Consider the following 144,179-nt stretch of genomic DNA (forward strand, 5'->3'; position numbering starts at 1 on the left):
CACCAGTATCTTCCTTTGTGCTCAGTATGATTCCTACCAGCAGAGGACTTCCTCCTGATTCCCATTGACTCCAGTCTTGTTCGCATTCCATCATGCCACTCTCGGTGAAATGCTACCTTAATGTCAAAGACAGTCACTCTCACCTCCCTCTGGTCTTCAAATCTCTTATCTATGTTTGATCTATGGTTGTAATGAGGTTCGGAGCTGAGTGACCCTGGTGGAACCCAAACTGGGAATCCTTGAGCAGGTTACTGCTAAGCAAGTGTCACTTGGCAACACGGTCCCCTCCCATCAATTTTGAATCATAGAATCCCTACAGTGCAGAAGGAGGCCATTTGGCCCATCGAGTCTGCACCAACCACAATCCCACTCAGGCCCTATTCCCGTAACCCCACACATTTATCCTGCTAATCCCCTGACACTAGGGTCAATTTTGCATGGCCAATCCACCTAACCTGGACATGTTTGGACTGTGGGAGGAAACCGGAGTACCCGGAGGAAACCACTCAGACAAGGGGAGAATGTGCAAACTCCATACAGTCAGTGACCCATGGCCGGAATTGAACCCGGAGTCTCTGGCTCCGTGAGGAAGCAGTGCTAACCACTGTGCCGCCATGCTGCCCCAGCAATTTGATTTACTGATGTTTGAGAGTAGACTAATGGGCTAGCAGTTGGTTGAGTTGGATTTGTTCTGCTTTTTGTGTACAGGATGTGCCTGGGCAATTTTCCAACTTGCTGGGTAGGTGCCAGTGTTGTAACTGTACTGGAAGACATGATATGGAGTTGCCGGCGTTGGACTGGATTAGGCACAGGAAATAGTCTCACAAAACCAAATTAAAGTGAGTGCAGACTCACCTGATGAAGAAGCAGCGTTCCGAAAGCTCGTGCTACCAAATAAACCTATTGGACTTTAACCTGGTGTTGTGAGACTGCTTACTGTGCCTAACCCAGTCCAACACTGGCAACTCCATACCATGTCTTCCAGTATAAGCTTGGTCAGGGGAGCAGCAAGTCTTGGAGTAGAAGTCTTCTGCACAGTTGCTGGGACGTTATCAGGGCCTTTGCAGTATCCAGTGCCTTGAACAGTTTCTTGGAGTGATTTGAATTGGCTGGAGATTGGCAGGTGAGATTCTGGGGACTACTGGAGGAGGCTGAGATGGATCATCAACTTGGCATCTCTGGCTGAAGATTGCTGCGAATATTTCAGCCTTGTCTTTTGTGCTGATGTGCTGGGCTCCTCCATCACTGAGGATGGGGATAAGTGTGGACCCTCCTCCTCCAGTGAACTGCCCAGCACTATTGGCAAGACTTCAGAGCTTGGATCTGATCCATAGTGTGTGGGATGGCTTAGCTCTGTCTATCGCTTGCTGCTTATGCTGTTGAGTAGCTAGTGGTTCTGTCTTCTACTGGCTTCACTAGTTGACGTAGGTGTTCCGGATGCTGCTCCTGGCATGATCATCTGCACTTTCACTGACTCACAGAATTGTTACAGCTCAGAAAGAGGCCATTTGGCCTATCATGTCTGCACCAGTTCTCCAAATGAGCCTCCGTGTCATTCTCCTGCCTTTTTCCCCCACACGTTGTCTCCATTCAGATAATCATCTAATATCCTCTTGATGTCTCAGTTGAAGCTACCTCCACTACACTTCCAGGCAGCATATTCCAGATCCCAACACTCGCTGTGTGAAAAGTTTTCTCATTTGCTTCTTCCACAAATCGCTTTCAATCTGTGCCCTTTCGATCCTTTCACAAACAGAGACCAGTTCCTCCCTATCTACTCTGTCCAGTCCCTTCCCGATTTTGAACACCTCTATCAAATCCCCACTCAGCCTTCCTCTCTCCAAGGAGAACAGTCCCAACCTCGCCAATCGATCCTCCTCACTGGAGCTTCTCATCCTGAGAATGGAAATAACAGCCGACAGGACACTCGGGACAGAGATGTTCTGCAAAGCAGTCACCAGTCTGCCTCTCATTTTCCCATTGTCGGGGAGGCCATTTTGTGGGCAGCAATTCTGAGGGCAGGTCTGACCGACAGCACCGCAATCTCCATCGGAGTTAGAGCAAGGAAGCAGGTCCCCAATCCCTTCCAGTCACGACCAAACCCAATGTGCAGGCACCTACCTGACCAAGTCAATTGAGTTTTCCATGCAGGTTGTGGTCCCAAACTACTGAATGATGTTGGAGTCTCCAATTCTCATTGGGAATCTTTCCTGCTCCTGTCATTGGCTTATGTTGGAAGGATTTACAAGGAGATACGCAACCTGTTTGGTCACATTATAGAATCATAAAATCTCTACAGTAGAAGGAGGCCATTCAGCCCATTGAGATTGCACCAATATCAATCTCACCCAGGCCCTATGCATACAACCCCACGCATTTATCCTGCTAATCCCTCAACACTAAGGAGCAATTTTAGCATGGCCAATCTAGCTAGCCAGCACGTCTTTCAGACTGTGGGAGGAAACCAGAGCATCTGGAGGAAACCCACGCAGACACGGGGAGAACATGCAGACTCCACACAGACAGTGACCCAAGTTGGGAATCGAACCCGGGTCCCTGGCGCTGTGAGGCAGCAGTGCTAACCACTGTGCCAGCTTACAAATGCACTTTCCTCGTCCATCAAGTCCTGGAGTGGGACTTGAACCCAGCTCAGGGGCAGCGACTCTACACCACAAGACCTCCTTTGAGCTGCGAATACAGCAGACTCCAATTTAAAGTAGGCCAGATAAATAATTGTTTCACCAGGGTAAGGGCAAAATATTACGAATGAGACAAAAAGTGCTGGAAAGTCTCAGCGGGTCTGGCAGCATCAGTGGAGAGAGAATGGAGCCAAGCTAGATGACCCATCATTGTTTTGCCTGGTAAGGAATGTTTGGGGTCTTGGGTGGTGAGAAGATCTATCATATAAGATCAATTGCTGCATGTGACCAACTGCGTGTCACCATGCTTGGATAAGTGATCTTCATTGGTCTTCTAGAACAGTCCATTAGCTGTCCTCCCACACAGCGGACATGGTGCCTTGAGCAAAAGTTGACAGCCTCCACCTGATGCCCAGAGCAGGCCCACTCACAAAAGAAATAGGCCACAGGCTGAGAAATTTGACTTCCTTCAAATCTCGAGCCAGTATTGTATGTAGGCCTGCTATTCCCTTCTTTGACATGGACAGAGTGGGTGATCAGATGCTCTTTTTGAGGGTAGAAATACTAGGGGATATAGGTTTAAGGTGCACGGGGAAAAGTTTAGAGGAGATGTACGAGGCAGCTCTTTTACGTAGAGGTAAATGTCTGGGATGCGCTGCCTGCGGAGGTGGCGGGAGCAGGTATGTTGAATCATAGAATCCTACAGTGCAAAAGGAGGCCATTCAGCCCATTGAGTCTGAATCAACCATGATTGCACCCTGGCCCTCTCTCCATAACCCCATTCATTTACTCTACCTAGCTCCTCTGACGCTAAGGGGTAATTTTGTGTGGCCAATCCAGCTAACCCACACCTCTTTGGATTATGGGAGGAAACCGGAGCACCCAGAGAAAACCCATGCAGATATGGGGAGAATGTGCAAATTCCACACAGACACTGATACAAGCCTGGAATTGAATCTAGGCTCCTGGCGCTATGAGGCAGCAGTGCTAACTGCTATGCCACCATGCCGTATAATAGTGGCATTTAAGGGGCAATGAGATGGCTACATGAATAGGATGGGAAGGAAGGATACGGATTCCATAAATACAGAGGGTTCTAGTTTAGGCAGGCATCATGATTGGCACAGGCTTGGCGGACTAAACGGTCTGTTCCTGTGCCTTATTGTTCTTTGTTCTTTACAGCAGTCATTATATTACGGAACTGAAACTGCAGAGGCCTTTGAAAACAACCTACGGAATATGTGAGTTCAAATCCCATCACAGCAGCTTGTGACTTTAAATTGAGTACAAGAGTTGGCAAATCATGTTTTAGCTATATAAAACCTTGGTTAGGCCATATTTTGAGTATTGCGTGCAGTTCTGGTCACCATACTCCCAGAAGGATGTGGAAGATTTGGAGAGAGCGCAAAGAAGGTTCACCAGGATGTTGCCTGGTCCAAGGGTGTTGACTACGAGGAAAGGTTGAATAAGCTAGATTGCTTTCAGTGGAACGACGGAGGGGAGACCTAATAGAGGTCTACAAAATTATGAGAGGCGTAGGCAGGGCGAATAGTCAGAGGCTTTTTCCCAAATTTGAAGTGTCAATTCCAATTACAGGCCCAAGATGAGAGGGGAAATGTTTAGAGGAGATGTGTGATGGGAGTTTTTTCACACAGAGAGTGATGGGTGCCTGGAACACGCTATCAGGGGAGGAGATGGAAGCAGGCTCAATAGCAACATTTAAGAGGAATCTGGATGGGTAGATGAATAGGGAGGGAATAGAGGGATATACGGTCCGAGTAAGAGCAGAAGAGCTTAGTTAGAGCATCATGATCAGGCTTGGAGGGTTGAAGGGCCTGTTCTTGTGCTGTACTTTTTATTCAAAGAACAAAGAACAACACAGCACAACAAACCCACACCGCCACTTTAACACTCAGTGAGTGCCTCATTCCAATCCTCCTTCTACCTTTGTCTACGCCTCTTGGGCTCCACAATAAAGGGGTGCAAATTTAGAGAATTATATGTGCGCCAGATTGAGGGAGGTCTAATTTAGCGACAATTTGTTAACACCAATCAGCCTAAAAGCATGTTTTTGGGGTGTGGGAGGAAACCGGAGCACCCGGAGAAAACCCACGCAAGCATGGGGAGAATGCGCAAACTCCCACAGACGCCGGCCCAAATCCATGTATCTGCACAGCAATCAGTGATAGTCACAGAGCTGTCAGTTGGTCCAGTTTAAGCGTACATTGACGATGAGAAGCACTAGGCAACTCTCAAAGCAACATCCAAGAGCAGCCATCGCACAACCCACCGCGTGTATGCACCTTGTTGGTCAACAAGGCGGACCGAATCGCCTGTCCTTCTTTGTTTTTTGGATTCAGCTTTGATCTTTAAAGAAAACATTCCTGTATAAACTCTCTGGATGCTGGAAAGTTAAAAGAGAAACAAAAAATTGATTGACGTCTATAAGATCCTGAGTGGTCTTGACGAGGTGAATGTGGGAAGGATGTCTCCTCTTGAGGGTGAGTCCAGAATGAAAAGGCACAATTTTGAAATTCGAGGTGGCCCTTTTTGGACAAAGATGAGGGGAATTTTCTTTTCTCAAAAGGGCTATATGACTTTGGAACTCTCTGCCTCAGAATGTGGTGGAGGCAGGGTCACTGAATACTTTTAAGGTGGAGGTCGATAGATTGCTGTCAGCAAGTGTGCCTAAGCTTATTGGGGCGTATGGGATTGTGGGATTTGGAACACAAACAAATCAGCCATGATTTAATGAATGGCAGAATATGTGTGAGGGGCCAAAGGAGGAACATAAGAACATAAGAAATAGGAGCAGGAGTAGGCCATCTAGCCCTTCGAGCCTGCCCCGCCATTCAATAAGATCATGGCTGATCGGAAGTGGATCAGTTCCACTTTCCCGCTTTCTCCCAATAACCCTTAATTCCCTTGTCTATCAAAAACCTATCTACCCGTGTCTTAAATATATTCAGCGAGGTAGCCTCCCCCACGTCAACGGTCAGAGAATTCCAGAGATTCACCACCCTTTGAGTGAAGAAGTTCCTCCTCAACTCTGATCTAAACTGCCCCTCCCTTATCTTGAGGCTGTGCCCTCTAGTCCTGCTGTCCTTTCTAAGTGGGAAGAAAGGAAACAAAGGAGATTGTCATCGACTTCAGAAAACATAAAGGAGAACATGCCCCTGTCCATATTAACCAGGACGATGTAGAAAGGGTCGAGAGCTTCAAATTTTTAGGTGTCCAGATCGCCAACAACCTGTCCTGGTCCCCCCATGCCAACACTCTAGTTAAGAAAACCCACCAACGCCTCTACTTTCTCAGAAGACTAAGGAAATTTGGCATGTCAGCTATGACTCTCACCAATCTTTACAGATGCACCATAGAAAGTATTCTTTCTGGTTGTATCACAGCTTGGTATGTCTCCTGCTTGGCCCAAGACTGCAAGGAACTACAAAAGGTCATGAATGTAGCCCAACCCATCACACAAACCAGCCTCCCATCCATTGACTCTGTCTACACTTCCCGCTGCCTCGGCAAAGCAGCCAGCATAATTAAGGACCCCACACCGCCAGGACATTCTCTCTTCCACCTTCTTCCATCAGAAAAAAGATACAAAAATCTGAGGAACGGATCAACTGACTCAAGAACAGCTTCTTCCCTGCTGCTGTCAGACCTTTGAATGGACCTACCTTGCATTAAGTTGATCTTTCTCTACACCCTGGCTATAACTGTAACACTACATTCTGCACTCTCTTGTTTCCTTCGCTATGAACTGTATGCTTTGTCTGTATGGCACGCAAGAAACAGTAGTTTTCACTGTATGTTAATACATGTGACAATAATAAATCAAATCAAATGGCCCACTTCTGCTCCTATTCTGTGTGTGAAATGCTGGAAATACTCAACACGCCTGGCAACATCAAGCAGAGAGTTAACATTTCAGTTCTGCTGTTTTTCTTAAATTTATTCCTGAGACACGGGGGTCGCTGGCTGGCCAGCATTTATTGCCCATCCCTAATTGCCCGAGGGCAGTTGAGAATCATCCACATTGCTGTGAGTCTGGAGTCACATGTAGGCCAGAGCAGGTAAGGAAGACGGATTTCCTTCTCGAAAGCACATTCGTGAACCAGATGGGTTTTTTTCGACAGTCGACAATGATTTCATGGTCATCAGCAGATTCTTATTTCCGACTTTTGTTTGTATTGAATTCAAATTTCACCATCTGCTGTAGTGGGATTCGAACCTGCGTCCCTGGAACATTAGTTGAGTTTCTGGTTTAATAATCTAGCGATAATACCACTCGGTTATAGCGTGCCCCTCAATTATCAACCTTTTTCCTTGGTTTATTTGTGAATAGCCTCAATATCCATAAGGATCACAAAAATATATATTTTCTTTACCAATTAAATTGCCAGTGTCCAGAATGTAGGGCCCACACTAGCTTGACTTTGAACTGACCCTGGGGTGAAGCAATTTTTTTTTGTTTATCACCCTGTTGTTTACATAACTGCTTTCCTGGTCTTTTACTGAGAAATATGTTGTTGGTGCATCAGCAAGAGGCACAGGAAGGAACAAAGTCATGAACTGAAAAGGATATCTGATGAAACCGCTGCACCATCAATGTTCAGATTTAACAAGTCTTCAGTTATTTTTACAAAAAGAGTGTCCGAAATATCGGGAGATCTTCGATGCAATGGTCAAGATAAACGATGCAAAAGAGAGACAAAGCATCTTTCGGTATAGCACACAGGTCATTATCAATTACTGCTATAGTTACATATTTCTTTGAAAATAGAACTGGCTGGTAAACAGGATGGTGAAGCAAGTTTATTTATTAATGTCACAGTTAGGCTTACATTAACACTGCAATACGTTTCTGTGAAATTTCCCGAGATGCCACACTCTGGTGCCTGTTCGGGAGAATTTAGCATGACCAATGCACTTTTATTCATTCATGGGACATGGGTGGCACTGGCTAGCCAGCATTTATTGCCCATCCCTAGTTGCCCTCAGAGGGCAGTTGAGGGTCAACCACATTGCTCTGTAGCTCTGGAGTCACATTTAGGCCAGACCGGGTAAGGACGGCAGATTTCCTTCCCCTAAGGGCATTAGTGAACCAGACAGTTTTTCCCGACAACCGATAATGGTTTCATGGTTATCAGTAGATTCTTAATTCCAGATATTTTTTATCGAATTTGAATTCTACCATCTGCCGGCTGCCCAGGGCGTCTTTCAGATTGTGGGAGGGAAACCGGATCACCCAGAGAAAACCCACACAGGCATGGGGAGAACGTGCAGACTCCACACAGACAGCAACCCAAGCTGGGAAGCGAACCTGGACCCCTGGCGCTGTGAGGCAGCAGTGCTAACCACTGTGCCACCGTGCGTTTGGCACACTTGCCTTTGTCAGTCAGAGCATTGAGTACAGGAGTTTGTACAAGACATTAGAGAGGCTACATTTGGAGTATTGTGTACAATTCTGGTCACCCTGCTGTAGGAAGGATGGAAAGGGTGCACAAAAAGATTTCCAAGGATATTATCGGAACTGGAAAGTTTGAATTATAAAGAGAGGCTGAGATTATCTTTCCCTGGAGCATAGGAGGATGAGGGGTGACCTTATAGAGGTTTATAAAATCATGAGATAAGGTGAATAACCAAGGTCTTTTCCACAGGGTAGGGGAGTCCTGTACTAGAGGGCATAGGTTAAAGATGAGATGGGAAAGATTTAAAAGGACCTGAGGGACAACTTTTTTCACACAGAGGATGGTGCATATATGGAACGAGCTGCCAGTGGAGGTGGTACAGGCAGGTACAATTACAACATCGAAAAGACATTTGGGCATTTAGATAGAGAAGGTTTAGAGGATAGGGGCCAAAGGCAGGCAAATGAGATTAGTTCAGTTTAGGAAACCTGGAAGGAATGGATGAGTTGGGCCTAATGGCCTGTTCCTGTGCTGTATTGCTCTATGACTGTTTGTAATATATAAATGATTTGGAGGAAAATGTAACTGGTTTGATTAGTAAGTTTGCGGACGACACAAAGGTTGCTGGCCTTGCAGATAGCAATGAGGACCATCAGAGGATACAGCAGGATAGAGATCAGTTGGAGACTTGGGCGGAGAGATGGCAGATGGAGTTTAATCCGGACAAATGTGAGGTAATGCATTTTGGAAGGTCTAATCCACATAGGAAATATACAATAAATGGCAGAATCCTTAAGAGTATTGCTAGGCAAAGGGATCTACGTGTACAGGTACACAGGTCACTGAAAGTGGTAATGCAGGTGGAGAAGGTAGTCAAGAAGGTATACATGCTTGCCTTCATTGGCCGGGGCATTGGGTTTAAAAATTGGCAAGTCATGTTGAAGCTTTATAGAACCTTAGATAGGCCGCACTTGGAATATAGTGTTCAATTCCGGTCTCTACGCTACCAGAAAGGTGTGAAGGCTTTAGAGAGGGTACTCTGCATGCAAAATATTTTTAAACAAAATTAACCACATTATTATTAAAGTTCTTGTTTAGCTGGGTTAATTTATTGTCTTGATTTGTTGCCTGGTATAGAGGGCATTAGCTACGAGGAGAGGTTGGAGAAACTTGGTTTGTTCTCACTGGAACGATGGAGGTTGAGGGGCAACCTGATAGAAGTCTACAAGATTATGAGAGGCATGGACGGAGTGGATAGTCAGAAGCTTTTTCCCAGGGTGGAAGAGTCAATTACTAGGGAGCATAGGTTTAAGGTGCAAGCGGCAAGGTTTAAAGGAGATGTACGAGGCAGATTTTTTACACAGAGGACAGTGGGGTTCTCGTTGCCGGGGAAGATGGTGGAAGCAGATACGATAGTGACTCTTAAGGGGCATCTTGACAAATATATGAATAGGATGGGAAAAGAGGGATATGGTCCCCGGAAGGGTAGGGGGTTTCTGTTAAGTCAGGCAGCATGATCGGTGCAGGCTTGGAGGGCCGAAGGGCCTGTTCCTGTGCTGTAATTTTCTTTGTTCTTTGATGCTTTGGATTGGATTTTAGGGCCTAGCTCATCCCAAAACTGTAAAATCCCATCTGGGGTCAATGGATTTTCCCATGTTCTGTCCCCCACCCACTCCGATTCCCATGGCAGGTGGGCCGTAATATTCCAATGTATGTTACCTGCATGAAGGCCTGAATTTTGGAGGACGCTTGACTCCAATCATCTGGAGAGTTGGTGGGGAACGCTATCCCCCGACTATGACAGACCTGTTGCTATTTTATGCTAAATAACATTAATTGACAGCAGGTGAGAGTCTGACTGGCTGGTATCTGCCTTGTAGAGCTTCCAGCCAATCAGATTGGCCAACAGTTCATCCAGGCGCAGCGCTGCAGTGGCTGGAGGAGGCACTACAGCAATGCACCTGGGATTTAGTGCAATGGGGCTGAAGGGAAGTTGAGAAGGTGGGGCTCTCATGAATAACCTCAGCCGTTACGGGAATTGAACACACGCTATTGGCGTCACTCTGCATCACAAACCAGCTGTCCAGCCAATTGAACTAACCAACTCCCCAAGAACTGACTCTCCCAAGGTGGATGCTGGCACAGACATAATGGGCTGAAGGGCCTCTTTTTGTGCTGTAAAGCTCAATAACTCTGGCATACTGTGATTCCTGATATATTTAGCCTGCAGAATCATAGAATTATAAGGAAGGAGAAGGAGGTCATTTAGCCCATCAAGTCTCTGAAAAAGCATCCCACACCAATCCCCATCAATCCTCCTAACATACACATCTTGGGACTCCAAGGGGCAATTTAACATGGCCAATCCAGCTAAACTACACATCTTTGGAGTGTGGGAGGAGACGCGAGCACCCGGAAGAAACCACGGGTGAATGTGCAAACTCCACATAGACTGTCACCCAAGGCCAGAGTCAAATCTGGGTGCCTGGTGCTGTGAGGCAGCAGTTCTAACCTCTGTGCCACCGTGAAGATGGAACCTTTCAAACATAACGGGAGAAAAGTCTTTTCCAGGGTGGCTAAGGAATGATAAATCCCTTTAGTTGTTGTCACCTTAGCTTTTGTATTATTTGATGATTTCCGCATTACGTCTGTCTTGGAGAACAGATCTTACCTGCCAACAGAGGAAGAGATGTCCTGAAGGTGTGACGAGAGATGGGACTTTCCACGTTTGTGCAGTTCAGCTGGAATTCCGCCCTTGCCACCTGCCTTTCTGCTTGCCAAGCAACTACTTGATACTCAAGCAAGAAACGAGGGAAATTCAACATGTTTGCTACGACTCTCACCAACTTTTACAGATGCATCATAAAAAGCATTCTTTCGGGTTGTATCACCATTTAGTATGGCTCCTGCTCTGCCCAAGACCATAAGAAACTACAAAGGGTCATCAACGTAGCCCAATCCATCAGGCAAACCAGCCTCCCATCCATTGACTCTGTCTACACTTCCCGCTGCCTCAGAAAAGCAACCAGCCATCTTTAAGGACCCCACGCACCCCGGACATTCCCCCTTCCACCTTCTTCCATCGGGAAGAAGACATGAAAGTCCGGTGGAGGCTGCTTCTGATGCCTGTGGCGATACAGCACCCGCTGCCCTTTGCCCCTTACCCACTCCAATTCAGCTGTGATCCATGCTAAGTGGCAGCCAGCATAAATTCAATTGGACGTGAGTGGGAAAGGCATTCATCTCCGCTTCAGGTTTCCTCAACGAGTGTCTCCATCAAGGGTGAAATTCTACCTGATGGTCATTCTAAGAACAGGATGAGGAGAGGATTCACCAGGTGAGGATCATGATCACACAACAAGATAAGTCACAAGATATGTACATCAGTATTTGATTTGATTTATTATTGTCACATTATTAACATACAGTGAAAATTATTGTTTCTTGCATGCTATACAGACAAAGGATACTGTTCGTAGAGGAGGAAACAAGAGAGCGCAGAATGTAATGTTACAGTCATAGCTAGGATGTAAAGAAAGATCAACTTCCAACTCAAAAGTCTGACAGCAGCAGGGAAGAAGCTGTTTTTGAGTCAGTTGGTACATAACCTCAGAATTTTGAATCTTTCTCCAGATGGAAGAAGGTGTAAGAGAGTCTGCCCAGAGTGCTTGGGATCCTTGATTATGCTGGCTGTTTTTCTGAGGCATCGGATATTGTAGACAGAGTCAATGGATGGGAGGCTGGTTTGAGGAATGGACTGGGCTTCATTCAGGACCCTTTGTAGTTTCTTGCAGTCTTGGGCAGAGCAGGAGCCATAACAAGCTGTGATACAACCAGAAAGAATGCTTTCTATGGTGCATCTGTATAAGTTAGTGAAAGTTATAGCAGACATGCCAAATTTTCTTAGTTTCTGAGAAAGTAGAGGCGTTGGTAGGTTTCATAATGGCTTCAGCAGAATGTTGGTGATCTGGACACCTAGAAATCGTGACCATTTTCACTTGGTTCCTGTTACTGTAGACAGGGGCATGTCCACCACTACGCTTCCTGTAGTCGATGACTATCTCCTTCGTTTTGTTGACATTGAGGGAGAGATTTTTCTTGTTGCAGCAGTCCACCAGAATCTCCATCTCTTTTCTATACTCTGTCCATTCAGCAAACTTGAAAACTGAGTTGGAGGGGAATTTGGCCACACAGTCATAGGTGTATAAGGAGTATAGTAAGGGGCTGAGGTCGCATCCTTGTGGGGCATCGGTGTTGAGGATGGCAGTGGAGGAAGTTTTGTTGCCTATCCTTACTTGAGTATCCTTACTTGGATATCCTTACCTGGACTGACTTGATTTTGGAGGCTAGAAAATGGTACACCAGCCAGTGAAACCGTGCAATGTGAATGGGAATTTCAGCAGCAGACGAGAGGCAGCAGTGATGCACTTGGACGATATTACGCAGATGGCAATGAACAGCTGGCGCTCTCGCACATTTATCTATAAATGGATGGTATAGAAGATTGACAAGGGGAATGTTTATTGAAATGAGAGCCAAGAATTGCGATTGGGACAGAATAGATCAAATGATTAATATTGTAAATATTTTCCACACAGAATTATTGGCTTTGGCCACTGGCTACTCCAATTCCTGTGACATTCAAGGACATGTTATCACATCTGTTTTCACTGCCAAACTTACCACACATTTTCCATCCTTTGCACGTGACCTTCACTTGCAAGGTTAATAAAGTTTTGTATAAAAGGGTTTAATCCACTGTGTCTGTAGAGTAAAGCTGAACACTGCTGGGAGGGGGATTTGCTGGGAGTGATTGGGGAGGGTTTAAACTAATATGGTTAAGGGATGGGAACCTTTGCAAGGATTCAGATCAGGGGGATTTAAGAGGAAAAGACAGTAAGGAGTATAAGGAAAATGATAGGCAGAGAAATCAAGAGCCAGAGTCAGATAAGGACCGAGTAGAAATTAGTAGGGAAGGGAAAGGAAACATTAAAAGTGACCACCTTAAGGTTTTGTACCTGAATGGAGTATTCAAAACAAAATTGATGAATTAGTTGCACAGGTAGATGTAAAGGGGTGTAAATAATTAGCATTTTGTTTCTTAATACTACAGCACAAATGATGGACATGTGGCTCCAAGATGAGCGAGAATGGGGATTAAACATTGAGGGCTATTCAGTGTTTGGGAAGGACAAATGGAAAGGAAAAGGTGGTGGAGTATTGATTTGATAATCAAACCAATTAGGTTAATATTGATACGCTATTAGAACATAGAACATAGAACACTACAGCACAAACAGGCCCCTCGGCCCACGAGTTGCGCCGATCACATTAACACCTACCAATCTATAGACCTATCTATAACCCCCAATCCCATAAAACCCCATATACTCATCCAGAAGTCTTTTAAAAGACCCCAGCGAGTTCGCCTCCACCACCACTGACGGCAGCCGATTCCATTCACTCACCACCCTCTGAGTGAAAAACTTACCCCTAACATCACTTCTGTACTTTCCTCCCCGCACCTTAAACCTGTGTCCTCTCGTAGCGACAATTTCAACCCGGGGAAATAGCCTCTGAGAATCCACCCTATCTATTCCTCTCAACATTTTATAAACTTCTATCAGGTCGCCTCTCAACCTTCGTCTCTCCAGGGAAAAGAGACCCAGCTCCCTCAACCTAACTTCATAAGGCATGCCTCCCAGTCCAGGCAACATCCTTGTAAATCTCCTCTGTACCCTTTCAATAGCTTCTACGTCTTTCCTATAGTGAGGCGACCAGAACTGTGCACAGTACTCCAAATGAGGCCTGACAAGGGTTTTATAAAGTTGAGGAAAGATATTAGCATAGGTGATGTGGAGTCTGTTTGGGTCGAGTTAAGAACTACAAGGGACAAAAACTATTGGTGGGGGTGGTATCCAGACTACCAAAATGTTGGGAAAACATCGGACAGGAAATCAGACGTGTTAAAGGAACATCTGTGATCATGAATGGCTTTAATCTGCATATAGATTGGGAGAGTCAAATTAGCCACAGTACAACAGAGGGGGAGTTTCTGGAGTACACACAGGATGGTTTGCTGGAGCAACACATTGAGGAGCTGACAAGGGAGGAAGCCATCTTGGATTGGGTGTTGTGCAATGAGAAAGGATTAGTTTGCAATCTAATTGTGAGAGAACCCTTGGGGATGAGAGAGCATAATATGGTCGAATTCTTTGTTAAGATGGATAATGATGTAATTGATTCCGAGTCCTGAATCTCAATAAAAGTAACTATGATGGTATGAGGCATGAATTGGCCATGATAGACTGGGAAATATTACTGGAAGGAAAGACAGTGGCAGGCATTTAAAGAACGAAGAGGCGAACCCCAGAAGTTGCTTATTCCTGTTTGGCGCAAGATTGCTACGGGAATTGTGGCCAAACCACAGCTTACAAGGGAAATTAGAGATAGTATCAGATTCAAGGAAGAGATGTAAAAATTGGCAAGATAAAGCGATCGGCCTGAAGATTGGGAGCAATTCAAAATTCAGCAAAGGAGGGCCCGGGGTTGATTAAGAAGGGAAAAATGGAGTATGAAAGTAAGCTGGCAAAGAACACAAAAACTGACTGTAAAAGTTTCTGTAGATATGTAAAGAGAAAAAGATTAACAAAAATGAATGTAGGCCCCTTACAGCCAGAAATGGGATAATTCATAATGGGGAATAATGAAATGGCTGAGGAATTAAATTTGTACTTTCCTTCAGTCTTCACAAAAGAAAACATGAATAATGTGCCAGAAGTGCTGAGAGAAACATATTTTAGTGAAGGAAATCAGCACCAGGTTTTGGGGAAATTGATGGGATTGAAGGTGGCTGAATCTCCAGGTCCTGATAATCTTCATCCCAGAGTACTTAAGGAAGTGGTCCTGGAAATATTAGATCCATTATTGGCTATTTTCCAAAATTCTTTGGACTCTGGACTGGTTCCCACGGATTGGAGGGTAGCTAATGTCAGCCTGCTATTCAAAAAGGGAGGTAGAGAGAAAACAGGGAACTATGAACAGTGAGCCTAATGTCGGAAGTTGCTAAAGTCCACTATCAAGGATTTCATAATCTGGCATTTGGAAGGCAGTGTTATTATCAGACAAAGTCAGCATGGATTTACAAAAGGGAAATCATACTTAATGGAACTATTTGAATTTTTTGAGGATGTAACTGGTAGACTTGACCAAGAGAACCAGTGGATGTGATTTATTTAGACTTTCAGAAGTTTTTCGACAAAGTCTCACAGAACAGACTACTATGTAAAGTCAAAGCACATGGGATTGCAGGTAATGTCATGAGCAGGGTAGGAAGCTGGTTAGCAGATAGGAACCAAAGAGTTGGCCTAAATGGATTGTTTTCTGATTGGCACTCAGTGACTAGTGGGGTTCTGCAGGGATCTGTGCTAGAACCCCAACTGTTCACATTATATATTAATGATTTGAAAAAGGGAATTGCGTGCATTATCTCCAAATTTGCAGATGATACAAAATTGGGTGGAGGGTGAGCTGTGAGGAGGATGCAGAGACGTTTCAGTGCGATTTGGGCAGGTTGAGTGTGTGGGCATGCTTGGTAGATGCAATACAATGTTGATAAATGTGAGGTTATCCACTTTGATAGCAATAAAAAGAAGACACATTATTACTGGAATGTGTGTAGGTTGAGGGAAGAGGATAGTCAACGTTACCTTGGAGTCCTCATGCATCAGTCGCTGAAAGTAAGCAGGCAGTAAAGAAGTCAAATGGTATATTTGCCTTCATAGCGAGAGGATTTGACTAGAGGAATATAGATGCTTTACAGCAATTGTATAGGGTGTTGGCGAGGCCATAACTATAAAATTGTGTGCAGTTTTGGTGTCCTTATCTGAGGAAGGATGTCCTTGCTGCAGAGGGAATACAGCGAAGGTTTACCAGGCTGATTCCTGGGATGGCAGGTCTGTCATATGATGAGAGGCTAAGTCAGTTAGGATTATATTCACTGGAATTTAAAAGAGTGAGAGGGGATCTCATAGAAACTTATAAAGTTCGAACAGGGTTAGACAGGGTAGATTCAGAAAGAACGTTCCTGATGGTGGGGGAATCCAGAACTAGAGGCCATAGTTTGAAGATGAGGGGTAAACCTTTTAGAACTGAGGTGAGGAGAAATTTCTTCACCCAGAGAGTGGTGAATGTGTGGAATTCACTACCACAGAAAGTAGTTGAGGCAAAACGTTGTGTGATTGCAAGAAGAAAATAGATATAGCTCTTGGGGCTAAAGGGATCAAGGGATATGGGGGGAAGGAAGCATCAGGATGTTGAATTTGATGATCAGCTGTGATCAAGATCAATGGCGGAGCAGGCTCAATGGGCCTCCTGCTTCTACTTTCTATGTTTCTAAGTTACTGTACAGGAGAAAATCACATCAAGGGTTTGTCCAGAATAAAAGTGCACAAAACTAAGTTTTAAAATAATCATCAGTGGACTGTTTTCCGGACTTGGGATCATTTATCCCACTTAGGGATAAATGGTAATGCTACAAAATTTCAATGGAGGGATGTTGTAAGTGGACATAGTTAGAAGATCCTCCTCCTCTTTGTCTTTCGAGTGACAAACAATGTTGGGGTTTGGGAACAGCGATAGGATTCATTCTGGATTTCTTTTCGAAAGGGTAACCACCTTGCACTATGAAGCTCTACCTTCCTATGGCTTCTGCTTTATTCACTCCTCATGGTAAAGTACTCCACGTCCCACAGACATTCTGCATGCAGAGACTTCTGACATCAATGGTCAGGTGCTCTTTCCTAGGGTAGGAAAAATCAAGTACTAGGGGATATAAGTTTAAGGTGCATGGGGAAATGTTTAGAGGAGATGTGCGAGGCAAGTTTTTTACACAGAAAGTGGTGAATGTTTGGAACGCGCTGCCCGGGGAGGTGGTGGGAGCGGGTATGACTGCTGCATTTAAGGGGCAACTAGAGGAATACATGAATAGGATGGGAATGGAAGGATACGGACTCCGTTAGTGCATATGGATATAGTTTAGGCAGGCATCATGATCAGCGCAGACTTGGAAAGCCAAAGGGTCTGTTCCTGTGCCATACTGTTCTTTGTTCTTTGTATCAATGCTCAGGTAATTTTCAATTCACACTTCCCACCTAATTCCCCAACCAAAGAAAATCATCTTTTCCTCATCATCCTACCGATTATGCTGTTATATGTCAACAGTTTACAACAGTTCTTATTAATTCAGACCTTTCCTGTTGTGTCAGCCCAGGTTCAGATGGTAGCGCCCTTGCTTTTAATCAGAGGGTGGTGAGTTCAAATCTGACTCCAGGAATTGAACACAAAAATAAAGGCTGGCACTTAAAAGCAAGAGAAGGGTGTTGGTGCATTGTCAGAGGAGTCAATGTTGAAAGTAAGCACCCTGTCTACCTTCTCAAGTGGCTATAAACAATTATATAGCACTACTACAAGGAAAAGCAAGGAGGTTTGGTGTTCTGGCCAATGCTCATGTCCTTAACCAACCTCAGAAAAGCACACACCTTGTCATTATCACATTGTAGTGTGTGGGAGCAAATTGGCTGCTGTGTTCCCTAAAGGGACCACTCAAAGGGTTGAGGTGGATGATCTGTGGTTGTGAAGTGTGCCGTCTAAATTCAGGTGTTTCTTTTCTCCTTAACTCTCCATCTTATCTTAGCTACATTGTCTTTGACTTATCCCCTCGCCATGCCCATTCTTTGCACCCATGAGGAGGGACACGGTGTCACAGTTGTTGGCATTATTGCCTCACAGGGACCCGAGTTCAATTCCGGCCTCAGGTCACTGTGCGGAGTCTGCACATTCCCCCCGTGTCTAGGTGGGTTTTCTCTAAGTGCTCCAGCTTCCTCCCACAGTCCAAAGATTAGGGGGATTAGCCATGCTAAATTGCCCCTTAGTGTCCAAACGTATAAGTTAGATAGGTTGGCCAGGCTAAGTTGCCCCTTAATGTCCAAAGATGTATAGATTAGGTGGATTGACCCTGCTAAATTGCCCCAGTGTCCAAAGATATGTAGGTTAGATGGATTGGCCATGCTAAATTGCCCCTTCGTGTCCCAAGATGTGTAGGTTAGAGGACTGGTCATGATAAAGTATCCCTTAGTGTCCGAAGATATGTAGGTTAGGGGGGGATTAGTCATTCTAAATTGTCCCAAAGAGCGGACTTTTCTCATCCTGCCTACCAAGGGAGGCAGTGGCCTAGTGGTATTATTATTACATTATTAATCCAGAAACTCAACCAATGTTCTGGGGACCCAGATTTTAATCCCACCACTGCAGATGGTGGAATTTGAATTCAATAAAAAAAATCTGGAATTAAGAATCTACTGATGACCATGAAACCATTGTCGATTGTCAGAAAAACTCATCTGGTTCACTAACATCCTTTAGGGAAGGAAATCTGCCATCCTTACCTGGTCTGGCCTATATGTGACTCCAGAGGCACAACAATGTGGTTGACTCTTAACTCTGAATGAGAGCAATTAGGGATGAGCAATAAATGCTGACCAGCCAGCGATGCCTATGTCCCACGAATGAATAAAAAAAACACGGGAATCATAATGGGCGGGACACGGGCCATGCAAAGGTCCATTGACCTCCGATGGGATTTTCCAACCTTGGGGAGAGTGCGGCCATAAAATCCATAGTATTCACAGATGTGTGAATTAGGTGGGATGGCCGTGCTATATCTGTGTGGTCATGGAGGTGGGATGGGTGGTGGTCTGGATAGGGTGCTCTTTTGGGAGAGACAGTGTGGACCTGATGGGCTGAATGGCCTCTTTCTGCCCTGCCTGGATGCTGTTCCATGAGAGTCATGAACCAATGGGGACCAAGGAAAGGGGGTGGGAGGAGCCAATCAGCTCACTGAGGAGGCCGGATCTGCTTTGGTCGATGAATGGGCGAGGCCATCCTTTGTGACGTAGGAAGGGGCGGGGTCACGGATTGGGACGGGGGGGGCGCGCCCGGGAGCGGGCTCGCTGATTGGCTCAGAAAGTTCTGCCGGAGTTCCAACAAAGTTTTGGCTGCGGCTGAAAGTTTTGCGGGAAAAGCGCTGGCGGAGCGGCTTTAACCTGGCAGCTGTGTGTGTCTATCTGTACACCCCAGCTGTGTGTCTATCTATACAGCCCAGGTCTGACTGTGTGTCCCTGCTCTCTCTCTCTGTATATCCATACACCCCGGCTCTGTGTGTGTGTGTGTGTGTCTATCTATACAGCCCAGCTTTCTCTCTCTGTGACCCTCCAAGCTCTGTGTCCATATCTCTCTCCCTGGCCCTCCCAGCTCTCTGTCTATCCATACACCCCGGCTCTGTGTGTCTATCTAATACAGCCCAGCACTCTCTCTCTCTCTCTCTCCCCCTGTCCCATTCTGTCTGACCCTCCCAGCTCTGTGTCCATATCTCTCTCCCTGTCCCTGCCAGCCCTCCCTCTCTCTGTCCCCCCCTCCCAGCTCTCTCTATCTCTGTGCCCCAGCCCGCCTCCAGGGATGGTGGACAACGTGTACCGAACCCGCTCCCTCGGGGTGGGGGCTGTGGGCTTGCCGGACCAGTACGCGGATGGCAAAGCGGCTAAGGTCTGGCAGCTCTACATCGGTGACACCCGCAGCCGGACGGATGAATACCGGAACGCCGTGATCCAGCTCCTGCGCCAGCACAATTGCCAGCGGATCCTGGATGTGGCGTGTGGCACCGGGTAGGGGCAACTGCATCAAAGCCACCTTTGCTTTCCTTCCGCAGGATTGAGATGTAGACAGCCTTCTCTTTAAAAGGACAATCCTGAGAGTTGTAAACAGTGTCAGGTTACAGGTGCAATCAGAGGGAAATTGGTACACGTAATACCCCTGCCATTCAATGCAACAGGAATACAAGCAGAAAATTGCTGGATAAAACTCAGCAGGTCTGGCATCTCTAAAGAGAGAAACAAGACTACTAACTCCAACAGCTAGCCTGGGGAGCTTTCACACCTTTGTACCTCGCTCAGGCTGATGTGAGGCTAACTTATCTTTGATGGGCTGTGGTTACAGCAGACATTGATTTCCATATGGAATCAGCTACCTAAGAAAGGCCAATTGTTTACCAATCTGTTTGTGTGGTGGCTGCCCCAGTCTCTCTGTGTGAAGGATATAAACCCCCACAGCCCATATAGAAGTGGAGCGGGTGTGGTGGGTCTGTTTGTTGATCACTGATGATTGAAAATTATTTTAAAGGGGCACTTTCATAGAATATCGTCTGGCCATTGGGCCCGTTGTGTCTGCACTGGTTCACCAAACCAATCGTAGAATACCTACAGGAGGCCATTCAGCCCATCAAGCCCGCACTGACAGCAATGCTGCCCAGTTCCCAGTAACCTCATGTATTTACTCTGCTCCTTGATAGTAAAGGGCAATTCAGCAAGGCCAATCTGCCTATCTTTGGAGTGTGGGAGGAAACCAGAGCACCCAGAAGAAACCTACGCAGACATGGGTAGAATGTGCAAACTCTACGTGACCCAAGCTGGGAATTGAACCTGTGTCCTTGGTGCGAACCACCATGCTGCCAAATATCATGGTCTAATGCCATTGCCCAGCCTTTCCCTCATACCTCTGCACATTATTTCTATGTAAGAAGTCTGACAACACCCGGTTTAAGTCCAACCAATTTATTTGGACTTAAACCTGGTGTTGTCAGACTTCTTACAGTGTTTACCTCAGTCCAATGCTGGCATTTCCACATCATTATTTCTATTCCAATGCTCTCTCTAAAACTTCAGTTGAACCTGCCTTAACCACGCTGCCAGACCCAAACCACTCGCTGTGCGAAAATGTATTTTCTTTCAACATTTTTGCTTCTTTTGCAAAGCACTTTAAATCTGTGCCCTCTCGCTCTTGGTTCTTTAATGAAGGGGAGCACTTTCTCTCCTATCTGTCCAGCCTCCTCATTATTTTGAACATCTCTATCCTCTTAGCTTCCTTCTCTCCAAGGAGAACAGTCCCAACCTCTCTAATCTATCTTCATATCTGAAGTTTCTCATCCCTGGAATCATTTTTGTAAATTTCTTCTGCACTCTGCCCAATGCATTCATATCCTTCCTACAGTGTGGCACCCTGAACTGCACAAATATGGGCAGCACGGTAGCACAGTGGTTAGCACTGCTGCTTCACAGCTCCAGGGACCTGGGTTCGATTCCCAGCTTGGGTCACTGTTTGTGTGGAGTTTGCACATTCTCTTCGTGTCTGCGTGGGTTTCCTCCGGGTGCTCTGGTTCCTTCCCACAGTCCAAAGACGTGTGGGTTAGGTTGATTGGCCATGCTAAAGTTGTCCCTTAGTGTCCTGACATGCATAGGTTAAAGGGATTAATGGGTAAGATATGTAGGGGGATGGGGGTAGGGCCTGGGTGGGATTGTGGTCGGTGCAGACTTGATGGGCCGAATGGCCTCTTTCTGTACTTACGTTTCTATGATTCTATGAAATATTTCACCTGAGGTCTAATTCGTGTTGTTGGAGGGAATGAATGAACTGAGTCTTCCGAGATCGTATGGAACTTCAACATAATTTTTTTTTGTTTACTTTATTCCAATCCAATCAAATCAAATCAAATCCAATTCAGAGCCCCAACAAGTTGGGACATTCCCGATCCAAGCTGACGAGATAGGGCTCTCACCTCCTGTCTTGGGCTCAATCTACATGACCCAAGCTGATTGGAGTAGGTGTAGCTCCTCCTCCAAGGCTTGATCTAATTTGCTTCTTAGCCCAAAGGCCCAGATGCCACTTTAAAAAATTGCTTCAGATGAAGCAGAAATGTAACCTAATGACTTCAACCAAGTGCAGCATGTCAATACTACACTTGATCTTAGCCAAAAGGCCGAGAATGGCTTTTTTTTTTAACATGCATAAGGGAAAGCAGAGCTTGTAGCTGTACCTGCAGCTTGCTTCTGAGCTACTCTGCTAATTACAGCTTCTTGGACATTCTTATACTATTTCATGTTACAAAGCACCACGTTTTGATTAGGTCATCATATTGTTACTTTAAATTTGTTGATGTTCTGTTTGGATGATGTTACACAGATGCATTGCCTTTTGTGCTTTATCTTTAATCATTTTTTTGAACATATCCTGTCTGTCTTTTTTGATTTGATTTATTTTTGTCATGTATTAACATACAGTGAAACATATTGTTTCTTGCGCACTATACAGACAAAGCATACTGTTTGTAGAGAAGGAAATGAGAGCGTGCAGAATGTAATGTTACAGCCATAGCTAGGGTGGAAAGGAAGATAAACTTAATGCGAGGTAGGTCCATTCAAAAGTCTGATGGCAGCAGGGAAAAGCTATTCTTGAGTAGATTGGTACGTGACTTCTGAAGGAAATGGCAGAGGTGATAGTGGATGCCTTAGTGATTATTTTCCAAACCTCGCTGGATTCCGGGGAAGTGCCGGAAGATTGGAAAACGGCTAATGTTATGCCGCTGTTTAAAAAGGGTAGCAGGCAAAAGGCAGGGAATTATAGGCCGGTTAGTTTAACGTCTATTGTAGGAAAAATGCTTGAATCCGTCATCAAAGAAGAAATAGCGAGGCATCTTAAGAAGAATTGTTTGATAGAGCAGACACAGCATGGATTTGTTAAGGGGAAGTCGTGTCTGATGAATTTATTGGAATTCTATGAGGATGTGTCTAGTGTGGTGGACGGAGGGGAACCGGTGGATGTGGTGTTTCTCGATTTTCAGAAGGCGTTTGATAAGGTGCCGCACAAAAGGTTGTTACAGAAGGTTAGGGGGCATGGAGTTGGGGGTAAGGTGTTAGCGTGGATAGAGGATTGGTTGTCTAATAGGAGGCAGAGAGTAGGTGTCAATGGGTGCTATTCGGATTGGCGGTTGGTGACTAGTGGAGTGCCTCAGGGATCGGTGCTGGGGCCTCAGCTATTTACCATTTATATAGATGATCTGGAGGAGGGAGTTGAGTGTAGGGTGTCGAAATTTGCTGATGACACAAAGATAAGTGGAAAAGCAAATTGTGCGGAGGGTGTGGAAAGTCTGCAGAGGGACCTAGATAGGTTGAGCGAGTGGGCGAGGACCTGGCAGATGGAATACAATGTTGGCAAGTGTGAGGTTATCCACTTTGGTAGGAATAATAGTAGGAGGGACTACTACTTAAAGGGCGAAAAGCTGCAGCATGCTACGGTGCAGAGGGACCTCGGGGTCCTTGTGCATGAGTCGCAAAAACCCAGCCTACAGGTGCAGCAGGTGATCAGGAAGGCAAATGGGATGCTGGCCTTTATAGCGAGGGGGATTGAATATAAAAGTAGGGAGGTCTTGCTGCAACTGTACAGGGCACTGGTGAGGCCGCAGCTGGAGTACTGTGTGCAGTTTTGGTTGCCGCACTTGCGCAAGGATATTTTGGCCTTGGAGGGAGTGCAGAGGAGGTTCACTAAGCCGATACCGGAGTTGAGGGGGTTGAGCTATGAAGAGAGGCTGAACAGACTGGGCTTGTACTCTTTAGAGTTTAGAAGGATGAGGAGGGATCTTATAGAGATGTATAAGATGATGAAGGGGATGGATAGGGTAGAGGTGGAGAGGTTCTTCCCACTCAGAAAGGACAGCAGGACTAGAGGGCACAGCCTCAAGATAAGTGGGGGGGGGGCAGTTTAGAACGAAGTTGAGGAGGAACTTCTTCACTCCAAGGGTGGTGAATTTCTGGAATTCTCTGCCCGTTGAAGTGGTGGAGGCTGCCTCGCTAAATATATTTAAGACGCGGGTAGATAGGCTTTTGGTAGGCAAGGAGATTAAGGGTTATGGGGAGAAAGCGGGAAAGTGGAACTGAGCCACTTCAGATCAGCCATGATCTTATTGAATGGTGGGGCAGGCTCGAGGGGCTAGATGGCCTACTCCTGCTCCTACTTCTTATGTTCTTATGTGACTTCAGATTTTTGTATCTTTTCCCCCGATGGAAGAAGGTGGAAGAGACATGTCAGGGGTGCATGGGGTCCTTAATTATGCTGGCTGCTTTGCCAAGGCAGTGGCAAGTGTAGTGGAGTCAATATATGGGAAGCTGGTAAAGTACTGTAATTAGCAAGCCGATTTCGATGATGTGTTTATTGTCCCTATTTCCGTGTTACTTGATTAGTTCCTCTAGACATTACGGAATCTCGATAAGTGGTATCAATTCTCTTACTGTTGAAATAACCTTGGAAAGTTCTCACCTGAGGTGTGACTATTTAGTGTCATATGGGGTATAATTATTTGTAATTTGTTGTGTGGGTCTGGAGACTACAGTCAGGCCTTTCCATTTCTTTCCTCTCCTGCTGCAGCCCATGCTTCCTGAGTTGCCCTATTATGGGTAAGGTGTATGCCCACACAGGTACAGAGAGGTGTGTAACACATTCCTCTTCTTAAAATCAGCATACCAATTCCTGGTGAGTTTCCAGCAGATCCTTGTGGAATGGATGCCATGTTTGGTTTTGAAGCGATGACCTTTGCTCGATAGAGCTGGGACAATGTCACCATTAAAGGTTTGACGGCACTGTAGCACAGTGGTTAGCACTGCTGCCTCACAGTGCTAGGGACCCGGGTTCAATTCCCAGCTTGGGTCACTGTCTGCGTGGAGTCTGCACGTTCTCCCTGTGTTGGCATGGGTTTCCTCCGGGGTGCTCCGGTTTCCTCCCACAGTCCGAAAGATGTGCTGGTTAGTTGCATTGACCCAAACAGGCGCCAGACTGTAGCGACTGGAGGAATTTCACAGTAACTTCATTGCAGTGTTAATGTCAACTAAAACTTGTGATTAATAAATTAACTTTAATTTTGACCCGTGGCATGAATTCTCAGAATTCAGCCTATATTTTGTTTGGGCTCCTGGGTACTTAAGAGTTGAGGGTGGGGAGTTATTCTAATTAGGTCTTTTAAAGAGCTGCTACAGGCATGATGGGCCAAAGGGCCTCTTCCTGCGCTGTACTGTCTACCATCTTCTTCACAGTTGTGATTGCTGAATGACAAGGTGGCAATTCTGTTCTTTGTGATGGCTGCTAATATAAGCAAAATACTGCAGATGCTGGAATCTGAATCAAAAATAGAAAATTGCTGGAAAATCTCAACAGGTTTGACAGCATCTGTGAAAAGGGAATAGAGCCAACGTTTCGAGTCTGGATGACCCTTCGTCAGAGCGGAAGACGTGAAAATCTAACAAGATTTTATACGGCGAGCTAGTGGGGGGACTGTAATCGATAGGGCTGGCATAGACAAAGAGACAAAGGAAAAGTAAATGGTGATTTTCCCCAGCAATTTATCGATCAGTGTCACAAGCAGGCTTACATTAACATGGCAATGAAGTTATTGTGGAAATCGCCGAGTTGCCACACTCCAGTGCCTGTTCGGGTACACTGAGGGAGAATTTACCGCAGTCAATGCACCTAACCAGCACGTCTTTCAAACTGTGGGAATACAAGTCAGTGAGCATCACATCGGTGGTGGGTAAGTTGTTGGAAGGTATTTTGAGAGACAGACTCTATAGGCATTTAGAGACGCAAAGATTGATTAGGGACAGTCGGCATGGCTTTGTGAGTAGAAAATCATGTCTCACAAATTTGATTGTGTTTTTTATTTGAAGGTATAGTTAAGAAGGTAGATGAGGGCAGTGAAGTTGATATTGTCTACTTTAGCAAGGCCTTTGACAAGGTGCTGCGTGGTAGGTTGTTGTATAAAATTAAGTCTCATGGGTTCCAAGGTGAGGTAACTAAATGGATATAAAATTGGCTTGATGACAGAAGCCAGAGGGTGGTTGTAGAGGGTTGTTTTTCAAACTGGAGGCCTGTGACCAGCAGCGTGCCTCAGGGATCAGTGCTGTCATTTATATTAATGATTTGGATAAGAATATAGGAGGCATGGTTAGTAAGTTTGCAGATGATGCCAAGATTGGTGGCAGAGTGGACAGTGAAGAAAGTTATCTTGGATTGCAATGGAATCTTGATCAACTGGGTGAATGGGCTGACAAATGACAGATGGAATTTAATTTAGATAAATGCGAGGTGATGCATTTTGGTAGATTGAACCAGGGCAGGATTTACTCAGTTAATGGTAGGGCTTTGGGAAGAGTTACAGACAAAGAGATCGAGAGGTACAGGTTCATAGCTCTTTGAAAGTGGAGTCACAGGTGGACAGAGTGGTGAAGAAGGCATTTGGCATGCTTGGTTTCATTGGTCAGAACATTGAATACAGGAGTTGGGACATCTTGTTGAAATTGTACAAGACATTGGTAAGGCCACACTAGGAATACTGAATACAGTCCTGGTCATCTTATTGAGGAAAGGATATTATTAAACTAGAAAGAGTGCAGAAAAGATTTACTAGGATGCTACCAGGACTTGATGGATTGAGTTGTGAGGTGAAGCTGCATAGACTGTGACTTTTTTCTCTGAAGTGTAAAAGGCTGAGGTATGATCTTACAGAGGTCTATAAAATAATGAGGGGCACAGATCAGCTAGATAGTCAATATCTTTTCCCAAAGGTAGGGGAGTCTAAAACTAGAGGGCATAGGTTTAAGGTGAGGAGGGAGAGATGCAAAAGGGTCTGGAGGGGCAACTCTTTCACACAGAGGGTGGTGAGTGTCTGGAACAAGCTGCCAGAGGTAGTAGTAGAGGCAGGTACAATTTTGACTTTTAAAAAACGTTGGGACAATTACAGGGTAAGATGGGTATAGAGGGAAATGGGTCTAGCTTTGGGGTTTAAAAAAAGGGCAGCATGGACTAGTTGTACCGAAGGGCCTGTTTCCAAGCTGTAAACTTCTATGACTATGTTAAATCTTCATGACGAGGAAGGTCCCTCATCCACTCTTGGTGAAAGTCAGTAGTGAGATTGAACATGTTACAACAAGGGGTCATTGCTCCAATAACCATAGCGATGAACTAGTATTCTGGCATGGCCATAGTACCAAAGGCTAATAGTTTAATTAGAATCTGTGTGGAATTGATTCAACTGCAGAAGATCCACCCGATGGAATCGCTGTATGAAAATCTCGCTAAATTTGCCAACAGGCCCTCTCCACTAAATTGGATGCCAATAGCAGCTTTTGGCAGCTGCCTCTGGACAAAGAATCCAGACTGGTGACTACTCAACCCATTTAGTCATATATTGTTTGGCAGGAATGCTTGCCTCTGTCCTGCACAGTGATACAGTGGCAAGCACTGCTGCCTCTCAATGCCAGGGACCCGGTGTCGATTCCCGACTTGGGTCACTGTCTGCGTGGAGTTTGCACATTCTCCCCGTGTCTGCGTGGGTTTCCTCCGGATGCTCCGGTTTCTTCCTACAGTCTAAAGATGTGCAGGTTAAGTTGATTGGCCATTCTAAATTGACCCTAGTGTCAGGGGATTAGCAAGGTAAATATATCCATCCCGGTCAAAATTGAATTTACAATTTCACTGCCCTAATTCCTGAGTGATGGAGTTGACCCCTTGAGATGTCTGCGTCCTGCCACTTGAGTATCCCTGAGTTTATGTGATCTGTAAGTGGCAAACACGCCTTCTGCCGGGAAGCTGTGCAATGCGCTTTTTGCCTCTCTACCTCTTCCTTTCAAAGCTGCTCGCCAAGAAGGACTACCTACCGTTAGCCAAAATTTCAGCCATCTGCCCTGATTCCATCCGAGTGGCTTTTGGGCATCCAATCTTCCTTGACAGTGTCTCTGTGAAGCGCCTGGGGATGTTTTATTACGTAAAAAGCATTGTATCAATAGAGATTTTTGTCGTCGTTCTTGTTGTGTTTTCTCTTTTCAAATGCTGGCAGACAGCTGTGTAAACACACTTAATGTTTTAATTGCGGACTTCTGACACATGCTTTTTTTCTCCCCCCCCCCCTTGTGCTTTCTCTGTGAACTCACCTCTTGAAGTCACATGGCAGTTTGCTATCTTAATTCTCCGTGGCACTTGGCATCCAGACAATCACCTTCAGGAAGTCTGTGGGCCTTTCTGCAGTGGAACAAGCTGTAACCCTCCTCTTCCTCTCTGCCTCTCTCTCTCCACTCCACCGCTCTGTAACAAGTGCATTTCATCCATTCCAGTGTGTGCACAACTATAATGTGACTTCGAGCCTCTGTGTACACAGGCATGAGTTCAGTGCGCTCACAAAAGGAAAGGAGGATCTCACGTGACTTTATTTTGGGATTCTGTCAACTTTGGAGCTCTGGGTTTGTGAGTCGAGTCAAGTCAACGGGGAGTCACTAGAGCTCATCCACGTTTTCTGTGCAGTCGCCAACAATGCAGGAACAGCCATCTGTTTAAAAAAAAGGGAACTAGATGGGTATCGGGTTAGGAAGCGGATTGATGGCTAGAAGTCCGATCAAAAGGCAAAAATGGAAAGGATAGCATTGTGGAATGCAATCCCCCAAATCCTCTAATCTAAATGGAATTTCTTTCATTCAGTCTTCAGAATCCGGTGATTATGGGGGATAGCCACCCTTTTGTTTGCCAAAAGCAAGTCGAGGCCTTTTCTCTTTTGATGGAACGAGGCAGAGAATCATAAAAAAAAATGCAATCTCCAAAAGGACAGTTTAAAAATCCGAGAACCTGATCCAGAAGAATTTGATTGATTGTTGTCACATGTTTTGGGATACAGTGAAAAGTATCATTTCTTGCGCACTGTACAGACAAAGTGGATCGTTCATAGAGAGGGAAAGGAGAGAGTGCAGAATGTAGTGTTACAGTCATAAGAACATAAGAACATAAGAACATAAGAAATAGGAGCAGGAGTAGGCCATCTAGCCCTTCGAGCCTGCCCCGCCATTCAATAAGATCATGGCTGATCTGTCGTGGCTCAGTTCCACTTTCCCGCCCTCTCCCCATAACCCTTAATCCCTTCTCTTATCAAAAACCCATCAACCCGCTTCTTAAAAATATTTAGCGAGGCAGCCTCCACCACTTCAACGGGCAGAGAATTCCAGAGATTCACCACCCTTTGAGTGAAGAAGTTCCTCCTCAACTCCGTTCTAAACCGCCTCCCCTTTATCTTGAGGCTGTGCCCCCTAGTCCTACTGTCTTTTTTGAGCGGGAAGAGTCTCTCCACCTCTATCCTATCCATCCCATTCATCATCTTATACGTCTCAATGAGATCTCCCCTCATTCTTCTAAACTCTAACGAGTACAAGCCTAGTTTATTCAGCCTCTCCTCATAGCTCAATCCCCTCAACTCCGGTATCAGCCTAGTAAACCTCCTCTGCACTCCCTCCAGGGCCAAAATATCCTTGCGCAGGTGTAGAGAAAGATCAACTTAATGCAAGGTAGGTCCATTCAAAAATCTGAAGGCAACAGGGAAGAAGCTGTTCTTGAGTCAGTTGGTACGTGACCTCAGACTTTTGTATCTTTTTTCCTGACGGAAAGAGATGGAAGAGGGAATGTCCGGGGTGCCTGGGGTCCTTGATAATGCTGAATATTTTCTCCAAAGCAGTGGGAAGTGTAGATGGAATCGATGGATGGGAGGTTGGTTTGAGTGATAGCTTGGGCTACATTCACAACCCTGCACAACAAGAGTGCAGAGAAGGTTTACAAGGAAGTTGCCTGGTATGGAGGGTCTTAGCTATGAGGAGAGGTTGGGTAGGCTGGGGTTGTTCTCCCTGGAAAGACAGAGAATGAGGGAGACCTAATAGAGGTGTACAAAATTATGAAGGGTGTAGATAGGGTGAACAGTGGGAAGGTCGGAGGTGACGATCACGAGGGGTCACGGGCTCAAGGAGAGAGGGGCAAGGTATAACTCCAATATCAGAGGGACGTTTTTTACACAGAGGGTGGTGGGGGCCTGGAATGCACTGCCAGGTAGGGTGGTGGAGGCAGACATGCTGGCATCGTTTTAAGACTTACCTGGATAGTCACGTGAGCAGACTGGGGATGGAGGGAAACAGAAGAATGGTCTAGTTGGACCAATAAGCGACATAGGCTTGGAGGGCCGAAGGGCCTGTTTCCTGTGCTGTACTGTTCTTTGTTTTTTTTTTGCTCTTTGTAGTTTCTTACAGTCTTGGGCAGAGCAGGAGCCATACCAAGCTGTGATACAACCAGAAAGGATGCTTTAATAAGAACATTACATAAGAACATAAGAAATAGGAGCAGGAGTAGGCCATCTAGCCCTTTGAGCCTGCCCCGCCATTCAATAAGATCATGGCTGATCTGAAGTGGCTCAGTTCCACTTTCCCGCTTTCTCCCCATAACCCTTAATCCCCTCGCTTATCAAAAACCTATCTACCCGTGACTTAAATATATTTAGCGAGGCAGCCTCCCCCACGTCAATGGGCAGAGAATTCCAGAGATTCACCATCGTTTGAGTGAAGAAGTTCCTCCTCAACTCCGTTCTAAACCGCACCCCCCCCGCCCTTATCTTGAGGCTGTGCCCTCTAGTCCTGCTGTCCTTTCTGAGTGGGAAGAATCTCTCTACCTCTACCCTATCCATCCCCTTCATTATCTTATACGTCTCCATAAGATCCCCCCTCATCCTTCTAAACTCTGAGTACAGACCCAATCTATTTAATCTCTCTTCATAGTCCAACCCCCTCATCTCCGGTATCAGCCTAGTGAACCTCCTCTGCACTCCCTCCAAGGCCAAAATATCCTTGCACAAGTGCGGCGACCAAAACTGCACACAGTACTCCAGCTGCGGCCTCACCAATGCCCTGTACAGTTGCAGCAAGACCTCCCTGCTTTTATATTCTATCTCCCTCGCTATAAAGGCCAGCATCCCATTTGCCTTCTTGATCACCTGCTGCACCTGCAGACTGGGTTTTTGCGACTCATGCACAAGGACCCCCAGGTCCCTCTGCACCGTAGCATGCTGCAGCTTTTCGCCCTTTAAATAGTAATCCCTCCTCCTATTATTCCTGCCAAAGTGGATAACCTCACACTTGCTAACATTGTACTCCATTGTACTTTCTGTGGTGCATCTGTAAAAGTTGGTGAGGGTCAATTAATTTGTGGATTGGAATTTTATCAACTCAACTCTGTCGAATCAGTGTAGGTCGGAATGGGTTTGATTTATTAGCTGGTTTTACTGAGGCCTTTGCCCAGAGACAGCATTGTCACCCCGTGTCCAGATTGTTAGACCAATTTGGGAGGATTGGAGTAATTATTTTTCATCCTTTCACAAGATGTGGGCATCACTGGTTAGCCAGCCTTTGATTGCCCATCCACAGAAAAGCCAAATCATGTGGATGCTGGAACCTGAAACAAAAATACTGGAAAATTTCAGCAGGTTTGACAGAATCTGTGGAGGGAGAATAGAGCCAATGTTTCGTTAAGATCGCATCCAGTGTTTGGCAGAAGACCTTCATCCAGGGCAGTGACTATGATCATGATGCAAAATAGTGGTGAAAGCAAATATAGCCCAAACTTTAAAAAGATCACTTGTTAAATGACAGGGAAAGAATTGGTGCGTTTGCAGATGGTGTCAGTAATTGGGTTTTGGAACCAGCCAGCCAGGAATGGCCTCCTTGTTTGCTGGGCAATAAATGTTGATTTAACCAGTGACACATTCCATAAACCATGTATAAACCAAAACTGTGCAAAATAATACCTTTGCCTGTACATTTTATAGCAACATTACTCCATGGACAGATAGACAGCAAAGCATTTTAAAGTTTATTTATTAGTCACAAGTAAGGCTTATATTAACACTGCAATGAAGTTGCTGTGAAATTCCCCTTGTCTCCAAAGTCTGCTGCCTGTTCAAGTCCATGCCCCTAACCTGCATGTCTTTCAAACCGGAGCACCCAGAGGAAACCCATGCAGACATGGGGAGAGCTTGCAAACTCCACACAGACATTGACCCCCAACTGGGAATCGAACCTGGATCCCTGGCGCTGTGAGGCAGCTGTGCTAACCACTGAGCTACTGTGCTGCTCCAATTTTGTCTGTTGGGTCATCTAGGTATCATAGAATCAAAGGATCCCTACAATGCAGGAGGAGGTCATTTGGCCCATCGAGCCTGCACCGACAACAATCCCACCCATGCCATATCCCCATAACTCCATGTAACCCCTTGATAATTCATGTATTAACCGTGATAATCCTCATGTCACTGTGTCAATTCAGCATGGCCAATCCATCTAAGATGCACATCTTTGGACTGTGGGAGGAAACTGGAGCATCCAGAGGAAATCCACGCAGAGGGGAGAATGTGTGAATTCCACACAAATGCCTGGGTAACCCTATGCAGGACCTTTTTTTTGGAGGGGTTGGGACAATATATAAAGGCCGAGTTTTCGTATCTACATTCCCTGCCAAGGATTGCACTGACAATTCAGGAAGGGTAGTTACAGCAAATCCTATTGGGTCTCTTGATGTTCTTTCCGGAACTCCTGCTATGTATTCCTGGTGGTGGAAGTGCTGAAAGCATAGATCCTCTGAAGCAACCTGTTTGCACTTGCTGACCATGATGTTCTAGTTTAGGATTGATCCAGTAATGAAGGAATCACGTTGAAATTTGCTCTCTCGAAAACCTGTAGTTTAATGTATGCGTGTGTGTCGTGGATAGATTACTAGTCTAATAATCTGGAGACTTGGGTTAAGAAATCTGGAAAGCACATGTTCACAAGGCAGTTTAAGAACTTGAACATTTGAGAATTTGAAAATGGCATTTCTTTAGGAATCAAGTTCCACCAAGAAGGCTGTAAGGCTATGAAATAAGGGAAGCTGCAGTTTTGGCTGGTAGTTATGGACTAGCTCATAAATGCATCGGGGCAGCAAATCTGCAGAAATGACGGAGAGATAAATGAGGTGATAACTCCTGTTTTGTTCATTATCAGGAAGGGATAGCAGAAATGGAAAAACAGGAGGTTCTCACAGCAGTGAATCAAACACTGTGGGATAGAAATGTGATTCAAAGAGACCAGCATGTTATGTTGGTCATAAAACACAGCAAGTGAAAGTGGATTGCTGGAAATTGAAAGCTAAATCAGCAGCTTTTGAAGTTAAAGTTTATTTATTAGTGTCACAAGTAGGCTTACATTAACACCGCAATGAAGTTACTGTGCAAATCTCCTAGTCGCTGCACTCCGGCGCATGTTTGGGTACATTGATGGTGAATTTAGCGTGGCCAATGCAGCTAACCAGCACGTCTTTCATAATGTGGGAGAAAACAGGAGCACCCAGAGGAAACCCATGCAAACATGAGGAGAAAGTGCAAATTCCACATGCACACAGGCAATAACCTAATGTGGGAATCGAACCCGGGTCTCTGGTGCTGAGAGGCTGAAGTGCTAACCGCTGTGCCACAGGGCTACTCTGAGGAATTTCTGTGGGCATGTTTAGTGTTTCTGCAGAAAATACTATACCAGAGAGTGATGTTTGTGACAAACCATTGTATTTGCAGTGGGTGTAAATCAGAACATTAAAGATGATGGGAGTTTTATATTTGAGTGTGAAATAACTCAATTTCTGTTTGAGAAGGGGACAAAAAAAATTATTGTTCTTAAGAGATTCCCCGGGTGCTCCGGTTTCCTCCCACTGTCCAGAGATGTGCAGGTTAGGTGGATTGGCCATGCTAAATTACCCCTTAGTGTCAGGGGGATTAGCAGGGTAAATGTCTGGTGTTACGGGGGTAGGGCCTGGGCAGGGTTGATAGTGCAGGCTCGATGGGCTGAAAGGCCTCCTCTGCGCTATGGGAATTTGATGATTCTATGAGATATGGAGTCAGCTCAAAGTTAGATGTTAGCAAAGACCCTTTTCTTTTCTCCAGAGGAGTTGCTAAATGGACGTATATTGATAGAGGGTATTGATGGAAACTGTTTGTCTATTCCTCGTGGAGAGTGAATTTAAACTGTGCCTTAGTCAATGGGTCGATTGTGAAAATTGAGTGTTAATTATGTTAATTTTATACTGGGAAATAACCAAGCGGGAGATAGCATTCCCATCTCCAGGAATGGTGGGCAGGTCCATTGACACTGATAATCTACCAGGGAAATCAGGGACTCATTTTAAAGCAGTTATACCATGTACTGTTTTGACTGATGCTTTTTAAAATTCATTCATGGGATATGGGCACGTCTGCTGGCCAGCCTCACAGCACCAGAGACCTGGGGCTCATCACGCAAACCAGCGTCCCAACCATTGACTCTGTCTACACTTCCCACTGCCTTGGCAAAGCAGCCAGCATAATTAAGGACCCCATGTATCCCGGACATTCTCTCTTCCACCTTCTTCCGTTGGGAAAAAGATACAAAATTCTGAGGTCATGTACCAGCCAACTCGAGAACAGCTTCTTCCCTGCTGCTGTCAGACTTTTGAATGGACCTACCTCGCATTAAGTTGATCTTTCTCTACACCCTAGCTATGACTGTAATGCTACATTCTGCATTCTCTCCTTTCCTTCTCTGAATGGTATGCTTTGTATAACATGCAAGAAACAATACTTTTCACTGTACGCTAATACATGTGACAATAATATATCAAATCAGATCAAACCTTTGTTCAATTCCCAGCTGGAGTCACTGTCTGTGCAGTCTGCACATTCTCTTTGTGTCTGCGTGTATTTCCTCCGGGTGCTCTGGTTTCCTCCCACAGTCCAAAAGACATGCTGGATAGGTGCATTGGCCATGCTAAATTCTCCCTCTGTGCACCCGAACTGGTGCCATAGTGTGGCGAGTAGGGGACTTTCACAGTGACTTCATTGAAATGTTGATGTAAGTCTACTTGTGACACTAACAAATAAACTTTTAAACTAGTTACCTAAGGGCAGTTGGGAATCAACCACATTGCTGTGGCTCTGGAGTCACATGTAGGCCAGATTGGGTAAGGATGGCAGATTTCCTTCCCTAAAGGACATGAGTATATTAGACATGCGGTCTGCAATGAATCAATAACTCAGGATTCTGAAAGTAAAGACGTTTTGAGATCTCTGGCAAATAAAAAAGTTATAAACAGCTGCAAATGAATTTGATCTGTCTCGGTTGAAGGCCCTAAAGCACAATTCACAACAGAACACAGCAGCAGAATTCTGGGCCCAATAAAGAGAAGCATTGCTTTAAATCAAAATGAGTTTGCTCACGACCATTGATATTATGGAATAATGAGGATGCATTAAAGCTTTGGAGCATAAAATAGAGCTTCAGCATGAAGAAGCCATGCCTCTTGCTCTACAGAACTGAACAAAACTCATGTCAAGTGGGAGGCTGAAAAATAGAATGAATATTTGAAAAACGTAAAAAAAAGAACGATGTTGCAATAAAAATTACTCAGTGACCTCAATGAAATTCTTAAACCAATGATCCTGCATTTAAACAGGGAAAGGACAACTTGGGTGGTTGGCTAGCTGGAACATCTTTTTAAATATAGATTTGAGCATTCAAAACCTTGCAGCAGCGAAAGTAAGTGGAGATCAAATGTTAGAACTGAGAGCTATAGAGGCCCTTTGACCCACTTGTCTAGCCGCCCACTTCTTAACCATTTAAGCTGGTCCCAATTGCTCACATTTGGCCCATATCCCTTTACACCCATCTTACCTATGTAACTGTCTAAATGTTTTTTAAACAACAAAATTGTACCCACTCTATTACTGCCTCTGGCAGCTCATTCCAGACACTCACCACCCTCTGAGTGAAAAAATTGCCCCTCTGGACTCTTTTGTATCTCTCCCCTCTCACCTTAAACCAAGCCCTCTAGTTTTAGACTCCCCTACCTTTGAGAAAAGATGTTGACTATCTGATCTATGCCACTCATTATTTTATAGACCTGTATAAGATCACCCCTAAGCCTCCTCCACCCCAGGGAAAAAAATGTCCCAGTCTATCCAGCCTCTCCTTTACAACTAAAACCATCAAATCCCAGGAGCATCCTTGTAAATCTTTTCTGCACTCTTTCTACATAAGAACATAAGAAATAGGAGCAGGAGTAGGCCATCTAGCCCTTCGAGCCTGCCCCGCCATTTAGTAAGATCATGGCTGATCTGAAGTGGATCAGTTCCACTTTCCCACTTTCACCCCATAACCCTTCTAGTTTAATAACATCCTTTCTATAATAGGGGTGACCAGAATTGCACACAATATTCCAAGTGTGGACTTACCAATGTCTTGTACAACTTTAACAAGACGCCCCAACTCCGGTATTCAATGTTCTGCCCAATGAAACCAAACTCGGACCCAGTGGTTCACTGATTCTAAAGTGAAAAAAAGGACATCTCAAAACTATATTTGAAGAGGAGCTGTCATGGAGGATTTTTGTCTCAATATACTGTGTACGCCTCATGGATTTAAAACATCAAGGATTGTCTGCAAATAACGGGCTTGACAAAATTCCCTAGATTCAACCTATTTTGCCATCTTTCAACCAAGGGGTGGGGGTGCGGTTGGGAGAATGGCCTAATGCTATTATCTCTAGTCTATTAATCCAGAAACTAATATTCTGCCAACCTGGGTCTGAATCTCGCCGGGGCAGATGATGGAATTTGACTTCAATAAATAATTGGCTGCCGTCAGTGGTGGTGGAGGCTAATTCCATAGGGTCTTTTAAGAGACTTCTGGATGAGTACATGGGACTTAATAGGATTGAGGGTTATAGGTAAGCCTGGTAGGTAGGGATATGATTGGTGCAAATTGTGGGCCGAAGGGCCTGTTTGTGCTGTAGTTTTTCTATGTTCCACGTCCTAATATCTGGAATTAAGAATTTAGTGGTGACCATGAAACCATCGTCAATTGTCGGAAAACCCCATCTGGTTCACTGATGTTATGTAGGGAAGGAAGTCTGCCGTCCTTATCTGGTCTGGCCTACATGAGACTCCAGAGCCACAGCAATGTGGTTGACTCTCAACTGCTCTCCAAGGATAACTAGAGACGGGCAATAAATGCTGGCCAGCTAGTGATGCCCACTCCCTATAAATGAATTTTAAAAAATTATGGAAACACTGTAAACTTTAATTGGCATGAGGAAGGAGATTTACAACAGCGCATCTTGAAGGTAAAGCTCAAAATCGATTTTCAGTAATGTGAGACAAATAAATTTAAGAATCGACGTAAAGATGTTAAATCTAATTTGGGTGGCATGGTAGCACAAGTGGTTAGCACTGCTGCTTCACAGCTCCAGGGACCTGGGTTTGATTCCCGGCTCAGGTCACTGTCTGTGTGGAGTTTGCACATTCTCCCTGTGTCTGCGTGGGTTTCCTCCGGGTTCTTCGGTTTCCTCCCACAGCCCAAAGATGTGCGGGTTAGGTTGATTGGTCATGCTAAAATTGCCCTTAGTGTCCTGAGATGCGTAGGATTAGTGGGTAAATGTGTAGAGATATGGGGGTAGGGCCTGGGTGAGATTGTAGTTGATACAGATTCGATGGGCTGAATGGCCTCTTTGTGTGCTCTAGGGTTTCTATGTTCCTATGTCTATTTCATGAAAATCTACAAAAGGAGACTGTTCGGCCCATTGAGTCTGCACCGACCACAATCAAACCCAGGCCTTATCCCCACAACCCCACATATTTACCCTGCTAATTCCTCTAACCTATGCATCCTGGGACACTAAGGGCTAATTTAGCCTGGCCAATTCACCTAACCTGCACAAATTTGGACTGTGGGAGGAAACCAGAGGATCTGGAGGAAACCCACGCAGACACGGGGAGAACGTGCAAACTCCACACAGATAATGACCCGAGACAGATGGAGTTACTAAAATTAAAAGAGGACCAATACTCCCCTTCGCTGGGAAGATGCAAAGTATTTATACTTGGAGACAGTGGCAGCTGCCCCTATTGCTAACAGTGGGTAGACAGTGAGTACCCAAAGTTCCAGAAATCCCAGAATGTCAAGTTATAAGCAGTCATGCTTTAAACTGTCCTTTTAATTTCCAAGATATAAAAGAGTTGACCTCCCTAAGATAGCTAACTGACATCTCTAAAATAGCAGAAAAATGCACAACTTTGAAAGAAAAACAGAAACTTCTGGAAAAACTCAGCAGCTCTTGAGGGTCATACAGACTCTGAATGTTAACTCTGTTTCTCTCTCTATAGAAACTTCCATACCTGCTGAGTTTTTCCAGCATTTTCTGTTTTTGTTTAATCAGCAAACTCTATCTGGATACAAGGTGCAGGCAATTCACATTTGAAGATTCCTACAATACTCCCATTAACTCTCAGACTCTGTCAGTTTGTTAGGGTCTTGGACAGTTATAGCAGGCAAGAGGTTGTGGTTTATTATACTGGAATGCAGGTGGAAGTTCGCACTCGGGGTGGAAAGATCAGCTTGTGAGGAGTTAAATGAAGCTGGAAGATTCGCCTAGCTTGAGCAGAGGGGAGAAGTCTCCGAGTCTTAGGTAGAAGTTACAAGGTTGAGAAAGAGAAAGAACAGAAGTAAACCTCTCAGGAGCTGAGAATCATTTGGACTGATTTCAGGAAAGTTGAATTTCTACTTAAAGTATATTTGTGAAGTGTGTTTTTTTTGTAGTTGTGTTGTTGAGTTGATTTGATTTGGTGTCACATGTATACAGTGAAAAGTATTGTTTCTTGTGAGCTATACAAAGCATGCCGTATGTAGGGAAGGAAAGGAGAGAGTGCAGCATGTAATGTCATAGAACAAGAGTAAAAGATAGAATTAGAGGGGAAAATGCTCTGCTCTGGTCTAAAGTATCAGCTGCCTGTATTTAATCAATTAGTGTTTTGAGTCTTTTTGATACAGCAAATATCTTAAAACATGAAATCTTGTTCAGCTGAAAATTTGAATTTCTTTTTTAAGATATTGATCTCCAGGGGGATCATACGTGGCGAAAAACTGCAGCAGGCGACGGTGCAGAGGGACCTCGGGGTCCTTGTGCATGAGTTGCAAAAACCCAGCTTGCAGGTGCAGCAGGTGGTCAGGAAGGCGGATGGGATGCTGGCCTTCATAGCGAGGGGGATTGAATATAAAAGTAGGGAGGTCTTGCTGCAGCTGTATAGGGCATTGGTGAGGCCGCAGCTGGAGTACTGTGTGCAGTTTTGGGCGCAGTACTTACACAAAGATATTTTGGCCTTGGAGGGAGTGCAGAGGAGGTTTACTAGGCTGATGCCGGAGTTGAGGGGGTTGAGCTATGAGGAGAGGCTGAATAAACTAGGCTTGTACTCGTTGGAGTTTAGAAGAATGAGGGGAGATCTCATTGAGACGTATAAGATGATGAATGGGATGGATAGGATAGAGGTGGAGAGACGCTTCCCGCTCAGAAAGGATAATAGGACTAGGGGGCACAGCCTCAAGATAAAGGGGGGGCGGTTTAGAACAGAGTTGAGGAGGAACTTCTTCACTCAAAGGGTGGTGAATCTCTGGAATTCTCTGCCCGTTGAAGTGGTGGAGGCTGCCTCGCTAAATATTTTTAAGACGCGGGTTGATGGGTTTTTGATAAGAGTGGGGATTAAGGGTTATGGGGAGAGGGCGGGAATGTGGAACTGAGCCACGACAGATCAGCCATGATCTTATTGAATGGTGGGGCAGGCTCGAAGGGCTGGATGGCCTACTCCTGCTCCTATTTCTTATGTTCTTATAACACGGCATAGATATGATGGGCCAAATGGCCTGTTATGCTGTATCATTCTATGTTTGATGTTATTTTACTCAGTGTATTATGTTAAGAATCTTTTCCTGCTGTGATGGCACCACTTTTTCCTAGTGAATGACATTCTCTTTGTTAGAAGAGGGACACCTGTTGGGAGTGCATCCTTGGGTGTAGATCAGTGTAAATACTTGCTGAAAACCTCTGTCTTGCAAATTCTCTCATTGTTTCATAGCCTCTGGTGTACAGGTGCCAGCGGGCTAGCTTGTGGTCCGAGCCAATGCCCATCAGCAGCAGCAACATTGAAAGTGCCATTAGCTCAAGCCCTGCGCAATCGTTTACGGCTGAAGTGGGGACGATGTCATAGCCAGATGCTGGACAAAGTGAACCGTGAGAGGTGGTCGGGACTGAATGTGACCCGGTGCTGCTGGAGGTGGAGCTGAAACAGCGTGTAACGGCAGTTATTACATTACAACCTCTCTTTGTTGCCTTCACATCCTGGAGGAGAGACATAGAGGGTGATGCAATCGAGCAAGTAACCCTTTGTATGCTGCCACCTCCACAATATCCTGGCAGAAAGGCATTTAGTTCCAATTCCCCTGGAGCATCAAAGTATGAAGCTACAGAGTTAATGCTTCAACTCTTTATTTATCAATTTAATTGTTGGCTTTTCTGGTAAGCAGCCAGCATGTTCAAGGACCCACGCATTCTCTCTTCCACCTTCTTCCATCAGAAAAATGATACAAAAGTCTGAGGTCACGTACCAACCAACTCAAGAACAGCTTCTTCCCTGCTGCCTTCAGACTTTGAACAGACCTACCACGCATTAAGTTGATCTTTCTCTTCACCCTAGCTGTGACTGTAACACTCCATTCTGCACTCTCTCCTTTCCTCCTCCCCTATGCACTCTAGGAATAGTATGCTTTGCCTGTACAGCACACAATACAGGATGGCACAGCGGTTAGCGCTGCTGCCTCACAGCGCCAGAGACCTGGGTTCGATCCTCGGCTTGGGTGACTCTCGGCGAGGTTTTTGAACGTTCTCCCCGTGTCTGTGTGCGTTTCCTCCGGGTGCTCCGGTTTCCTCCCACAGCCCAAAAATGTGCGGGTTAAGTTGATTGGCCGTACCAAATTGCCCCTTAGTGTCAGGGGGGATTAGCGAGGGTTATGGGGATAGGGCTTGGATGGGATTGCTGTCAATGCAGGCTCAATGGGCCAAATGGCCTCCTCGTACATTCTATGATTCTATGTGACAATGATAAATCAAATATTTTTGCCCTGAAGACAAATGAACACTAGTTCGAGATCCACTGCCTGATTGAGCCTGTTATCTAGGCAGAAGTCCCAGTACAGTGGAAGACTGTTGCGTTGTGCAAGATGTTACGCAACACGACATTTGTTTGCCATAAATTCAGGCAGCACAGTGGTAGGCACTGCTGCCTCACAGCGCTAGGGCCCAGTTTCAATTCTGGCCTTGGGTCTGTGCAGAGTTTGCACGTACTCCCTGTGTCTTCACGGATTTCCTCCGGGTGCTCCGGAATCCTCCCACAGTGCGAAAGACGTGCTGGTTAGGTGCATTGGCCGTGTTAAATTCTCCCTCGGTGTGCTCGTACAGGGGAATTTCACAGTAACTTTGTTGCAGTGCTAATGCTAAATTGCCCCTTTAAGTGTTCCAAGCCGTGTAGGTTTGGGGAATTAGTGGGGTAGATATGTGGGGTTACGGGGAGAGGGCATGAGTAAGATGTTCTGTTGGAGAGTCAGCGCAGACTCGATGGGCCGAATAGCCTCCTTCTGCATTATGATTTTTAAAATGACAAATCGCCAGATGCATTTGGATGTTCGGCACTCTTGAGTTACTCCATCCTACAGTCCCCACGTTGCGAGCGTCTGCAATCTAGTCTCTCTAGATATCCGTTTCAAGTATTGATGTTTCGTTTTTGTTTTATTGGTTTGTTAGCGACAAACCGGCTTACATTAACACCGCAACAAAGTTACTATGAAAATCCCCTGCACTCAGCACCTGTTCGGGTACATGAGTTGGAGAATTCAGCATGGCGGATGGACCTAACCACTATGTCATTTGGACTGTGGGAGGAAACCGGAGCACCCACAGAAAACCCACGCAGACACGGGGAGAGTGTGCAGACTCCACATAGGCAGTGACCTAAGCCACTAACCAAACCCCAGTCCCTGGCACTGTGAGGCAGCAGTGCCGCTCCAGGTCCGACCACAGGTTGATCAGGCCTGGTGTGAAGATGAATCTCATGTTGTGACGCCTTCTCTCATTAGTTTTCTGATTTTGCCCTCTTAACTCAGGCGCCTAACACGAGGGCGTCTGATTTACTGGGGCACTGCAAGCTCGCTCAATGTTGAACTTCTGGAGATTTGCCATTTTAAGTCACTACCTTGGTCCGACCCTAACATTTCCGAGCTCTGCCTGCTGCTGTGCTCGATGAAGCTCTACATAGGCTCGAGGAACCTTCTCCTCTCACTGGACGCTTTACAGAGTCCTGGGGCGGGATTGTTCTGTTCCACCCGCCACAGCAATCATAGCAGGCGGGGGTGCATGATGTAAATGTCCCTTGACCTCGGGTGGGAATTTCCACCCTTTGGGCAAGTTTGGCTGCCAATGGACTCAAAATTGAGTTCACTGATTTCAGACTATGAACTCAGTCCCCCCTCGTGTTTTCCTGCCGTGAGTTAGTTTGAATTCTATTTTTCATGTCTTCTGCTTCCAGACAAAACTATCCTCTATTTACGCTTAGGACCAACGCTTTTTTTCTTTACTGCAACCAGTACCACTCTCTTTGTCTTTTTGTTTCTTGTCACCTCTGTCATTTAATCTCTCCCACCCTTTAGCCTATCTCAGGGCTTCATTTTCCTTCCCCCCAACTTGAATGGGATTTTTTTTTTAGTTTAGTTAGGGCATTATGATCACAGTGGGCCGAAGGGTCTGTGTTTCTTTATTCCTTGTTTTTTTTCACTTTTCTATCCTCCGTCAGCTCTGAAGAAATTATATCCAAGTGGGAAAGTTAACTCTGTTTTTCTCCCCAGTCTTAGCGATAAGGAGAGATTGGGTAGACTGGGGTTGGAGAATGAGGGGAGACCTAATAGAGGTGTACAAAACTATGAAGGGGTATAGATAGGGTGAACAGTGGGAAGCTTTTTCCCAGGTCGGAGGTGACGATCACGAGGGGTCACGGGCTCAAGGTGAGGGGGGCGAGGTATAACTCCGATATCAGAGGGATGTTTTTTACACAGGGTGCTGGGGGCCTGGAATGCGCTGCCAAGTAGGATGGTGGCATCGTTTAAGAATTACCTGGATAGCCACATGAACAGCCTGGGAATGGAGGGATACGAACAAATGGTCTAGTTGGACCAATGAGCGGCACAGGCTTGGAGGGCCGAAGGGCCTGTTTCCTGTTCCGTACTGTTCTTTGTTAGATGCTGATAGACCTGCCGAGTATCTCTATATCAATTTCTGTTTTTGTGTTTTACTTTTTTAAAAAAACCTGTATCTTATAAATCTGTGGCATCTCTCACGATCTGAGAGGATAGCCCTTTACGGCCACTTGTCACTGTTATAATGTGGGCTTGCTGTTTTTGAGTGAGTTTCCTCCAGGATCTCCAATTTCCTTCCACAGTCCGGAGTATTGCTGAATTCTCCCTCCGTGTACCCACACAGGCGCTGGGGTGTGGCAACAGGGGGATTTTCACAGTAACTTCATTGCAGTGTTAACGTAAGCCTACTTGTGACACTAAATCAATGTATAACTTAATAAACTTGAACTTAAAACTTAGCCTCACCTGACTTCAACCTCCTGTCTTTTCTCCACCACTTGTGGAATACTCAATGCAGCCTTACCTTCGTGCAGGACTGACCAAGGGCGGAATGGACAAATTGGGCCCTGCTGTAAACCACTATGATTCGAGGTTCAGTCCTATCTAGCACTGTTCTGCCTAATTGCATCAATTGTGCAATATGCTGGAAGTAACCCCATGGTAACCTAGTCCACGTGATAGCATTTCTTAATGGAGCAGGCATCAATCAACAATTATAGGTTTAGAGCTCTCTCCCTTGATCTGTCTGCATTTGGCTTAATAGCCTTAGACTCGGTGGCACAGGGGATTCACACGCGCAGGAGAATGAAACTATGTGCTGACAGTGCAGTTTGCAAGTTGAGAGGCAGGTTTGACTGGGGAGCGGAGACTGAGTCTGTGTGTGTGTGTGTGTGTGTGAAGATTCCTAGGCCTGTTGTAGGATCCATTTGTTCCTCAGAATGGTATGGGGCCAGAATGATTTCAAAAATGATTTAGTCCATATAACTTGAAATTAAAAATTACAGAAAACAGAGAGAGCGCCCAGGCAGCTGGTCCCGATTACGGATGTGAACTCAAAACCTTACAGGATCTCGAATATTAGATAGCTGTTACCACAACATAACTTACTGATCATCTTTAGTGATGAAATTACTAGTACAGACTGTGTCTCAAACTTTTAGGAACAATTTACAGCTGTGTGACTGTGAAAGCTTGTCTATGATAGAAAGCATTTCTGTTAACTTGTACTCGTTAGAGTTTAGAAGAATGAGGGGAGATCTCATTGAGACGTATAAGATGATGAATGGGATGGATAGGATAGAGGTGGAGAGACTCTTCCCGCTCAAAAAAGACAGTAGGACTAGGGGGCACAGCCTCAAGATAAAGGGGAGGCGGTTTAGAACGGAGTTGAGGAGGAACTTCTTCACTCAAAGGGTGGTGAATCTCTGGAATTCTCTGCCCGTTGAAGTGGTGGAGGCTGCCTCGCTAAATATTTTTAAGAAGCGGGTTGATGGGTTTTTGATAAGAGAAGGGATTAAGGGTTATGGGGAGAGGGCGGGAAAGTGGAACTGAGCCACGACAGATCAGCCATGATCTTATTGAATGGCGGGGCAGGCTCAAAGGGCTAGATGGCCTACTCCTGCTCCTATTTCTTATGTTCTTAACGTTGCACTTTCAAGTGCAGTCAATTTTTAAGCTCAACCTAGAATTCCAAGCTGAATGTGGCCAAGTTAGCTTTAAAGCGTAGCACGATTAGTCACATAGACATAGAAATAACCTTAAAATGAAGCCTTTTAACTAAAGCAAACCATACAGAGGATCCCATAGCTGTGAACCAAACACAGTATATGAAGTTCTAGTGCCTTCTGGTCACTTGGTGGCAAGGTTGAATGAAATGGATTTGATTTGATTTATTATTGTCACTTGTATACATAAAAAAGTATTGTTTCTTGCACGCTACACAGTCAAAGCATACCATTCATAGAGAAGGAAAGGAGAGGGTGCAGAATGTAGTGTTACAGTCATAGCTAGGGTGTAGAGAAAGATCAGCTCAATGCTCAAAAGTCTGACGGCAGCAGGGAAGAAGCTGTTCTTGAGTTGGTTGACACACTGAGGGAAAACTTGTCTCTCGCCGCTCTTTCCTTCTTGACGAGTGGTATTTCGAAGGCTTTTGGACGCTGGTCGAATTTATTATTGAGGTTCCAAATTTTTTAGAAAGTATTTATTTCTGTACGGTGGGTGCTACACATCCTGGGTTGGTGCATCCATCAGGTGGTAAATTGAGGCCTGGCTCTTCACAGGTCTCAGCTCTCCCTTTCCCAAGTAGACTTTTCTTTTTAATTCATTGGTGGGACACAGGTGTCACTGGCTGGCATTTATTGCCCATCTCTCGTTGCCCGAGGGCAGTTGAGAGTCGGCCACACTGCTGTGGTTCTGGAGTCGCATGTAGGCCAGACCAGCAGATTTCCTTCCCTAAAGAACATTAGTGAACCAGGTGGGTTTTTCCGACAATGGTTTCACCAGTAGATTTTTAATTCCACATCGTTTATATTGAACTCAAGTTCCACTGTCTGCCATGGTAGGATTCGAACTCTGGTCCCCAGGGATGAGTTTCTGGATTAATAGTCCAGCAATAATACCATTAGGCCATCGTCTTCCCTTTTATATATAGAAGGACCTGTACCTTCCACCGCTATTGCTTGTGCATTCACACAGTGTACGTGTCCTTGTGTTTCACGGCCATCGCCCTGGCACTCTGTGGGTGGAATAGCGAGGAAATTGGCGTGATTCCCGCTGTCAAACCGCGAATTTCAGGCACTTGGAAGAATTTTCCCCACCTCCCCCGTGTGAAAATCTCTGCGCCTGAGGCACAAATTGTCTTCTCTGCCCACCATGGGCATCACGTAACGAAGGGGGTCTGAATTTAAACGGCTCCACAGCTCTCATTCAAGCCAGGAGGATGGCAGCGAGGAAACCAGCTCCTCGACCCACGGAGGGGGCCCTCATCCGTACACTGGATGCTGCGGAGGAGAGGTGGGCGACAGTACACCCTCAGACTGGCAGGAGGCCCCCCCAGTAAGGTGGCGAATCCTGCCTGGGAGATGGTGGCAGCAGTCTGACCGAGCGGACGGAGATGCAGTGTAGGAAAAAGATGAATGACCTACTCTGATCAGCCAAGGTAAGTGCTCCCAGTCTCCTCTCTGTACTCTCCCCTTCTGTTACCACCCAGAATGTCATAACTGGGAGCAGGAGTAGGCAACCCAGCCTCTCGAGCCTGTTCCACCATTCAATACAAACGTGGCTGATCTTGTCTTGGCATCAACTCCATTTTCCTGCCCAGTCACCACAATCCTTCCACCCACGACTTAATCAAAAGCCTGTCTATCTCCTTAAATTTACTCAATGTCCTGACATTCACTGCACCCTGGGATAGTGAATCCCACAGACTCGCTGTCCTTTGAGAAAAGTGCTACCCCTTATCCTAAAACTATGACCTCTCATTCTAGGTTGCCCCATAAGAGGCAACATTCTCTCTACATTTACCCTGTCAATCCCCTTTTGCATCTTAGCTCCAATAGATCTCCCCTCATTCTTCTAAACTCTGGAGATCGTAGGCTGAAATTACTCGATCTCTCTATAAGACAAATGCCTCATCTCTGGAATCGATCTAGTGAACCTTCTGTACGCTGTCTCGAATGCCCCGACACCTTTCCTCAAATAAGAGGACCAGAACTCCAGGTGCAGCCTCTCCAATGCCTTATATAGTTGCAACAGTACTTCCTTACCTTTTATACTCTATTCCTTTAGCAATAAATGCCATCATTTCATTCGCCTTCCTTATAACCTGTTGTACCTGCACACTGGTTTTCTGTGATTCATTAACTAGGACACCCAGATCCCTCTGCACCAAAGGACTCTGAAGTTTGTCTCCAGTGAGATAATAAGTTGGCTTTTTATTTTTCTGACCAAAATGGATAATCTCACACTTATCCACATTAAACCCATCTGTTGGCGAACTCGCCTAACCTATCCATATCTATTTGTAAGTTCTTTATTTCCTCATTGCAACTTACCATCCCAACAAGTATCATCGATGAATTTGGCTATGGTGCCTACTATCTCTGTATTCAAGTCATTAATATAGATTGTGAATAGTTAGGGCCTGAGGATCGAGCCCTGTGGCACCCCACTCATTACATCTTGCCGACCAGAAAAAAAGATCTATTTTCCCCAGCTCTATGCTTTCGGTTAGTTAGCCAAACCTCTACCCAAGCTAATAAACCCCTAACCCCATGTGATCTTACCTTGTGTATTAACCTTTTCCATGGCACCTTATCAAATGCCATTTGGAAGTCCAGATTTGTTACGTCTGAAGAATCCCCATTGTCCACTTGGCTTGTTACATCTTCAAAGAACCCTAGTGAATTAGTTAAACATGATTTACCTTTCATAAAACCATGCTGACTCTGATGGGTTGCACTTTGACTTTCCAAATGTCCTGTTATTACTTTCTTAAAACTAGATTCAAACAATTTTTAGGTCAATATGTAGAAGATCCAACAAGGAAGGGAGCTGTGCTGGACCTAATTCTGGGGAATGAAGCTGGACAGATGGTTGAGGTGTTTTGGGGAGCATTTTGGTAATAGCGATCACAACATGGTGCAATTTAAACTTGTTATGGACAAAGCTGCAGAAAAAAGTTTTGGATTGGCCCCCACAGACACTGCCCCACCCCCACAACATAACTGAGCCCCTTGTCCACCACACAGACCAGTCGTGGCACCCTGCCCCCTTCCCCCCCCCCCCCCCCCCCAACCACTGATCACGTACAAAGTGGCAGCGGACCCCCCCTTCCTCCCCACCCCCCACACACTGACTGGGCAGTGGGCCCCTGCAGCAGACAGCCATCTGACCTGCCCTCCCACCCCACACCTCCCCAACCCCCCCCCCCCCCCCCCCGAAGCTCTGAACTTACCGCCTCAGAAGCTGGAGCACCCGAACTGGAACTTTGCGCTGAATCTGGACGAGCGAGCGCATTGGTAAAGGGGGAAGTGCCGGGAAGTTTGGGCGTGCGGCCCATTAAGTCAATACATTGACGTCGCGCCCGATTCGGGCACGGTCCCGAGGGCGGCCATTTTCGGCGATCGCTAAAGGAGGAGCGGCCATCGAGGTGGGCGCGGATCGCGCTACTCACGTCACGCCCGACTTTATTAAGTTTTCGTGCCCAAAAATGGGTGGAATGCCATGGTAAAATCGGGCCCTATGACTCTGAAGACTTCCAGAAGATACAAGGTGAGCAAATCAGTAAAGGCATTAGTGAAGGGCAGGCTGGAGCTTAAAGAAGCAATTAGGAGAATAAAGAGGGGATATGAGAAAGCTATGGCTGATAAAAGTGGCTGGTTTTGGTTCGCTCTGGCCCTCCCTGACTTGTGGCTGTCGTAGTCACCCCCCCCACTCCCTGTCTAGTCCCGATCCTTGACCAGGCTGAAACCATGTCACTCGTCTTGCAGGAACATCAACCTAAGAGCCAGCGCCATCCCGTGCCCCACTGCCCATCCTCGACATCACCTCGGAGGAGATCTCGGAAGAGGACGCGGGTGAAATGTCTGAGCGATCGCCCGCACCATCCACCATCACAGAGAGAGACGCCTCGGTGGGCGAGCTTTGCAATCAGGCTTTCGGATCACCCTCCGATCGGCACCGCACTGCGTCTGATGGAGGCAGGAATATCCCAGGGATTGGCCTGCTGGACCCCAGGACTCAGCTGTGCCCCCAACGGAGGGGGGAGAGGGGCTGTGGGGGGGGGGGGCTTTCAGAAAGGAAAGGTGGAGGGTTCAGGCCCACCATGTTCCTTCAAGGGTGATAGGAAGGAGTAACAAGCCCAGACAAGTAGAGAATTCTACGGTGCAGAAGGAGGCCATTCAGTCCATTGAGTCTGCACTGACCCACAATCCCATCCCGGCCCAATTCCTGTTAGCCCACGTATCTACCCTGCTAATCCTCCAGACACTGAGGGTTAACTTAGTATGGCCAATTTAGCATGGCCAATCCACCTAACCCACACATCTTTGGAATGTGGGAGGGAACTGGAGCACCCAGAGGAAACCCACGCAGACACGGGGAGAATGTGCAAGCTCCACATGGACAGTGACCCAAGCCGGGATTCGAACTTGGCTGCTTGGCATTGTGAGGCAGCAGTGCTAACCACAGTGCCGCATCAAGTGCCAAGGACCATAGATGACCAGAGATATTCAGGATACGATGAGACCGGAGAGAAAGGCTCTGGAAAATGTTCATCCCTCAGCTGCTGGAGATGCAAAGGCAGAGCTGGGAATCCCAGGAAGGGCTGCCAGAAACACCTCTGTGATTGTAAGGCCCAGTGGTGGATCCCCACAGTCTTCGGTGCAGGCAATGGTGCCAGAAATGTGTGGGTGGCACCGGGCCAGTGTTGCAGGGGCAGCATTCACAGAGGAAAGCCTGAGGCCCGAGGTGGGGCCCATGGCACAAGAACTCCAAACCGTGGCTCAGTCCCTCAGAACCATGGCTGCGGACAATTGCTAGGCCCCTGGGACTGGCAATGCCAGCTTACACTGAGACTTCTGGAGCTCACTCCAGATGTCCCGTCAACCCATGGGGCAGCCCAGGGGCTCACGAGGAGTTTGGAGGGAGGAGAGTCCGCTGGTGCACAGCCTGGGGCCTTTCACCCAGGAGACCCTGGGAGTGGCCAACCAAAACGAATCCCCTCCCCTCCCTGAGACCAACATGGTGGCGCAGTGGTTAGCACTGCTGCCTCACAGCGCCAGCAACCTGGGTTGAATTACCGGCTTGAGTCACTGCCTATGTGGAGTCTGCACATTCTCCCCATGTCTGCGTGGGTCTCCTCCCAGTGGTCCGGTTTCCTCCCACAGTCCAAAGAAGGTTCTGGTTAGGGTGCATTGGCCACGCTAAATTCTCCCTCAGTGTACCCGAACAGGCGCCAGAGTGTGGCGACTAGGGGATTTCCACAATAACTTCATTGCAGTGTTAATGCAAGCTTACTTGTAACAATAAGTAAACAGTGGGCAACACTGGTGATATCTGGAAGTGGGCTGGGGCCAGGGCATTGCTGGCACACAGGATGTGAAAGCCAGCAGGCCGCCCCCAACTCTGACATGCGCCCTGGGGACCTAGATATAGGGGGAGGGTTGGCATTGGGCCGAAACCCTTGCACGTAGCGCCTCTGTGACCTCTCGGGGCGATGCCAATCAGATGCCACACAGGTCACCCACCAGTGGAGTTCTGGAATGATCCTGTAGCATAAAGGCTGCTGTGACCTCCACAGGAAAATGGAGCAAGTGTCTGCCACCACCACCTGGTGCCAAGATGGCCAGGATGTGGCACAGGTACCGCACAGCCTCCTCGCTGAGATGGAGCCGCCCGTGGTACATTTTGTCTGACACCTGTGTAAGGACGCTTGGGTCTTGTATGCCCTTGGTCTCCTTCTAGGCCTCTGCCCCCGAGCCTGCCCTGCTGTGCCCCCCTGGTCTCCTGCCACCGGGTCTTGCAGGGGGCTACCACACATTGCTCTCTGTGCTCTTCCAGATAAGAACTGCACTGGCTCCATCCCCATACTGCTCGATTAGATGTGGCGGATGAGAGAGAGAGAGAGTTAGGTTGGTTTTGCAGGCAGATAACGTCAGTAGCTCCCCTAACCCATTGGTCTGGAGGCAGCCAGTCCAACCCCCTGTCTGGCAGCTATTGCTGACTCACAGCTCTGGTGCCCTCCCTCCAGTGCAGGACTGGCCCGGCCTAGCTCCTTGTCCAGTCAGACTTGCCTTTGGCCTCCTGTCTGGTTCTCTCCTCCGTTATTCTCTGTGTCACTGTCGGGCTATAGGGTCAACTGGATGGTGATGTTCCTTCTGGGATTCAATTGTCCCTCATTGTCAGACACTGGGATCCACCACTGGGCAAACCCAATGCCTCTCGATACTCTGCACCCAGGCGTTTAACCTCGAGCCCTGAGTATTCATCCCATTCCTTGACTTTGCGACTGTGGGTTGTTGAGGGTTATCATACAATCCGTACAGTGCAGAAGGGGGCCATTCGGCCCATCGAGTCTGCACCAACAACAATCCCACCCAAGCCCTATCCCCGAAATCACCCGTATTTACCTTGCTAACCCCTCTAACATTCACATCCCAGGACACTAAGAGGCAATTTAGCACGGCCAGTCAACCTAAAAGGCGGGGAATTATAGGCCGGTTAGTTTAACGTCTGTGGTAGGTAAAATGTTAGAACCTGTCATTAAGGAGGAAATTGCGAGGCATCTTGAAGGGAATTGCTTGATAGAGCAGACGCAGCACGGTTTCATTAAAGGGAAGTCGTGTCTGACAAATTTACTGGAGTTCTATGAGGATGTGTCTAGGGCGGTGGATAGAGGAGAGCCGGTGGATGTGGTCTTTCTGGATTTTCAGAAGGCGTTTGACAAAGTACCTCACAAGAGGTTATTGCAGAAGGTCAAGGGACATGGAGTTGGGGGTAGGGTGTTAGCGTGGATAGAGGATTGGTTGTCAAATAGGAGGCAGAGAGTGGGGGTCAACGGGTGCTATTCGGATTGGCGGATGGTGACTAGTGGAGTGCCCCAGGGGTCGGTGCTGGGGCCTCAGCTTTTTACCATTTATATAGATGATCTGGAGGAGGGAACCGAGTGGAGGGTGTCGAAATTTGCTGATGACACCAAGATTGGTGGAAAGGCAAATTGTGCGGAGGGTGTGGAGAGTCTGCAGAAGGATCTAGATAGGCTGGGCGAATGGGCCAGGAAATGGCAAATGGAATTTAATGTTGGCAAGTGTGAGGTGGTCCACTTTGGTAGGAAGGATTATTACTTACATAGCGAAAAACTGCAGCAGGCGATGGTGCAGAGGGACCTCGGGGTCCTTGTGCATGAGTCGCAAAAACCCAGCTTGCAGATGCAGCAGGTGGTCAGGAAGGCGAATGGGATGCTGGCCTTCATCGCGAGGGGGATTGAATATAAAAGTAGGGAGGTCTTGCTGCAGCTGTATAGGGCATTGGTGAGGCTGCAGCTGGAGTACTGTGTGCAGTTTTGGGCGCCGCACCTGCGCAAAGATATTTTGGCCTTGGAGGGAGTGCAGAGGAGGTTTACTAGGCTGATACCGGAGTTGAGGGGGTTGAGCTATGAGGAGAGGCTGAATAAACTAGGCTTGTACTCGTTAGAGTTTAGAAGAATGAGGGGAGATCTCATTGAGACGTATAAGATGATGAATGGGATGGATAGGATCGAGGTGGAGAGACTCTTCCTGCTCAAAAAAGACAGTAGGACTAGGGGGCACAGCCTCAAGATAAAGGGGGGGCGGTTTAGAACGGAGTTGAGGAGGAACTTCTTCACTCAAAGGGTGGTGAATCTCTGGAATTCTCTGCCCGTTGAAGTGGTGGAGGCTGCCTCGCTCAATATTTTTAAGACGCGGGTTGATGGGTTTTTGATAAGAGAGGGGATTAAGGGTTATGGGGAGAGGGCGGGAATGTGGAACTGAGCAGCGACAGATCAGCCATGATCTTATTGAATGGCGGGGCAGGCTCGAAGGGCCAGATGGCCTACTCCTGCTCCTATTTCTTATGTTCTTAACCTGCACATCTTTCGGAATGTGGGAGGAAACCAGAGCACCCGGAGGAAACCTACGCAGACACAGGGAGAACGTGCAAACTCCACGCAGACAGCGATTCAAGCCGGGAATCGAACCCAAGTCCCTGTGGCTTTGAGGCAGCAGTGCTAACCACTGTGCCACCGTGCCGTCCCCCCCGACACTTGATGGCCAATTAGTTTGACAGGTATGAGACTCAGAATGTGAGAGGGCACAATTACTGTCTGCAACAGGGATAGGCAAAGCTAATAGGCACTGTTCTTACTTGGGGTGCATCATTCTGAAACCTCATTGCTGGCATGTTTCTATGAACACCTAGACAGTCACTCCCAAGTTTTTGCCACTCCCCATTCACACCATTCCCCCCTTCCCCCCCATTGACTCTCACCCCCACCCCCACGCGGCCCACGGCTACCCCATACACCCATACCATTGACAGACAACAGAGTTCAGGACCACCCACCCAATCGTGACCATGCATCCCAGAAACCCCTCTCTGGAACTGGCCATCACACCTTGAACCCCTCATGTTGTGCCTGTGGCCTCCTAAATCCTGCCCCATATTGCTACACCCAAGCTGTTTTCTTTCATTCTGATTTCAAAGAACAAAACAGCCCGGGAAACAGGCCCAATGAGCCCGCGCTGCCATTTTAACATTGAGTCCCCCTTCCACCCGTGACCCTTATCTATGCTTATGGCATTCCACATTGAGGGAAAACTAATTTAGGGACAATTTGTTACACCAATCAGCCTAATAGCACATCTTTGGGGTGTGGGAGGAAACCCACGCAGGCACGGGGAGAATGCGCAAACTCCCCCAGACACCGACCCAAATCCATGTATCTGCACAGCAAACAGTGATAGTCACTGAGCTGTCATATTGCCCAGTATCTGGTCCACACACTAACGACGTGAAGTACTAGGCTATTCTCGAAACAACCAGGAGCAGTCCTCGTACGACCCATCATGTGTATGCCCCTTGTTGGACAACAAGGCGGACCGAAACACCTGTGGATTGAAAGAGAAAAACATCAACGTCATCCACATCCTTGTACACACATTCAAGGGAATCCCCAAGTGAAATAAGCGTGCCAGAAAATATGCTGGAAGGTTCATAGGAATCAGTTGATTCCCAGGGACGTCCCAAGGCTCCTGAACCTTATTTAAAACAGTCTCATATATCCCTCCATCTCCATCCCGCTCGTGTGCCTATCTAAGTAACTCTTAAACAACTCCAGCGTGCCTGCCTCCACCACCTTGCTTGGCAGAGCATTCCATACCCTCACTACCCTCTGTGTGAAAAACATCCCTCTAATATCCGAATTATACCTCGCCCCCCTCACCCTAAGCCTGTGTCCCCTCGTAATGTGTGTTTGCAACCTAGGAAAAAGTTTACCACTGTTTACTCTATCTATACCCTTCATAATCTTATATCTCATTATTCTTAGCCCTGCTATTACTGGGCACTGGCAGCAGCCCAGAGAATGCCACCCCGGAGGCCCTGCACTTCAGCCTGGCCCCCAACTCCCTAAACTGCCTACGTATATCCCCCCTGCTCTTCCTTCCTATGTCCTTCTCTCCTATGTGTACAATTACATCAGCCTGGGTCCCTTCGCCCTTCAAAATTCCCTCTACCCTCTCCGAAACATCCTGTACCCCTGCTCCAGGGAGGCAGACTACCATCCCGGAGTCCCGCTTTTGCCCACAGAACCGCCTACCAATTCCTTTAACCCTCCCAGCCCCCTTCCTTCCCTCTGAAGCATTCTGGTCCTCCTCTCTTGCCCTTTCTACCCCAGTTGTCGCCTTACCCTTGATATTTTGGGGGGACCACAGGGGTGGTCTTTGGACCATTACTCCTCTTTTTCCCCTTCCTAACAGTAACCCACCCATTCCCCCCGCCCCCCCAGGCTCTGGGATCTCCACTTGACTGTGATTCCTATTTATTATCACCTCGTTCTCCCTGACTAAAAATACATCCTCTAAACGCAGCTCTAATTGCCTGACCCGGGCTCTCAGACGCTGCAACTCCAAACACTTCGTGCAGATGTGAACTTTCGGGAGATGTGTTGTCTCCAGGAACTCCCACATATTACACCTAACGCAGATGAAGTGTCTCCCCGTGGACCCTGCCATTTACCTGACCACCCTTGGAGTTATGGACTCAGAAATGGAAAACAGGAAAAAAAGGAACCAGTAACTCACCTTGCCTAAGCCCAGTGAGCCAAAGCCCTTACAGTTCTCACTCTGCACCCACCTCACCACGCTGCCCGCTGTCTACTGCAGCCGCCTTTTTATACCACCACGCTCCCTTCCCAACTGCCCCCGCGTCTAGCTTCTGCTACGGAAAGAAAAAACACACAAAAAAAACCCCCCGTGAACTGGCAATAGAGAAAAAGAAACTAAGTCGAAAATTGAACACTCACCATAGCTCCAGCACTCTTCAAGTACACTGCTTCGGAGAACAATGAGGTGGGTCCTCGGGAGATTTCACTTTTAAATCTCTCAAACGGGATGTCCAGCTGAGTGCATTGCGTAATATCTTTCCTACGGTGGTTAGCATTGCTGCTTCACAGCACCAGGGACCCGGGTTTGATTCCCAGCTTGGGTCACTGTCAGAGCGGAGTTTGCATGTTCTCCCCATGTCTGTGTGGGTTTCCTCCAGGTGATCCAGTTTCCTGCCACACTGCAAAGATGTGCAAGTTAGGTGGATTGGCTGTGTTAAGTTGACTCTTGTGTCTGAGGGATTAGCAGGATAAAAATGTGGGGTTACAGAGAGAGGCTTGCTGATGACACCAAGATAGGGGGAACGGCAAATTGTGCGGAGGGTGTGGAGAGTCTGCAGAAGGATCTAGATAGGCTGGGCGAATGGGCCAGGAAATGGCAAATGGAATTTAATGTTGGCAAGTGTGAGGTGGTCCGCTTTGATAGGAAGAATGGTAGGAAGGACTGTTACTTACGGGGCAAAAAACTGCAGCAGGCGACGGTGCAGAGGGACCTCAGGGTCCTTGTGCATGAGTCGCAAAAACCCAGCTTGCAGGTGGTCAGGAAGGCGAATGGGATGCTGGCCTTCATAGCGAGGGGGATTGAATATAAAAGTAGGGAGGTCTTGCTGCAGCTGTATAGGGCATTGGTGAGGCCGCAGCTGGACTACTGTGTGCAGTTTTGGGCACCGCACCTGCGCAAAGATATTTTGGCCTTGGAGGGAGTGCAGAGGAGGTTTACTAGGCTGATACCGGAGTTGAGGGGGTTGAGCTATGAGGAGAGGCTGAATAAACTGGGCTTGTACTCGTTAGAGTTTAGAAGAATGAGGGGAGATCTCATTGAGACGTATAAGATGGTGAATGAGATGGATAAGATAGAGGTGGAGAGACTCTTCCCGCTCAAAAAAGACAGTAGGACTAGGGGGCACAGCCTCAAGATAAAAGGGGGGCGGTTTAGAACGGAGTTGAGGAGGAACTTCTTCACTCAAAGGGCGGTGAATCTCTGGAATTCTCTGCCCGTTGAAGTGGTGGAGGCTGCCTCGCTAAATATTTTTAAGACGCGGGTTGATGGGTTTTTGATAAGAGAGGGGATTAAGGGTTATGGGGAGAAAGCGGGAAAGTGGAACTGAGCAGCGACAGATCAGCCATGATCTTATTGAATGGTGGGGCAGGCTCGAAGGGCTAGATGGCCTCCTCCTCCTCCTATTTCTTATGTTCTTATGTTCTTATGAGGCCCTGAGTGAGATTGTTGTTGGTCCAGACTCGATGGGCCAAATAGTGGCCCCCTGCACTGTAGCGATTCTAATGGGATTTTCACAGTAACTTCATTGTAGTGTTAATGTTAGCCTACTTGTGACCCTAATTAATAAACTTTCAAAACGATTCTATGCTTCGATCAGTGACTACACTTGAGAAGCAGGTCACTGACTGGAAAGCCCTTTACAACATTGTGAAATGTGTTTCACGAAACACAAGATCTTTTTCTTGCGAACGTGGTGATGTCCGTTTGGCATTCGAAAGGGAAGTTCAGTTTGAATGATGTTGTTTGTGGGTTCTGAGAACAGGATGAGATTTTATTGTCTTGGCAAGTCTTGAGGCTTGTGCGGTTTTTTATCTTGCTGCTGGGAGTTTGCTCGGGTAATCCGTGCTATTCCGGGAATCGCTGGAAGCCAGGTCTGCTGGTGAGTTGTGTGTCAACATGTTTGTCCGGTGTTAAAATCAGCACTGGCCTCAGACAGAGCATATAAAGCACAGACTGTTTACAGATTACTGATTAGAATGCAAATCTTTACACCTAACCTGCTATTTAAGTCTTGAACTAGCTTGATGATGAATGGGATGGATAGGATAGAGGTGGAGAGACTCTTCCCGCTCAAAAAAGACAGTAGGACTAGGGGGCACAGCCTCAAGATAAAGGGGAGGCGGTTTAGAACGGAGTTGAGGAGGAACTTCTTCACTCAAAGGGTGGTGAATCTCTGGAATTCTCTGCCCGTTGAAGTGATGGAGGCTGCCTCGCTAAATATTTTTAAGAATCGGGTTGATGGGTTCTTGATAAGAGAGGGGATTAAGGGTTATGGGGAGAGGGCGGGAAAGTGGAACTGAGCCACGACAGATCAGCCATGATCTTATTGAATGGCGGGGCAGGCTCGAAGGGCTAGATGGCCTACTCCTGCTCCTATTTCTTATGTTCTTATGTTCTTAAGATGTGCATTCTAATCAGTAATCTGTAAACAGTCTGTGCTTTATATGCTCTGCCTGAGGCCAGAACTCTCCATTCACCTGACGAAGAGGGAAACCTCGAAAGCTTGAGTTTGCTATCAAATAAATCGGTTGGACTTAAACCTGGTGTTGTCAGACTTCCTACGAATGAGCCCAGAGACACAACAAAGTGATTGACTCTTAAATGCCCCCTGAAATGGCCCCAGTGAGACACTCAGTTCAAGGGAAATTAGGGATGGGTCACAAATGTTGGCGGCACGGTGGTTAGCACGGCTGCCTCTCAGCTCCAGGGACCCAAGTTCAATTCCGGCCCTCGGGTCACTGTGTGGAGTCTGCATGTTCTCCCCGTGTCTGCGTGGGTTTCCTCCCGGATGCTCCGGTTTCCTCCCGCCGTCCAAAGATGTGCGAGTTAGATTAAACGCCTTTTAACATCAGGGGGATTTGCATGGTAAGTAAGTGGGGTTACGAAGATGGGTCCTAGAAGGGGTTATTGTCTGCAGGTTCAATGGGCTGAATGGTGACCCCCTGCACTGTAAGGATTCTATGGAATACCGTGGCTACTACAATGAATTCATGTCACTGCTACCAATAACCTCGAGGCCTGGACTGATAACAACAACTTGATGCCATGGATTGTCCTGACGCACTTCACAGGGGTATAAAATTGAAATATGATACCATGAGGAGTAAATTGAAGGAGGGAGGTAGGGAGGGAATTCCAGAGCTTGGGTAGTGAACAACCAATGGTGAAGCAGTTAAAATCAACCTAACCTGCACGTCTTTGGACTCTGGGAGGAAACTGGAGCACCTGGAGGAAACCCACGCAGACACGGGGAGAATGTGCAGACTCGGCACAGACAGTGACCTGAGGCTGGAATTGAACCCGGCTTCCTGGCGCTGTGAGGCAACACTGCTAACCACTGTGCCACCCCTTAACGTAACATAAGAACATAAGAAATAGGAGCAGGAGTAGGCCAACTAGCCCTTCGAGCCTGCCCCGCCATTCAATAAGATCATGGTTGATCTGTCGTGGCTCAGTTCCACATTCCCACCCTCTCCCCATAACCCTTAATCCCCTCGCTTATCAAAACCCATCAACCCGCGTCTTAAAAATATTGAGCGAGGCAGCCTCCACCACTTCAACGGGCAGAGAATTCCAGAGATTCACCACTCTTTGAGCGAAGAAGTTCCTCCTCAACTCTGTTCTAAACCGCCCCCCCTTTATCTTGAGGCTGTGCCCCCTAGTCCTACTGTCCTTTCTGAGCGGGAAGAGCCTCTCCACCTCTATCCTATCCTATCCATGAGAAGACTTTGGCTGATAGGATTAAGGAGAATCCTAAGGCGTTCTATAAGTATGTCAAGAACAGAAGGTTGGTCAGGGCAAGATTAGGGCCAGTTACAGACAGCAGGGGGAAGTTGTGTGTGGAACCGGAGGAGATTGGAGAAGTATTGAACCAATATTTCTCTTCGGTGTTCACGCAGGGGGACATGAATATAGCTGAGGAGGACATTGGGTTGCAGGGGTGTAAAATAGAAAGTATTACGGTTGATAAAGAGGATGTGCTGGAAATTCTTGAGGGGCTGAAAATAGATAAGTCCCCTGGTCCGGATGGGATCTACCCTAGGATTCTCTGGGAGGCTAGAGAGGTGATTGCAGAGCCTCTGGCTCAGATCTTCAGGTCGTCATTGGTCTCTGGTGTAGTCCCGGAGGATTGGAGGATAGCGAATGTTGTCCCATTGTTTAAGAAGGGGAACAGAGACTTTGCCGGGAATTATAGACCGGTGAGTCTTACTTCTGTTGTGGGCAAGGTTTTAGAAAAAATTATTAGGGATAGGATTTATAGTTATTTGGAGTGTAATGAATTGATTAGAAATAGTCAGCATGGTTTTGTAGCAGGTAGGTCGTGCCTTACTAACCTTATTGAGTTTTTTGAGAAGGTGACCAAAGAGGTGGATGGGGGTAAGGCAGTTGACGTGGTATACATGGATTTTAGTAAGGCGTTCGATAAGGTTCACCATGGTAGGCTTATGCAGAAAATGCAGATGTATGGGATTGTGGGTAATCTAGGAAGTTGGATCAGGAATTGGCTATCAGATAGGAGACAGAGGGTGGTGGTGGATGGTAAATATTCATCATGGAGTGCAGTTACGAGTGGTGTGCCTCAGGGATCTGTTTTGGGGCCACTGTTGTTTGTAATTTTTATTAATGATCTGGATGAGGGTATAGTTGGGTGGATTAGTAAATTTGCTGATGACACCAAAGTTGGAGGTGTGGTAGATTGTGAGGAAGGGTGTCATAGTCTGCAGGGAGACTTAGATAGGTTGCAGAGCTGGGCCGAGAGGTGGCGGATGGAATTTAATGCGGAGAAGTGTGAGGTAATTCACTTTGGTAGGAGCAACAGATGTGTCGAGTATAGGGCTAACGGGAGGACTTTGAATAGTGTGGATGAACAGAGGGATCTAGGTGTGTGTGTACATAGATCCCTGAAAGTTGGGAATCAAGTAGATAAGGTTGTCAAGAAGGCGTACGGTGTCTTGGCGTTTATTGGTAGGGGGATTGAATTTAGGAGTCGCAGTGTAATGTTGCAACTGTACACTACTCTAGTGCGGCCGCACTTGGAGTACTGTGTGCAGTTCTGGTCCCCGCATTACAAGAAGGATGTGGAGGCGTTGGAGAGGGTGCAGAGGAGGTTTACTAGGATGTTGCCTGGTATGGTGGGGAGGTCCTATGAGGAGAGACTGAGGGATCTAGGGTTGTTTTCGTTGGGAAGAAGGCGGCTAAGAGGGGATCTTATTGAAACATATAAGATGATTAGGGGTTTAGATAGGGTGGATAGTGATAGCCTTTTTCCTCGGATGGAGAAAGCTAGCACGAGGGGGCATGACTTTAAATTAAGGGGGGGTAGCTACAGGACGGATGTCAGGGGTAGGTTCTTTACCCAGCGGGTGGTGAGGGATTGGAATGCCCTGCCTGCTGCAGTTGTAGATGCGTCTAGTTTGGGGGCGTTTAAGAGATCTCTGGATAGGTTTATGGACGAAAAGGGATTGGTATAGGCTAGTGGGTCATTGTTTTTGTAACTGGTCGGCGCAACATCGTGGGCCGAAGGGCCTGTTCTGCGCTGTAATGTTCTATGTTCTATCCCATTCATCATCTTATACGTCTCAATGAGATCTCCCCTCATTCTTCTAAACTCTAACGAGTACAAGCCTAGTTTATTCAGCCTCTCCTCATAGCTCAACCCCCTCAACTCCGGTATCAGCTTGTCAGCAACATAACCACCTGGAGGGTAAATGAACAAGCTTGTGTGTGAATGAGACTCTACAAGTGTACACGATCGACAAGTGCTGCTGCTGCTCACAGCCATTTATTGCCTAACCGAGAGAAATGCAGTAATTGCGAGCGGAGATTGATTTCTCTCCCTAGACGTTCAGGATTGCTCCTGCCTGAATTCAGCTCCTGGAGCTGTGGCTTCACCGCGTGGGCTGTCAAACTCGCCAGTAGCACGGGAAAGCTTTTCGCTCTTGAATTGAAACGCCCCACTGGCCATTCCTCCCAACACAAGTGTGTGTGGACTCGCCCATCTCCCTGTCACAACAGAATTGGAGTGATGTAAACAAGTTAGTATTTATATCCCTGAGGTAAGTCGATACAGCAGCACGCCTGTGCTTGGGTGTGTTACATAGAGCTGAAACCAGATGCATTGCATTCCATGGCTAATGGTTAGCATCACATCACGTGTGACCGATCCAATGCTGCTGCCATAGTGAATGTCCTTACAAAGTTATTAAACCAGTTTAGCTTCAGACAAATGCACTGGAAGAGAAGATTCCTCCTCCTCCTCCTACTCGTGTGTTTTTTTTCAGTTCCTGTTCTGTCCATGTCTCAGGGAGTTAATGTTTCGCCTCACTGGTCGCACTGTAATTTAACCGCGGGGATCATATCCTACCCCGATCTCACATCACATTCTCTCGCACTCCATCGCCAGGACATCCAGCAACATGGTTAGCCTCACAGCGCCAGGGCCCTGCGTTCAGTCCTAGCCTTGGGTGACTGCCATAGAGATATACAGCACAGAAACAGGCCCTTCGGCCCAACTCGTCCATGCCGACCAGGTTTCCTAAACTGAACTGGTCCCATTTGCCTGCGTTTGACCCACATCCCTCTAAACCTTTCCTATATAATCTGTCCAAATGTCTTCTAAATGTTGTGTCCGTACCCACCTTTACCGCCTCTCTGGCAGTTCATTCTATATTAGCACCACCCTGTGCGTGAAGTTTGTGTGCAATTTGCACGTTCTCATTGTGTCTGCATGGGTTTCCTTTGGGTGCTCCAGTTTCCCCCACCGCACTCCAAAGCTGTGAAGGTGAGGTGGATTGGCCATGCCAAATTGCCACTTAGTGTCGGGGGATTAGCAGGATAAATACGTGGCACTATGCGGATAGAGGCTGGGTGGGATTGTGGTTGGTATAGATTCGATGGGCCGAATGCCCTACTTTTGCACTGTAGGGATTCTATGAAGATGTGTAGGTGAGGTGATTAGCCACAGGAAAGGTGCGGAGTTTACAGGGATAGGGTGGAGGAGAGGGCCTGGGTAAGATAGTCTTGTCAGCGAGTCGCTGCAGACTTGATGGGCCGAATGGCTTATTCTGCACTGTAGGGATTGTATGATTCTATGATCCCCTCCATTCCACCCACCTCAGTTTATGAATTTGGCTCTATTTGTTGTCTTTGGGAATTTCCAAGAAACATCAATCCCTCCAACCATTCCTTAGAGCCCTTCAACATCAGTGAAGCTTTGACAAACAGGCAAGGAAGTTACAGTAGTTCATTAGGAGTTAGCAGTTAGGCCTTTGGATTGTATTCCATTTGGGGGACCATATTTATAAAAGGGATGTCAAGGACCTCGTGAGGGGAGATTACCTACAGCGCCTGAGAGGTTCTGAATTTTTTTTTCCCTGAGCGCAGAAAAGGTTAAGGGAGGATTTGAAAATCACCGCGTGAACACAGATTTAAGGCGATTGTTTAAAGGGGTGAGGTGAAATATTTTTCAGTTTGGTGGGTTTGCGTTTTCCCCTTTATGCGATGTGGGCATCGCTGACAGGACCACAGTTTGTTACCTGCTCTTGAGCTGAACGGTGGGCCATTTCCGAGGGCACTTGAGAGTCAGCCACGTTGCTGGGGGTCTGGAGTCACATCTAGGCCAGGCCAGGTAACGCACCTCCCTAAAGCACATCACTGAATCAGAAGGGGCTTTACGAGTATCAATGGTGGCATTGCGGTTAGCTCCGCACCACCAGGTTCGATTCCAACCTCTGGTTACTGTGCGGAGTCTGCACATTCTCCCCGTGGCTGCGTGGGTTTGTTCCGGTTTCCTCCCACAGATGTGCAGGTTGAGGGAATTGGCCAAGGTAAATTGTCCCTTAGTGTCGCAAGATGTGTAGGTTAGGGGGATCAGTGGGGTAAATGTGCTTGGTCACCGGGATAGAGTGTGGAGAGGATCAGACGCTCTGTCAGAGAGCCAGTGCAGGCCCGATGGGCTGAATAGCCTCCTTCTGCACTGTACATATTCAATGATAAGATGTTGTTGTAAATCAGAACAGCCTTACATTCCTGATTCATTCATTGTATTTCAATTCTGCCATCTGGGTTTGAATCTATGCCCCTCCCCCCGCTTTTGGATTACTATTCTCGTGTCGTTCGAGTTGTCACAGCGTGACCACCATCATCTCCCCATCAGATCTGGAGCAGGTAGCCAGAAAGTTTGGCCGAAGCAGATTCCACAGTAACTTGTGACAGGAAATTGGATATAGACTTGAAAAGGGGGGTGTGGGGGAAGTGAAATGCTCAGGAGCAGAGGAGAGCGATGAATTAAACATCTCTTTGAGAAAGCCAATAGAGGCACAATGGCAGCTTCCTGTGATTGTAGGGCTGTTATTCTGAACCCTGAGAATGGAAGGTGCAAAACAAGGTATACTCATTAAAGGATTACTCTGGGTGGGTGAGTGAGTGTTGGATTGCCTATCTCAGAACTCATTCGTTCCAATCAGCATCAATAACCTGGATACTCAAAGTGGCCACATTTGTAAATAATACCAAGTCCAGGCTGACATTGGAGAACGCAGAAAAGATTTGCCTGAACAATAGACAATGAACTGAAATGGTATCGAGTGCCACAAGGAAACAGTCGTGGCATGTAAGTTCCAGGAAAGCGTGCAATGAAGTCCGAGTGAGGTTGAAAACAACCTGGGACTCAGCAAACACTTGACCAACCAATGTATAGACGCACCAAGGTTAGCAGTGTCAAGATAATACAATGAACGATACAGCGCAGGAACAGGCCCTTCACACTTGTGCCAGTCATGTTGTCCTTTCTAGACCTACCGCCTATATCCCTCTATTCTCCATTTGTTTATGTGTCTATCTAGATAAGCCTTAAATGTCACTAATGTGTCTTCCTCAGCCACCTCTCTTGGCAGTGCATTCCACTCCTTACTCCTAAGAAGTGAGGGTAGATAGGATTGACTCCTACCTACCCTCACTTCTTACTCCCTCATGTTCCAACCGCAATTCTCATCCTGCCCCAAGTAGTGCACAATGGCAGAGTTTTGTCTGTTTCCGTAGCTAGTTATTTCCTGGAACAGGTCACTAACCTGTTGCCAGAGAACATCTGCTTAGGTCGGCACAGTGGTTAGCACTGCTGACTCACAGTGCCAGGGACCTGGGTTCGATTCCTGACTTGGGTCACTGTGTGGAGTTTGCACGTTCTCCCTGTGTCTAGGTGGGTTTCCTCCTGGTACTCCAGTTTTCTCCCACACTCCAAAAATGTGCGGGTTAGGTGGCTTGGCCATGCTAAATTGCTCCTTAGTGTCATGGGGATTAGTTAGGGTAAATGCATGGGGTTATGGGGATAGGAGCTGAGTGGGATTGTGGTTGGCGCAGGCTCATTGGGCCAAATGGCCTCCTTCTGCACTCGGATTCTCTGATAATACATTGCATTTTTAAATTCAATTTTCTTGCCCCTAAAATGCAATTATTAATCAATGTTGCCCAACTAATTAATGAAGTGAAATATTATTGTGAATAACATAATGCATTTTGGAAGATCTAATCCAAATAGGAAATACACAGTAAATGGCAGAACCCTTAAGAGTATTGATAGGTAGAGGGATCTGGGTGTACAGGTACACAGGTCACTGAAAGTGGCAATGCAGGTGGAGAAGGTATTCAAGAAGGCATACAGCATGCTTGCCTTCATCGGCCGGGGCATTGAGTTTAAAAATTGGCAAGTCATGTTGCAGTTTTATAGAACCTTAGTTAGGCTGCACTTGGAATACAGAGTTCGATTTTGGTTGTCACCCTACCAGATGGATGTGGAGACATTGGAGAGCATACAGAAAAGATTTACCAGGATGTTGCCTGGTATGGAGGGCATTAGCTATAAGGAGAGGTTGGAGAAACTTGGTTTGTTTTCACTGGAATGATGGAGGTTGAGGGGGTGATTGATAGAAGTCTACAAGATTATGAGAGGCATGGATAGAGTGGAGAGACAGAAGCTTTTTCCCAGGGTGGAAGAATCAATTACTAGGGGGCACAGGTTTAAAGGAGATGAATGAGGCAGAGTTTTTATACAGAGAGTAGTGGGTGCCTGGAACTCATTGCCGGGAGAGGTAGCGGAAGCAGATACGATAGTGACTTTTAAGGGGCGTCTTGACAAATACATGAATAGGGTGGGAATAGAGGGATATGGTCCCCTGGAAGGATAGGCGGTTTTAGTTAAGTCGGGCAACATGGTCGGTGCAGGCTTGGAGGGCTGAAGGGCCTGTTCCTGTGGTGTAATTTTCTTTGGCCTTTGTTCTTAATTGATTGTTGTTTGTGGCACCTTGCTTTATGCCTCATTTCAGAGAGTTTCAACTACTAATCATTCTTCTAAAGCACTGCAAGTTGCTTAAGTACTATATAAATGCACAATCTTTTTGTATGTTGTGTTGAGGTGTTGCATATTTCTTCTTTATGAACCTGTGTTAAAAGGAAGGCAAGTGGAATGTTGGCTTTTATTTCAAAGGAAACAGACTATAAAAATTGGCAAGTCTTGCTAAAATTATATAAGGCATTAGTTAGATCACACCTGGAATACTATAAACAGTTTTGTTCCCCTTATCTAAGGAAAGACGCATTGTCCAAAGATATGCTGGTTAGTTTGATTGGCCATGATAAATTGCCCCTCAATGTCAGGGGGATTAGAAGGGCCAATAAGTGGGGTTATGGGGATAAGACCTTGGTGGATTGTTGTCGGTGCAGGCTCGATGGGCCAAATGGCCTCCTTCTGCATGCTATGATTCTATATTGCACTGGAGTCAGTCCAGAGGAGGTTCCCCAGGCTGATCCCAGATATGGAGGGATTTACTTATGGGGAGAGGTTTGAGTAGGTTGGGTCCGTGCTCAGTGAAGCTTAGAAGAATAAGAGGCGACCTTATTGAAGCACATGCGCTGAAATTGTACTGGCCCTCCCACCATGGAATTGGAGTGGGAGAGGGGCGAACAAAGGAAATCTCTGTTGACTTGAGCAAGGCCGTAAAATCCTGCCCATAGAATTCTCAGGAGGCTTCTCAGGGCCGATGCTGAGTGATTCTTTCCCCTTGTGGGAGATTCTAGGACTAGAGGGCATAATCTCAGAGTAAAGGGGGTGTGATATAGTTGGGATTAAGGAGTCATGAATCTAAAGTGATCAAGGATGGGAACTAAACATTGAGGGCTATTCAGCGTTTAGGAAGGAAAAGGTGATGGAGTTGCATTGTTGATTAAAGATGATATTGATATGATATTGAAGGAAGATATTAGCATAGATGATGTGGAATCTGTACAGGTTGAGTTAAACATTCACGGGGTGGTGGACAGAGCACCAAACTGTAGAGGTAATGTTGGGGAAAGCATTAGGCAGGAAATCAGAGATGCATGTGTTAAGGGAATATCTGTGATTATGGGTGACTTTAATCTGCATATAGATTGGAAGAGTCAAATTTGTCACGGTCTGTTAGAGGTGGAATTTCTGGGATGTATACTGGGTGGTTTTCTGGAGCAACACATTGAGAAACCAACAAGGGAATAGGCCACCTTGGACTGGGTGTTGTGCAATGACAAAGGATTAGTTGGCAATCTAGTTATGAGAGAACCCTCGAAGATGAGTAACCAGAATTCAATAAAATTCTTTATCGAGGTGGATGTAATTGATTCTGAGACCAGGGCTCTGTATCTCAATAAAAGTAACTATGATGGGCGTGAGGCATGAACTGGCCATGATGGAGTGGGTAATATTACTGAAAGGATAGACAGTGGACAGGCAGTGGCAGGCTTTTAACAAATGAATAGGTGAACTCCAGAAGTTGTTTATCTCTGTTTGGTGCAAGAGTGTTAAAGGAATTGTGGCCAAACCATGGCTTACAAGGGAAATTAAAGATAGTATCAAATTCAAGGAAAAAGTATACACATTGGCAAGAAAATACAATAGGCCTGAGGATTGGGAGCAGTTTAAAATTCAGCAAAGGAGGACCAAGGGAAAACTAGAGAATGAACATAAAAAGGCAGGGAACATGAAAACTGGCTATAAAAGTTTCTCTTGGTGTATAAAAAGATTGACAAAAACAAATGTAGGTGCCTTACAGTCAGAAATGGGAGAATTCATAATGGGGAATAATGAAATGGTTGAGAAATTAAATTTGTACTTTGCTTCAGTCTTCACAAAGGAAGACATGAATAATGTATCAGAAGTGCTGAGAGAAACCTGTTTAGTGAGGAGGTGAAGGAAATCAGCATTAGTAGAGAAATGGTTTTGGAATACTTAAGGAAGTGACCCTGGAAATAGAAGATCCCTTGGTGATTATTTTCCAGAATTCTTTGGACTCTGGACTGGTTCCTACAGATTGGAGGGTCGCTAATGTAAGCCCACTATTCAAAAAGTGCTATAGAGAGAAAACAGGGAACTATGGACCAGTGAGCCTAATGTTGGAAGTTGCTAAAGTCCATTATCAAGGATTTTATATCTCAGCATTTGAAAATCATGTTGACAAATCCACTGGAATTTTTTGAGGATGTATTTAATAAAGTTGATTAGGGAGAACTGGTGGATGTGGTTTACTTAGACTTTCAGAAGGCTTTTGACAAGGCCTCACATGATAGGCTACTATGTAAAGATAAAGTACATGAAATTTTAGGTTGTGACTTGAGATGGATAGAAGGCTGGTTAACAGATAGGAAGCAAAGATTTCAAATAAATTAGTCATTTTTTTGATTGGCAGTCAGTGTCTAGTTCGGTTCCGCAGGGATCTGTGCTAGGACCCCAACTGTTCACGTTATATATAAATGATTTGGAAGAGGGAACTAAATGTATTGTCTCCAAATTTGCAGATGATTAAAAAGTTGGGTGGGAGGGTGAGCTGTGAAGCGAATACAGAGATGCTTCAGTGTGATTTGGACAGGCTGAGTGGGTGAGCATCTGCATGGCAGATGCAACATAATGTGGATAAATGTGAGGTTCCTCCACTTTGGTAGCGGTAATAAAAAGACAGATTATTACGTGAACTGGTGTAAATTGAGAGAGGTGGATACTCAGCGAGACCTTGGCGTTCTCGTGCATCAGTTACTGAAATTAAGCGTGCAGGTACAGCAGGCAGTAAAAAAGGCAAACGATATGTTGGTCTTTCATAGTGAGAGGATTTGAGTCTCGGGATAGGGATGTTTTACGGTAATTGTGTAGAGTATTGGTGAGGTCACACCTGGAGTATTGTGTGCAGGATGTTCTTGTTATAGAGGGACCACAGCGAAGGTTTACCAGGCTGATTCCTGGGATGGCAGCTCTGTCATAGTAGGAGACAATAAATTGGTTAAGATTATAGTCGCTGGAGTTTAAAAGAGTGAAAGGGCATTTCATAGAAACTTATAAAATTTCTGACAGGATTAGATAAGTAGATTGAGAAAGAATGTTCCCGATGGTGGGGGAATCCATAATGAGAGGTCGTGGTTTGAGAATAAGGGGTAAACCTTTTAGAACTAAGGTGAGGAGAAATTCATTCACCCAGAGAGTGGTGAATGTGTGGAATTCACTCCCACAGAATGTAGTTGAGGCCAAAACGTCTGATTTCAAGAAGGAATTAGATATAGCTCTTGGGGATAAAGGATTCAAAGGATATGGGAGGAGAGGCGATCAGGATATTAAATTTGATGATCAGCCGTGATCATAATCAATGGTGGAGCAGGCTTGAAGGGCAAGATGGCCGCTTCCTGCTTCTAGTTTCTATCTGTGTTTCTATGCAAAGGGGTCGCCCATTCAAGACAAAGATGAGGAGTGTTTTATTTCCCCAGAGGGTACTGAATCTGTAGAATTCTTTCCGCAATAAGGGAATAAGTGGGAAACTGGAATCGAGGTTTATCATGTTGGAGCAGCCAAGATCTCATTGAATGGCAGAGGAGACTCGATGGGCCAAATGGACTACTTCTGCTCCAACGACTTTTCCCATCCCCACCCTGTAAATCTCACGTGTGCCCTTGTCAGGGGTGAACTTGTTACAGTTAAAGGTCTTTTCTTGCGGCCTGCCAGCCTCAATCTAACGGCATTATCTGCTTTCCTCGACAGAGTGGATTCCATAATGCTGGTGGAAGAAGGCTTCACCATGGTGAGTGCAGATGCCAGTGACAAAATGCTGAAATATGCCCTAAAAGAGAGATGGAACCGAAGGAAAGAAGAAGCGTTCGATAAATGGGGTAAATGAAAGTACAGTTTGTTTATTAGTCACAAGTAAGGCTTACATTAACACTGCAATGAAGTTACTGTGAAATAAGGGAAAGCAAAAAAGGGAATCCTCTGCAGCTTTAGGAACACTCAGGTGTAGGCCATTCAGCCCCTCAAGGGGTGGCAGGGTGCACAGTTGGTTAACATTGCTGTCTCAGAGTGCGGGGGACCAGGGTTCAACTCCCAGCTTGAGTCACTGTCTGTGTGGAGTCTGCACGTTCTCCCTGTGACTGCGTGGGTTTCCTCCAGGTACCCCGGTTTCTTCCCACTGTCAAAAGATGTGCAGGTTAGTTGGATTAACCATGGTAAACTGCCACTTACTGTCCAACAATGGGTACATTAGATGGATTGACCATGGTAAAAGTGTGAGATTATGGGAATAAGGGCGACGGTTGGACCTGGGTAAGATGCTCTTCCGAGAGTAGGCGCATACCTGATGGGCTGAATGGCCACCTTCTTCACTGTAGGGATTCTATGACTCAACCTTTTTCTCCTTTTCAGATAGATCATAAACCACCTGTACCGCAAAGGTGGGGGCAGAACTGACTGATCTCACTGTGGTCTGTTGCACAGAACAGAGGGATGTGTGCATGCGCGATAGAGCCCTCTAATGTGAGCAACTGGCTTTCCGGTGTGAACAGACTCCATCCACTCCCTCTATGGGCATGAATCACACTTCACCTCTTTTCTTTTTGTACTAATCACAAAGGGTGCTTCTGGAAGGACGCTGAAAAATTGGGTACGATTCCCTCCCATTTATACCCTTGTTCAACACTTTGATTTTGGAAAGATCGCCCCCAGAGAGTCAAAGTCTTGTCACCCAGGCTGAAAACTAGATGTCAGTATATGGCCAGACCAGCTTGTCCTCTGATCAGGTAGCCAGCTAATGGTCTCACTGTTTAGATTTTGTCAAAGGGAATGCCTAGGCTCGGCTAGTATAGAGGTGCTTGCTTATTTGTGTTGCTATGAATCTGAGTCATTTGTAGGGCAGATTTACTTCTTTAAAGGAACAGTAGTGAAGTAGACAGGTTTGTATGATAATCAGCAATGGATTCATGGTCATTTAATCTCATATTTATTGAAATCAAATTTCACCACCTGCTGTGGTGGGATTCGAACACCCATCCCCAGAGCATTACCCTGGATTAGTAATCCTGTGATAATACCACCTTTTCCCTTTGGTCCTTTTAAAGAGCTATCCAATTGATCTCACTTCTCTGCGCTTTCTCTTTCCAAGTGTAACCCAGTGTTCTTTTGAAAGATATTATCGATTCTACTTCAGTGCATTCCAGATCATACCAATCCCCTGCACTGAAAAAAAATCTCCCCTGTGGTTCTTTTACCAATTTCTCACATCGGTGATCTCTCGTTAGCAACAATCCCGCCTGTGGAAACAGGCTTTTTTATTTACGCTAACAAAACCCTTTATAATTTAGAACAATAATATTCTCTGGTTTAAGGAGAATAATTTCAATTCATTACGTAGAATAACATCGGGCTCAATTTCAAATGTTCTAATAGGTTTTGAGTGTGTTAAAATCTCTCCCGAGAGAATTTATAGGACAGAATCAGGCCATTTGGCCCATCAGGTCCGGACTTCAAGGATCTCCCCCCATCATCTTTACCTGGCACTGTAATCTCATCCTTCCTGATAGAAACCTTTAAGATCCTGAGAGTTATTGACAGGGTGAGTGTGTGGAGAGGATGTTTCCTCGTGTTAGAAGAATCTACGACTTGAACCGGATCTACACGTGCGCGCGCGCACGCACACACACATGTGCTCTCATGCACACACAGACGTCCACACATTGGCACACACACTTACACAGACACTCACACTGGCATACAGACAGACGTACACACATTGCCATACAGATATACATACACATACACACCCACACATGTGCACACACACTCATACACACACACACACACACACACACACACACACCTTTACAGACAGCTGGCAATAGTCTCTTTCTGTGGCTTCCCACGGTTGAATGTGTTGACAGCTCTGAGTGACCTGGTGGGGTTCATCTCTGATAAGTTTCACTCATTGCCTATTTGCTGTGAACCACCTCCCTTTGCTTTGCAGTGATCGAAGAAGCTAACTGGCTGACGTTGCCTCGAGACATCCAGAAGCCCGGTGATGGATTTGATGCCGTCATTTGTTTAGGGAACTCGTTTGCACATTTACCCGACTTCAAAGGTAACATTTTATCCAAGCTCTCGTTCTTTTGTGACCAAACACAACTGTGACAGTGATCCTCTTGAGTGTCTGGTGGGGAAATTAGAGCTCACAGGAGGCAGTGGCGTAGTGAGATTGTCACTGGAGCAGTAATCGAGGACAGTGTTCCAGGGACTTGAGTTCGAATCCCACCACAGCTGATGGTGATATTTGAATTCAATAAAAATCTAGAATGACAAATCTAGTGCCATTGTCATTGAAGAAAAACCCATCTGGTTCACTAATGTCCTTTAGGGAAAGAAACCTGCCGCCCTCACCAGGTCTGGCCTACATGTGACTCCAGAGCCACAGCAATGTGGTTGACTCTGAAATGTATTCAGGAGGCGACTGAATATAGCACTTGGGGCAAATGGGATCAAAGGTTATGGGGAGAAAGCAGGATTAAGCTATTGAGTTGGAAGATCAGCCATTATCGTGATGAATGGCAGAGCAGGCTCGAAGGGCCAAATGGCCTCCTCCTGCTCCTATCTTCTATCTTTCTATGACCCAGCAAGCTCTCAAGGGCTAGTAGGAATCAACGCTGGCCCAGCCAGCGACACCCACATACCACAAGACACCATTCAGAGAGTCAGGGGCTGATTGCAGGGGGTAATTGGGGGGAGTTCAGAGAGATAGATGGAGAGTCAGGATGGGAGTGTGTGTGTGCGCTTCTGGAATAATGTAACTGGAAACCACGCGGATGACCTTGTTAAACATCAGTCACGCAAGCCCGGCTGCATAAAGACTTGCAGATGGTCACAGGAATGGAGGGTTTGTTAAATGAGGAGCAGTTGATTGAGGAGTCTGGGTCGATACTCGATGGAGTTTAGGGAGGGGGGATCTAATTGAAACTTACAGAATACTGAGAGGCCTGGATAGGCTGGACATGGAGAGGATGTTTCCATTAGTGGGAGAGACTAGAACTCGAGGGCACAACCTCAGAGTGAAGGGACTAGATTTCTGATAGACAAGGGGATTAAGGGTAATGGGAAGAAAGCGGGAAAGTGGAACTGATCCACTTCAGATCAGCCATGATCTTATTGAATGGTGGGGCAGGCTCGAAGGACTAGATGGCCTACTCCTGCTCCTATTTCTTATGTTCTTATGGATGCCCCTTTAAAACAGAGATGAGGAAGAATTCCTTCAGAGGGTGGTGAATCTGTGGAACTCATTGTCACAGACGGCTGTGGAGGCCAGGTCATTGATTCACAGAGTTTACAGCATGGAAATAAGCCCTTTGGCCCAACATGTCCGTGCCACCCTTGTTTTAATCACGAAACTAATCCCAATTGCCCTCAATCAGCCTTGATCGAATGGTGGAGCAGACTCGATGGACTGAATGGCCTAATTCTACTCCTATATCTTTTAATCTTTTGGGGCCTGGGACTTAGGGTTAGGCAATAAATGTTGACTTATCCAGCAATGCCCGCATCTCATGAATGAATATTTTACAAAAAGCCCTGGTGATAGTGATTAAAGCTCGAAATGTGGTTGAAACGGAGGACACTGCCTCTTTAAAAGTTTCATCTGGCCTCCTGAGACCGGATTGGTTACATTTTCCCTCATCGCCCCTCTGTTTAAAATGGGGAATGAGCAGGTGTGAGGGTGAACTGGGTCCTTTGAAGTTTAAAGATTAGAGTTCATTTATTAGTGTCACAAGTAGGCTTACGTTAACATTGCAGTGAAGTTACTGTGAAAATCCCCCAGTTGTCACACTCCGGCACCTGTTTGGGTACACGGAGAGAATTTAGCATGGCCAATCCACCTAACCAGCACGTCTTTCGGACTGTGGGAGGAAACTAGAGCACCTCTAAACACAGGGAGAATGTGCAAGCTCCACACAGACAGTGGCCCAAACCGGGAATCGAACCCAGGTCCCCGGCACTTTGAGGCAGCAGTGCTAACCACTGTGCCACCCGTGCTATTGTAAGCGAGGTAACCCAGGTCATAGAATCATAGAGCCCTACAGCACAGAAGGAAGCCATTCAGCCCATCGAATCTGCACAGACCACAACCCCACCCAGGCCCTATTACCCCATAACCCCATGCATTTACACTAGTTAGTCCCCCTGACACTAAGGGGCAAGTTAGCACGGCCAATCCACCTAACCCGCACATCTTTGGACTGTGGGAGGAAACTGGAGCACCTAGAGGAAACCCACGCAGACACAGGGAGAACGTGCAAGCTCCACACAGACAGTGATCCCAAGCTGGGAATTGAACCAGGGTCCCTGGCACTGTGAGGCAGTAGAGCTAATCCACTGTGCCACCGTGCCGTCCAGAATCATGGGGTTGTTTAAGATTTCTGACAGATTTAACTCACCATCTGGGTTTAACTTTATTGCATTTATTAACAAGGGATTGAGTTTAAGAGCTGTGGGGTTATGCTGCACTGTACAGGGCCTTGGTGAGAACACATTTAGAATATTGTGTTCAGTTCTGGGCACCTCACTATAAAAAGGACGTGGAAGCATTGGAGAGAGTGCAGAAGAGATTTACCAGGATGCTGCCTGGTTTAGAGGGTAGGTCTTATGAGGAAAGGTTGAGGGAGCTGGGGCTTTTCTCTTTAGAGCGGAGGAGGATGAGAGGCGACTTAAATAGAGGTTTATAAGATGATGAGAGGGATTGATAGAGTGGACGTGCAGAGACTATTTCCTCGGGTGGATGTAGCTGTTACTAGGGGGCATAACTATAAGGTTCATGGTGGGAGATATAGGAGGGATGTCCCAGGTAGATTCTTCACACAGAGAGTGGTTAGGGTGTGGAATAGACTGCCTGCTGTGATAGTGGAGTCGGACACTTTAGGAACTTTCAAGCGGTTATTGGATAGGCACATGGAGCACACCAGAATGATAGGGAGTGGGATAGCTTGATCTTGGGTTTGGACAAAGCTCGGCACAACATTGAGGGCCGAAGGACATGTACTGTGCTGTAATGTTCTATGTTTCTATGTAACATCATTACCTTTGAAACTTGGGAATGGCTGCTTGGAGCTGTTTTGAATTTTGTTCCACTTCAGGTGACCAGAGTGAGCAGAAGCTGGCATTGAGAAATATTGCCAGCATGGTGAAACCCGGCGGGATTTTAATCATTGACCACCGGAACTACGATGCCATCCTGGAAACTGGCCAAGCGCCGAGAGGCAAAAACATTTACTACAAGGTAATCGGCCTCCGTAGAACCGGAGCTCTCCCAGGATGCTCTGCCTTTGTGTTAAGTGTTTTCTGTCTGAGGAATCTAAATAATGCTTCTGATATCATAGTTAACGTATCGACATCCCTCTGTTCTGCACCCTGCCCAATTCCTGGAAATATTCTGTTTTTGTTTAACGGACCCATCCCTTCATGAACACTTGTCTCAACTCACCCCTCAATCCCCTCGGTGTGAGTAAAATTAACCCCAATTTTCTTTCACACCAGGCAACAACCTCATGAACTTCTGTCTTGTGGGTTGCCTCAACAACCTTCCTCAATCGGATATTCACCATTTCATCTCATGTTTGAAGAAACACGCCTTAACCCTTAAATCTTTTCTGATTCCCTCCTAACCAGTTTTTGATCCAATGTTCTAACATTGAACCCCACCTTCCTAACCAGGTTTTGATCAAACCTATGATTATTCCTTCCGAAAACCATGTCCACTGATCTCCTGCAGTGGTTCCCTGTCCAGTACCTTATCGAAACCCTCCTGAAAGTTGGTGCGCCCATTAAATTTTCCCCATTCATCATTTCTATCATCTCCTCAAAGAACTCTCAGTCTGAACAGGCTCCCTTTCTAAAATCATAGAATCCCTACTGTGCAGAAAGAGGCCCTTCGGCCCATCGAGTCTGCACCGACCACAATCCCACCCAGGCCCTACATCCATATCCCTACATACCCGCTAATCCCTCTAACCTAGGCATCTTAGGTCGCTAAGGGATAATTTTTAGCATGACCAATCAACCTAACCCGCACATCTTTGGACTGTGGGAGGAAACCAGAGCACCCGGAGGAAACCCACGCAGACATGAGGAGAACATGCAAACTCCACACAGACAGTGACCCAAGCCGGGAATCGATCCCAGGTCCCTAGAGCTGTGAAGCAGCAATGCTAACCACTGTGTTACCATGCCGCCCCTGTGGAAATCTCTGTGGAATTAGGCTGCGAATAATTATTTTTTCTTCATCCAGATAGACAGTCATCCCATCTTTAGCTAATGATGCCTTAACACAGACGTTAGATGACTGGGCTTATCACGATGACCTGAATTCACTTATTGACAGTGAGTAATTCGTTGAGATTTCTCCAGCAGACAATCTCGCTGACTGGAACTGTGAAATACGATTGGCCAAAGAACCAAGATAAGGAGACGCTTGTCTTCAAAACACTGCCATCGCAAATGCTTTTGGTCTGCAATGTATTTCCCAAAGCTTAGTGGAAGCAGACGCAATAGCCACACTCAGACAGCAATTGAAAAGTAAATTCTGCAGGGTTAAGAGGCAAGAGCAGAGATTGGAACTAACATCAAGGAGGTGGCACAAAGACAATGCGCCAAATGGACTCCTTTGATTTGATTCGATTTGTCATTGTCATATGTGTTGGTTTACAATGTTTCTTGCGCACTAAACAGACAAAATGTACTGTTCATAGAGAAGGAAATGAGAGGGTGCCAAATAGTCATAGCTAGGATGCAGAGAAAGATCAACTTAATATATGGCAGGTCATTCAAAAGGCTGATGGCAACAGGGAAGAAGCTATTCTTGACTCGGTTGGTACGTGTCTTCAGACTTTTGTATCTTTTCCTGAAGGATGAAGATGGAAGAGAGAATGTCTGGGGTCCTTGATTATGCTGACTACTTTTCTGAGGCAGCGGGAAGTGTGCACAATACCTTCTGCACAATATGATTTTATGATACCTCACCAGTCACACAGCACATTGGCAATTAAACTGAAGTAGGACATTGTCACTAGAAGTGCTCATTGCTAAAATCCACACATTTTCGGCTCAGTCACAAAGCAAAGCTCCCTCTTCTCTCCAACAACAATGTCCCACTTCACCAGGATGAATCCCATGGGCCTCAATATCAGGGAGTGACGATTCCTCACCTTGTTGATCTGGGTTTAGTTCAAACCAGGTTGCCCGAGGGGGAAACATCTCAATGTGTTGGATATTCCCGTTCGTATTTTGTTCCGAGCTAGAAGTGTGCAGACATACATCAATGGCTGGAATTCTCTGGCCTCCGTGCTGCCTGGTTCATGCCAGTGGGAGGAGGCACGTTGTTTGCTGGTGGTGAGATTCTCCAGTCCCGCTGCTATCAATGAAATTCCCATTGACATCACCTCGCGCAGGCTGGAAACCCACAGGCGGGAGTGTGCTGCCGGCGGGAGCGGAGAATCCTGCTAGTGTAAACAGCCAGAGAATTCCGGCCAAGATGTTAGGCAGAGATTATATCTGTACGTTTTGTAAGAATTGGTCAAATCAATTGTGTGGAATAAATGTCTTATGTCTTCCAGAGTGACCTTACCAAAGACATAAACACCTCGGTGCTGTACGTAAACAATAAAGCTCACATGGTGACGCTGGATTATACTGTTCAGGTCCCAAACCAGGACAATGATGAACCACCGGATGTGAGGTAGGACTGTGTCCCAGAACAGGAGTGGACACGGGAGGAGGCAAAAACCCAAATTTAATTTTGAAAAAGAGGAGTAATTTGCGCTTCATGGGATCACATCAGCAGTGAACTGTCTCCAGCATTATCAGTTGTTCACTCAAGGGCAATCAAACACTCATGACCGCCTTGCAAAAACTGATTCGTATATATGTACCAAGCACCTAACTGAACAATGTGGCTGGCTTAGAGACCAGCGTAGACATAATGGGCCAAATGGCCTCCTTCTGAGCCATAAGAATTCAGCGATTCTTTGGACTCAGTGACTATTTTCCGTTTCCCATTACATTTGTTGCCACTCCTTGCCCTTTTTTAACAGGCCCAGTTACAGGTAAATGCCACTCATCCAGTCCCCCCCCGGCAAACTTTTATTTCACGTTTGCATGGACTTCCATTTGTGTGACGGTGGCGCCTGCTCTCCCTCCATTAAGAGTGCTGGGTGCTACTGGCAGTGAACTTCCCTCCAAACTCTCTCACCCCCTGCCCCTCAACCTCACCCCCCTCTCCACTCCCCAACACACACACACACACAGACTGGCTCCTTTCCTGTTCATTATTCAGGATGGATGTTTGTTGCTCTGGGTTGAAAGGAGAAAAATGCTTACGACCGTTTTTAAAGCGTGTTTCCACAGTTTGGATTCATGGCAAATCTAGATCTTAACTCCAGCAACATATCTTGGTTCCGTCAATAACCTTTACCCGACAAAAATCTAGCAGTCATTGAACGTAGAACAGCACAAGGAACAGGCCCTTCAGCCTTTTGCTTCAAGGCTACATACTTTTGATTTTGTTTATCCATTCATGGAATGTGGACTAGTTGGCCAGCATTTATTGCCCATCCTTAGTTGCCCTTGGAGGTCAGTTGAGAGTCAGCCATGTTGCTGTGGCTCTGGAGTCACATGTAGGCCAGACCAGATAAGGACGGCAGATTTCCTTCTCCAAAGGACGTTAGTGAACCAGATGGGTTTTTCTGACAATCGACAATGGTTTCCTGTTCATAAGAAATAAGAAATAGGAGCAGGAGTAGGCCATCTAGCCCTTCGAGCCTGCCCCGCCATTCAATAAGATCATGGCTGATCTGTCGTGGCTCAGTTCCACTTTCCCGCCCTCTCCCCATAACCCTTAATCCCTTCTCTTATCAAAAACCCATCAACCCGCTTCTTAAAAATATTTAGCGAGGCAGCCTCCACCACCTCAACGGGCAGAGAATTCCAGAGATTCACCACCCTTTGAGTGAAGAAGTTCCTCCTCAACTCCGTTCTAAACCGCCCCCCCTTTATCTTGAGGCTGTGCCCCCTAGTCCTACTGTCTTTTTTGAGCGGGAAGAGTCTCTCCACCTCTATCCTATCCATCCCATTCATCATCTTATACGTCTCAATGAGATCTCCCCTCATTCTTCTAAACTCTAACGAGTACAAGCCTAGTTTATTCATCCTCTCCTCATAGCTCAACCCCCTCAACTCCGGTATCAGCCTAGTAAACCTCCTCTGCACTCCCTCCAAGGCCAAAATATCCTTGCGCAGGTGCGGCGCCCAAAACTGCACACAGTACTCCAGCTGCGGCCTCACCAATGCCCTATACAGCTGCAGCAAGACCTCCCTACTTTTATATTCAATCCCCCTCGCTATGAAGGCCAGCATCCCATTCGCCTTCCTGACCACCTGCTGCACCTGCAAGCTGGGTTTTTGCGACTCATGCACAAGGACCCCGAGGTCCCTCTGCACCGTCGCCTGCTGCAGTTTTTCGCCACGTAAGTAATAGTCCTTCCTACCATTCTTCCTACCAAAGTGGACCACCTCACACTTGCCAACATTAAATTCCATTTGCCATTTCCTGGCCCATTCGCCCAGCCTATCTAGATCCTTCTGTAGACTCTCCACACCCTCCGCACAATTTGCCTTTCCCCCAATCTTGGTGTCATCAGCAAATTTTGACACCCTACACTCGGTTCCCTCCTCCAGATCATCTATATAAATGGTAAATAGCTGAGGCCCCAGCACCGATCCCTGGGGCACCCCACTAGTCACCATCCGCCAATCCGAATAGCACCCGTTGACCCCCACTCTCTGCCTCCTATTTGACAACCAATTCTCTATCCACGCTAACACCCTACCCCCAACTCCATGTCCCCTGACCTTCTGCAATAACCTCTTGTGAGGTACCTTGTCAAACGCCTTCTGAAAATCCAGAAAGACCACATCCACCGGCTGTCCTCTATCCACCGCCCTAGACACATCCTCATAGAACTCCAGTAAATTTGTCAGACACGACTTCCCTTTAATGAAACCGTGTTGTGTCTGCTCTATCAAGCAATTCCCTTCAAGATGCCTCGCAATTTCCTCCTTAATGACGGATTCTAACATTTTACCTACCACAGACGTTAAACTAACCGGCCTATAATTCCCCGCCTTTTGCCTGGCACCCTTCTTAAACAACGGCGTAACATTAGCCGTTTTCCAATCTTCTGGCACTTCCCCGGAATCCAGCAACGTCTGGAAAATAACCACCAAGGCATCCACTATAACCTCCGCCATTTCTTTCAGAACCCTCGGGTGCATTCCATCCGGTCCTGGGGACTTGTCCACAATCAGCCCCTCCAGTCTGTCGAGCAATAGATCCGCCATCTGCCATGGTGGGATTCGAACCCGGGTCCCCACAACATTAGCTGAGTTTCTGGATTAATAATCCAGCGATAATACCACTAGGCTGTCTGATTTGAACTCACTTATCACACCAGGGAAGGTAATGGCCGAGTGGTATCACCGCTAGACTATTAATCCAGAAACTCAGCTAACGTTCCGGGGACCCGTGTTCGAATCCCGCCACGGCAGCTGGTGGAATTTGAATTTAATAAAAAGTATCTGGAATTAATAATCTACTGATAACCATTGTCGGAAAAACCCATCTGGTTCACTAAAGTCCTCCAGGGAAGGAAATCTGCCGTCCTTACCTGGTCTGGCCTACATGTGACTCCAGAGTCACGGTAAAGTGGTTGACTCTCAACTGCCCTCGGGCAACTAGGAAATGGCTAGCCAGCGATGCCCATGTCCCACAAATGAATGTGAACGTAACACTTGCAGGAATGAGCGACAGAGGCCACCATCATTCTTTAATGGTTGACCTGACGCTGTGTAACTCTTCATCTCTTCCTCAGCACCTTCCGCCTGTCCTACTACCCTCACCGCGTGGAGGCCTTCACCGAGCTGCTGAAGAACGCGTTCCACGGACAATGCCAGCACAACCTGTACGGTGACTTCAAACCCCACAAGCCCGACCAGGACTGCGCCCCGTGCTACTTCATCCACGTCGTGAAGAGGACTGGCTGAGCCCCCCGCTCTCTGGAAAGATCCAAACTTTAACCCAGGAAACCCTCCCCCCCCACCTCCTTCCCCTCCCTCCCCCGGTCCCCCCTGGGTCAGGGGTTGGGGGGGGAGGGTGGTGGGTGGAGTAGGAAACGTCCAGTCGCAGAATGACCGGAACTAATTGAAAAATGCATGGAGGGAAAGACCGAAGACAATAGTGGGGAGAGGGGGGATATAAAGTGTAATTGTAGCGGGATGTAGGTTCATGTCTTTTAATTAGCAATTGGTGTAGATGGTGGAAAGGATAATCACTCTAATTATACTGTAATTAGCAGAAGTATGACTGACTGATTGTGTTAGCTGTTGACCCAGACCCAAATCTGTCAATTGTTGGCCTAATGTTCGCAATGATAAATGGTCAGAAAGGCTGCACTTCAAGCATCCAACTCACTGCCCCCACCGCCCCCATCTGACCCACTACCGCCCCCATCTGACCCACTACCGCCCCCATCTGACCCACTACCCACCCCCCACCACCCCCCATCTGATCCACTACCCCCCCCCCCCCCCCACCGCCCCCATTGGACCCAGTACCCCCCCCCACTACCCCCATCTGACCCACTACCGCCCCCATCTGACCCACTACCATCCCCCCCCACCGCCCCCATCTGACCCACTACCCCCCCCACCGCCCCCCTCTGACCCACTACCCCCCCCCCACCGCCCCCATCCGACCCACTAACCCCCCCCCACCGCCCCCATCTGACCCACTACCCCCCCCCCCACCGCCCCCATCCGACCCACTAACCCCCCCATCCGACCCATTACCCCCCTGCCGCCCCCATCCAACCCACTACCCCACACTGCCCCCATCCATCCCACTAACCACCCCCACTGCCCCCATCCAACCCACTACCTCCCCCCCACCGCCCCCATCTAACTCACTACCCCCCCCACTCTGCTCCCCAACCAGCTCCCATCTTCTGAAGATGGGGTGATGCCAGGCTGGCAGCAATCAATTCTCACAACCGCTGGCACCATGGTCTTAATCTGTGAGGCAAAGAAGCTAATGCGCTCACACCCACTCACCCCCACACCCACACACTCACCCCCACACACACCCACTCACCCCCACACCCACACTTGTCCGTTTGTCCCCGGAGAGACGGTTTAATCTCGCCGAGGATTTGCTATTGTTTCATGTGGCCCGAGAGGATTGCTGTAGCTGGGTGGCACTGCTTCAGTTGCCCCGGGAGCCGAGGGAGATGCTTTGAGTCACGTGGTCGCACAATGTTCACCGGGAAACCTCAGCCTGCCCCTCAACCCGCCTCAGAAAAGACGATGCGAGCTCTTTCACTCTGTCGTGCCCGTTTCCAAAGGGCACCAGTGTGCCAACTGGCGCTCTTGGGCTATTTGATTGACTGTTGTGCGAATAAACAAAAACGCACGCTGCCAGGAGATGTACCAATTCACATCGCGGGGGGGATACAGATGAGAAAAGGCCAATGATCCCATCGTAGCTCAGTCATCCACAAAGACCACCCATCACAGCATCCTCCTGCTTATTAAACAATTCCTCACATCTTTCGCCCCAACTATCTTGCTTGTAAGTCCATTCCCGAGTGATTCCTCCTTCCCCACCCCCCACACCCCCACCACACCATCCACCTCCCAGACTTTCCTGACCCACCTCAGTTTGCTGGATTTGTCTATTGGGTGGCACTGTGGTTAGCACCGCCGCCTCACAGCGCCAGGGGCCCGGGTTCGATCCCTGGCTCGGGTCACTGCCTGTATGGAGTCTGCACACCCTCCCCATGTCTGCGTGGGTTTCCTCTGAGTAGTCCGGTCTCCTCCCACAGTCCAAAGATTTGCGGTTAGGTTGATTGCTAAATTGCCCCTTAGTGTCAGGGGGGAACTGTCAGGGTAAATTGATGGGTTACGGGGATAGGGCTGGGGATGGGATTGTGGTCAGTGCAGACTTGAAGGGCGAAATAGCCTCCTTCTGCACTGCAGGGATTTTACAATTTTCTTGACCAATTACTGACTTCCATGTCTTGTGAAAGCTCCCTTTTCCAGCCAGGAAGCTGGTGATTCAGCCCATTTCCCCAGAGGGAATCGGTTTTATACTCTGTAGAATATTAAACAGTTCTCTTGTCTCTGTGACAGATCTCAGTGTACGCTATGGCGTGGTCACAGCACAGACAAGATGCAGTGCGACTTCCTCCCATATATCATACTTAGGCTAAATAACTCAACGTGAGTGTCAACAGTAGCACACGGCATTGATCCTGTTACCTGGAAAAGTTTGACAGTGTAAAATTGGTGAGGGTTGCCGGCCCAAATGACAACGAGCGCTTTTTAAACCGGTAGCAATTACGGTCGTTATTAAAATGCGCCATGAACCTGCTCAGGACTGTATCCAGATTGATCCATTGTTAACAAATGAATATCCTCGCTGTATATCAGAGTTCCTTGTTTCTGACGACGGTTAATACAAACTGCGGTTAATGTCGAGTTATTAAGAAGAAGATTCTTTATTGTTCAATCTCCTGGCCTCTGCTACTCATCACCTGAAATGTATAATCCACGGTCAAAAGAGAAAATGCTGGAAAATCTCAGCCAGCAGGTCTGGCAGCATCTGTAAGGAGTGTGAAGAGCTGACATTTCAAGTCCAGATGACCCTTTGTCAAAGCTGATGTATAAGCTCTGGGCTAATTGCCTCGACGTGGAGATGCTGGCATTGGACTAGGGTAAACACAGTACGAAGTCTCACAACACCAGGTTAAAGTCCAACAGGTTTATTTGGGGCAGCCAGTGCTCCGAAAGCTAGTGTTTTTTGCTAATAAATATACCTGTTGGGTGTGGAGTTTGCACATTCTCCTCATGTCTGCGTGGGTTTCCTCCGGGTATTCCGGTTCCCTCCCACTGTTCAAAGATGTGCAGGTTGGATGGATTGGCCGTGCTAAAATTGTCCCTTAATGTGTCCTGAGATGCTTAGGTTGGAGGGATTAGCAGGTTAAATATGTAAGGATATGGGGGTAGGGCCTGGATGGGATTGTGGTCGGTGCAGACTCGATGGGCTGAAGGGCCTCTTTCTGCACTGTAAGCTTCTATGATTCTATGACTTTAACCTGGTGTTGCGAGATTTCTTACTAATTGCCTCCCCCCAGCCAGTGGTACAAGGAGAGGGTGAAGGAGGAATGGCCTATTGGCATTATCACTAGAGTATTAATCCAGAAACTTGCCTTACGTTCTGGGGACACAGGTTCGAATCCCGCCACAGCAGATGGTGGAATTTGAACTCAATTAAAAAAAGATCCGGAATTAAGAATCCACTGATGACCATGAAATTGTCGATTGTCGGAAAAACTCAGCTGGTTCACTAATGTCCTTTAGAGAGGAAATCTGCCGTCTTTACCTGGTCTGCTACCTGTGACTCCAGAACCACAGCAGTGTGGTTGACTCTCAACTGCCCTCCAAGGATAACTAGGGGTAGGCAATAAATGCTGGCCAGCTAGCACCACCCATGTCCCATGATTGAATACAAAAAGCCTCTGGACATTGGTCCTCCCAGGTCAGTAAGCTACTGGTTGACATACACACTGAGCCACTTGCTATATTAAAATGAGGTTGAATCTAAAATCTGCTCAGCCTATTGAGGGGGTAGCATTGGTCTCCTTATTTAAAGTTTGAAATGTATTTATTAGTGTAGGCTTACATTAACACTAATGGAATTACTGTGAAAATCTCCTATTCGCCACACCCCGGTGCCTACTTGGGTACACTGAGGGCAGCACGGTGGCACATTGGTTAGCATTGCTGTCTCACAGCGCCAGGGGCCGGGCTGAATTCCCGACTTAGGTCACTGTCTGTGCGGAGTTTGCACTTTCTTTCCTTGTCTGCGTGGCTTTCCTCCGGGTGCTCCGGTTTCCTCCCGTAGTGTGAAAGACATGCTGCATTGGCTGTGCTAAAATGCTCAGTGTACGTGTGTTAATGCAAGCCTACTTGTGACTAATAAATAAACAACTTTAACCAGCATGTCTTTCGGACTTTGGGAGAAAACTGCAGCACCCGGAGGAAACCCATGCAGACACGAGGAGAATGTGCAGCCTCCACACAGACAGTGATCCAAGCCCGGGAATCAAACCCAGGTCCCTGGTTGGAGATAACTTTCTTCACTGTCCACTATGCCACCAATCTTAGTGTCATCTGTAAACTTACTAACCGTGTCTCCTATATTCGCATCCAAATCATTTATATTATGACAAATAACAGTGGGCCCAGCACTGATCCCTGAGGCACACCGCTGGTCACAGGCCTCCAGTTTGAAAAACAATTCTCTACAACTACCCAGAAGCCAATTTTATATCTATTTAGATACCTCACCCTGGATCCCGTGAAATCTAACCTTATGCAACAACCTACCATGCGATACCTTGTGAAAGGCCTTGTTAAAGTCCACGTAGACAACATCAACCGCACTGCCCTCATCTACCTTCTTGGTTACCCCTTCAAAAAACTCAATGAAATTTGTGAGACATGATTTTCCACTCACAAAGCCATGCTGACTGTCCCTAATCAGTCCTTGCGTCTCTAAATGCGTGTAGATCCTGTGTCTCAAAATACCTTCCAACAATTTACCCACCACTGATATGAGGCTCGCTGGCCTGTAGTTCCCAGGCTTTCCCCTGCTGCTCTTTTTAAACAAAAGCATAACATTTGCCACTGTCCAATCTTCAGGCGCCTCACCTGTGACTATCGATGATTCAAATATCTCGGCTATGGGCACTCGCAATTTCCTCCCTAGTCTCCCACAATGTCCTGTTTTCTTGCTTATTTGACACTTAGAATTTTTTTGGTAAGCTCGTTCCTCATGTGACGGAGCCAATGGACATGGTTCGTTTGGACTTTCACAAGGCTTTCGACAAAGTCCCACATAAAAGATTAGTGTATAAGATTAAAGCCCGTCGGATTGGGGGTAGGATATTGAGATGGATAGAGAACTGTTTAGCAGACAGGAAACAAAGAATAAGAATAAACAGTTTACTTTCCGAATGACAGGCAGTGACTAGCGGCATACTGCAGGGATCGGTTAATATTTACAATCTATGTTAATCATTTAGATGAGAGAACTAAGAGTAATATCTCCAAATTTGCAGATAACACAAAGCAGGGTGGGAGGTTAAGGGGTGTTAGTTCAGGCGGGCAGTATGGTCAGTGTAGGTTTGGAGGGCCAAAGGGCCTGTTACTGTGCTGTAATATTCTTTTGTCCTTTGTAAATTTCCCTTAGAGCCGGGGGGATTAGCAGGGTAAATACGTGAGCTTATGAGGATAGGGCCTGGGTGGGATTGTTGTTGGTGCAGGCTCAATGGGCCAAATAGCCACCTCCTGCTCTGTAAGGATTCTATGATTCTGTTACTCTAAACTGGCAGGAGTTAGAGATAGGTTAGGCAAATGGAACCTATTAAATGGAATATAATGCAGGAACGTGAGAGGTTGTATATTTTGGCGAGGTTATGAGGATTGGCCCATGTTGTGAGGAATCGTAAATTGGGAATGTCTCTCTGGCATTTAGATGGGTGTAAGATTGTGAAGAGTCCGAACAGAAAGGTCATTAGGGAGACTGCTTCTCCTGGGTGGGTAATCAAGAACACAGGGTCACAAAGTGAAGATTAAAGGCTCAAACATCCAGGACTCAGATGACAAGAAAGATTCGCCAAGAAGGTTGTGAATTTTTGGTAATCTCTACCTCAGAAAGTAATGCATGATTCCTGATCCAAGGATCAGGAAGAGAAATTTGTGAATTCTAGAGGTATCACAGCTGAGGATTGGATGGAGAGGTGAGGTTGTCGGGTCAAAGTGACCTAGTTCATAAAATCATAGAATCCCTACAGTGCAGAAGGAGGCCATTCAGCCCATCAAGTCTGCACCAGCCACAATCCCACCCGGCCCCCATCCCTATAACCCCACATATTTACCCTAGCTAGTCTTCCTGACACTAAGAGTCAATTTAGCATGGTCTAGCTACCTAACCTGCACATTTTTGGAGTGTGGGAGGAAACCGGAACACTCAGAGGAAACCCATGCAGACACGGGGAGAATGTGCAAACTCCACACAGACAGTAACCCAAGCCAGCAACTGAACCTGGGTCCTTGGTGCTGAGAGACAGCAGTGCTAACCACTGTGCCACCCGAGTTCTCACAATCTGTCTTTATATTTCCAAGTATTTACTCTATAATCTATTTTCCCCTTTTTATCAGACTTTTGTCATTATTTTCTGGTGAATAAAAAAATTTATTGACACTTCTAAATTACAACAATTCTCACAATATTTCATTTCATTCAACACTATCACTAATTTATTGAGAAAGGTCCCTAGTGGCAGACTGGTGCCGAAGGTGAAGTCACATGGGATCAGAGGTGAGCTAGCAAGGTAGATACAAAACTGGCTCGGTCAAAGAAGACAGAGGGTAGCAGAGGAAGGGTACGTTTCTGAATGGAGGGCTGTGACAAGTGGTGTTCCTCAGGGGGATCAGTGCTGGGACCTTTGCTGTTTGTAATATATATAAATGATGGAGGAAATTGTAACTGGATTGATTAGTAAGTTTGCAGTCAACACAAAAGTTGGTGGATTTGCGGATAGCAATGAGGACCATCAGAGAATACAGCAGGATATAGATCAGTTGGAGACTTGAGCGGAGAGATGGCAGATGGAGTTTAATCCAGATAAATGTGAAGTAACGCATTTTGGAAGGTCTAATACAGGTAGGAAATATACAATAAATGACAGAACCCTTAAGAGTATTGATAGAGGGATCTGGGTGTACAGATACACAGGTCACTGAAAGTGGCAACGCAGGTGGAGAAGGTAGTCAAGAAGGCACACGGCATGCTTGCCTTCATCAGCCGGAGCACTGAGTTTAAAAATTGGCAAGTTATGTTGCAACTTTATAGATCCTTAGTTAGTCCGCACTGGGAATATAGTGTCCAATTCTGGTCGCTACACCACCAGAAGGATGCAAAGGCTTTGGAGAGGGTACAGAAAAGTTTTACTAGGGTGTTGCCTGGTCTGGAGACCACTAGCTATGAGGAGAGATTGGAGAAACTTGGTTTGTTCTCACTGGAACGACAAAAGTTGAGGGGTGACCTGATACAAGTCTACAAGATTGAGGGGCATGGACAGGGTGGACGAGTCAATTACTAGGGGGCACAGGTTTAAGGTGCAGGGGGCAACGTTTAAAGGAGATGTATGAGGCAGATTTTTTACACAGAGAGTAGAGGTGCCTGGAACTTGTTGCTGGGGGAGGTAGTGGAAGCGGATACAGTAGTGACTTTTAAGGGGCATCTTGACAAATACATGAATAGGATGGGAATAGAGGGATATGGTCCCCGGAAGTGCAGGGGGTTTTAGTTAAGTCGGGCAGCATGGTCGGTGCAGGGTTGAAGGGCCGAAGGGCCTGTTCCTGTGCTGTAATTTTCTTTGTCGTTTGTAAATCCATGGATAGGTCAGTTTTCATTCATATTTTGTGTTTCTCAATGGAAAGTCTTTCAACTGAGACTTTTGGATTTTTAAAAATATTTGCCATTGTTTGTCAAGCTCCATACCTTTCCCGGTCTATTAACCAATTCATTATTCATGTTAATATATTTCCCCAACAAGGATAGAGTGTAATTCTCACACCCACACTATTGGCTGCATTGATCTGACTTTACAGCTATCTATGGTGTGGGGGTACTGCCTAAGGCAAGACTTGTCTTCCTAAGGATCTAACATGGTGACCTTAAGCCTCTTTTCAGAAACTGAATTAGATTCAGTGAATATAGCAGGAGAAGGAACGGTTCCTGATTGTACAGTCATAGAAACAGAGAAATTAGAAGCAGAATAGGCCATTTTGCCTTTCGAGCCTACACTACTATTCATTTTGATCATGGCTGATCATCGGATTCAATATCCTGATCTCCCCTCCCACCTTCCCCTCATATCCCTTGATTGGTGTCACAAGTTGGCTTACATTCACGCTGCAATGAAGTTAGTGTGAAAATCCCCCAGTCACCACTCTCTGGTGCCTACTCGGGTGCACCCAAGGAAAATTTAGCGTAGCCAATACCCCCAAACAGCGCATTTTTCGAACTGTGGGAGGAAACACGGAGAACCCGGAGGAAACCCACACAGACACATGGAGAATGTGCAAACTCCACACAGACAGTGACCCAAGGAATCAAACCCGGGTCCTTAGCACTGTGAGGCAGCAGTGCTAACCACTGTGCCACCCCTAGGGCAATATCTAATTTCTTTTCAAAGCATTGAAAATTTTGGCCTCAACTACTTCCTATGGGAGTGAATTCCACACATTTACCACCCTCTGGGTGAAGAAATTTCTCCTCAGTTCTAAAAGCTTTACCCCTTATCCTCAAACTATGACCTCGAGTTCCAGGCTTGCCCACCAACAGGAACATTCTTTCTGAATCTACCCTGTTAGAATTTTACAAGTTTCGATGAGATCCCCTCTCGCTCTTCTAAACTCCTTCACATTGTCCCACTGACTCCTCTCTGTCCCCACATCGACCCCTCTCTCTGAGCCAGTGCTGGAGTCAGAAGCCCCTGATATTCTTCTTGCCACACAAGCAGGCAGTGGAGGGCAATCAGGCGATGGCAGCTCCTGGATAAAATGTTAATGTGAGTCAGGGGCCAATTTCACTCCAGCCTCGTGTTTCAGGGTTGGGTGTGAGCTGTCAGTGAATCACAGCTATGGATCCCCCCAAAAAAAAACATACAGTAAATAATTTCAAATCAAATGGAAAGTACAGCATATACTAGAAATCTGAGTTAAAAACAGAAAATGCTGGAAAACCCGGCAGATCTGGCAGTATCTGTGATAAGAGAAACACAGTTCATGTTTGCAGTCAGAGCTCTGAACAACAGCTGTATGTACTCAAACCATTAACTGTGTTCCTTTGTCCACAGATACTGCCAGACCTGCTGAACTTTTCCAGTATTTCCTACTTTACTTTATTAAATAATTTCCAGCGGTACAAATACGATAGAACATAGTAAACCCAGAACTATAATTACCTCGTGCTCAATGACTTCACTGTGTACCATGCAGCTCGTGTGATGACAGAACTCGAACATCTCTTGATCCTGTGCAGTGAGTTGGTTCCAGAAGAGGACAGACACAGTTAAGAAGTCTCAGCATCTTGGTATCGGCTCAGATCACTGGTGAACACATTGAATGACTCTCAGCACCTTCAGCTCGATCTGCAGTTTGAGCAGAGAGCTCAGAGATTTTTATACTGTTTGATGAAGATGATTTTGAATAAAGTTTGCCTGGGCAGGGACATCTCGTGTTGAAGAAACGCACGATCTAATTTACTATGGAAATGTGACTCGGTCCCAACATTGAATTTAGAAATCACTAACTCTGTGAGTGCCGGTTCCTGGGCAGTCTGAGCAACCTGGAGCAGCTATTTTACAATTGATTCCAGTTCACACACTCAGGATTGTTAACCCTCCCTGTTTGAGGGTTGACTGGAATGGAAGATTGATCTGTCACTCGCTGGTGTTCGTGTCCCAGCAGAAAACAATTCCACATTCCCCTTTCATGTCTGCACAATCTGATTTCTTGCGTTCCCTGCGCTGGCAGTAAGTGAGAACACAGTGACCATGCTGCACTCCAACCGCAGGGCACACCGTTATTTTCTCAGTGAGTTGTTGAGGCTGGTGCGGGTCTCACTGTCCAATGGCCTCCACAGAGTTAGTCTGGTCTAAATGCTACGTGAGTCAGGTTGACTGGGCAAACTTTAAAACTGGACAAACCCCAGAGGATTGCTAAACTGCCAATTAATTTTTTTTTTCAAAAAGACAGTTGGCTTAACATTTGTCATTGGGAAAATATTAGAGTCCATTATAAAGGATGTAATAGCGGAGCATTTAGAAATACATAACAGAATTAAGCAAAGTCAGCATGGCTTTATGTCTGACAAATGTATCAGAATTCTTCGCGGTAGTAATGAGCAGGATAAATAAAGGGCAACCAATAGATGTAATATACTTAGCTTTCCAAATAGTGCTTGATTAGGTGCTACAGAAAAGGCTAGCTATAATTTAAGAGTCTGTTGTAAGAACATAAGAAATAGGAGCAGGAGTAGGCCATCCAGCCCTTCGAGCCTGCCCTGCCATTCAATAAGATCATGGCTGATCTGTCGTGGCTCAGTTCCACATTCCCGCCCTCTCCCCATAACCCTTAATCCCCTCGCTTATCAAAAACCCATCAACCCGCGTCTTAAAAATATTTAGCGAGGCAGCCTCCACCACTTCAACGGGCAGAGAATTCCAGAGATTCACCACCCTTTGAGTGAAGAAGTTCCTCCTCATTTATATTTATATTTATGTTGTGTTATGGTAGTCTATTTGCATGGATAGAGAATTGACTAACTGATCAGAATCTTACCCCAAAAATGTCAAGTTCCACTGTTGTACTGAAAACCAACGTCATCGGGGACCTGGGGTGGAGGCTGCTGCACGCAGCAGTGCCGTACAACCATAGGTTTTCCCGGTTCATGGCTCCCAAGACTGCCCTTTCTGTGGTCTCGTGGAGTCCGTGGACCATGTCTACGTTTCATGTTATAGATTCCACACCCTTTTTGATTTTCTCAAACACCTTTTACTGATGTTTTGTTTGCACTTCAGTCCCACGCTCCTGATCTACGGACACCTGGCGCGGAGAGGGGAGGGTCGGGATGCTGACCTCCTCGTGAACCTGCTCCTGGGCCTGTGATTGGCAAAACGCACCATTTACAGGTCCAGGAAGTGGGCGATCGAGGGGGTCGTCCATATTGACAGTCTGCCCCTCTACTGTGGCTACGTTCACGGCCAGGTTTCCCTGGAGAGGTGCCCGCAGGCACAGTCGATGCCTTCCATGCCCGCTGGACACCGCAGGGGCTGAGGTGCATTATTGACCCTGACAGTCACATTTTGATTTGATGTGTCTTAAGTTTCCTTTGTACTTTTGTTTTGTTCGGGCTGTTCCCCTTCTTTTTGGGGGGCTGCCCCTTTTACTTTGTCCTAATTTAATTTGAGTTTGTCTACTTGGTTTGACCTAAAGGAAAACTGAAGACCCACGTGTTTCTCCCCAGAGAAAGAGACCAGTTTTCTCTTCAGATCTTATGACACTTTGTCAAATAAAAACAAGGCGTGGAGGCACAGTGGCACAGGGATTAGAACTGCTGCCTCACAGCACCAGGGATCCAGTTCCATTCTGGCCTTGGGTAACTGTCTGTGTCAAGTTTGGAGGTTCTCCCCGTGTCTGTGTTGGTTTCCTCTGGGTGTCCCGGTTTCCACTCACAGGTCAAAGATATGCGGGTTACGTTGATTGGCCTTGCTAAAATGACCCTAGTTGATCCCAGGAATGGAGCGATTTTCTTATGAGGAAAGGTTGAGAAGTTTGGGAGTTTACTTACTGGAGTTTAAAAGATTGAGACATTCTCAGGAGGCTTGACAGGGTAGGTCATTTACCGCTTATCCTCAAACTATGATCCTCTAATCCTGGACTCCCCCACCATTAGGAACATTCTTTCTGAATCTACCCTGTCTAACCCTGGTAGAATTCTATAAGTTTCTATGAGATCCCTTCCCAATCTTCTAAACTCTGAGAGGTTGTTTCCCCTTGTGGGAGAATTGAGGACCAGAGGACATAATCTCAGTGTAAGGGGGTCACCCATTTAAGACGGAGATGAGGAGGAAGTTCTTCCCTCGGCGGGTAAGTAAATCTGTAAAATTCATCACGCAGAGGGCTGTGGAGGCTACATATGTTCAAGGCCGAGCTGGACAGATTTTTAATCAGTCAGGGAATCAAGGATTATGCGGAGAACCAGATTTGCGGATTATTATATCAGGTCAGTAATGAATGGCGGAACAGACTCAATGGAATGAATGATCTACTTGTGCTCCTATGCCTCATAGATTCTGGGATTCCTGACCCCATTTCCGGTGTTCCGATTTTCAGGAATGCCTTTAAAGTGATTTCCTGCGGAAATCCAAATCCAGCATTCTGACCTGAAGGGCCCACTGCAGAGTTGGGCCAGAATTTTTTCAGGGTGATGGTTCAGTGGTATCATGAACCCAAATCTGATTCACTAACGTCCTTTAGGGAAGGGAATCTGCCATCCTTATTTGTCCGTGTGAATCTGGAACCACAGCAATGTGGTTGACCCTCAACGAGGGATGGGCAATAAACGCTGACCCGCCAGCGATCATAGAACCCCACAATACAGAAAGAGGCCCTTTGGCCCATTTAGTCTGCACCGAACACAATCCCATCCAGGCCCTACCCCCATATCATACCCACTATTCCCTCTAACCTCCGCTACCCTGGACACTAAGGGGCAATTTCTTAGCACGGCCAATCAACCTAACTTGCACATCTTTGGACTGTGGGAGGAAACTGGAGCACCCTGGGGAAACCCACGCAGACACGAGGAGAATGTGCAAACTCCACACCGACAGTGACCCAAGCCGAGAATCGAACCCAGGACCCTGGTGCTGTGAAGCAGCAGTGCTAACCACTGTGCTAGCGTGCTGCCCAGCGATGCCCCTGTCCAAAGTATGAATACATGAGAAGAAAATATCTCTGTGAGGGCACATTTCAAAAGCTGAGGTCAAAAAGCCCCTCGTGCCAAGTTACAAGGCATCGTGGTTAGCACTGTTGCCTCACAGCACCAGGGTTCAATTCCAGCCTCGGGTGACCGCCTGTGTGGAGTTTGCACGTTCTCCCCATTTCTGCGTGGGTTTCCTCCAGGCGCTCTGGTTTTCACCCACAGTCTCCAAAGATACGTGAAGATTGGCCATTCTAAATTGTCCTCTAATGAGCCAGGATGTGTGGGTAAGGGGGATTAGTAGAGTGGGGTTACCGGTGTTGTAGGCAAAATAATACCTCAGACTGTTAGTGAGTCAAAATGCAGTGGTTTTGATTTCAAAACTCTGGGGTTTATTCCAGAATTTTGGGAGAAATAGGACTACAGACTTGTCATAGAACACAAACACAAGTGGGCATTTATACATCATGAGTTTTAGTGTTAATCACGATACAAGTTTCCCATTCCAGCCAGAACTCTGTGTCTCCCTTCCTTGGTCAAAATGCAACCCCAGATTTAATCACAATTCACAGTCCAGCTGCAGTCATGACACACAGTCACGATTCAAAACACTTCTGCAGCAGTACCGGCACCCCTGTCTTTGAAGTTACTTGTGCGATCGCAGCTGTCCCGGCAGGACTCTTCCTGTTAAAAGCCGGTCTCATAAACTACCATCCGTGTAATGATGTCCAACTAACACAAACAGGTAAGATTTGCAAAGTCTACAAAATAACAGTCACATTAAACTCTCTGTCTTTATACCAATGAGAGTTAAAGCATGTAACACACGAACAAATAACTTATATTATTGCCAGGAGCAATAAAAGCTTGAGAAGATCAGTCATGATGAAGGGTTATGTTTGTGACATATTCTAAGTTCAAAATCCATTAACCCTTTCCCTTCAGGTACAAAATGCATTCACCTTTTCTCTCCTTCACCGGGATAGGGCGTGGATAAGTTGCTCTATTGGAGAGTTGGTGAAGACCCAATGGTATGAATGGCTTCCTTCTGCACTGTACCAATTCCATGATCCTATAATTCTCCTCCCATCCCATGTTTCCACATGCCCTCTATGCCAAGCTCTGTCCTCTTCTATCAATCTCTTCTGACCCCTCGTGACACCAATGCCATGCTATTGACTCACTGTGAACATTTTAGAACCAACGAACACAATAGTGTATCGTGATGTGTGCAAATATGTACCATTCTCCATGGTAACACCTCGGCCAATCAGAGTTGAGTGGCCAAACAATCAGTACCCTCTTCTCTTGGAGTATAAATTGTTGCTGCCTTTGAAATTTGGTATTCTTGCATCTGTCCCAAAGGGTGCAAGATGAAAAGCTTCAACATTGTGTGCGGAATTTTCCCCTTTCTGCCCGCCACGGGAATTGCAGCGGGTGGGAATGGTCCATGCAAAGGTCCGTTGACCTCGGGTGGGAATTTCTGGCTTTGGGGTGAGTGTAAATCCTGCCCCATGTCCCTGTTTGCAGCACTATTTCCGCAACGGTAGTTTCCAGCATTTTCCTAATGACTGGTGTCACGCAAACATTCTCCCTTTTTCTCCCTCCTTTCTGGAACCGTGGTGTCATTTAAGATCATTGGGATTCATGGAATATTTTGGGAAATCTTTAACCAGTGCATTCACTATCTCAGTAGTCACCTATTTTGGAATCCTAGGATGTAGACCATCAGATTTTTTTTATTCATTCGTGGTACATGTGCATCACCAGCATTTATTTCCCATCCCTAGTCGCCCCCGAACAGCTCGCTAGATCATTTCAAAGGACAGTTGAGAGTCAACCACATTGCTGTGGCTCTGGAGTCACATGTAGGCCAGACCAGGTAAGGACGGCAGATTTCCTTCCCCAAAGGACATTAGTGAACCAGATGGGTTTTTCCCACAATCGGCAATGGTCATCAGTAGATTCTTAATTCCAAATAATTTTTATTGAATGCAAGTTCCACCATCGGCCGTGGTGGGATTCGAACCCAGGTTCCCAGAACATTACCTGAGTTTCTGGATTAATATTCTAGCAATAATACCACTTCCATTCACTAAAATTCACCAATGATTTTTCACTGCTGATGCATAACTTTGAACTCAAGAGATCTAGTGGGAATTAGATTTCAATAAGATACAAATTAGATACAAATAAGACCAGGAAATTTAAAACAAAACCTGTGAGAATTACAGCTACATTTTGGGTACTGTGTTAGAAAATCTATAATTAGTAAAATTCAGGTATCTGGATTCTGTCCAGGTGCCGATGAAGTCACTTTAGATCTTGTGACCATGTTTTTCTTCATCTCTCATGAGTTCAACGTCAAAAGATGCAAAGCCCCATGTAAATGTCACTGTGAAAAGAGGCCAAGAGATGACTTGTGACTCCCTCAATGCAAAGTAATGAAATCAGCTGAGTACCTCACTCAGAAACAGCCTCATTGGAAATGTGGATGAGGTCGGGTCCACTCAGTGATCACTGAAGTAAAGCTTCCTCCAATGGCAGGTCTGAAACCAAACTCCAATTGTCCATCTGGACATTTACAGGGCTGGCATTTCATAAAACCATGAGATTTAGGAGCAGAATTAGGCCATTTGGCCCATTGAGTCTGCTCTGCCATTCAATCATGGCCGATGAGTTTCTCAATCCCATTCTCCCACTTTTTTCCTGTAACTCTTGATCCCTTAACAATCAAGAGCCTATCTATCTCTATCTTAACTGCACTCAATGACCCAGTCTCCACGGCCTTAAGTGGCAATGAATTCCACAGTTTCACCACCCTCTAGTTGAAGAAATTTCTCCTCCTCTTGGTTCTAAATGGTCGTCCCTATATCCTGAGGTTGTACCCTAGGATTCTAGTCTCTCCTATCAATGGAAACATTACCATAAACCTTCTTTACCACACTATCCACATGTGTGGCCACTTTCGGGATGCTATGGACTTGAACTCCCAGATCCCTCTGTATATCAATGCTGTTCAAGGTCGTGCCATTACTTACCCTTAACATCTGACCTCCCAGAGTACAGCACCATCTGGATTAAACTCCATCTGCCATTTCTCTGCTCATACCTGTAGTTGATCTATATCCCACTGTATCATCTGACAACCTTCTACACTCTCCACAACTCCGCCTATCTTTGTATCAGCTGCAAACTTATTAACCCATCTATCACATTTTCATCCAAGTCATTTATCTACATCACAAAATATTAAATAAAGGTTGCTTCACTGTAATGTCCTTTAGGGAAGGAAATCGGCCGTCCATATTTGGTCTGGCCTACATGTGACTCCAGAGCCACAGCAATGTGGTTGACTCTCAACTGCCCTCAGGCAACTCGGGATGGGCAATAAATGCTGGCCAGCCAGTGATACCCATGTGCCATGAATGAATTAAAAAAAAAACAAGTGAGTGCCAAACCATCCAGCTCCTGGTGCCGTCTTGATGTCAATGACAGTCTACCATCAGTTGTAAGTTCCAAGCCAATCACCATCCTGACTCGGAAATATATCACTGTTCCTTCACTGTCGCTGGGTCAAAATCCTGGAATTCCCTCCCTAACAGCACTGTGGGTGTACCTACATCAAATGGTTCACGTGGGCAGCTCACCACCACCTTCTGAAGGGCCTTGCCAGCAACACCTTCACCCCTTGAACTAATAAAGAGAGAAAGTGGTGTAAAAATGTATGGATTGAAAAGCAAAGTGCTGGGAGCACCAGTCATGTTACCCGGTCTAACCGGCATCTCCAGCATTCCCTGTTCCTCCTTCAGAATTCCAGCAGTATTTTACTGAAAAGGATCTGGGGAATGGTGAGGGAGTGAGTTGAAAAGCTGGGATTACCTGCCACACGACCTTAAGTAGTGACGTCTCTAACCCGAAGCTGAGGAAGAGCCATTCTTTACACCCACTGGACAAAAGCAACTCATGTGAGCAGTCAAATACAAACTGGAAAACAGGAATTGAAAGCGTCCAGTTGGAGTTGAGGTAGCTGAATAATTCTGTACGAAGAAACTCTACCTCAAAATGCTGCAGCACCAGTCAGAAACAAAACTGCCAGTAGAGGGCAGTGTTCATCACCATTGGAACCAGTGTTATTCCCAACAGGGTTTCATGGCCGGGATTTTCCGGCTCTCCTTCCCACTCTCCAGCAGGTGTTCTGACAGCAGAGGCACATCACCATTGGCTGGCGGAGATTAATAAAGGAGGTCAAAATGTGTGAGAAACCTAGTGCACAAGAAAATCCTGCAAGGGAAAGACAGACCCCTAGTGGACATATTTAAAAACCCTGCACCTAAATTCATGCAAGATTGGGAATGAGTTCAATGAACTGATAGCGCAAATATAGATAAATGGGTATGACTTAGTGGGGGTTACTGAAACCCTGGTTACAGAAGGAGTCTGGGATTTGGATGTCCAAGGGTACCCGGTATTCTGCAAGGATAGAATATAGAACATAGAACATTACAGCGCAGTACAGGCCCTTCGGCCCTCGATATTGTGCTGACCAATGGAACCAATCTAATGACCCTCCAACCTAAACTATTCCAATATTATCCATATGCCTATCCAATGGCCCTTTGAACGCCCTTAAAGTTGGCGAGTCCACTACTCATGATAATCATGGGTGATTTTAACAAAGATAGTGACTGGATTAATCAAATTGGCAAAGTTTAAAGTTAATTTGTTGGTGTCACAAGTAGGCTTACATTAACACTGCAATGAAGTTACTGTGAAAGTCCCCTAGTTTCCACACACACAGTTTGGGTACGCTGAAGGAGAATTTAGCATGGGTAATGCACCTAACCAGCACATCCTTCTGTGGGAGGAAACCAGAGCACCCGGAGGAAATCCACACAGGGACATGGAGAATGTGCAAACTCCAAACAGACAGTGACCCAAGCTGGGAATTGAACCCCGGTCCCTGGCACAGTGAGACAGCAGTACTAACCACTGTGCTGCCCTTGTCACCATGTCGTCCTCGAGGGAGATTTTATCATGTACGAGGGATTGTTTTTCAGAACAATACGTTCTGGAACCAGCAGGGGGCAGGCTATTTTAGATTTAGTGTTATGTAATGAAGAAGGGTTGATAAATAGTCTTGTGGTTGAGGATCCTTCTGAAAAGAGTGATCACGGCATGCTAGGATTTCAGAATCAGACTGGGCGAGAGAAGGCCAAATGCCATAGTAGAGTTTCATCATTGGGCAGAGAGAATTATACAAGCCTGAGGAAATAGTTGGCCCAAGTAAACAGGGCACAAATAATTGAGGGCGGGACAGTTGAGGAATAATGGTGGATGTTCAAGGAGATATTGAATACCTCTCAATCAAAGTATATTCCTGAGAGGAACATCAATTGTAAAAGGAAGAACAATCTTCCATGGCCAGACAAGGAAGTCAAAAGAGGATATAAAGGCAAAAACTAGAGCATCCCAAACTGCAAAAGCTAGTGGCAAACTGGAAGATTGGGAGACCTTTAAGATTCACCAAAGGCTACTAAAAAATTATCAAAAGAGTTAAAATCAACTAACGAAAGGAAACTAGCAGAAAACATAAACATTAACAATGAAAGATTCTATAAATATAGAAAGCGGGAGAGAATAGCTAAGATAAATGTTAGCCCTTTAGAGAAAGATACTAGTGAGATATTAAGGGGAACACAGAGATGGCAAAGATAGTAAACTAATAAGAGGCTGGCTAGGGTGAATGTTGGTCCTTTAGAGGATGAGAAAGGGGAGCTAGTGGTAGGGGATGGGGATATGGCTAAGGTCTTGAATAACTTTTTTGTTTCTGTCTTCACGGAGGAGGACGTGAATAATTTGCCGGGTGTTAGCGATGGAAAGGTGGTAGGACTGGAGGGTCTTAATGACATTACTGTTACTAGAGAGGTGGTGCGCGACAGACTGGAGGGGCTGATTGTGGACAAGTCCCCAGGACCGGATGGAATGCATCCGAGGGTTCTGAAAGAAATGGCGGAGGTTATAGTGGATGCCTTGGTGGTTATTTTCCAGACGTCGCTGGATTCCGGGGAAGTGCCGGAAGATTGGAAAACGGCTAATGTTACGCCGTTGTTTAAGAAGGGTGCCAGGCAAAAGGCGGGGAATTATAGGCCGGTTAGTTTAACGTCTGTGGTAGGTAAAATGTTAGAATCCGTCATTAAGGAGGAAATTGCGAGGCATCTTGAAGGGAATTGCTTGATAGGGCGGACGCAACACGGTTTCATTAAAGGGAAGTCGTGTCTGACAAATTTACTGGAGTTCTATGAGGATGTGTCTAGGGCAGTGGATAGAGGAGAGCCGGTGGATGTGGTCTTTCTGGATTTTCAGAAGGCGTTTGACAAGGTACCTCACAAGAGGTTATTGCAGAAGGTCAGGGGACATGGAGTTGGGGGTAGGGTGTTAGCGTGGATAGAGGATTGGTTGTCAAATAGGAGGCAGAGAGTGGGGGTCAAGGGGTGCTATTCGGATTGGCGGTTGGTGACTAGTGGGGTGCCCCAGGGGTCGGTGCTGGGGCCTCAGCTATTTACCATTTATATAGATGATCTGGAGGAGGGAACCGAGTGCAGGGTGTCGAAATTTGCTGATGACACCAAGATTGGGGGAAAGGCAAATTGTGCGGAGGGTGTGGAGAGTCTGCAGAAGGATCTAGATAGGCTGGGCGAATGGGCCAGGAAATGGCAAATGGAATTTAATGTTGGCAAGTGTGAGGTGGTCCACTTTGGTAGGAAGAATGGTAGGAAGGACTATTACTTATGTGGCGAAAAACTGCAGCAGGCGACGGTGCAGAGGGACCTCGGGGTCCTTGTGCATGAGTCGCAAAAACCCAGCTTGCAGGTGCAGCAGGTGGTCAGGAAGGCGAATGGGATGCTGGCCTTCATAGCGAGGGGGATTGAATATAAAAGTAGGGAGGTCTTGCTGCAGCTGTATAGGGCATTGGTGAGGCCGCAGCTGGAGTACTGTGTGCAGTTTTGGGCGCTGCACCTGCGCAAGGATATTTTGGCCCTGGAGGGAGGCAGAGGAGGTTTACTAGGCTGATACCGGAGTTGAGGGGGTTGAGCTATGAGGAGAGGCTGAATAAACTAGGCTTGTACTCGTTAGAGTTTAGAAGAATGAGGGGAGATCTCATTGAGACGTATAAGATGATGAATGGGATGGATAGGATAGAGGTGGAGAGACTCTTCCCGCTCAAAAAAGACAGTAGGACTAGGGGGCACAGCCTCGAGATAAAGGGGAGGCGGTTTAGAACGGAGTTGAGGAGGAACTTCTTCACTCAAAGGGTGGTGAATCTCTGGAATTCTCTGCCCGTTGAAGTGGTGGAGGCTGCCTCGCTAAATATTTTTAAGACGCGGGTTGATGGGTTTTTGATAAGAGAGGGGATTAAGGGTTATGGGGAGAGGGCGGGAAAGTGGAACTGAGCCACAACAGATCAGCCATGATCTTATTGAATGGCGGGGCAGGCTCGAAGGGCTAGATGGCCTACTCCTGCTCCTATTTCTTATGTTCTTATGTTCTTATGTAATAATTTGCCTCTGTCTTCACGGTAGAGAATAATGAAAAATTTCCAAAAACTGTAGTTCATGCAGGGCAGCTTGATGCAATAACTATTATGAGGGAGAGGGTGTTGAATAAACTAATGGGATTAAAAGTAGATAAGTCTTTGGGAGCTAATGCCCTAGGGCATAAAAGGGGGTGGCAGCAGAGATAGTGGATACATTGAATGTGATATTTCAAAATTCCTGGGATTCTGCTCAGGCCCGGTGGACTGGAAACACACTAACGTGATGCCCCTCTTCAAAAAGGTAGAAAGGCAAAAAGATTTTTATCGATGACTTGGAAGAAGGGGCTGAAGAGTGGTTAGTAAATTTGCTGATGACACCAAGATTGGTGGAGTAGTGGATGAGGTGGAGGGCTTTTGCAGGCTGCAAAGAGACATTGATAGGATGCAGAGCTGGGCCAAAAAGTGGCAGATGGAGTTTAACCCTGATAAGTGTGAGGCAATTCATTTTGGATGCGGATTGCAGGGTCAACGGTCGGGTTCTGAGGAATGTGGAGGAACAGAGAGATCTTGGGGTTCATATCCACAGATCTCTGAAGGTTGCCTCAAGTGGATAGAGTCATGAAGAAGGCTTATAGTGAAGGCGGAAAAAAGCCATAAAGATGGGTACCTGGCATAAAAATAGCTGCCCGGCACATAAGGGGTTAAAAGGCATTAAACCTGCACTGACTTCCAACACAGACACTGAATTTCAAATACAGACAACTGCTTAAAATTTAAACCACAGGACAGACAGTTAATTGAATTAAAACAGGGAACAGACGCCTCAGGAAGCCAGGCACCTTAAAAGAGATAAAAATAGTCCTGAGACAATGGGGTCTGATAGGGAGATTAAGAACAGGAATGCATAAACACAAAGGAACCTCTTACTACAAGAATAGAATAAAATTAAGTCATTGATAAAGAGGAAATGTACCCATTCATGAAACAATGTGTTATTGAAATAATCATGGCTGTACCTATCCATAATAATGAGCTAAGAAATGTTGTACCCATTTGACTATAACGATGTGATAATAGTGTCTGGTCCACCTATTGTGTAAAGGGTATAAAGGTGGACCACTTCTATTGTTCCATCGAGAGAAGGTAGCTGTCCAGTACTGCGAGGTGCTGGTGCCTTTTCTCCACGAGGCTTCGTTAAATAAAACTGTATTGTTGTTCCTCCAGTCTGAATCCGAAGTGATAATTTTCCCTCAACAATAGTGTGTTAGTGTTTATTGACAGGGAGTTTGAGTTTAAGAGCCGTGGGGTTATGCTGCAACTATTCCGGACATTGGTGAGACCACATTTGGAATATTGTGTTCAGCAATGGTTAGCTCACTACAAGAAAGATGTGAAAATTTTAGAGAAAGTGCAGAAGAGATTTACCAGGATGCTGCCTGGTTTGGAGGGTAGGTCTTATGAGGAAAGGTTGAGGGAGCTGGGGCTTTTCTCTTTAGAGTGGAGGAGGGTGAGAAGTGACTTAATAGATGCTAGCCTTTGTAGGAAAGGGTATAGAGTACAAGAGCTGGCGTCTAATGCTGCAGTTGTATAGAATGTTGGTTAGACCGCATTTGGAGTACTGCGTCCAGTTCTGGTCACCTTACTACCGGAAGGACGTGGAGACCCTGGAGAGAGTGCAGAGGAGGTTTACCAGGATGCTGCCTGGTATGGAAGGACTGGGTTATGAGGAAAGATTGGGTAAATTGGAGCTGTTTTCCTTAGAAAGACGGAGATTGAGGGGGGATCTAATAGAGGTGTATAAGATAATGAAGTGTATAGATAGGGTAAACAGTGGCAGGCTTTTTCCTAGATTGGAGACAATTATCACGAGGGGCCACGGGCTTAGGGTGAGGGGAGGGAGGTACAATTTGCATGCTAGAGGGAGGTTCTTCACACAGAGGGTTGTTGGGGGTATGGAATGCACTGTCAAGCAAGGTGGTGGAGGCAGGCACGCTGGACTTGTTTAAGGATTACTTAGATAGACACATGAGCGAAATAGGGATGGGGGGTTATAGGAGACTGTTTTAAATAACGATCAGAGCCTCAGGATGTTCCTGGAAATCAACTGTTACATGTGTTGATGTTTTTCTCCTTTACTCCGCAGGTGTGTCGGTCCATCTTGTTGTCTAGGGGCATGCACACAGTGGGTCGTGCGTGGGCTGCTCTTGGATGTTTCGAGAGTAGCCTAGTACTTCACTTCGTTTGTGTACGCTTAAACTGGACCAGCAGATGGGCACCACAACAGCTCAGTGACTATCACTGTTTGCTGTGCGGATACATGGATTTGGGCCAGTGTCTGTGGGAGTTTGCGCATTCTCCCTGTGGTTGCGTGGGTTTCCTCTGGGTGCTCCGGTTTCCTCCCACACACCAAAGTTGTGCTGTTAGGCTGATTGGGTGTAACAAATTGTCTCTAAATTATTCTCCCATCAATCTGGTTTCCAATGGGGGTACCATAAGCATAGACATGGGTCAAGGGTGGAGAAGGAAAAGCACATTGTTAAGATGGCGGCGTGGGCTTGTTGGGCCAAAGGGCCTGTTTCCCATGCTGTGTTGTTCTTTGTTCTTTGTATGTTTATAAGATGATGAGGGGAATATATAGAGTGGACGTGCAGAGACTATTTCCTCAGGTGGATGTAACTGTTACTAGGAGGCATAACTGTAAGGTTAATTGTGGAGGATATAGGAGGGATGTCCGAGGTAGATTCTTCAATCAGAGAGTGGTTGGGGTGTGGAATGCACTGCCTGCCGTGATAGTGGAGTCAGACACTTTAGGAACTTTCAAGCGATTATCAGATAGGCACATGGAGCACACCAGAATGATAAGGAGGAGATAGCTTGATCTTGGGATTGGACATAGCTCGGCACAACATTGAGGGCCGAAGGTCCTGTACTGTGCTGTACTGTTCTATGTTCTATGAAACTATAGGCCAGGTAACTTGACCTCTGTGATGTGGCACAGAGGAATCAACCACTGAAGAGATGATTGAACATTTGTAAAGACAAAGCTCAATCCACATTGTCAGCATGGTTTTATGAGGGGAAAGTCATGCTTGACAAAGTTGCTTGAGTTCTTTGAGGACATAACCAGCAAGGTTGGTATTGGGGAATCTGTGGATGTGGTATATCTAGACTTCCAGAAGGTGCTTGACAAGATGCTGCATAAAAGATTGATCTAGAAGGTGAGATCATAGAAGATTGGGAATAGAATACTGGATCGATTTGGGGGTCGGCTGACTGACTGATAAATGTGTTCTCCTCTGGCTGGCGAACTGTAACCAGTGGGGTGCCGCACAGGTCAGTCCTTGGACCTCAACTGTTTACAATCTATATAAATGAACTACAAGCAAGGACAGAGGGTAACAGAGCAAAATTTGAGGATGAAGATAAAATAGGTGGGAAATCAGGCAGCAAAGAGGATATAAAGATTTTATAGATGAATACTGATAAACTAAGAGGATTGGCCGAAATCTGGCAGATGGAGTTTAATGTGGAATATGTGAGAGACATTTTGATAGAAAAAAAATAGAAAGGTAAATTTTATCTAATTGGAAAGCAAATTCAAAATGTATCTGGGCAGAGGGATCTGGGTGTCTGGGTTCATGAGCTGCAGAAGGTTGGTATGCAGGTGCAGCGTCTAATGAAAAAGACAAATGGGATATTGGTATTTATTGCAAAAGGACAGGAGAATAAAAGTAGAGAAGTGTTGTTGCAATTGTATAGGGTGTTGGTGAGATCACATCTGGAGTGTTGTGTCCAGTTTTGGTCTCTTTATTTGAGGAACGATGGGGTGGCATTGGAGGCAGTTCAGAGGAGGTTCACCAGATTGATTCCAGAGATGAAAGGGTTGACATATGAGGAGAGATTAAACAGTTTGATCTTATGCTTACTGGTGTTTAGAAGGATGAGAGGGGATCAGATCAAAGTATGTAAAATTTTAAAAGGGATTGATAAAGTAAATGTGGACCAAGAGGGCAATCTTAGCAAAAACATTCTCAGTCCATGATGGACAGAGAAGCAGGAGAGATTCTTGCCTGTTTCGTGGGCAAGTTCAAATTCAGAATTTTATGTGCTTAGAGCATGAAGAAATGGGCTAACCCATTCCTCGCCTGGGTAAATCGCCAATCAGCTTGCTGTAGCAGCAGAGGACGCCATTGCGCATGTGTAGTCCTCTGTGATCTGAGAGAAGGACCTGTCAGGCCCTTTGTTGGCCTTGGCCCAGCAACCACGACCCCCCCTTTCCCCCCTTCCCCCCTCCCCCACCCACCCACCCACCAACTATCCCAGCGGCCCTCAACAGATTGCAAGCCCCACACTGCCCGGAAATATGACACTACCCCCCCGTGCAAACTCCACACAAACAGTGCCCCGAGCCAGGAATCGAACCCAGGTCCTTGGAGCTGTGAAGCAGCAGTGCTAACCACTGTGGTACCATGCCACCCCTACAGAGGGAGTGCAGCGAAAGTTAACCAGGCTGATTCCTGGGATGGCAGGTCTGTCATATGAGGAGGGACTAAGTCAGTTAGGATTATATTCACTGGAGTTTTGAAGACTGAGAGGGGATCTCAGTGAAACTTATAAGATCCTAACAGAGCGAGATAGGGTAGATTCTGGGATGAAGATTATCAGGATCTGGAGATGTATCCACCTTCAATCACATCAATTTCCCCGAAACCATTCCTCTACTATTGCTGAGTGAGGTTTTATTCTCATGCTTTTGTCCTAGGTGGTGAAGAGCTCCAACATAGCTATGTCCCTTATTACTTGAGGAATAGACTCACATTGGAAGCAATTCAGTGATGTTGATTCCTGCGTTGAAGGGGTTGAGTTCTGAGGAAAGGTTGGGCAGTTTGGGCCTATACACATAAGAGATTAGACGGATGAGACGTGACCTTATTGAAACATGTAAGATTTGGAGAAACTCGACAATGTGGCTGTGAGAAGATCTTTCCCCCCGTGAGGGAATCTGAAACTAGAGGAAGCAGTTTCCAAAGAAAGGACTCTTCCAGAAAGCACAGCAGCAAGAGCTGGACAATACCCAGGTTTGGGCCGACAGATGGCGAGTACCATTCATGCCATACAAGTGCCAGGCAATGACCATCTCCAACTGGGGAAAATCCAAGCATCAGCCCTTGACATTGACTGTGGCTAGCAGAGTAGGTCAAAAATCCCACAGCAGATAACTCACCTCCTAACTCTCCAAAGCCTGTCCACCATTTACAAGACACAAGTCAGCAGGGTGATGGAATACTCTTCACTTGCCTGGATTGGTGCAGATAATAATGCTGCAACTTTATAGGACCCTTGTCAGACCCCACTTGGAGTACTGTGCGCAGTACTGGTCGCCTCACTGCAAGAAGGACGTGGAAGCTATTGAGAGGGTGCAGAGGGGATATATAAGGATCTTGCCTGGATTGGATGGTATGCCTTATGAGGATAGGTTGAGGGAGCTCGGTTTTTTCTCCCTCGAGAGACGAAGGTTGAGAGGCGACCTGATAGCGGTTTATAAGATGTTGAGAGTTATAGGTAGGGTGGATTCTCGGAGGCTATTTCCCAGGGCTGAAATGGTCGCTACGAGAGGATACAGGTTTAAGGTGCTGGGGAGCAGGTACAGAGGAGATGTCAGGGGTAAGTTTTTCACTCAGAGGGCGGTGAGTGAGTGGAATCGGCTGCCATCGGTGGTGGTAGAGGCGAGCTCTCTGGAGTCTTTTAAGAGACTTCTGGATGAGTACATAAATTTAATGGGATTGTGTGTTATTGATAGGCCTGGTAAGTAGGGATACAATTGGCACAACTTGTGGGCCGAAGGGCCTGTTTGTGCTGTAGTGTTCTATGTTCTAATAAGCCAGCAAAGGCTGACCCGAAAGTTAAGAACAACTAAAAACGTGGATTATGAGAGTTAGATTCCCAGGCTGTCGATGTTTTAATGAATATATAAAGCGAGGGAGCACAACTCCAGAGTGAGTGATCGGCCATTGAAGACAGAGATTTGAGGAGGAGGCTTTTCTTCTCTCAAAGGGTCATTTGAAATTCTCTATCCCAGAGATCAAAGGCCAATCTAATATCTTCCAGGCTGAGTTACTAAGATTTTTGATCCACAAGAGGATCTAGATTGGAAGGGGTTGACCATTTTTGGACAGCACTGAGGAGAGAGCTCTGCACTCAAAGGATTGGGACCTATTGGAATCCTTCACTCCAAAAGGGTTTCAGAGGCTCCATGAGCAAGTATTTACTCAAATGATATGAGGGCTTTCTGTTATAGGCAAGGGAATTATAGAATTCACACACAGCAGAAGGAGACCATTTGGCCCATCGAGGATGCCCCAAATGCAAAAGCACTCAGGCCCTATTTCTAGAACCCCTCACATTTACCCTGCTAATCCCCCTGACACTAGGGTTCATTTGGTATGGCCAATCCACCTAACCCGCACATCTTTGTGATTCTGATTCTGAGTCGTGAGGTGTTTGAACAGAGTAAATAAGGAGAAAGGGTGTCCAGTGGCAGAAGAGTTTGTCACCAGAGGACACAGGATTAAGATGATTGGCTGGAGAACATGAGACAACATAAAGGAGCATTTAAGCAGCGAGTCATTGAGATCTGAAATGCCTGTAAGGATATTGGAAGCAGATTCAAGAGTAATACACAAAAGATAATTGTTTAAAGATCTGCAGGCCTATGGGAAACATGAGTGGGATTCATTAACAAACTCTGTCAACCAGGCAGCAGAGGATTAGATTCCCTCAGTGCTGTAACACTCTGTGACATGTTGACTCAATCCACTACATCTCAGCCTTTACCTTCTGGTTCACTAGAAGCAATGCCACAGATATTACCTAGTTAAATGCTACAACAGGGCGGCACGGTGGCACAGTGGTTAGCACTGCTGCCTCACAGCGCCAGGGACCCGGGTTTGATTCCGGCCTCAGGTCACTGTCTGTGTGGAGTCTGCACGTTCTCCCCGTGTCTGCATGGGTTTCCTCCGGGTGCTCCAGTTTCCTCCCACAGTCTGAAAGATGTGCAGGCTAGGTGCACTGGCCATGCTAAATTGACCCTTAGTGTCAGGGAGCTAACAGGGTAAATATGTGGGGTTACAGGAATAGGGTCTGGATGGGATTGTTGTCGTTGAACACTCGATGGGCTGAATGGCCTCCTTCTGCATTGTAGGGATTCTATGAACAGTGTGTTTTTCTGGCCATTGGTAAAGTTGTTTCTGTCTTTGCACCTTGGGCAATTTGTTGAGACTTGGAAAATGATGAATTACAAAACAAATTCAAGGTTTTGTTTTACTTCCACAAGCCTGAACCAATAAATCAAACTATTGGGATGGCATGGTGGCACAGTGGTTAGCAATGCTGCCTCACCAGTCTCCCATCTATTGACTCTGTCTAGACTTGCTGCTGCCTTGGCAAAGCAACTGGCACAATCAAGAAACCCACACACACCGGGCATTCTCTGTTCCATCTTCTTCCATCAAGACAAAGGTACAAAAGTCTGAAGTCATGTCCCAACCGACTCAAGAACAGCTTCTTCCCTACTGCCATCAGACTTTTGAATAGACCTACCTTGCGTTAATTTGACCTTTCTCTGCAGCCTAGCTAGAACTGTAAAACTACCCACTGCACTCTCTTGTTTCCTTCTCTATGAACAGTATGATTTGTCTGTGTAGCGTGCAAGAAACAATACTTTTCATTGTAGACTAATGCATGTGACAATATTAAATTAAATCAAATCAAATCCAATCACGGCTCCAGGGACCCGGATTTAATTCTTGGCTTGGGTCATTGTCTGTGTGGAGCTTACACGTTCTCCTGTGTCCATATGGGTTTCCTCTGGGTGCTCCAGTTTCCTCCTACAGTCCAAAGATGGGTGGGTTAGGTTGATTGGCCATGCTGAAATGCCCCTTAGTGTCAGGGGTATTAGGAGATAAATATGTGGGGTTACAGGGATAGGTTTACACGGCCTGTGTAAGATTTTTGTCAGTGTAGGTTCGATGGGCTGAATGTCCACCTTCTGTACTGTGTTTCTACGACCCTATGATTTGATGAAATTTCTGTAGATGAGTTAGCTTAACATCTGTCATTAGCAAAATGAAGAATCCATTATAAATTTAATTTATTAGTCACAATTAGGCTTACATTAACGCTGCAAAAGAATTTACTGTGAAAATCCCCTAGTCGCCACACTCCAGCACCTGTTCGGGTGCACTGAGGGAGAATTTAGCATGGCCAATGTACATAACCAGCACGTCTTTTGGACTTTGGGAAGAAACAGGAGTACCCAGAGGAAACCGACGTAGACACGTGGAGATCATGCAGACTCCACACAGACACTGACCCACGCTTGGAATCGAAGCTGGGTCCCTGGCGCTGTGAGGCAGCAGTGCTCACCACTGCTATCGAGCTGCCCATGAAGGATGTAACAGCAGAGCATTTAGAAATGTGTACTATAATCAGGCAGAGTCAGCATGGTTTCATGAAGATCAAATCACACCAGAAAAATGTATCAGAATTCTTTGAGATAGTAACGAGCAGGATAGATGAGGGGGAACCAGTAGATGTAATATGATTGATGTCTACAAGATTATGAGAGGTATGGACAGAGTGGATAGACAGAAGGTTATTCCCAGGGGGAAGAGTCAATGACAAGGGGTCATAGCTTTAAGGTGCGAGGGGCAACGTTTAAAGGAGATGTACGAGGCAGGTTTTTTGCATAGAGGGTGGTGGGACTCGCTGCTGGGGGAGTTAGTGGAAGCAGATACGATAATGATTTTAAGGGACATCTGGACAAATACATGAATAAGATGGGAATAGAGCAATGTGGTCCTTTGGAGGGTGGGGTCTTAGGTCACACAGGCAGCATGGTTAGTGCAGGTTTGGAGGGCCGAAGGGCCTGTTCCTGTGCTGTAATTTTCTTTGTTCTTTTCTCTTCACTCTTTGTTCTTTGTTTATAATTGCATTTTCAAACAAATCCGATAAGGTACTGCACAAAGGGCTATATAATAAGACAAAGGGATCGCGGGAGGAAATCAGAGCACCAAGGGAAAACCCACGTAGACATGGGGAGATTGTGCAAACTGAGCACAGTCGCCCAAGGCCAGAATTGAACCTGGGTCCCTGACACTGTGAGGCAGCAGTGCTAGCCACTGTGCCAGTGTGCTGCTTCCATGTTGTGTGGATTCACACTCACCACCCACGTCCCACCTCCTCATTCCTGTTAGGTTTGGAATTGGCTACAATCCGTGTAACAAATCCAGGGAATAAAGACTCTGAGAGAATTACAGCTACATTTTGTCTCTCGTCCTAAAATGTACAGTTATTAAAATTCAAGTCTGTGGCTTTTTTTGTTGAGGTGTTGATGAATCTTTCGATCTTGTGACCATGTTTATCTTCACCTCTCATGACTTCAACATCAAAAGATGCAAAGCCCCACGTAAATGTTACTGTGAAGAGAGGTCAGGAGATGGCTTGTGGATCTCTCAGTGCAAAATACCTTACTCGAAAGCAGGATCATTGGAAATGTGGGTGAGCTCGGGTCAACTCAATGATCACCGAAGTAAAGCTGCCCCCAAAGGCAGGTCTGTGTCTTACAAATGTGGTAGAGTTTTTGAAGGGGTAACCAAGAACATTGATAAGGGCAGCATGGGAGACGTTGTCTACTTGGACTTCAACAAGGTCTTCGACAAGGTATGGTAGACTGGTCAATAAGGTTCGATCAAATGGAATCCAGGGAGGACCATTCAATTGGATATAAAATTGGCTTGTCATTAGGACTCAGAGGGAGGTCGTAGTGAGTTCTTTTTCAGAATGGAGAACTGCATTTTGCATGCTATGGAGGCAAAGCATAAGGTACACAGAGAGGGATAGGACAGGGTGCAGAATGCAATGTTAGAGTCATGGCTAGGGTGTAGAGAAAGACCAACTTAACATGAATTAGTTCCATTCAAAAGTCTGATTGCAGTAGGGGAGAAACTGTTCGTGAGGTGGTTGGTACAGAACTTTGTATCTATTTCCCAACAGAAGAAGATGGAAGAGGGTACGTCTGGGCTGCTTTGTGTCTTTGATTATGCTAGCTGCTTTTCTGAGGCAGTGGGAAGGGTAGGTGGAGTTAATCAATGTGAGGCTGGTTTGTGAGATAGACTGGCTTCGTTCATGACCCCTTGTGGTTTTTTGGAGCCTTGGACAGAGTAGGAGCCATACCAAGCTGTGAAACAACCAGAAAGAATACTTTCTATGGTGCACATTTAAAACTTGGTGTAAGTCACAATGGGCAGGTCAAATGTCCAGGTCTCCTAAGAGAGCAGATGTGTTAATGGACTTTCTTAACTATAGCATCAGTGTACAGGAACCAAGACAGTTCATTGGTGACCTGGACACCTATAGACTTGAAGTTTTCAACCATTTCCACTTCATCTCCGTTGTAGGCAGGGCATATCCTCCATAATATTTTCTGAGGTCGATGACTTTGAGTCAGTGCCAATGAAACTAGTGAGAGATAATGCCAGAGAAATAGTAACCTAGTGAGAGTCAGTGCCAATTGAACAGTAATCCAGTGAGAGACAGTGCCAGGTAATCTGTAACCCAGTGAGAGTCAGTTTAGCTTAGTTGGTTTCAGTAATCGCAGTACAGGAGAAAATGAATGTAAATTGTTCAAGCCATTGAACAGTGCGACCCGCACCAGCCTCAGCAACTCTCTGAGGAAATAATGGTGTGCCCTGCAGTTGGAGTGCAGCATGGTCACTGTGTTCCCACTTACTGCCAGCGCAGGGAACACAAGAAATCAGATTGTGCAGATATGAAAGGGGAATGTGGAATTGTTTTCTGCTGGGACACGAACACCAGCGAGCGATAGATCAATCTTCCATTCCAATCAACCCCCAAACAGGGAGGGTTAACAATCCTCAGTGTGTGAACTGGAATCAATTGTAAAATAGCTGCTCCGGGTTGCTCAGACTTCCCGGGAACCGCCACTCAGAGAGTTAATGATTTCTAAATTCAATGTTGGGACTGAGTCACATTTCCATAGTAAATTAGATCGTGTGTTTCTTCAACACGAGATGTCCCTGCCCAGGCAAACTTTATTCAAAATCATCTTCATCAAACAGTATAAAAATCTCTGAGCTCTCTGCTCAAACTGCAGATCGAGCTGAAGGTGCTGAGAGTCATTCAGTACGTTCACCAGTGATAAAGAACATAAGAACATAATAGGAGCAGGAGTAGGCCATCTAGCCCCTCGAGCCTGCCCCGCCATTCAATAAGATCATGGCTGATCTGTCGTGGCTCAGTTCCACTTTCCCGCCCTCTCCCCATAACCCTTAATCCCCTCTCCTATCAAAAACCTATCAACCCGCGTCTTAAAAATATTTAGCGAGGCAGCCTCCACCACTTCAATGGGCAGAGAATTCCAGAGATTCACCACCCTTTGAGTGAAGAAGTTCCTCCTCAACTCCGTTCTAAACCGCCCCCCCTTTATCTTGAGGCCGTGCCCTCTAGTCCTACTGTCCTTTCTGAGCGGGGAGAGTCTCTCCACCTCTATCCTATCCATCCCATTCAACATCTTATACATCTCAATGAGATCTCCCCTCATTCTTCTAAACTCTAACGAGTACAAGCCTAGTTTATTCAGCCTCTCCTCATAGTTCAAACCCCTCAACTCCGGAATCAGCCTAGTAAACCTCCTCTGCACTCCCTCCAAGGCCAAAATATCCTTGCACAAGTGCAGCGACCAAAACTGCACACTCCAAAACTCCAGCTACAGCCTCACCAATGCTCTATATAGCCGCAGCAAGACCTCCCTACTTTTATATTCAATTCCCCTCGCTATGAAGGCCAGCATCCCATTCGCCTTCCTGACCACCTGCTGCACCTGCAGGCTGGGTTTTTGCGACTCATGCACAAGGACCCCCAGGTCCCTCTGCACCATCGCATGCTGCAGTTTTTCACCACGTAAGTAATAGTCCTTCCTACCATTATTCCTACCAAAGTGGACCACCTCACATTTGCCAACATTTAATTCCATTTGCCAGTTCCTGGCCCATTCGCCCAGCCTATCTAGATCCTTCTGCAGACTCTCCACACCCTCCGCACAATTTGCCGTTCCACCAATCTTGGTGTCATCAGCAAATTTTGACACCCTACACTCGGTTCCCTCTATACCCATGGTGAATAGCTGAGGCCCCAGCACCGACCCCTGGGGCACTCCACTAGTCACCAACCGCCAATCCAAATAGCACCCATTGACCCCCACTCTCTGCCTCCTATTTGACAGCCAATCCTCTATCCACGCTAACACCCTACCCCCAACTCCATGCCCCCTGACCTTCTGCAATAACCTCTTGTGAGGCACCTTGTCAAATGCCTTCTGAAAATCAAGAAAGACCACATCCACCGGCTCTCCTCTATCCATCGCCCTAGACACATCCTCATAGAACTCCAATAAATTCGTCAGACACGACTTCCCCTTAACGAAACCGTGCTGCGTCTGCTCTACCAAACAATTGTCCTCAAGATGCCTTGCTATTTTCTCCTTGATCACGGATTCTAACATTTTTCCTACAACAGACGTTAAACTGACCGGCCTATAATTCCCCGCCTTTTGTCTGCTACCCTTCTTAAACAATGGCGTAACATTAGCCGTTTTCCAATCTTCTGGCACTTCCCAGGAATCCAGCGACGTTTGGAAAATAATCACCAAGGCATCCACTATCACCTCCGCCATTTCCTTCAGAACCCTTGGATACATTCCATCCGGTCCTGGGGACTTGTCCACAATCAGTCCCTCCAGTCTGTCGAGCACCGCCTCTCTAGTAACAATAATGTCATTCAGGCCCTCCACTCCTACCATCTTTCCATCGCTAACACCCGGCAAATTATTCACGTCCTCCTCCGTGAAGACCGAAACAAAATAGTTATTCAGGGCCTCAGCCATTTCCCCATCCCCTACCACTAAGTCCCCCTTCTCATCCTCTAAGGGTCCAACGTTCACCCTAGCCAGCCTCTTCCTTTTTGTAAATTTATAAAAACTCTTGCTATCCTTTTTTATATTAAGCGCTAGCCCAGCTTCATAGTTTCTCCTACCCTTCTTTATCAACTTCTTCGTCATTTAAACCTCTCCCAATCCTCTTCTCGCCCACTACTCTTAGCTACTCTAAATGCATCCGCTTTTAATTTGACACTTTCTTTCACCTCCTTCGTTATCCACGGCTTATTACCTCTCCTCCTACGATCCTTTTTAACCATCGGAATAAATTTCTGCTGAGCACCAAGAAAGATCTCCTTAAAGATCCTCCACTGCTCCTCAGCAGACCTACCTTCCAACACACTCCCCCAATCAACATTCGCCAATTCCTCTGTCATCCTACCGTACTCCCCTCTGTTCAAACAAAGGACGCGTGTCCGGGAACCCACTTTCTCCTCCTCCATCTGCACCAGAAACTCCACCATACAATGATCACTCTCCCCAAGAGGATCCTTCACCACAAGGTCCCTAATTCTACCCGCCTCATTACATAACACCAGATCCAAGATAGCTCGCTCCCTCGTCGGCTCCAACACACACTGTTCGAGGAAACTATCCCGGCAGCATTCCAAGAACTCCTCCTCAAGCCCACCGCGTCCAACATGGGTCGATCAATCAATATGTAGATTGAAATCCCCCATAATTATCGCCGTCCCATTCCTGCACACCGCACTTATTTGTGCGTTAACAGCCCACCCCACCTCCGTATCATTATTCGGGGGCCTATAGACAACACCCACCAGCATCTTCCTCCCTTTGCTGTTCCTAATCTCCACCCACAACGATTCCACTTTCTGCTCTTTGGTTCCTATATCATCCCTTACTACCACCCTGATGCTATCCTTAATCAGCAGAGCTACGCACCCCCCTTTTCCCTCCTGCCTATCCTTCCTAAATACTTGATACCCCTGAATATTCAGCTCCCAGTCCCTGTCACCTTGCAGCCACGTCTCTGTAATGGCCACCAGGTCATATCCATTTGTGTTGATCTGCGCCACCAGCTCATCCACTTTATTCCGAATGCTTCATGCATTCAGATAAAGTGCCTCCATCCCAGCCTTCACCTGTACCCTATTTGCCATAACGCCACCAACCATACTCACGCCCCCTACTCCTTTTATTATTGGGACATCCTTGGCCTCCTCCCCTACCTGCACCCTCTCCTTTACTTTAGACCCCGTCGTGTCACCTACCCTCGCATCCCGCACCACCCCCCCCCCCCCATTAATTTAAAGCCCTAACTACAGTCCTATTTACACGATTCGCTGGGACTCTGGTCCCAGCACAGTCCAGACCAACCCCATTCCGCCCGAACAGGTCCCACCTCCCCCAATACTGATGCCAATGCCCCATAAATTCAAACCCATTCCTCCCACACCAATCCCTGAGCCACCCATTCACTTCCTTAATCCTGTCAACCCTACGCCCGTCTGCACTCGGTTCAGGCAGTAGCCCAGAGATAACCACCTTGTCGGTTCTACTTTTTAATTCCATTCCCAGCTTTTCAAACTCCCTCCCCAGATCCTCAGTTTGCATTTTGCCTACGTCGTTGGCACCCACATGTACTACAATGACCGGATTCTCACCCTCCCACTCCAGGTTCCTCTGCAGCCCAGATGCGACATCCTGGACCCGAGCACCAGGCAGACAACACACCCTTCTGTGCACTTTGTCATTGTGACAAAGGACAGTGTCAATACCCTTCACCCCACTATCCCCAATCACTACTACGTTCCTTTTCACCTTCTCTTTGCCTATGACCTGTGTCTGCATCACTGTACCGTGTGCTAAACCACCTGCAGCTGATCTGCCCTAATGGGGGGGCAGCTCCATTAAAAACTCAAGAATAGACAGGCAGGCAGGCACTCCTGCGCAAAATGTGCACACAACCTGCCCCCTGATTTACTGAGGGTGACCTGGAGAGGCTGCTGGATGCAGCAGAGGTGAGGCAGGAGACAACCTTCACCCCGGGTGGAGGGGGAAGGGGGAGGGGGGGTGTCACACTGCCCCCACCCCACCCCACCCCACCCCAATGCTCTTTCCTAGGGTAGAAATGTCAAGTACTCAAGGGTATAGGTTTAAGGTGAGTGGGAAAACATTCAGAGGAGATGTGCGAGGCAGGTTTGTTTCCACAGAGGGTGGTGAATGTCTGGAACATGTTTCCTGGGGAGGTGGTGGGAGCAGGTACGATCGCAACATTGAAGGAGCAATTAGATGAATACATGAATAAGATGGGAATGGAAGGGTAGGGACTCCCTAAGAGCATACGGTTTTTAGTTTAGGCAGGCATCATGATCGGTGCAGGCTTGGAGGGCTGAAGGGCCTGTTTCTGTGCTGTACTGTTCTTTGTTCTTTAACTATGGTATTCTGCCTATTTGTGGGGGGCAGTCAGCTCTCTCATTGAGCCCTGCTGCTCAGACACTGGTCTGCAGACTTTCCATGTTCAGGATTTGTATTGGGGTTTGCCGTGTGTGTAGAATCACTTTCCCAGCCACATTGTGACTGGGTCACAGACTTTGCTCATCCAATTTGAGTACATTTGGTTAATCCTGCAGCGAGTGCTGCTGCTTGTTGGAAAACTACTCTCTAATCCCCATGCTGTCGGGTCACTGTGACAGTGCAGTAATTGTCATTATTAGAACAAAGAACAATACAGCACAGGAACAGGCCCTTCGGCCCTCCAAGCCTGCGCCGTTCATGCGCCCAACTATACCATTCATTTGTATCCCTCTATTCCCAGTCTGTTCATGTGGCTATCTAGATGAGTCTTAAATGACCCCAATGTGTCCACCTCAACCACCTTGCTTGGCAGTGCACTCCAGGCCCCCACCACCCTCTGTATGCCTCCCCTGACACCTGTGTTGAACCTTGCCCCCTTCACCTTGAACTTGTGACCCCTTGTGTTTGTCACCTCTGACCTGGGAAAAAGCTTCCCTCTGTTCACCCTATCTATGCCCTTCATAATTTTATACACCTCTATTAGGTCACCTCTCATCCTCCGTCTTTCCAGGGAGAACAACCCCAGTTTACCCAATCTCTCCTCATAGCTAAGACCCTCCATAACAGGCAACCTCCTGGTAAACCTTTTCTGTACTCTATCCAAAGCCTCCACGTCCTTCTGGTAGTGTGGTGACCAGAACTGGGCGCAGTATTCCAAATGTGGCCTAACCAACATTCTATATAGCTGCAACATAGAACCATAGAAAATATACAGCTCAGAAACAGGCCATTGCCCTTCTTGTCTGTGCCGAACCATTTTCTTCCTAGTCCCGCTGACCTGCATTTGGACCATATCCCTCCACACTCCTCTCACTCATGTACCTGTCCAAGTTTTTCTTAAATGTTAAAAGTAACCCCACATTTACCACTTTATCCAGCAGCTCATTCCACACTCCCACCACTCTCTGCGTGAAGGAAGCCCCCCCTAATATTCCCTTTAAACTTTTCTGCTCCCAGTCTTAACCCATGCCCTCTGGTTTTTTTCTCCCCTAGCCTCAGTGGAAAAAGGCTGTTTGCATTCACTCTATCTATACCCCTCAAAACCTTATACACCTCCATTAAATCTCCCCTCATTCTTCTACGCTCCAGGGAATAAAGTCCTAACCTATTCAATCTCTCTCTGTAACTCAGCTTCTCAAGTCCCGGCAACATCCTTGTGAACCTTTTCTGCTCTCTTTCAACCTTATTTACATCCTTCCTGTAACTAGGTGACCAAAACTGTACACAATACTCTAAATTCGGCCTCACCAATGCCTTATATAGCCTTACCATAACACTCCAATTTTACACATTATATGCCAACATTTATATTCTATGCCCCGACCAATAAAGGCAAGCATGCCATATGCCTTCTTCACCACCCTCTCCACCTGTGCTGCCAACTTTAAGGATCTGTGGACTTGCACCCCCAGGTCCCTTTGTGTGTCTATACTCCTGATTGTTCTGCTATTTATTGTATAGCTCCCCCCTACATTAGATCTATCCTATGAGGAGAGGCTGAGGGATTTGGGGTTGTTTTCGCTGGAAAGAAGGCGGCTAAGAGGGGATCTTATTGAAACATATAAGATGATTAGAGGTTTAGATAGGGTGGATAGTGATAGCCTTTTTCCTCTGATGGAAAAATCTAGCACGAGGGGGCATGGCTTTAAACTAAGGGGGGGTAGTTATCGGACAGATGTCAGGGGTAGGTTCTTTACCCAGAGGGTGGTGAGGGATTGGAATGCCCTGCCTGCTGCAGTTGTAAATGCGCCTAGTTTGGGGGCGTTTAAGAGGTCTGTGGACAGGTTTATGGACGAAAAGGGATTGGTTTAGGTTAGTGGGTCATTGTTGTTGTTTTTTTTTAACTGGTCGGCGCAACATCGTGGGCCGAAGGGCCTGTTCTGCGCTGTAATGTTCTATGTTCTATGTTCTATGAAATGTATCACTTTGCATTTATCTGGATTAAATTCCATCTGCCATTTCTCTGCCCAATTTTCCAGTCTATCTATATCCTGCTGTATTCTCTGACAATGTTCATCACTATCTGCAAATCCAGCAATCTTTGTGTCGTCCGCAAACTTACTGATCACACCAGCATATATATGGGAATATGTGTGGAGTGGACAATTCAAATCTGGCAGCCCTAAAGCTGGTGTTGTTGGTGAAGGTTGTTTAATTGTGGTGAATGTAACCTCACACTGCTCTGCCCATTCTGTCGTTTCAAACTCTGCACCAGATGCCCTCTCCCATTGTACCAGATTCTGAATTGGGTTGACTATTGCTGCAATATTGAAAGTCTCCAAATAAATGTCTTGAAGCAACTGCCCATCTTGATCTGTTTGATTTGACTTGATTTATTATTGTTCTATGTATTGATATGCAGCGAAAAGCCTGTGCACTATACAGACAAAGCATACTGTACATAGAGAAGGAAAGGAGCGGGTGCAGAAGGTAGTGTTGCAGTCATAGCTAGGGTGTCAGGAAAGGTCAACTTAATATGAGGTAGGTCCATTCAAAAGTCTGATAGCAGCAGGAAAGAAGCTGTGCTTGAGTCAGTTGCTACGTCACCTCAGGTTTTTGTATCTTTTTCCTGAAGGAAGAAGCTGGAAGGGAGTATGGCCAGAATTTTACTCATAGAACGGAAATCTCCGTTGGCGGGATTCTATAATTTTGCCCTGAGCGAGGTCATAAAATCCAGCTCTGTGTTTGGGGTGCGTGGGGTCTTTGATTTTGTTGATGACAGTTGTTTGACTTAAATCATAAAGTAATTTTAAAACAATTGTCAGCCTTTCTCACAGCTATAGCTTCTTAAAACAACAGAGCACAAGATCACGCCTTGATTCATTGGTCAGAACATTGAACACAGGAGTTGGAATGCCTTGTTGAAGTTGGACAAGACATTGGTAAGGCCACACTTGGAATACTCTGTACAGTTTTGGTTACCCTATTATAGAAAGGATATTATTAAACTAGAAAGAGGGTAGAAAAGATTTACTAGGGTGCTACTGGATTTGATGGATTGAGGTATGAGGAGAGATTGGATAGACTGGGATTTTTTTTCCCTGGAATGTAAGAGGCTTAGGGGTGACCTTATAGAGGTCTATAAAATAATGACTGGTATATCTTCCTAGTGGTCAACACCTTTTCCCAAAGTTTGGGGAGTCTAAAACTAGATTTAAATATAGATTTAAAGTGAGAGGGGAGAAATACGAAAGTGTCCAGAGGGGCAGATTTTTCACTGTTTGGAATGAACTGCTAGAGGCAGGTACAATTTTGTCTTTTTAAAAAACATTTAGACAGCTACATGGGTAAGATGGGTATAGAGGGATATGGGCCAAATGTGGGCAATTGGGACTAGCTTAGTGGTTAAAAACTGGGTAGCATGGACAAGTTGGGCTGAAGGGCCTGTTTCCATGCTGTAAACCTCTAGGACTCAATGATCCCCCCCATTCTCCTTCATTCAAACAGAATCTTTTTTGTTCCATTGAAACCAATTTCCAGTGCCTGATTTTATCAACAACATTGATTCTTTGCTGATTCGAAATCCCAGACACATATGTTTCCAGTGAGTTAATAGCAAATCAACTGTCATCTGAGATGGTTAACTTTTCCACAGAACCTAAAGGGGCGGGGATTGAGCAGAGGAACTTAGCACGAAGTTGTGTCACTTTAGAAAAAAACATCTCTAACCACACTGAACAAACTCGATTTTTAATCTAACTGGATATTTTTAGTTATATTCCTCAACTTAATTATTTTCATTTTTATTAATTTTTGTTAGGAACGGATAACGTCTGTTACTTGTTAACAGTTTCGCTTGTTTTGTTAATGCTACACGTGTTCGGAGGATCAGAACACTGGCTTTATCATTCTTACCCTTTTCTCTCCTTTTCCCACCGCTCCCTCTGTTTTACAGGAGGCCCATGGGGATTCCAAACAGACCTAATCATCTTCTCGATAGGTTTCTCATGAACGGGAAGAGTGAAATCTCAATGTTGGGAGCGTAAGATAGACCTCCCACCAACCTGCAGGAAACAGAGGCACAGATGGGTAGTCAGACACTGGAAAGGTGTGAGAAAAGCAGGGTAGTTGTGGTGGTTGACTTTAACTTCTCCCATACTGACTGGCAACCCTTACAGACAGGGGCTCGGTCACAGAGCAATTTGGTAGATGTGTCGAGGAGGGCTTTTTAATACAGTACATTGACAGTCCAACCACAGATGGGTCCATACTAGGCTTGGTATTGGGGAATGAGCCTGGTCAGATGGTCGATGATTCAGTGGGGGAGCGATTTGGGCTTAGCGACCATAAGTCCATATGATCTTTAGCAGTCATGGATAAGGACAAGAGCGGCCCTTAGATGAAAGTGCTTAATTGGGTGAGGGCCAATTACAACCAAACTAGACAGGGACTAGGGAAAGTGGATTGGGAACGGATTATTTGGATAAATCCATGTCTGGAATGTGGAAGGCTTTTAAAGACCAGTTGATTGAAATGCAGGACAGGCATGTCCCCACAAAAGTGAAGGATAAAAATGGCAGGATTCGGGAATGATGGATGACAAGGGAAATTGTCATTAGTCAAAAGAGAAAGGAAGCATGTGATAGGTCTATCTGATGAAGCCCTTGAGGAGCATAAAGAGAGTAGGAAGGAACTTAAATATGGAATTAGGACGGCTAAGGAGGCCATGAAATATCTTCAGCAAACAGGGGCAAGAAGAATGCCAAGGGTTTTTATGCATATATTGAGCACAAGAGGGTAGTAATAGAAAGAGCAGGCCCACTCAAGGACAATGGAGGGAAGTTATGTGTAGAACCACAGGAAGTGGGTGAGATCTTTCATGAGTACTTTGTGTTTGTGTCGGTATTCACCAAAGAGAAGGACGTGACAGATGTTGAAGTCATGGATGGGTGTGTGAACACTCTCGAGAATGCCAATATATCATAGGAGGAAGTTTTGGGTATCTTAAATTACATTATGATAGACAGGTCCCCAGGGCTGAGTGGTATGTACTCCAGGTTAATGCAGGAGGCGAGGGGAGAAATAGCTAGTGGTGTTCCACAAGAATCAGTAGTGGGACCTCTGTCATTTGTAGTTTATATAAATGATCTGGAGGAAAATGTGGTAGGGTGATTGGAAAGTTTGTGGATGACATGAAGATTGGCGGAGTTGCTGATAGTGCCGGGGATTGTCAAAGGACACAACAGGATATAGATAAATTGGATACCTGGGCAGTGGAATAGCGGATGGACTTCAATCTGAACAAATGCAAGGTGATGCATTTTGAGGGATCAAATTTAGGTGTGAATTATGCTGTAAATGGCAAAATCCTTAGGCATATTAACATATAGAGGGATCTGGGCATGCAGGTTCACAATTCCCTGAAAATGGCAACACAGATTTCCAAGGTGATTCAGAAGGCAAATGGCATGCTTGCCTTCATCAATTGGACACTGAGTACAACAGTCAGGAAATCATGTTGCAGCTATATAAAACCTTGGCTAAGCTGGTCACCACACTACCGGAAGGACATGGAAGATTTGGACAGGGAACAAAGAATGTTCACCAGGGATGTTGCCTGGTCTCAAGGATATTGACTATGAGGAGATTCTGAATTAACTAGGATTGTTTTTACTGGAAAGGGAAAGTGTGAGGGGAGACCTGATAGAGGTCAAAAAAGTTATGAGAGTCTTCGAAAGGGTGGATAGTCAGAGGCGTTTTCCCAGGGTGGAAATGTCAATTACACGAGGGCACAGGTTCAAGGTGAGGGGGGAAAGTTTAAGGAGATGTTGAACATAGAACTCTACAGCACAAACAGGCCCTTCGGCCCACTAGTTGTGCCGATCATATCCCTACCTACCAGGCCTATCTATAACTCTCAATCCCATTAAATCCCATGTACTCATCCAGAAGTCTTTTAAAAGACCCCAGTGAGTTCGCCTCTACCACCACCGACGGCAGCCGATTCCACTCACTCACCACCCTCTGAGTGAAAAACTTACCCCTGACATCTCCTCTGTACCTGCTCCCCAGCACCTTAAACCTGTGTCCTCCCGTAGTGACCATTTCAGCCCTGGGAAATAGCCTCCGGGAATCCACCCTATCTATACCTCTCAACACCTTATAAACCTCTATCAGGTCGCCTCTCAACCTTCATCTCTCCAGGGAGAAAAGACCGAGCTCCCTCAACCTATCCTCATAAGGCATGCCACCCAATCCAGGCAACATCCTTGTAAATCTCCTCTGCACCCTCTCGATAGCTTCCACATCCTTCTTGTAGTGAGGCGACCAGAACTGCACACAGTACTCCAAGTGGGATCTGACAAGGGTCTTATAAAGTTGCAGCATTACTTCCCAACTCCTAAACTCAATCCCTCGATTAATGAAGGCTAGTACACTTCACGTCTTCTTGACCACATCCTCCACCTGCGAGGCCAGTTTAAAAGTCCTAAGGACCCAGACCCCAAAGTCCTTCTGCTCCTCAACACAGCTAAGAGTAAAACTTGAGGGAAGTTTTTCACACATAGAGTGGTGGGTGCCTGGAACGTGCTGCAAGAGGAAGTCGTGGAAGCAGGCAGATTAGTGTTATTTAAGAGGCATCTGGATGGGTATATATGTGAAGGGAATAGAGGGATATGGACTGAGTAAGGGCAGAAGGTTTTTTATAATTTGGTTCGGGTATCACGATTGGCAAGGGTTCGGAGGCTGAAGGGCCTGTTCCTGTACTGTACTTTACTTTGTGTTTTGCTCTTGTTGTTAGTTGCCAAATGGCCTGTCAGTGACCCCTCTCGAGCTCTGCTTTTTCACTGGCCATGCTTAGGTAGGATTTGTACTGTGAGGTTCTAGTCTCAGAGATCCGTATTTCAGTGTAGCAATACATGGAGTAGACAATCCCACACTAAGGACAGTCGTGTCACAATCTGCCTTAATTCTTACAAATCTATGATATTAATACTTTACACAACAGTGCCTCTTTATGAATTACTGTTAGCTGCTTGCTCACAGATTTGAATTCCTCAGACACTGAACAGCACCCAGCCCTGAGATAAGTTAAATTCTACTTATTTTGCATAAATTTCCTCCCCCGATGCTCTGGCAATAGCAAGTGAGCCCTGAACCCTGCCAACTACGCCAATTTTTAGCGTGAATGAGTCTGAAAGAGTCGCTTGACAGTCTGTTCCAATCTTCAAACGGTGTATTTTACACCAGTGGGAAGACAGCCACTGGGCTCGCCATGGCACTTGGAGCCACCTTCCCCTATCTGAAGATCTACTGTCTCTGCTGCTACCACAGAAAGTCGCTCTTGCCTGAAGCTTTCCCTGCCCACGGCAGCCCGACAGGTCATATTTTGGACCCGGAAAGAACCCATATTATCTTAATCATATGGTGCTATGATAAGATGCCTCTGCACTCCACTCTCCATTTAGATACTAATTTGCCTTTCAATTTTTCCCACCAAAATGGATAACCTCACACTTATCCACATTAAACTCCATCTGCCAAATTTTGGCCCACTGGCCTAAATTATCCATATCCATTTGTAAAGTCCTTGTTTCTCCACTACCCCAACTATTTTAGTGTCATCTGCAAATTTGGCTTTGGTACCTTCTATTCCTGCATCCAAGTCATTAATATAGAATGTAAATGGAATGTAAATATAGAATGGCAAATGGAATTTAATGTTGGCAAGTGTGAGGTGGTCCACTTTGGTAGGAAGAATGGTAGGAAGGACTATTACTTACGTGGCGAAAAACTGCAGCATGTGACGGTGCAGAGGGACCTCGGGGTCCTTGTGCATGAGTCGCAAAAACCCAGCTTGCAGGTGCAGCAGGTGGTCAAGAAGGCGAATGGGATGCTGGCCTTCATAGCGAGGGGGATTGAATATAAAAGTAGGGAGGTCTTGCTGCAGCTGTATAGGGCATTGGTGAGGCCGCAGCTGGAGTACTGTGTGCAGTTTTGGGCGCCGCACCTGCGCAAGGATATTTTGGCCCTGGAGGGAGTGCAGAGGAGGTTTACTAGGCTGATACCGGAGTTGAGGGGATTGAGCTATGAGGAGAGGCTGAATAAACTAGGCTTGTACTCGCTAGAGTTTAGAAGAATGAGGGGAGATCTCATTGAGACGTATAAGATGATGAATGGGATGGATAGGATAGAGGTGGAGAGACTCTTCCCGCTCAAAAAAGACAGTAGGACTAGGGGGCACAGCCTCAAGATAAAGGGGAGGCGGTTTAGGACAGAGTTGAGGAGGAACTTCTTCAGTCAAAGGGTGGTGAATCTCTGGAATTCTCTGCCCGTTGAAGTGGTGGAGGCTGCCTCGCTAAATATTTTTAAGAAGCGGGTTGATGGGTTTTTGATAAGAGAGGGGATTAAGGGTTATGGGGAGAGGGCGGGAAAGTGGAACTGAGCCACAACAGATCAGCCATGATCTTATTGAATGGCGGGGCAGGCTCGAAGGGCTAGATGGCCTACTCCTGCTCCTATTTCTTATGTTCTTATGTTCTTATGTTCTTAAATAGTTGGGGTCTGACGCAATCCTGTGGCACTGCCCTCGTTACATCCTATCAAACAGAAAAAGACCCATTCATCCCAATTCCCTGCCTTCTGATAGTTAGCTGGTCTTCTATCCAAATTAATAAAAACGTTACCTCTGACGCCATGTAATCTTACCATGTGTATTAACCTTCTGTATGGCATCTTAGCAAATGCCTACTGGAAGACCAGATGGGCTACGTCTACAGTATCCTAATCAAGCACAATTCACCCTTCTTAAAACCATGCTGACTCTGATGGATTGCGTTTGACTTCCCAAATGTCCTGTTATTACTTCCTTAATAATGGATTCCAGCAATTTCCCATCAACAGACATTCAGTGGACTCCAGTTTCCTACGCTATGCCTGCCTCCCTTTTTGAATAAAGACATTTTGTATTAGCATTTTTCCAATCCACTGGAACCTTTCCAGAATCCAGGAATTTTGGAATATTATAATCATTGGATCCACTATTTCTCCTGTCACTCCCTTTAACAGCCTAGGATGTAGAGCATCAGGCTCTGGGGTCTTGTCAGCCTTCAATCCCAATAGTTTGTTGAGTTCTATTTCCCTACTGATGACATGTGTTCTAAGTTCCTCCTTTTCTATTTCCTCTACATTATCTATCACTGTTCGGATGGTACCTGCGTCCTCCACTGTGAAAACTGAGGCAAAATATTGATTTCCTACCTTTTAACTTTCCTGCCCAATCCACTGGAGTCAAGTCTGTCCTCATGCCTACGTAATACCTTTGTTTAACTCCAGAATGCGAGTGTGGGATTTCAGTTTCTCAGGATCATACTATGATCACTCTTCCCCACAGGATCCTTAACTATGAGGCCATTAATTACTCCTTGCTCATTACACAATGCCAAATCCAAAAGACCCTGCTCTCTGGTTGGTTCCACAACATATTGTTTAAAGTTTTTTTAAGTATATTTATTAGTGTCGCAATAGGCTTACATTAACACCACAATGAAGTCACTGTGGGGATCTTCACAACATATTGCTCCAAATAACAATCTCTAATACATTCTATGACCTCTCCCTCGAGGTTAACCTTGCCAATTTAATTAATCTAGTCGATGTGCATATTGAACTCACACATGATTACTACCTTTCTTACAAGCTCCCAGTATTTCTTGGCCTATACTGTGTCCAACTGTGGAGTTACTGCTTGGTGACCTGTATATTGCTCCCGCCAAGGACTTCTTTCCTTGTTGCTCCTTATTTCTACCCAGGCTGATTTCACCTCTTGATCTCCTGTGCTTGTATCATTTTTCACTACAGAACTGATCCTTACCTTTACTAGCAAAGCTACACCATCCCCTTTTCCTTTCTGACTGTCTTTCCTGAAACTCCCAGACCTTGTAACCATATCACAGTAATCACCATCAAATCACATCCCTTTGTCTCCATTTGCGTTGTTAATGCGTTTAATTTAGTTTCAAATTCTTCCTGCATTCAGATACATTTAATTGTTTTTGATTATCAAATTTCCCAACTCTTGTGTAATTCCTTGTTGCAAAATGACCAATCCTGTTACCACTTTCCAAATGTTCAGTTATTGCATCATTAATAACTGATTCCAGCATTTTCCCCACTACTGATATTAGGCTAACCAGTCTATAATTTCCCATTTTCTCTCTTCTTTTTTTAAAAAGTGGGGTTACATTAGTTACCCTCCAATCCATTGGAACTCCTCCAGAGTCTATAGAATGCTGGGCAACGATTACTAATGCATCCACTATTTCGAGGGCCACTTCCTTGAGTACTCTGGGATGCAGAGCATCTGACGCTGGAGGCTTCTCGGATTTGAATCCCAGCAATTTCCCCAACACAATTTCCTCTGTCCCCTAGTATTTCAGGAAGATTATTTGTGTCCTCCTTAGTGAAGACAGATCCAAAGTATTTGATCAGCTGCTTTGCCATCTCTTTGTTGCCCATTATGAATTCACCTGATTCGAACTGTAAGGGATCTATATTAAGGATATAAGGGTGCTGGGGAGTAGGTACAGAGGAGATGTCAGGGGTATGTTTTTCACTCAGAGGGTGGTGGGTGCATGGAATGGGCTGCCGGTGATGGTGGTGGAGGCGGATTCGATAGGGTCTTTTAAGAGACTTCTGGATAAGTACATGGGACTTAGTAAGGTAGAGGGTTATAGGTAAGCCTAGCAGGTAGAGATATGTTCGGTGCAACTTGTGGGCCAAAGGGCCTAGTTGTGCTGTAGTTTTTCTATGTTCTATGAAACTCATGACATGACCGGTCACACAGATTTATTTTCAGAGTAAGAATCTAACATGAGACCAAAGGTTGCGATGCATCACCCTCTTTATTTCACAGTGAGAATACATTCCCAGCAGATTGAAAAACAAAAGAGAAAAGAAGATGTCAGGGGGATTAGCAGCATAAATACATGGGGTTCAGTTATATAGTGACCCTTGTCTTTCTTCTCCTTACTCAAGGATGGATGAATTTAGTTGAGAGGAACAGCAATCCCAGTTTATCAGACAGGTTACAAGCTGGAGGGACAGTGCGGGAAGGTGGAGTTTAGGGTGAAGATCAGCCGTGATCTTACGGAATGGTGCAGCAGTTTTGAAGAGCCTCTGTTTTTATTTAACTCGGGAAACACCAAAGGACGAGATTATTACAACCTCGCTCAGGTGAAATCATAAAATCCTGCCTGAGGGAGATGGACATTTCTGTTCTGAGCCTCGTTTGCTCTGGAATTGGTAAAATTCCCACAAATCAGGTCCAGCCCCAGGTGACAACAGGAGTTTGTCTATCACAGGACCACGTGGGGGAACATTGACCTGAAACCACTGTTACCATCCGGAAGGACAAGGACAGGAGATGCATGGGAAGCTCACCCCCTGGGCGCCGTACCTGCGCAAGGATATTTTGGCCCTGGAGGGAGTGCAGAGGAGGTTTATTAGGCTGATACCGGAGTTGAGGGGATTGAGCTATGAGGAGAGGCTGAATAAACTAGGCTTGTACTCGTTAGAGTTTAGAAGAATGAGGGGAGATCTCATTGAGACGTATAAGATGATGAATGGGATGGATAGGATAGAGGTGGAGAGACTCTTCCCGCTCAAAAAAGACAGTAGGACTAGGGGGCACAGCCTCAAGATAAAGGGGAGGCGGTTTAGAGTGGAGTTGAGGAGGAACTTCTTCAGTCAAAGGGTGGTGAATCTCTGGAATTCTCTGCCCGTTGAAGTGGTGGAGGCTACCTCGCTAAATATTTTTAAGAAGCGGGTTGATGGGTTCTTGATAAGAGAGGGGATTAAGGGTTATGGGGAGAGGGCGGGAAAGTGGAACTGAGCCACGACAGATCAGCCATGATCTAATTGAATGGCGGGGCAGGCTCGAAGGGCTAGATGGCCTACTCCTGCTCCTATTTCCTATTTCTTATATTCCCCGAAAAGACTCTCGCGATTCTGACTTGGAGTTATACCGCCGTTCCTGCACTGTCATTTGGTCAGAATCCTGCAGCTCCCTCCTTATCAGCACTGTGGGTGAACTATGGACAGCAGGAGTTTCAGAAAGCAGTTCAGTACCACATTGTCCAAGACAGTTAAGGGTGGTAATAAATACCGGCCCAGCCAGTGACGAACACATCCTATCGATCAATCTAAAAAGACTGGACATCTGGGAAGAACCATTGTTTCGAATGACCAAACTAAACAAACAATGGGAACAGTGTCTGTAAATGAGGAAAAATGTTCACTGTTGATGTTACTGGAGCTGAATAATTTGGGATAAAGTATAAATGCTGCAGTGTGTGTGTGGGAGTCAGAAATTGCTAACCTCCAGTCGAAGGCAATATTTCTAAACAGGCTCACTGAGATTTGGAGATGGGACATTGGTGGAATTGTACAAAATCCGAATTCTGACAGATTGGCGTAATCTGTCTGATGAACAGTTATTGCATTCCCTCCAAGGTCAATATATCCTGTCTTAGGTAAGGAGAGCAAAACCAAGCCCAATATTCCAGCTTAAACCCAATGAGAACTTAACGGAAAGTTAGACAGTTTTAGAATTGAGTTAAGCACATCTCACTGTTCATTGTCTGTAAAGGTAACAGAACCTTCCAGAAAACCATTATTTTTTGAAGATTCTAAAACCTATTTCCATTAGGCCACGGTCGTTGTAAAAAGAAATGATAAAATATCTCTTGTCAAAGTTTTGATTCTTTTTTTCCAAGCCCTTCAGGAATTCAGTGATGAGTTTTGGATATTGTTCCATCTCAAATTTCTTGTCAAAAGCCCTGCAACAGAGTGAAGAGGATCAACCGTTAATTTTCTTTCTTCTGACAAAACCTGTTTGGAAAGCAAATAGGCTGCCAGGACGATGGGGACAGGAGTTGGTCATTCAGCCCATTGAGCAGCCGCCAGCATTCAGTTACTCCCCAGCTGCAGTAACATCATAGAGAAGTGAGCTGAATGGGCAGACAAGCGGCGGATGGAGTTTAATGCACAGAAACGGGGGCTGATGCATCTTACAGAAAGGATGGAGAGAGAGTCACTATACAGAGGCATGGGATTGAAGGTGATTTAACAGTTTGGATCAGAAATTGGCTTGATGTAAGAAGACAGAGGGTGGTGGTTGATGGGAAATGTTCATCCTGGGGTTCAGTTACTAGTGGTGTACTGCAAGGATCTGTTTTGGGGCCAATGCTGTTTGTCATTTTTATAAATGACCTGGATGAGGGTGTAGAAGGATGGGTTAGTAAATTTGCGATGACACTAAATTCGGTGGAGTTGTGGACAGTGTGGAAGGATGTTGCAGGTTACAGAGGGACATAGATATGCTGCAGAGCTGGGCTAAGAGATGGCAAATGGAGTTTAATGTGGAAAAGTGTGAAGTGATTCCCTTTGGAAAGACTAACAGGAATACAGAGTACTGGACTAATGGTAAGTTACTTGGTAGCATGGATGAGCAGAGAGACCTCGGTGTCTATGTGCATAGATCCCTGAAAGCTGGCACCCAGGTTGATAGGGTTGTTAAGAAGGCGTACGGCGTGTTAGCTTTTATTGGTAGAGGGATTGAGTTGCAGAGCCATGAGGTCATGATGCAGCCGTACAAAACTCTGGTGCGGCAGCACTTGGAGTATTGTGTACAGTTCTGGTCGTCACGTTATAGGAAGGATTTGGAAGCATTGAAAAGGGTGCAGAGGAGATTTACCAGAATGTTGCATGGTATGGTGGGAAGGTCTTATGAGGAAACACTGAGGGACTTGAGGCTGTTTTTGTTAGAGAGAGGAAAGTTAAGAGGTGACTTAATAGAGGCATATAACGTGATCAGAGGATTAGATTGGGTGGATAATGAGATCCTTTTTCCTCGGATGGAGGTGGCTAGCACAAGGGGACATAGCTTTAAATTGAGCGGTGATAGATATAGGACAGATGTCAGAGGAAGATTCTTTACTCAGAGAGTAGTAATGGCATGGAATGCCCTGCCTGTGGACTCGCCAACATTAAGGGCATTTAAATGGTCATTGGATAAACATATGGATGATATTGGAATAGTGTAGGTTAGATTGTCTTTAGATTGGTTTCACAGGTCAGCGCAACATCGAGGGCCAAAGGGCCGGTACTGCGCTGTAATGTTCTATGTTCTTCCAAACCATTAATATATAATGTGCACAGTTGGGGTGCTAGCATAGATCCCTGCAGAACCCCACTCATCATTGCCTGCCAATTGGATAAAGATGTGAGGTGATGCATTTTGGCAGGTTGAAGCAGGGCAGGACTTACTCAGTTAATGGTAGGGCTTTGGGGAGAGTTACAGAACAAAGAAATCTAGGGGTACATATTCATAGCTCTTTGAAAGTGGAGGCACAGGTGGATAGGGTGGTGAAGAAGGCATTCAGCATGTTTGGTTTCATCGATCAGAACATTGAATACAGGAGTTGGGATGTCCTGTTGAAGTTGTACAAGACATTGGTAAGGCCACACTTGGAATACTGTGTGCAATTCTGGTCACTCTATTATAAAAAGGATATTATTAAACAAGAAAGAGTGCAGAAAAGATTTACTAGGATGCTACTGGGACTTGAAGGATTGAGTTTTAAGGAGAGGCTGGATAGGCTGCAAGCGAGAGCGCTGATTGATAAGTGTTATTTTTTAGAACATAGAAAAACTACAGCACAAACAGGCCCTTCGGCCCACAAGTTGCACCAAACATATCTATAACCCTCTATCTTACTAAGTCCCATGTACCCATCCAAAAATCTTTTAAAAGACTCTATCGAATCCGCCTCCAATACCACCGATGGCAGCCGATTCCACTCACCCACCACCCTCTGAGTGAAAAACTTACCCCTGACATCTGCCTATTGCTTCATGTCGTTAGTGTGCTTAAACTGGACCATCTCGAGGGCAACATGACAGCTCAGAGACTATCTCTGTTACTGTGCGGACACATGGATTTGGGCCTGTGTCTGTGGGAGTTTGCACGTTCTCCCCGTGGTTGCGTGGGTTTCCTCCGGGTACTCCGGTTTCCTCCCACACCCCAAAGATGTGCTTTTAGGCTGATTGATTGGGTACTAAATTGTCCCTAAATTGGACCTCCCTGATCCTCGCACATTAGGCGTAGACTAAAATCATGAATAGGTCACTGGGACAGTGGGACGGCGGCGCGGGCTCGTTGGGCCGAAGGGCCTGTTTCCCGTGCTGTGTTGTTCTTTGTTCTTTGTTTGTTCTTGTCCTCTGTACCCACTCCCCAGCACCCTAGACCTGTGTCCTCTTGTGGCAGCCACTTCAGCCCTGGGAAAAAACCTCTGAGAATCCCCTCGATCTATACCTCTCAACATCTTATAAACCTCTATCAGGTCGCCACGCATCCTACGTCTCTCTCAAGACCGAACTCTCTCAACCTATTCTCATAGGGCATGCCACCCAATCCAGGCAACGTCCTTGTAAATCTCCTCTGCACTCTTTCAATGGCTTCAACGTCCTTCCTGTAATGAGGCGACCAGAACTGAGCACAGTACTCCAAGTGGGGTCTGACCAGGGTCTTATACAGCTGCAGCATTATCTCCTGACTCCTAAACTCAATTCCTCGATTGATGAAGGCTAGTACACCATGCACCTTCTTAACCACGGCTTCTACCTGCGAAGATGAATTGAGAGCCCTATGAACCCGGACCCCAAGGTCCTTCTGATCCTCTACACTGCTAAAAGTCTTACCCTTGATATTATACTCCTTCATGTGAGGTTATCCACTTTGGTAGAAAGAATAGTAGGAGGGATTATTATTTAAAAGGCGAAAAACTGCAGCATGCTACGGTGCAGAGGGACCTGGGGGTCCTTGTGCATGAATCGCAAAAACCCAGTCTGCAGGTGCAGCAGGTGATCAGGAAGGCGAATGGAATGCTGGCCTTTATAGCGAGGAGGATAGAATATAAAAGCGGGGAGGTCTTGCTGCAACTGTACAGGGTACTGGTGAGGCCCCAGCTGGATTACTGTGTGCAGTTTTGGTCGCCGCATTTGCAGAAGGATATTTTGGCCTTGGAGGGAGTGCAGAGAAGATTCACTAGGCTGATACCAGAGATGAGGGGGTTAGCCTATGAGGAGAGATTGAATAGACTGGGTCTGTAATCGTTGGAGTTTAGAAAGCTGAGGGGGGATCTTATAGAGACGTACAAGATAATGAAGGGGATGGATAGGGTAGAGGTAGAGAGATTCTTCCCGCTTAGAAAGGATAGCAGAACCAGAGGGCACAGCCTCAAGATAAGGGAGGGGCAGTTTAGATCAGAGTTGAGGAGGAACTTCTTCACTCAAAGGGTGGTGAATCTCTGGAATTCTTTGCCCATTGAAGTGGTGGAGGCTACCTCGCTGAATATGTTTAAGTCATGGGTAGATAGGTTTCTGATAGACAAGGGAATTAAGGGTTATGGGGAGAAAGCAGGAAAGTGGAACTGATCCGCTTCAGAACAGCCATGATCTTATTGAATGGAGGGGCAGGCTCAAAGGGCTAGATGGCCTACTCCTGCTCCTATTTCTTATGTTCTTATGTTCATCCCATTTGACCTGCCAAAATGAAGCACCACAAACTTATCCGGGTTGAAGTCCATCTGCCACTTCTCCGCCTAGTCTTGCATCCTATCTATGTCCCATATAAACTTCTGACATCACTCCAAACTGTCCACAACACCTTCAACCTTTGTGTCATCGGCAAACTTACTAACCCATCCCTCCTCATCTAGGTCATTTATAAAAATCACAAAGAGCAAGGGTCCCTGAACAGATCCCTGGGGCACTCCACTGGTGACCGACCTCCATGCAGAAAAAGACCCATCTACAACCACTCTTTGCCTTCTGTGGGCAAGCCAGTTCTGGATCCACAAAGCAATGTCCCCCTGGATCCCATGCCCCCTCACTTTCTCAATAAGCCTTGCATGGGGGACCTTATCGAACGCCTTGCTGAAGTCCATATAAATCACATCTACTGTTCTTTCTTTGTCAATGTGTGTAGTCACATCTTCAAAAAACGTTCTTTTTGCTCTTGGCATTGTTGTTGTTGTACACTCCTATAGTGTTTCTGTGTCATTTCCGTGGTTGATAGTTTGAAAAGGTTATATTTGGCAATAACAAGGAGCAGAAAAGAAGGACCCTTGAAAATTGGATATAATCTGAAACAAAATACTTTTCAAAAGTTTAATTTAAAGGGGTAAGACATGAAAGGACAGCTCCAAGCCATGGCTTACTCCTCTTAGTCCATGTGGCAGGCTGGGGACAGCTCCAATACCCTGGGTCAGCATGTTGCCGGAAGTGTCTCCAGCTACAGCTCCTGGAAGCTCGGGTTTCAGAGCTGGAGCAACAGCTGGAGACATGATGGAGCATCCGGGAGTCAGAGAGTATCGTGGGGAGCATGTATAGAGACGTAGTCACACTGCAGTCTCCACAGGCAGAAAGGAAATGGGTGACCACCAGACCATAGAACCCTACAGTGCAGAAAGAGGCCATTCGGCCCATCAAGTCTGCACCAAACACAATCCCACCCAGGCCCTAACCCCATATCCCTACATATTATACCCACTAATCCCTCTAACAGAGCAAGAGAGATCGGCAGGCAGTGCAGGAATCTCCTGTGACCTTTCCCCTGTAGAACAGATATGCCGCTTTGGATACTGTTGAGGGGAATAACCTTTCCAGGGAAAGCAGCAGCAGCCAAACTCATTGCACCAGTTGGTTCTGCTCTGGGGCTGGGGGGGATAAAAATTGTGCCAGTGCAATAATTATCAGGGATTCAATTGTAAGGGGAATAGACAGGCGTTTCTGTGGCTGCAAACAAGACTCCAGGATAGTATGTTGCCTCCTTGGGGCAAGGGTCAAGGATGTCTCGGAGCGACTACAGGACATTCTGAAGGAAGAGGGCAAGCAGCCAGTGATCGTAGTACATGTTGATAGAAACAACATAGGTAAAAAAAGAGATGAGGTCCTAAAAGCAGAATACAGGGAGCTGGGAAGAAAGTTAAGAAATCAGACCCCAAAGGTAGTGATCTCAGGATTACTACCAGTGCCATTTGCTAGTCAGAGTAGAAATGACAGGATATATCGGATAAATATGTGGCTGGAGAGATGGTGTCAGGGGGAAGGTTTCAGATTCCTGGGGTGTTGGGACTGCTTCTGGGTGAGGTGGGACCTGTACAAATTAGATGGGTTACACCTGGGCAGGACTGGTACTGATGTCCTGGGGGGAATGTTTGCTAGAACGGTTGGCGGATGGGGACCTACGTAAGGAGTCCAAGAAGGAGGGAGCAAGGGCAAAATGTGGGGAGAATGTTCCAACTACATCAAAAATCAGGAACAAAGTTAAAAGGAAGGAGAACTCAGGAGATGTTATTAATGGAAGTGTTAGAATTCATAAATACAGTACAAAAACTAGGATAAGGGTACTTAATCTGAATGCTTGTAGCATTCGAAACAAGGTAACTGAGTTAACAGCACAAATCATTGCGAACGAGTATGATTTGGTGGCCATTAAACAGACAGGGCTGCAGGATGGTCATAAACTGGGAGTTAAATATCCAGGGGTATCAGACAGTTCAGAGGGATTGACAGGAAGGCAAGGGAGGTGGTGTAGCTCTCATATTTAAGGATGATATCAGGCAGTAGTAAGAGATGATATACGTTCTATGGAAAAAATGGTTGAAACCATTTGGGTGGAAATTAAAAATAGTAAGGAGAAAAAGTCACTGATAGGCATAGTCTATGGGCCACCAACTAATGTGATAACAGTAAAAAGTCTGACAACACCAGGTTTAAGTCCAACTGATTTATTTGATAGTAAACTCACAAGCTTTACTATCAAATACTATCAAATAAATCGATTGGACTTAAGCCTGGTGTTGTCAGACTTTTTACTGTGTTTACCCCAGGCCAACGCCGGCATCTCCACATCATGACTACCAAATAATAACATTATGATGGGACGAGAAATAAACCGATGCATGTAAAAATGGTACAGGAATAATTATGGGGAAGATTCATCTAAACATCAATTGGTCAAACCAGGTTGGTCAAGGCAGCCTTGAGGAGGAGCTCATAGAATGTATCTGCGATAACTTCCTTGAACAATATGTAATGAAACCAACAAGGGAGCAAGCTATCCTAGATCTGGTCCTCTGTAATGAGACGGGAATTATTAATGATCTTACAGTTAGGGATCCTCTTGGAAGAAGCGATCACAGTATGGTTGAATTTAAAATACAGATGGAGAGTGAGAAGGTAAAACCCAATACCAATGTCTTGTGCTTAAACAAAGGAGAATACAAAGGGATGAGGGAGGAGTTGGCTAAGGTAGACTGGGAGCAAAAACTTTATGGTGGGACAATTGAGGAACAGTGGAGGACTTTCAAAGCAATCTTTCACAGTGCTCAGCAAAAGTATATACCAGTGCTAAGGAAGCACTGTAGAAAAAGAAAAATATCAGCCATGGATATCTAAGGAAATAAAGGAGGGTATCAAATTGAAGGAAAATGCATTAAGTGGGAACCTAGAGGATTGGAAAATCTTTAAAGGTCAGCAGAAAGCTGCAAAAAAAGCTATAAAGAAAAGTATGATGGATTATGAGAGTAAACTAGCTCAGAATATAAAAACAGGTAGCAAAAGTTTCTATATAAAACAAAAAAGAGTGGCTAAAGTAAACATTGGTCCTTTAGAGGATGCGAAGTGGGATGTAATAATTGGAAATGAGAAAATGGCTGAGGCATTGAAAAGGTATTTTGTGTTGGTCTTCACAGTGGATAAGATAAAGGTGCACGGTGTTACGGGTAATATATTAGCATGGATAGAGGATTGGTTAACTAACAGAAAGCAAAGGGTGGGGGTAAATGGGTGTTTTTCTGGTTGGCAATCAGTGACTAGTGATGTGCCTCAGGGATCAGTGTTGGGACCGCAATTGTTTACAACCTACATAAGTGATTTGAAGTTGGGGATCAAGTGTAGTGTGTCAAAATTCGCAGATGACACTAAGATGAGTGGCAAAGCAAAGTGTGAAGAGGATGCTAAAAGTCTGCAAAGGGATATAGATAGTCTAAGTGAGTGGGCAAGGGTCTAGCAGATGGAGTATCATGTTGGTAAATGTGAAGTCACCATTTTGGTCAGAATAACAGCAAAATGGACTATTATTTAAATGATAACAAATTGCAGCATGCTGCTGTGCAGAGGGACCTGGGTTTCCTTGTGCTAGTGAGTTGAGGAACAGTGAGAGAGTGCAGATAAATATGTGGCTGCAGGGATGGTGTAGGAGGGAGGATCTTATTTGCATGAATAATTGGAGCACAAGGATACCCAGGTCCCTCTGCACAGCAGCAGGCTGCAATTTTTAACCATTTAAATAACGGTCCATTTTGCTGTTATTCTGGGGTACGGTTTGCACCTGAACCAGAGGGGCACCAATATCCTGGGAGGGAAATTTGCTACAGGCTCTTTGGGGGGGGTTGAAACGAATTTGTCAGGGGGATGGGAAAATGAGCTGTGTTGAGGGTAGTGAAGTAGTGAGAAAGGTATCAAGGTCACAGGAGTGTACAGGCAGACAGGATGATGGGTTGAAGTGTATTTATTTCAATGCAAGGAGGTCCAGAATAAGGTAGGTGAACTTGGAGTGTGAATTGGTACTTGGGACAATGACGTTGTAGCCATTACGGAGACATGTTTAGAACAGGGACAGGAATGGTTGTTGGAAGTTCCGTGGTATAAATGTTTCAGTAAGACAAGGGAAGGTGGGAAAAGAGGCGGAGGAGTAGCATCATTAATCAAGGATAGTTTAACGGCTGCTGAAAGGCATTTCAAGGAGGATCTGCTAATGAGGTAATATGGACTGAAGTTAGAAATAGAAAAGGATCAGTCACTTTGTTAGGAATTTTCTATAGGCCCCCAAATAGCAATACAGATGTGGAGGAGGAAATGGCAAAGCAGGTTGTGGATAGCTGTGGAGGTCACAGCATAGTTCTCATGGGTGACTTTAACTTTCCAAATATCGATTGGAACCTTTATAGGTCGAATAGTTCGGATGGGACACTTTTTGTACAGTGTGCGCAGGAGGATTTCCTAACACAATATGTGGATAAGCCGACAAGAGGTGGGGCCACATTGGACTTGGTACTGGGTAATGAACCCTGCCAAGTGTTAGATTTGTTTGTGGGAGAGCACTTTGGGGATAGTGACCACAATTCAGAGTCTTTCATTATTGCAATGGAGAGGGATAGGGTCACACAGTAGGACAAGGTTTATAATCGAGGCAGGGGTAATTATGATGCGATTAGGCAAGAATTAGGGAGCAAAAGATGGGAACAGAAAATGTCAGGTAAAGGCACAAATGAAAAGAGGGGCTTGTTCAAGGAACAAATACTTTTTGTCCTTGATAGTTATATCCCTGTCAAGCAGGAAGGAAATGGCCGAGTGAGGGAGCCATTGTTCACAAAGGAGGTTGAATGGCTTGTCAAGAGGAAAAAGAAAGCGTACGTAAGGATGAGAAAACAAGGTTCAATTGGGTCGCTTGAGGGTTACAAGGTAGCTAGGAATGAGTTAAAAAAGGGCTTAGGAGAGCTGGGAGGGGGCATGAGAAGTCCTTGGAGGGTCGGATCAAGGAAAACCCAAAGGCTTTTCACTCTTACATAAGAAATAAAAGAATGACCAGGGTGAGGTTAGGGCTGGTCAAGGATAGTAGTGGGAACTTGTGCATGGAATCAAAAGAGATAGGTGAGGCGTTGAATGAATACTTTTCTTCAGTATTCACTAAGGAGAGGGGCCATGTTTTTGAGGATGAGAATGTGATACAGGCTGATAGGCTGGAGGAGGTAGATTTTCTGAGGGAAGATGTACAAGCTGAGCGTCGACAACAAAACCTGAGGGTCGATAAACCCCCTGGGCCAGATGGGATTACATCCTAGGATACTTTGGGAGGCAAGGGATGAGAATGCAGAGCCTTTGGCTTTGATCTTTGGGTCCTCACTGTCCACAGGGATTGTGCCAGAGGACTGGAGAGTGGCAAATGTTGTTCCTCTCTTCAAGAAAGGAAATAGGAATGACCCTGATAATTATAGGCCAGTTAGTCTTACTTCGGTGGTCGGTAAGTTCATGGTAAAGTGGGTATATATGGTGGATATGGGCCAAACGTGGGCAATGGGGACTAGCTGGTTTGTTATAAAAAAAGGGCAGCAAGGACAAGTTGGGCCAAAGGGCTTGTTTCCTTGCTGTAAACCTCTATGACTATAAGAGAGTGCAGAGACGCTTCAGTGTGATTTGGACAGGCTGAGTGTGTGAGCATCTGCATGGCAGATGCAGTATAATATGGATAAATGTGAGGTTATCCACTTTGGTAACAATAATAGGAAGATTATTATTCGAATGGGTGTAAATTGAGGGAGGTAGGCATTCAATGAAACCTCGGAGTCCTCATGCATCAGTCGCTGAAAGTAAGCAAGCAGATATAGCAGTGAGTAAGACAAATGGTATGTTGGCCTTCATAGAGAGGGGATTTCAGTATAAGGAAGGGGTGTTTTGCTGCATATACACACACAGACTCACACACACGCACACAGACTCACACACGCACACAGACTCACACACGCACACAGACTCACACACACGCACACAGACTCACACACGCACACACAGACTCACACACGCACACAGACTCACACACGCACACACAGACTCACACACGCACACACAGACTCACACACGCACACAGACTCACACACACACACACAGACTCACACACGCACACACAGACTCACACACGCACACAGACTCACACACACGCACACAGACTCACACACACGCACACAGACTCACACACGCACACACAGACTCACACACGCACACAGACTCACACACACACACACACACAGACTCACACACACGCACACAGACTCACACACACGCACACAGACTCACACACACACACACACACACAGACTCACACACACACACACAGACTCACACACGCGCACACAGACTCACACACGCGCACACAGACTCACACACGCACACACAGACTCACACACGCACACAGACTCACACACACACACACAGACTCACACACGCACACAGACTCACACACACGCACACAGACTCACACACACACACACAGACTCACACACGCGCACACAGACTCACACACGCACACACAGACTCACACACGCACACAGACTCACACACACACACACAGACTCACACACGCACACACAGACTCACACACGCACACAGACTCACACACACACACACAGACTCACACACGCACACACAGACTCACACACACGCAGACTCACACACGCACACAGACTCACACACACACACACAGACTCACACACGCACACACACTCACACACGCACACAGACTCACACACACGCACACAGACTCACACACGCACACACAGACTCACACACGCACACAGACTCACACACGCGCACACAGACTCACACACGCACACAGACTCACACACACACACACAGACTCACACACGCACACACAGACTCACACACGCGCACACAGACTCACACACGCACACAGACTCACACACACACACAGACTCACACACGCACACACAGGCTCACACACACGCACACAGACTCACACACGCACACAGACTCACACACGCGCACACAGACTCACACACGCACACAGACTCACACACACACACACAGACTCACACACGCACACACAGACTCACACACGCACACAGACTCACACACGCGCACACAGACTCACACACGCACACAGACTCACACACACACACACAGACTCACACACGCTCACACAGACTCACACACACGCACACAGACTCACACACGCACACAGACTCACACACACGCACACAGACACACACGCACACAGACTCACACACACGCACACAGACTCACACACGCACACAGACTCACACACACACACACAGACTCACACACGCACACAGACACACACGCACACAGACTCACACACACGCACACAGACTCACACACGCACACAGACTCACACACACGCACACAGACTCACACACGCACACAGACTCTCACACACGCACACAGACTCACACACACACAGACTCAAACACACACACAGACTCACACACACACAGACTCAAACACACACAGACTCACACACACGCACACAGACTCACACACACGCACACAGACTCAAACACACACACAGACTCACACACACGCACACAGACACACACGCACACAGACTCACACACACGCACACAGACTCACACGCACACAGACTCACACACACATGCACACAGACTCACACACACGCACACAGACACACACGCACACAGACTCACACACACGCACACAGACTCACACACGCACACAGACTCACACACGCACACAGACTCACACGCACACAGACTCACACATGCACACAGACTCACACACACGCACACAGACTCACACACACGCACACAGACTCACACACGCACACAGACTCACACGCACACGCACACAGACTCACACACGCACACAGACTCACACACACGCACACAGACACACACGCACACAGACTCACACACACACACACACAGACTCACACACACGCACACAGACTCACACACACACACAGACTCACACACACACACAGACTCACACGCACACGCACACAGACTCACACACGCACACAGACTCACACACACGCACACAGACTCACACACACACACAGACTCACACACGCACACAGACTCACACACACGCACACAGACACACACGCACACAGACTCACACACGCACACAGACTCACACACGCACACAGACTCACACACACACGAACACAGACACACACACGCACACAGACTCACACACACACACACACACGCACACAGACTCACACACACGCACACAGACTCACACACACGCACACACACACACACAGACTCACACACACGCACACAGACTCACACACACGCACACACACACACAGACTCACACACACGCACACACACACACACGCACACAGACACACATGCACACAGACTCACACACGCACACAGACTCACACACACACGCACACAGACACACACGCACACAGACTCACACACACGCACACAGACTCACACACACGCACACACACAGGCTCACGCACACACACACACGCACACAGACTCACACACACACACACACACAGACTCACACACACGCACACACACACACGCACACAGACTCACACACACACACACACACAGACTCACACACACGCACACACACACGCACACAGACTCACACACACGCACACAGACTCACACACACGCACACACACAGACTCACACACACGCACACACACACACACGCACACAGACTCACACACACGCACACACACACGCACACAGACTCACACACACGCACACAGACTCACACACACGCACACACACAGACTCACACACACGCACACACACACACACGCACACAGACTCACACACACGCACACACACACACACGCACACAGACTCACACACACGCACACACACACACACGCACACAGACTCACACACACGCACACACACAGACTCACACACACGCACACACACACACTCACACACTCAGCAATTTCCTACTGGGGGATGGGGAAAGTGAAGGAGGGGCTGGGGGATGAAGATGGGAAGACAGGGGGACGAAGGAGGTGGATGAGGGTGGACGGGGAATACAGAGTGACAGATGGGATGTGGGTAAGGGATTGGAGGGTGGAGGTGAGGGTATGGAAGGGGGATTGATGGGGTGAGGTAAGAAGATGGGGGTTGGAGGGAAAATGGTAGTGTGAGGGATAGGGGAGGGATGGGAGGGGGATTGGAGGGTGAAATTTGGGGGTGAGGGATGAGAAGGGTGAGGGATTGGAGGCTTAGGAAGGGAAATGGTGGGGTATTGGAGAGTAAGGGAATGGAGGCTGAAGGAGATGGGATGGGGTATTGGAGAGTAAGGGAATGGAGGCTGAGGGAGATGGGGTGGGCTATTGGAGTGTAAAGGGAATGGAGGGCGAGGGAGATGGGGTGGGGTATTGGAGAGTAAGGGAATGGAGGGTGAGGGAGATGGGGTGGGGTATTGGAGAGTAAGGGAATGAACGGTGAGGGAGATGGGATGGGGTATTGGAGAGTAAGGGAATGGAGGGTAAGAGAGGTGGGGTGGGCTATTGGAGTGTAAGGGAATGGAGGGTGAGGGAGATGGGGCAGAGTATTGGAGAGTAAGGGAATGGAGGGTAAGAGAGGTGGGGTGGGCTATTGGAGTGTAAGGGAATGGAGGGTGAGGGAGATGGGGCAGAGTATTGGAGAGTAAGGGAATGGAGGCTGAGGGAGATGGGGTGGGCTATTGGAGAGTAAGGGAATGGAGGCTGAGGGAGGGAGATGGGGTGGGGTATTGGAGAGTAAAGGAGTGGAGGGTGAGAGAGGGGGAATGGAGTGAAGGGGGTTAACAGCTCACATCCTGGTTTCTGTAGCTGAGTCTGGGATTAATGGGTGCACACCTCCAAATATAACCCCACCCAAGTGACAACCGCTCAGACTGGCGCTCTCTCAGATATAACCTCCCAAACGTGAGGCAGAACTACAACTCCCATCAGGCATTGTGAGCTGGCTCTCTCCCCCCCGACTCCATACTGTCGCTCCCCACTGTACAGACACACAGTGCCACAAGCGCCATGGGTAATGTCGTTCTGAACAGTGACTGCTGCCCCCTCCGTCCTCTGTGATTGGCTCAGCAAAGTAAGGTAAATCCTGGAAGGGATTTCAAAGTTGTTCTGACCTTGATTGAGGGTGAGAGTCTCGCTCATTATTCTGGGCCCCCTATCGTTCAGAGTCCTATGTCGATGCATGGTGTCATGCCTAGCAAATTCGATTGAATTTTTTGAGCATGTAACCAAGTGTGTGGATGAGGGGAGTGCGGCTGATGTAGTTTACATGGAGTTCAGTTTGAGAAAATCCCATATGGGAGGCTTATTAAGAAGGCTAATGAACATAGGATGCTGTGTGATCTGCCAAGGTGGACTCGGAAATGGCTTAGTGGTGGGAGACAAGAGGGTGGGGTCAGAAGGCTGCTTTAGTGACTGGAGGCCAGTGACGTACCACAGGGATCCATGCTGGGCCCCTTGCTGTTCATCATTGATATAAATGACATAGATGAGTACGTGCGGAATGGGGGGGGCGGGGAGAGGTGGGGGGTGGGTGGAAGGGTGGAAAAGAGGGGGAGGGTGGGGGGTGAAGGGGGGGAGGGTGGGGGTAAAGGGGGGGGAGGGTGGGGGGGAAATGGAGGGAGGGTGGGGGGTGAAGGGGGGGAGGGTGGGGGTGAATGGGGGGAGGGTGGGGGGGCCATGGGCTTAAGGTGAGGGGGGAGAGGTATAACACAGATATTAGAGGGAGGTTTTTCACACAGAGGGTAGTGGGGTTATGGAATGCTCTGCCAAGTAAGGTGGTGGAGGCAGGCACGCTGGAGTTGTTTAAGAGTAACTTAGACAGGCACATGAGTGGGTTGGAGATGGGAGGATAAAGTAGATTGTTTTAAATAAGGTTCATTAGCATTGGGACGTCCCTGGTAATGTAAAAGGATATGGCATGATAATAATGTTTTTTTCTTTTCATTCACAGGTTTTAAGTCGGTCCACCTTGTGTCCAACGAGGGGCATACACGTGATGGGTCGTACTGGGGCTGCTCTTGGTTGTTCGAGATTGGCCTAGTGCTTCATGTCATTAGTGTGTGCCTAAACTGGACCAGATACTGGGCAAGTCGACAGCTCAGTGACTATCACTGATTGCTGTGCAGACACATGGATTTGGGCTGGTGTCTGTGGGAGTTTTCGCATTCTCCCCGTGCTTGTGTGGGTTTTCTCCGGGTGCTCCGGTTTCCTCCCACACCCCAAAGATGTGCTGTTAGGCTGATTGGCAGGAATAAATTGTCCCTAAATTAGTTTCCCTCAATGTGGATGGCCATAAAACATTAGACAAGGGTCATGGGTGGAGAGGGGGGACTGGTGATGTTAAAATGGCGGCGCGGGCTCGTTGGGCCGAAGGGCCTGTTTCCCGGGCTGTTTTTGTTCTTTGGAAAGGCGGGGGGAGGGAAGGGTGGGAAATGAGGGGAGGTGGGGGGAGGGGGAGGTGGGGGAAAGGGGGGAGGGGAAGGGGGTGGAGTGGGGGGAGGGGGAGGAAGGGGATGGAGTGGGGGAAGGGGGTGGGGTGGGGGGAGGGGGGGAGGGCGGGGTGGGGGAGGGGAAAGGGGAGGGGGAGGGGAGGGGGAGGGGAAGGGGGAGGGGCGGTTGGGGAAGGGGGAAGGGTGTGGGGAGGGGCAGGGGGAGGGGTGTGGGGAGGGGAGGAGGGGCAGGGGGAGGGGTGTGGGGAGGGATGTGGGGAGGGGGGGAGGGGCGGTTGGGG

General features: G+C 46.5%; 1 protein-coding gene across 1 annotated transcript; it reads left to right on the plus strand.

Moving 5' to 3' along the window:
• Positions 1-19,433: 19,433 nt before the first annotated feature.
• Positions 19,434-80,218, plus strand: gnmt (glycine N-methyltransferase). Its single transcript, XM_080193402.1, has 6 exons — positions 19,434-19,776; positions 68,797-68,924; positions 71,048-71,161; positions 74,199-74,341; positions 76,674-76,795; positions 79,986-80,218. Exons 1-6 carry the CDS (start codon positions 19,571-19,573, stop codon positions 80,155-80,157), a joined length of 885 nt encoding a protein of 294 aa, XP_080049528.1. The 5' UTR covers positions 19,434-19,570; the 3' UTR covers positions 80,158-80,218.
• Positions 80,219-144,179: the final 63,961 nt, after the last annotated feature.

The sequence above is a fragment of the Carcharhinus amblyrhynchos genome, chromosome 7 (genome assembly GCF_965287045.1).
Source record: "Carcharhinus amblyrhynchos chromosome 7, sCarAmb.v2.hapA, whole genome shotgun sequence".
NCBI classification, from domain to species: domain Eukaryota; kingdom Metazoa; phylum Chordata; class Chondrichthyes; order Carcharhiniformes; family Carcharhinidae; genus Carcharhinus; species Carcharhinus amblyrhynchos.

Excerpts from the sequence above, each read along its gene's own strand:
- gnmt (XM_080193402.1), top strand. The coding sequence starts at position 19,571 with ATGGTGGACAACGTGTACCGAACCCGCTCCCTCGGGGTGGGGGCTGTG. Across the intron at positions 68,925-71,047 it reads AGAAGCGTTCGATAAATGGG|TGATCGAAGAAGCTAACTGG; the intron begins GTAAATGAAAGT and ends TTTGCTTTGCAG. Across the intron at positions 74,342-76,673 it reads GCAAAAACATTTACTACAAG|AGTGACCTTACCAAAGACAT; the intron begins GTAATCGGCCTC and ends TATGTCTTCCAG.